The sequence below is a fragment of the Pholcus phalangioides genome, unplaced genomic scaffold (assembly GCF_987345545.1).
Source record: "Pholcus phalangioides strain wild (caught in Gottingen) unplaced genomic scaffold, Ppha-v1.0 ptg000009l_1, whole genome shotgun sequence".
Classification (NCBI taxonomy): Eukaryota; Metazoa; Arthropoda; class Arachnida; order Araneae; family Pholcidae; genus Pholcus; species Pholcus phalangioides.
The window spans coordinates 17,514,545-17,658,723 of record NW_028301602.1 but is presented as its reverse complement, the minus strand read 5'-3'; the positions used below and the strand labels follow the sequence as shown (position 1 = coordinate 17,658,723).

Sequence of the window (144,179 nt, the reverse complement as noted above, 5' to 3'; positions counted from 1 at the left end):
ACGGGTGAATAATTTTATCAAGTCTGCCTGCGGACCACCTATGCAATTGTCACGGACCACCTTTGGCCCGCGGTTGAGAAACACTGCTCTAGACAAATGTGGGACAACCTTCCAGCATTTTATTGTACCTTTTCCAAACTGTATTGCTGCACCCACGGACTGCATAAAATAGCTTTTCTGGATATAATCTGTGTACATGGCCCCCTAGGTTGGGATCTTTGGTGGGTTCCCTGGCCCGACTTTTCACGGCGCCGTGAAAAACAAAAAATATTGAGAATCATCTCGGGCCCCAGAGATGTAGCCTAGTAAGCCCCCCACTCTTGAGGGTGCTGTGACTGTGATTAGCATTGAATAAGGTCTTACAGGGATAGAGAGAGAGTGAAGTGATTCTGATCAATCAATAACTTGTAACATCAAATAGTTTGTAACATGAATAATTATTCTCAATAATTTCGCGGAACTACACAAGCATATCACTATGTATGTTACAGTAACTGTGATAAAAATGCGGTTATTATTCGCAATAGCCGGTAATAATGCATACTTACCAAACATTTTGGTAAGTTTGATCACTTTTACCGTACTTATGCATAGTACCCAAGTGTCGTTGGTAAATTTGATAAATTTCCCTAAATTTATCACTTTTACAGGAGATTATGCATAATACCCGAGCGTCACGTCGTTGTTAACATAAATCGTACTATATGATATACTGTACACTATAATCCATACATGTATCATTATATCGGATAAAATTTGTTTACCGTCGTAACATTTTCGTAAAACTTGTTAACATTATATCGGGGTCCGACTATATTCATAAAACGTATCACTGAGACTCATTTGGAATTTTTTACATATTTATCAAATTCACCAATTACACATAATATTATGCATAACCGCAGATGAAGGCGGTAAATTACAAGTATTTATCAAACGACGCTTGGCTATTATGCATATTCGCCGGTAAAGAGTGATACCAAGACGATTGGTATATATACATAATAGGCCTAATAACCGATTTATCACACATTTACTCTAACATATGCAAAATGAATATTAATACTGGATTCGTTTCCATTCATTCGAGCTATTGCATCCGGATTCACGATGAACTGAACTTAATTCAGTGTGGAAGTAAACGCATGCCATTTGCAGTCCGGGCAAAGGCACGTGCGCCCGTCAAATATACTACTCGGGGGTCGGGTCGGAGACACGGGGATTTCGACCGAAACCATCCACACAATTTTATTATAGGCTGAGCCTTAAGACCGTGGAATAAAAGCTTCTTCTTGGTGTCAGCGGCCTTTTCATGGCTTATCACCTCGACGGACACGTGGCTGTTTTAATCCTTCGCACCAGGGTTTGCAGGGTTAAAAGCCCTTTTCACACACACATAAGAAAGGAAGGATTTCGTGTGTTGTGTGTCTAATTCTCTCAATACGAGTTCCATTCAGAGAATTTTTCAAAGGAAATATCTTTATATCCCATCCTACGGGTACAAAAACGTCTCCATTTCGGCTAAAATGTCCTCCTCTTATAGTTTTCTAATGAAGAAAAATGAATTCTATTTCACTGAAAACATTTCTTCAAAGCATTGGACGCATCAACTCTTGTCTGTGGATTAATTTTCGCCTATTCTACAGCAGGGCCGCCCTCAACAGACGTGGGGGCCCGGTTCGAAAATAATAGCAGGCCCCCCCCCCCTTCCTTTTTGCCCCAGATTTTTTTTTCTTCTATGAGAGATAGAGGAGTCGAAAATTCAGTGATAATGCTTGAATCTGTGATAATGCTTGAATCTTCTGGATACCCGAATCCTCTCCCCCACAAAATATATAAAATCGGGACTAAGGGACCACGAAATTATTTCACACCGGCAACTCAGGGTTGGACTTTCGCAGGTGCGGCCGCACCGGGCCGCTAAATTTTTGGGGCTGCAAAAGAGGAAAAGATACTTTGATTACATTTTGACTTCAACTTCCTAGTAAAAAGCAATAGCTTAAAATGGAGTCCAAGATAACCTCTAAGGTTGAGGGCCTGGGTAGATAATCGGTCTTCAAACCCTGGACAGTACTAAAAATTTAAGCACCTGAACTGAGGGCGCACTCACAATTTTTTCACTGGACAGCGGACACTTTTCCCATATTTATTACCGGATGACTTTTTTTTTTATCACCATAAAGCAGTAGTGATTTTAACAGTCGTTCTCGGGTGCCTATGTGAAGCCTATAGTCGTTCTATGGGCACCAGAGTACCCATAGACACCCTCGGGTATTGGGAAACCCCTGTTCAGAGGGGCCGCAAATCTTTTTTTGCACCGGGCCGCAAAATACTTAAGCCCGTCACTGAGGCAGCCCTGTCGAAACCTTTTATGAAGTTACATCATGATGAGAAATTGATGCCCGAAATATTATGCGTATTGCACAGATGTCTAGTTCTAATGTGGAGGGCTCTTTCTCTTCCGTGGTTTGATTGAAATTTAAAACCCCTCCTTTGTGTTCATTCTCGAACATTGATACGCTATTACGTTCCATTACCATAATTTAGAATGAAACTGTCTTCCTTAGACCACGTGCGAGCTCCGTAATCTCAACGATAGCTGCTGATTCAGACAAATTTATTGCGCTTTTGGGGTATCAAATAAACCAATATGGCTCTGCGATGGAAATTCCTAGAAATCTTTCGAGAGGCCGAAGGGTTAGAAGTGATGAGTTTTATCATTACCCAAATAACTTTTTTGTTGCTCATCCCACATCGACAGGGTAAATATTTATTCCCCTAAGGAAACGGTTTATGTACGATGTATAAATGAAATATAGACCAAGAAATCTCAAACCTTTCAAGTTCACGGTACCCTTGAGAATAAAAGTTAATAGACACTGTGTGTATGTGTGTGTCAGAATCTTAGTTTTGTCATTAAACTAATTGGAATAATTGTGAACTTTTATTCCAAATAAACAGATGCTCTTGCCTCATCGATTATTTACTTTATGGCTTTATGTAACAAAAATAGGCCCCTGCTGTTTGACTACTTAATATAGCATTTTATATCAACATATCAGGCCCACTGTTTATATTCTGGCTTCTTTGGACAGTTTTTTTTTCTGGCCCAGGGCTTGAAGTTAGTGCCGTCTTAAGACATGGGCACGGCCCGGGGGCCTAAAAAAAAAAGGACAACTGGCGTAAATTTTCACGAATTGCCTGGTAGGGCCTCAGAAAAACACTTAGCTCGGGGACCCATCACGCTCTAACGGCCCCCGCATATCCTTAAAGCCAGGAGTCATATGTGATATGCATTCGAATCAGTGGGCTAGGTAACGTTTCATCCTTTCCCGATTCATCCTCAAGCCAAAATAGTGTCGTTTCATCTTCGGTTTGAGATAAAAAGTATCTCGTTCTGATCCTCTATTTTCTTCAGTCCCTTTTCTTTCCAAAGAATAAGACCCCCACCCCCCCCCCCCTTCAAGATAAAGAATAGAGGACTTCATAATCTTAAATTTAGAAATCTTAGAAATTCCTGCTGCAGAGTATGGTCCGAAATTTCATGCCGATGACAATACACGAGTACCGTGGTACTCTTTAAAGTACCAAGAGTGCTCTAAATGCGCCCGATTCTATACTCGCGAGATCAATAATAATACTTAGGTATTGAATACATAGCTATTTGCATACATAGGTCATATATGTTCAACCCATGGCCCGTTGGCCTAATGTGGCCCCCGAAGTCATCGGATGTAGCCCGCGTCCTCAAACCTAATTTTGCAAAAATTAACTGGACGGCACATTCACAGATCACTCGAGTGACTCGCATTTCCAGATCATTTGAGGGACCTGCGGTACAGTTCCAGAGCTTTTAAGCGGTCCAAGGCACATCAGTTTTTTCATTAATTCTGGTATTCCAAAAATTTTCATGAATTCCGAATCGATGAAATTTCTCTCTTTTATTCCGAGTTTTCATGGGAGCAAGAGCATTATGAATATATATATATTTTCATCATTTTTATTTGCTGAATAATTTCAATTCCCCTCTCTCGCAGAAGAAAAAAATCGGGGCGATGGGGCCCCGCCCGTATAACTCCTCCATTCGAAGATTACATACAGTTCACCTCGGTTATAACGCTATCGAAGCTTCTGTTTTCTCCACGAATCATTTCACGCAGAACATTCGTAGTTTGAATATTTTGCAGACAAAATATTTTTTTCTAAATTTTTCTTCTAATTCTAATTGCAGAAATTGATAAAAATTCAGAAAATTCCAGAATTATTTCTTTCTAGATGAAAATACAGAATTCCAGAATTTATTAAAGGAAATATTATTACTGTAAGTGCGGGGCTTCCCAAAATGCGGGGCCCGATGCGACCGCACCCGTCGCACACTCTTAAGGGAGGCTCTGCACACAAACACATTAGAATGATTAGATGATACAAACCTTGAACAGTTCCGTAATTTCCTGCATGTAATTCGGGCAGCGTGTTATTCGCCTATGCACATTTCGTTATTTTAACCCTTAAATGCATAGCTTTGCATATGTGCAAAGGGTCCTTTGAACGTTCTTTAATGTAACCAATTTGAAGATCAAAACTCAGAATCGCCTTTGCACATAAGGTGTGAAGTCATTATCCTTTCCATTTTTTATATTTTGAATATACTTGGTACATGGTGTATATCTCAATGAACGACAACAACTACGCTGCTCAAAACAATTAGGGGAGCACATGGTTTTAACAAAATTACACAAAGATGTATACCGATAAGTAACATAAAATGAATCATCCCTAATTTAAAGCCTAGCAGGAAACGGAAGAAGAAAACTTCATATGCAAATCAAAGTTCATGACGTCAAAAACCAGAAAAAGGAGATAAGGGCAGAAATCGGGATGTTGCAGAAACGTCTGTTTTACTGCCGTAACTGTGAAATTCGATTGCGCAGTATTTTTTTTTTGGGACAAGGTGACTTGAGGATGTCTCAACAACGTGATTTACCGGAATCCATGGCATGGCGTGTTATAGGCAGACTGGAATCCGGGCAAACACAACGTAGTGTCGCGGACGCTGTTGGAGTCGCCAGAAGTGTTGTTGCAAGGCTATGGAATCAATTCCAAGAAACAGGAAATGTTAGACGTCGACCAAGGCAAAGTCGGCCACGCGCCACTACAGCAACTGATGACCGGTATATACGGTTAACAGCCCGTCGAAACAGAACAGAGAATGCTACGCAGCTGCAAAGACGGTTGCTCTTGGCAACAGGACGAAGGGTGTCCAGCCAAACAGTACGTAATCGGCTTCATGAGGGAGGGCTCTATGCACGTAGGCCAATGGTCTGCATTCCGTTGACCCCACGCCACCGTGCGGCCCGAAGAAGATGGGCTGCTGAACATCGAGATTGGGAGCAACATGATTGGAGCCAAGTGCTGTTTACAGACGAGTCCCGATTCAGTCTGGAGTGTGACACCCGACGTGTTCTGGTATGGAGGGACAGGGGCACTCGAAATAACCCCGCATTCGTTCGTGAAAGGTCACAATACAGACGAGCTGGTTGTATGGTATGGGGTGGAATCAGCATAGGCGGACGTACGGAGCTGCATATCATTCGGAATGGTGCTTTGACGGCCCGAAGGTATGCAGACGAGATACTGCGACCTCATGTCATCCCTTACGCTGGAGCCATTGGAGATTCCTTTGTTTTCCAGGATGATAATGCCCGACCGCATAGAGCTCGTCTGGTGGAGAACATGCTTGAAGCTGAAACAATACAGCGTATGGAATGGCCAGCGTGCTCTCCTGACCTGAATCCAATCGAGCATATGCTCGGACGACGCATTGCTGCGCGACCAAGGCCGCCTGTTACTGCCCGAGACTTGCAGATTGCACTTCTTGAGGAGTGGAACAGTATTCCCGAAAGTCTGATCGATAACCTCATCGCATCCATGGCAAACAGGTGTGCAGCAGTCTTAGCTGTTCGAGGAGACCAAGGTCGCCTGTTACTGTCCGAGACTTGCAGATTGCACTTCTTGAGGAGTGGAACAGTATTCCCCAAAGTCTGATCGATAACCTCATCGCATCCATGGCAAACAGGTGTGCAGCAGTCTTAGCTGTTCGAGGAGACCACACGCCCTATTAAAACTCATGCATCATGTCTAAACAGTACTTTTTTTTATCGTTTACATGTAACCAAATTGTTGCCCTAAATCATCTTTTCATGTTTTTTCCATATTTTCAAAGAATTTAAGCTTAATTCCAAAATTTTTTTACGTCTTTTTTCTGTATTGCGCATTGATACGCGTGTACTATCCATTGTATGCCAATACGTGGCTGTCTCGCACGGTTTTCTTCACTTTTTTGCTTGCTCCCCTAATTGTTTTGAGCAGTGTATTTGCTTGCTGCAGAGCAAGAGCGGCTGTATGTTAAAATGTTTTGTTTGCATTTTTTTACCTTGAAGTTTACAACCCGAATGCTTTACTATAGTGAGAATCAGTTTACGGAAACTTTGCCCCCCGACGTTTCGTTCCCGCCCCGGTACATTTCATCGCGGACATTTTGCTTGCCCTAACTATATGAATAACACTCACTTACTCATACATCACTCACACTCACTTACTCATACACTCACTCACTCTCACTTACTCATACACTCACTCACTTACTCATACACTCACTCACACTCACTTACTCATACACTCACTCACTCTCACTTACTCATACACTCACTCACACTCACTTACTCATACACTCACTCACTCACACTCACTTACTCATACACTCACTCACACTCACTTACTCATACACTCACTCACACTCACTTACTCATACACTCACTCACTCACACTCACTCACTCACACTCACTTTACTCACATGCACGCTCACACACTCACTCACACATTCACACGATCACTCCCTTGACACTCATTCACGTATACACACTCACTTTCTCACTCATATAGTCAGTCACTCATTCATACGGCCAACCACCCTCTAATATGGTGACTCACTGATTTATATGTTAACTTACCCATTTATATGGCCACTCTTACGGTCGGGGCAGGAGAAATGTCAGGATGAAATGTCCGGGGTGAAATTTCCGTTGGAACCACAAAGAAAAGTAGTTATATATTTGGAAAGTAATATTACTAAAATATTTCTGACGCCCCCTGCCCCGTATAAGCAGTACAATTCGAAATAGATTTTTTTTCCCAGCTTTCAATGCGTCAATAACTATAAAAAAAAAAAAATTATCAGCTCGAGGAAAAAACAAAAACATGCATTTAAGGGTTAAGGAAAAATGGCATCGCGTATATTCTGCAGTGGCGTATAATTCACATGTGAAAATTTCATTCATCAATGATGAAATGTTAAGGAATGCTGTGGGAAGGGGGGGGGGGGGAGAGAGAATGCTAATTTTTCTTTTCACATATATACGCCATCTATAAATCTTTAAAAAATAATTTTTTACAAATCAATATTTTTAAAATATTTATTTCTATTCTAACCTCTCAGAAAAAAAAAGCAAACAAACAAAACAGCAGCTAATCCACACTAAGAAATCCCGATGTTTTTTTAACGTCGTGAAAATAATATATACAGGGTGGGCAAAAAGTCCGTAGAAACTTCAAAAATTCATAAAAACCGGAACGGGAAGGGGGCCCAACGGTCACGGGAATTGTTTAAGGCAGGAAAAAAAAAAAAAAAACCTCAAAAAACAGCCGATAGCTGACACCGATGTACAGTTTGGTGCGTATAGTACGCACAGTTTTACTCAAGTCAAAGAAAAGATGCTTAAATAACGAACAAAATGCCTCTAAATCGTTTATTACAGCAGTATGTGTTCACCACCACAGGGGATAATACATTTCAGGCGAGTCACAAATCCAGCAACGGCAGAGTGAAGAAGGTCCACATACACGATTTACAACGGTGAACTTCTTATAACCGGCTCATTTTCGTATTTCCACTGAAGTTGCCCGTACCAGCGTTACCTATCGGTTGTTTCTTGAGGTTTTTTTTTTCCTGTCTTAAAAAAAATTCCCGTCACCTAGCGATGCTAACCCTACAAACCGTTTTTTGATTTCGGTTATTTTTCCGGTTTTTATTCATTTTAAAGTTTATAAGGACTTTTTGCCCACCCTGTATTATACGCAGGAGAAAACACGATAACTTATCACACTCTTTACATACCTCTATCATCATCATAATTACCGGTTATTATAATTATTTTTAATTTCCATTTCAGAAGCAAATATCTCTTCGAAACCCACACGAGCGAGTTCCGTTGCGCGAATACGTGCTTCTCATCCGTCGCCGGAATCATTAACGACGGCGAAAGAGTAACAGTTGTTCATTCGGAGCACACATAGCATTAATTCAATTGACTACTACGGACATAACGCGATTGAAAGAGGAGGGAGGAAAAATATATATAGGCGAATATATAGGGAGAATAATAAAATAACAAAAAAGACGCGTGAAGTCTCATCCACATCAGAAAAGCGTGGGGGGAACACCTCGTTCCGTCATCCATTTTATCTAAAATACGAACGAGGTACGTATATAAAAAAACAAGCCATAGCTCCGAGGTATGTGTACTCTTCTCATTTGTCATGATTGAGACAAATACACTTTTTTTCCCTCACGTTTTTCCTCTTTCCGTCCCTTAATTTTTTTACCCTACATTTTTCCCCTATTTTTTTAGGAACTTACGTATATTACGCGAACGGTATAAGGTATTGATGAAAAGAGGGGGGGGGGGGAACACTAAATTTCAACGATTTCTCGAAGTTTTTCCCCTTCCTTATATTTCCCCGAAGAATAGAAAAAGCCAAAAAAAAAAATTTGATTTACTTTTTCTTTAAAATTTCTCCTTTTTTTTTTTGGATTATATGAATCAAACTTGCTATAGGAGAGACAGTCAACTCTTTCTCACAAACGCCTTCTCTCAAAATTGGTAACAAACGTGTTTTCATTTCTTTACTTACTCCAAATAGAATTTTTTTTTAATTTTATCAGATATTTTAAAGATGGATTATTACAATATAGAAAATTTACTCAAACAACTTTTGACTGACTTTGTTTAAAAAAAAAAATTTGTTGGTTTTTTTTTCGTACAAATTTTTTGTATGAAATGAACAGTTTTTGGAAATTATAAAGTCCAAGGGAAAGAGTACCATTGCTTTTAATTTGTTTACAAAGAAATTCGATTTTTTTTTTTTTTTTTATGAATTTTCAAAAAGGAAATTTTTTCAGAACTTTTATCCTGGTTTTAGATCTGGAATTTTTTTTTTTTCCATGACAATGAACGAAAATATTTTTCTCCTTTTTTTTTTTTGTCACATGGTGCATGAGGGTTCCCGATATATATTATAATTAATACTACTTATTTCAATTACAGTATTTAACGTGTATGAGAAACTACTTTTACCCAAAAATTGCGTCCCAAAAGTAGAAGGGTTTCTCATATATGTTACTGTCGAAACCCGAAATTATCCAGTTTCGTTAAATATTGACCCGGCCGTCCAGTTCGTGAAGTGGCCGTTGATCCCTAGACCATAGGTGGAGATTGACTTGGAAGTCTGACGGGGCAAGGTCATTATTGCTGGGGGGGGGGGCACACGATGATGTCAATTCATCTATACATATATACATTAGATCAGTCGACTCCACGTTTGACTCTGGGTCCCCCCCCCCGTATCTCCACCCATGCCCTAGACAAAGTCCAATAACAAAAGACATGTTTAGAGGATCTTTGTCACGTTAGTCATGGTAACCCATCAAACCACAGTCACGATGCGGTAATAATTTTTTTCTCCAAAATTTGCAGGAAAATCTATACGTTTTTATATAATTATTTTTATCGTTTTTTTCTTTTCTCAAATTTCATTTTTTTTCTCTCTCTCGTCACATGGAGCTAATCCAATACAGCTGCTACGTATAGACATGTATCACACGTTGGCAATTAGAAGAAAAAGTGGATTTTTGGCCCCTACCGGGCCGTCTTACATCAGTACATCGAGCTTTGAACCAGGAATCTTTGGCTACTTGGCGAAATGGCCGGCCAAAGCCCGAATTATTTCTGCAATTCGGACTTTGGCAATTCGTGAAATGGTCTGCTCCGTCGCGAATTGGCCACACTTCGGGCTCTAGCAGTAACATATACGTGGATAATAGTAAGCAACAACATGGATGGTACTGAGGCTGATGCACTTTACGATGAGAGTGACTTTGATGATGATAATGAACTATTTGATATATCTCAGGGGTGGCTAGCAGATAAGTGATTTTGTGACCCGCGAATAGGTAAAATTATTGTATATGAAATTGATTTTCTGATCATTATTTGAGCAATTGGTTTCAACAGCAAACCAATTTATATTGGACTATATATAATGACTATTAACGTTCATTATTTCTAGTGAGACAATAATTTTATATGTTCTCATTATACAGGGTTTTGTTGCCTTGAAGACTGAGAGGGGTGATATTAGGCAACAAGAGGAACAAAAATTGCCATAGAACTACGTTTAGTCGGTGAAAATCGCAAAAATATTTATTAAGGGTGTGACTTCGAGTGGGTCAAAAAGGCTTATAATAAGTAGAAATAAACACAGATTTGACAGCATGATTACAACACAGCCTGTGGTGTACAAAATGAAGTACAATAAGTACAAAAAAAGGCAAGTAAATAAGTGCAAAAACCATTTACAGTCGATCCCGCTTATAACGTTCCCACTTAGAACGTTTTCCCGCTTATTATGACATATTTTATTTATTTATTTATTTATTTATTATATACAAACCTGTGCAAGGCCAGTAGGCTCTAACTCCACAGGTGCACTATTCAAACAATCAATAAAATTGGAAAGAGACGGCAGGGAACATCAGTACACATTCATACACACGAATATATGCAAAGAGAAAAATGCATAAAAGATGACGCCAATAAAAAAAAATAAAATAAATAAAAAAAAATAAAAAATCCCCGAACACAAAACAACAATAAAATAAACATGTTTACACAATAAAATTCAATATATAAATCAGAATAAAATACATGTATATATATATTAAAAAAAAAACAAAGAAAAGTAAATAAAAAATCATTACATGTAATTCCAAAGTGAAATAATCAATAGAACTGATGGAAAGAAAAGTTGTATAAATAAAACTAGCATATATGCACCAATAAAACCCGACATGAACTAAAATGCATAGCACATTAAAAATGTTGAAAGATCAGAAGCGTTGAGAGAGTGACAGAATCTGTGATATGTAGATGAACATACGAGATCTGGTGGTAATTTGTTCCATACTCTTCCAACTCGGCATCGGAAGTTATAAAATTTAGCATTGTTCCTGGCAGTTGGAATTTTTATTTGTAATGAATGTCTTCTCAGTGATGGTCTGGGATTGATTTCAAAAAATGGAGTTGACTGACCCGTATATACTAAGTTGTGTACAAGTTTGAAGCACAGCTTTAAGTCGGCTTCAAGGCGACGCCATTCTAAAGAGTGGACGCCGAGACATCTCAGCCTTTCCTCGTATGGGCGATGACGCAGACTGCAAAACTGTTTGGTAAATGACTTCTGGACCTTTTCGATGAATTTTATATCTTTCATTTTGTACGGAGACCATATTTGCGAACAATACTCCAGGATTGGGCGTATAAAAACGGTAAATGCGTGCATGAGTGTAGCGGTATCACATTTTCCATACGCCTTCCGTAGGACATAAGAAGCGCGTCTCGCTTTACACACTATATTCGAATAATGTAAGTCGAAATTTCTGGTATTGCAAATGGTGATCCCCAAGTCAGTGTAGGAAGTGAACCTCTGGAGCTCTTCGCCACCCATCGAGTAGCTTGGACTCATTCTGTATCCCCCTATGTGCATGACACCACTTTTGTTAACGGAAATTGGAAGACGATTGACCACAGTCCAGTTGTGGAGACGTTGGCAGGCAGAATTAAGCTCTGTGTGTTCAGACGTGGGAAAAAACAGTTTAACATCATCAGCAAATTGTACTAGTGGAATTGGATGAGTGTAAAAAGCAATGTCATACGTGAATAGTACAAACAACAGTGGACCCAACACAGAGCCCTGAACTACACCGCTAGATACGCATTTTTTCCCAGAGAGGCAATCTTCAACACGAACCTGAAAAGTTCTAGAGCCCAGATATGACTGCAGTATTCGGCACATCTTTTCTGGCACACCCAAGTTCAATAGCTTTGTGATTAGAAGAAAGCGGTCTATTTTATCGAATGCTTTGTGAAAATCAATAAACAATATATCAATTTCGGTTTTTTCTTCAACGGCATTTGTCCAATAGTCGTGGCAAATTAGTTGTTGGATTAATAGTGATCGACCAGGAACAAAACCAAATTGATTAGATGGTATAAACCCTGAATTGATAGCAAATGTAAGAAGTTTTTGGACCAGACATCTTTCGAATATTTTAGAAGAAATATCAGTCAATGATACCGGGCGATAGTTTTGAGGATCAGAACATTTGCCTTTATTTTTGAAAATAGGACGAACTATGGCATTCCTCCAGGAATTGGGTATCATACCAAAGTCATAAAAATACTGGAACACTGCACTCAAGAAATAAGATGCCTCGTCTCGTAAGGCCCTGTAGAAGCTACCGGGGATACCATCAGGCCCAGTAGAAGAGCGAGAAGGCAGTGCATCTATTAAAGAAGCGATACCTCTAGCATCAAACATATCGATGAATTGGGAATGGTCTTGCATAAGGCCGCCATCAAAATGAACTTCTGTCGCGAACGGTAACAAGTAAGCGTCTGAAAATATGTCCGCAAATATATCAGCCTTAGATTGACTGTCAGTAATTATAGCTCCATCTACAACAAGGGATGATATAGATGCAGCCGAACGTAGTTTCCGTCGAGCGTCTTTGTAGAAGGCAGTACGATTATTATTGCCACAAATCGAACGGAGGTGTGCACTCTCGCTTGATGCAACGTACGCATTGTATTCCTGAGCCATGGCACAATATATTCGTTTGTTTAGAACACTCGGATACCTCCTCAAATTACGCCAAGCAATCAGTTTCCTCTTACCGATTAGTCGCAGTCTTTTATTTGCCACGTTGCTAAGTTTTAATGACATACGAGGAATATACCTCCAACAATTCAAAAAGAAAGTTTGAAATGCATCGAGGGGAGACATGCGCTTTTCCCGGATAGAACCAAAGAGATCATGTAGTAATAGAGAAAGAGCGTCATAATCCGCACTCCTAAAGTCATGTTTAGCCAAGCCTGAATAATTATTGGCTATTAAATTAGGCAGTCGAAAGAGAAATGGTATATGCGGTGGGTTGTCACTATTGCAGAAGGGTGGCAATGATCGTATGTCGATTATAAATTCGGGAACAGTGCACAAAAGAAGATCCAAGAAAGATCGTAGTCCGGTTGTCCGAACAACTGTCATTAAAATTTCCTATTTAAAGCGTTTTCCCGCTTACGACGTTTTTTTATGGCGGTATCGTTATAAACAGGATCGACTATATTTGACACAGCATGATTACAATACAGCCTGTGCAGCACAGTTCAATGTCAGAAAGTAGACGAAGACAAATAATTACAGGAGTTGTTGGCACCACAGGCTGTGTTGTACAATCACACATCATGCTGTCAAATAAATGTTTTTTCTACTTATTACTGGCCTTTTTGTCCCACTTGACGTCACATCCCCTTCATAAGTATTTTTGCGATTGTCACCGACTAAACGTGGTTTGCGATACCATGTTATATGACAATTTTTGTTCCTCTTGATGCCTAATATCATCTTTCTGAGTTTGTTGCCACTTCAAGGCAACACCGTATACTGCATTTTCGAACACACAGTTTCGTATAATGTTGGCCATTTTTCTTTTTTTGTCTCCTCGTTGGGCAAGTCAAGTGTGATGATGGCCTTTATCATAACGCATATCTGGTGTAATGCTCAGTGTGACGAAACTTTCCTAAATGGCATCTCGAAACTTTAATTGACTGTGTGTGTGTGTGGTGTCGGATGGTCGGGTTCTTATTATACCATTGAAGGGATTTCCACATCCGGACGCGATTATTAATCAGTTGCATGGTTAGTCGCATTGTTATTAAAATAAAATAAAAAAAATTAATTTTTTAGACAGTTCCCGTGTACTCCAAAACTCAATTAGAAACTTGTTGCCCTGCCTCTCCCCATGCAAACGAAAAAAAAAATTCCACGCATCTAAGTGTAATATTCACCGAGATATTCGAAGTCGAAAAACAGGAAATTCGGTGGGAAAAGTGTTAAATGCGGGTAAAACGGGTTTTCCGCATTTTTAACGCTGTTTTTTCCTAACATTCCTCCATTTTTCGATTTCGAATATCCCAGTGAATATTACACTTAGACACGTGGAATTTTTTTTTTTGAGACAGGGCAATAACTTTCTTATTGGGTTTTGGGGCGGCACACGGGGACTATTTAAAAAGTTATTTTTTTAGTTTAATAACTATACAACCCCTCGAAACATGAATAACATACATATCTGAATACTACAAGTTATTTAGAAACTTTTCCTAACTGGAAGTATACCCCTAGGATCAACGGTTCGCCAGTAAAATGTCATACCCCTTGTTTATACACCCTGTATAAAAAATCGTGCAATATGGTCTCGCATCGGGAGAACAGTCAAAAAAAAGGATTAAATAACCCTTTTTTTTGCGTAATTTACAAAATAAAAACTGGTAAATGATTACAATGATAATATTTCTGAAAGACCCACTATGTAAATCATTTTTATTAATTCAGTAAAGAAATTATTAATTGAAATTTAATTTAAGAAGTTTTTTTTGACATTTTATTCGATTACCTTTGATTTTTTTTTTCTTTTCCCTCCGAGAAGGAACTTTCTTCTCTCCCTCTTTGAGATTAATTATTAAGTTAATGAGTGAAGAAGAAATAAAATTCAAAACAAAAAAACAAAAAAAATGTCACCCTTTAGGGTTTATTGCATTTTTGTGTTGCTCTAATTCGATGTGTTTGCTTCCTTTGCTTTTAATTCGTTGATAATTTCTTTACTGGGAGGTGCACCAAAGGCAAACTCTTTTTGGATCAATTAGATTTGCTCTTGACACACAAACTTTCTTCTTATTTATTTATTATTTTTTAAAATCTTCTTTAGAGCTTCATTAGATTAACGGGAAAAAACACGTGTTTGCTCACTTAATGCAAAATTTACAAAACGGGCGTGTGATCAAGGCTTGACCGTTTATTTTTGATTTGCAAAAGAACAATGTCTTTAAATGGCTATTGGTGCTTTGATTGTACACATTTTCTTTTTTTTTTTTTATGAATGATGTTTATTGAGAAGTTTTTTTTTAAGAAGGGATTGCGTATTTTAATATTCAGAAATTATCGTGTTAAGGTTTTAAGTGGGATCGACGTTTGGAAACAATTATCTATGTTCAGTCGTTATTTGTATGCCGTCGAACTCAGTTATAACGATCTCGGTTGTAATGTTGCCTCGGATATAATGTCAATAATTTGCAGTTCGGAATGAATTCCCATAGAGAATGATTTTAATGAACTTTGTGAACCTTTTGCTTATATGTAACATCGGTGAAAAACAACCGTCTAAGATATAACGACAATTTTTTCGTTACTTTTGTTTCCGTTTCAATGACGTTTTCCCAAGAAATTCCTCAGATTGGAGCTTATCACATTTAGGGAACGTTTTTTGTTACGTTTATACTCAAAATATATTGATTACATGTCCATAGTTGCGACTTGCTCATTGACAGGACATGGCCATTGGTGTACGCAAAGGAAGGTTCTAACCCCCTTTGAACCAAGATTATAGTGTTATTTTGCAGGAAGAAACGTAAAGAACCCCCCCACCCCAGAAGGGAAAAAATCTAAACCCCCCCCCCGAGAAAATTCTGCGTACGCCTATGGACATGACCATTACACAATGCCAGTATGCAATGACCATTATACGTGATAGTCATACAAAAAAAATTTCACCGTATTTTGCTCCCTCTTCCCGATGTTTTCTTATTAAAAATATCCCGTTGTGTATTTTTTTTTTTAACGAAGCTTGTAATTCCTTATCTTCAGTAGAATCAGGAATTACGGTAATTTGAATAAGTTATAAATTGTGTTATAATGAATGTGACTGAACACATTCGTACCTCACGTATTTGTCCAGTTCACTTTTTTTTCAATGAAATGAATTTTAGCGCAGACTTGCTTTAGCACTTCATCAAGGATTATTTACAAGAAATAATTTGGATTTGGCTGGCAATTGCAACATTTCAGCGAGAAAATTGGCGATGTCCCGTATTTATTATCTCAATTTCTCGCAGTTTTCCTGATCAAACATAGCCACCCTAATAATAATAAAAATAATAATGTATCAATGAAATGAATGGAAATAAATAATGAAATATTCAACTGCTATTCGATTACATTTTTCGTCGAAAAAGGCCTTGGAAACGTCAGCCTCCGTATCCTAATGCGTAGTGTAACCAGGGCGGGACTAAGTCATTTAGCGGCTCAGTGCGAGAACAGTTTTGCGGCCCTCTTTAATCTTTATATGTATGCTGCTTCCTTCCGCCCACGAGAGATATGATAGGGATTTGGGCTTAGAGATTAACTCATTTTCGCTCTACACGTTCATCGAAAATCAATTTATTCCCTCCCTTTAAAAAACTCTGAATCCGGGTCCGTCAAAGAACCTTTCCGAGGAAGGTTCCAGAGTGTATCGCCGTCTTAATGAATGGGCATAGGTCCACTGGGTGGTTAGGGAGCCTCATGTTAACGAGACATATGTAAAACGAAATAATGTCTAATGTATGAAAAAATATTTTGCATTGGAGTGGCTGGCACCTCATGTCCGGGAGACGAGCCGAGAGAATTTATTTTCCCTGGAGGCTCACGGTATTGTTAAAACCAAGAACCCCCCATAGGAAAGGGTAACAGGGTTCTGTGGCAGTGCCGTCTAAAGAGAATTATGGGCCCCCTGCCAAAGTGTTTTTTTTTTCGAGGCCCCCCCTACTTGGTTAAAAATGCCTACCTACCAATTTACATTTTTAATCTCGAAAATTTTAACCAGACTGAATTTTCGCGAGGTCCCTCTGCACTTGAGGCAGCATCCGCGTAGTGCCCGGGTGAGCCCATGCGTCAAGACGTCACTCCTCTGGGGCCCCTCAGGAATTAGTCTTATATTTTTTTTCCAATATTTAAAATTATAATTTTCTTGAAAATCAATAATTATAAGCAGTGCCGTCTTTACGCATAGGCTCACTTCTCGGGCATGACCCAGGGGCCCTCAAGAGAAGAAGGGCCTCAGAAAAATGAGAAGTGAAGACTAATCCTGTTTTAACGAATATCGTTATAGCGAAAATCTCGTTTTAACGAACACTTTCCTATTCCCTCAGATAAGTTTATATAGGAACAATGCAAAAACTTGGAATTTTTTTATAACGAAATGATTTACCCGGTCTCTTGGAGTTCGTTATAACGGGATTCGACTGTAGTTGAATTTTTTTCGAGAATTTTCCAGGTAGGGCCTCATAAAAATCAATTTGCTTAGGGCCCATGATGCTCTTAAGACGGCCCTGATTACAAAGAATCAGCTAGAAATCAGTCTGAGGTCCTGTCAAAAATCAAAGCTCCATTCACAGGATGATGTGTGTGTGTGTGTCACGATTCACTGTGATAGCCAATGTGTGTCCGTTAGTACATCTTATATTTTATCAACAGATCGACAGAACTTCAAGTTTTGGCTTTTTAAAGCAGTTATAGTTTTAAAAAGTTCAGTTTTTAACGGTCCGGTGCAATCGCACCCTTCGCATCTGCCTAAATCCGGCCCCGAGCATGACGAAAGTAGCTGCTGCAAATTAATAGCTTCATCCCAACATTAACGAAAATGGACATAGTGCTTGTTCTCTATCTCCGTCGTACAGATTTATTTGTGGCAACCTACCACAAGGAGGACGATGACAGGTCTCCAGCTTAAAAACCTCGGAACCAACGATCTTTCACCTTTTTGTTTCATAATTTAATTAGAAAATCAATTTGAGGCCTTCGATGAGAGTCCTGGCTGCGGAGCCTCGTTGGAAACTTTGGCCTATGGTTAATCCTGTTTGCAAGGGACATCACATGGGTGGGGCTGACAGAGCTTCTGCCCGGGGACCCGAAACGATTATCTTCTTTTTTTGCAACATAATTTAACTAATTAACTATGGTGCCAGTGAAAAGTCTTGCCTAGAGGTACACCAAATACTCCAGCCCAGAGGTCCTGCTGCAACTAAACCGGACGCGCATCCCGTGCAGGGGTCGTGCTGCAGCATGTAGGGTATGTATGTCGGGGCCGTTATAAAAGCATCATGGGTCCCAGGGCCAAGTAATTTTTCTGAGGCCCCCACCTGGCTAAAAATGCTTACCTACAAATTTGCATGCTTACTCTCAAAAATTTCAATCAGATCTCATTTTTGTGAGCCTCCCTTCACTCTTGGGGGCCCCGCTCCGTGCCCGGGGTTACGTTGAGACGGCACTGCTATCTGTGTGTATAAAACGTAAGACTGAGTCATGTTTCAAATGTGATATGTATCTATAAACCTTTTAACGTATCTATGGAAAAATGCAATATAATTAATCTAATTGGTCAAAATTGTCATTGCAAAATTTCGTCAGCAGCTTAGCATATTTCATATCTTCAAAAAGGGGTGGTTGATGACGTAAGCAACCTTCAAACCTCACCCCCCTCCCGCTTGTCATCAAAAGTCAGCAAATCCGAACCCCCCCCCCCCCCCCACCCCGATGCTGACGTAATACTTGAATGACCCCTAAACACAATATGGCTCTTCATTATAAAGAGCTTGCGATCCTAATCCATGGTCGGAGTTTTTCTCATCTTATCCAAATAAATCAATAGAATTTTAACTTTTTTTTTAGCTATTCAAGTCACATTTAAATCCCTAAAATGTATTTGAATCATATTTTGTGGGCCCGGTGGGGTTATATCCTTCGTGTCTGCTGGCCCCTAGTGGTAAGTGATGATGTACATTGACCCGCACATAGGAGTGCATTTCCTAGTGATACTCCTTGATTTAACGATTGAGAATTAAATCAGCCTCGTTTACAACTTCACCAAACTTCTGATTGACGAGAAGTGTCTCTTTTGTATCATGAGCAGGTCCTTCACATTGCGAATGAGGGGCTCCCCACAGGCCAGAATTATGTTCATAAGCCTCCGGACCAAGAGAATAATCCCTCTATATTTAATTTTGGAGGCCCCGTGCGCTTACAAACTAAAGCCCCGTCAGCTTTCTCCTTTTCCGGGCCAGTATTGAGAGATTCCAAATATTATTCACAGCTGATTAAATAAACAAAACCGAAAAAAAACATGTCAAAACCAATGAACAACGTGGAATTTAAATCTCTCCAGAGTCTTCTACATTTTCATTTTATTACCAAGCTATAAATCGCTACCGCCATTGCAGTAAATATAGTACTATACGTGTCATCGATGTAATTTCTGGTTTCGGTTCCGTTCTTTCGTCACCGAGTAACACGTGGGAAATCCAGCGAGTTTGAATATTTATGATTTGCCGAACTCTTGAGCAAACTCGAGGAGAGAGAGAGCAAAAAAAAATAGCCGTATATATACGCTTGTAAAAAAAGTGTTTTCTTTACAAGAAAGAAGAATGTGGGCGGGAGATATCTTACGGCTCCTTTGGGTATAGTTGAGTGTGCGCTCGTAAACACACGCACGTGTTTCACACGGTGGAACGTTTACCACCATCACAACAAGGAATCACAGCTGGACACATCGGACGCGACCTCCTTCCAGCGATACTAAAAAGTGAGTGAAAAGAGAAATAAGAGAAGAAAAATTTTGCGTTTATAACGCGGCCGACTTTGCAATCGGCACGTTTTCATTTTCCTTTTGCCCAGATGTAAACACGGTAATGGTTTTTTCTTCTTCGCATTCTCCCGTGCAAACCGCAGAATGTTATTAAAAATATTATTTTCGGACTTAGTTTTTTCTTCTTCTAATTCCCTGGCCGATACTGCCGAAAACAGCGCTTGCTCACCGGAAACACCCTAGACTTTTCGGCACAGGATATACGACAACGTGTATAATTTCAATTTAGCAATCCAGTGGAATTAAATAAATTCCTTTTTTCGTGGGGGGGGGGGGGGGATTCTCCTGGGAATAAAATTCTCATGAGTAAAAGTCACTGCGTAGTCTGTATGATATATGTAAGGAGCCGTTATGTAAGTATTACGTAAGAAAATTTTTAGCCATTTTTGACCCCTCCCCCACCCTTGTCAGCAAAATTTCATCATCAGCTCTGGCCCTCTGAATCCTAACGCATATTGGTGAGATCAGAGACGTACACGGGGGGGGGGGGGCATAGGGGGGTTCCTCTCACGATCGAAAATTTCTTTTTTCAATGCCAAAAATTTTTTTTTTCTAAAATTGAAATTTTGGAAGAAAATACCTTTAAATGTTATTACAATCAAATTCTGTTAATTTCAATGTTATTTGAAGGCTGTGAACTCAAAATTTATCTTTAATAAATTCATTGTGACCCACCCTCTAAGCCATATAATGATAAATCGCATAAAGGCTCTTGGTCCGCGCGAATCAAGTATGGCCCTGGCGGGTTATCTGATGCGGCCTGCCCTCTTCAGACCTAATTTTGTAAAAATTAACTAAGCGGCACATTTACAGATCGATTAAGTGTCCCCTGCTACAATTCCAGAACATTTACGCGACCCGTGGCATATTTTCGGATCACTTAAATGACTCGGGACACAGTTCCAGAACACTTAACGATCCGTGCTACATTTGGAGATCCCTTGAGTGACATGTGACGTAGTTTTAGAGAACTTAAGTGGCGCCAGTGCGGTTCTACATCGCTCAAGTTACCCGCAGCACACTCTCAGATTATTTAAGTGATGCGTGACACAGTTCCAGAGCACTTAAGCGGCCCGGACACATTTCCAGAGCACTTAAGCGGCCCGGACACATTTCCAGATCACTTGGAACAGCGAAACATTTAGAGTTCACTAAAGTGGCTCTCCCTATAGGGCACTTACTTATCAATAGGGGGGGATGTTACTTCAAGTGCCTACAAACTATCGAAAGGTTTTTCTATTTTTTGGCGCCCCGAGTATATAAGACGCCATTAAAAATATTTAATATTTTCACATAAAGGGTGGTTGATGACGTAACCATTATCCAAACCCCCCCCCCGTCATCAAAAGTCAGCAAATCGGAAACCCCCCCCCCCCATTATCTCGATGATGACATAATACTTGAACCGCCCCTTAATTGTGTGAATCACTGGCAACATTTCCTTAGAGCTCAGTGTCTTCAGTGAAAGGACTAGGCCAGTGATGCGCAACCTTTTTTTTTAGGAGCGGGCCAAAAAACAGAAGAAAAAATTTCGGCGTACGCAAAGAGGGAGGGGGGGGGGGTTCTAACCCACTTCCTCAAGCCGAGATTATAGTGTTATTTTGCAGGAAAAAACGTAACTCCCCCCCGAGAAGAAAAAAAAATTTAACCCTCCCCCCCTGAGAAAATTCTGCGTACGCCTATACGGGCCGGACATATTCTGATATAAACTCATAGTTCGGAAGTTTCATGCTTAGAAGTGAAGTGGCGGAATGTGTTGTTTTCTTTGAAGACTGCCGCGGGGTTTTTCATTGAAAAATGAGACTCAATGGTTTATTATTTACAACTTTGAAAACAAATAAGTATATAGTCCCCCTCCCCCAGTATTCACGGGGGTGGCAGATGGCAGCACGACACATAACAAGCATTACACAAAAAAAACAAGAAAAAAAAACTTCACGTCAGGTTTCACTACACGTACACTCACATTCCCGCTTGTACCAATTCGTTAGAGGTTCCGCGGGAATATGGACGAGGTGCATGCGTGGTTTAGTAGTAGTAGTAGTATTCACGGGAAGGGGGGGGGTAGTTACATTCCGGAGGTGGCAGGGAATACGGAAAATCGGCGAATAGCACAAACCATTAACTTTGGGTTTTTCAGGCATGTCGTTTACATCAGTGTTTCTCACGGGCTCTAATACTAGTCACACTGGACCGTGAGTGATTCGCAGTTTCATTTTTCCCATTTATTTCTCGTGAGTTGTGTGTATGACCGGGCCTTTCACTTACGTAAAAGAAATTTACCGGGCCGCGGGCTTCCAAAGGTTTGGAAAATCACTGGCTTATATCTGCTTTGTGCTGAAGAAGTAAAAGGGAACGTCCAGTGATTTTTACTACTGAATGAACATTATAAGGCCTGTAAGCCGTTTCTCCTTTAATTCAACTTATTTGTTAGGGGGGTCATTCAAGTATTACGTCAGGCTGATTTTTGATGACAAGGGGGGAGGGGTTGAATGATGCTTACGTCATCAACCACTCTTTTATAAAAATATGAAATACTCTCTATGGCATCTTACTCGATGTGCCAAACCTTTCGCTGGTTTGTTGACTGCTGAACTGTCATTCTCCGCTTTTGATAAGTCCTCTATAGCGCCACTTTAGTAATCTGGAAATGTTCCGCGGATCCTTCAAGTGAACTGGAACTGTGTCGCGGGTCATAAATTATCTGTGAATGTGGCACGGGCCTACTTGAGTGATCTGAAAACGGACGACGGGCCGCTTTAATGCTCTGGAATTGTGCCACTGGTCACATAAGCGATCTGTATATTCACCGCTTGGTTCATTTTTACAAAATTAGGTTTAAGGCATATAATCCCGAGAACCACATTTGATCCGCGGCTCATGGGTTTAGCATATATGGCTTAGAGAGTGGGTCACAATGAACTTCTTAAAAAGAAATTTTGTGAGTTCTTAACCTTCAAATAGCATTGGAATCATCAGAAATTGATTATAATAACACTAGTAAAGGTATTTTCTTAAGAAATTTTAATTTTTTAAAAATATTTTTCGCATAAAGAAAGAAAAATTGATCGTCTGGGTTCGGGGATTGTCTCTGATCTAAGGGCGTAGCGAGGGGGGACTTTGAGGTCTGGACCCCCCCCCCCCATCCCCAGAAATGTGAGAACATGCCGGAAAAAACGGAAAAAGATGGCCAAATCTATTGTTCTATCACTTTGGTTCTTCCCCCCCCCCCCGAAATGAAAGTTGTCCCCCGAACGAAATTTCTGGCAACGCCCCTGGTCACGACCACCTAGATAACCTTTATCTAGGTGGTATCTAAGTTATCTAGGTGGTCGTGCGCTGGTACGATCCGTCTCGAAGCCCCTGCGAATCAAACGAAATTTTGCTGACGAGAGGGAAGGGGATCAGAGCTTTGCTGACATTTGCTGACTGGGGGGAGGGGGGGGGGCATTCAAAAATGGCTAAACTGCCCCTTAGAGTAATGATAACAAGGCTTCCTCTACCAATATTTTTACACGTGAAAAATACTGGTAGCTTCAATTGGTTTTTGATGCAAAAAATATTTTAAAAAAGAATTCGGCAGGAAATACCTTTTTATAGGTTATTATAATCGATTTCTGTTAATTTCAATGCTATTTGAAGGGTAAGAACTCAAAATTTCTCTTTTTAAAAAATTCCTTGCGATCCACCCTCTAAGCCATATATGCTAAACCCATGGCCCGCTGGCCAAATGCGGTCTTCAGGGTTATCTGATGTGGCCCGCCACCGCAAACCTAATTTCGTAAAAATGTAATGAGTGGCACATTTACAGAGCATTTAAGAGGCCCGTGGCACATTTTCAGATCACTCAAGTAGGCCCGTGTCACATTCACAGACCACTCAAGTTTCCTGCGACGCATTTACAGATCATTTGAGTGATACGCGATATTCCCAGATTACTTAATTGATCGCAGATCATTTGAAGCATCAGCGAAGCATTTGGAGATCACTTAATAAGTGGCTCTGTAGAGCACTGTATCTCAACCGGCTTCCGGCACACTTCCAAACACTTCCGGCACAACTCACTAGGTAGTAAATTGCCCATGGCGATACACCTGAGTTGTGCTCGGCCGGAAAGAAAAAGTGTATTTCATCGCCGGGCCTTGGCCCGGTACCGGATATCATTCATACCGGCGGGCCACGAGTGATTACCCGTTTTATTTTTCCTCATTCATTTTCCGTATGTCGTGTGTTTGACCAGGCCTTCGATTCACAAAAATGAATGGAACCTGGCCGTGGGCTTGAAAAGGTCTGAGAACCACTACTGTAGAGGACTTATAAGTAGGAAGAATATTAGTTCAAGTGCCCACAAACTAGCCGAAAGGTCTTTCACTAGCAAAAGCCTCCACAAACCAGAAGATTTAGTAAAAGACGTATTTTGGGCTTTTCCATTCGCATAGGCGTAGATAGACCTGGTAGTCTGGGGGGAGGGGGAGCACGATGATGATGTCAATTCATATATACATATATACATTAGACCAGTCGACTCCACCTTTGACGCTGCCCCCCCCCCCGCCCATGACCATTCGTTGAACGCGATTTTAATCTGCCGGTAATTTGATATAGCGCATCTTTTTTTAGAATCCTTTACTAATTAATTAAACATCACTACAAGATTCATTGAAAGCCTGGTTAGGGGGGGGGGGCATTCAAGTATTACGTCAGCATCAAGGGGGGGGGGAGGGGGTTTCGGATTTCCTGACTTTTGATGACAAGGGGGGGGGGGGAGTTTGAAGGTTGCTTACGTCATCAACTACCCTTTTTGAAGATATGAAATATTATAAGCTGTTGACGAAATTTTGCTGACGGGGGGGGGGGGGGGGAGAACGGGTCAAAAATGGCTAAAAATCTGCTTACGTAATACTTGAATGCCCCCTTATTTGTGCAGATGAAGATTACAAGGAAGTAAATTCATCCCTGCCCTCGCGGGGACTCGAACCCTGGTCTCTCGCTTGCCCTACCATCTAAGCAATAGAAGCAAACAGAATATTCCAACCTTATTCATAAGCGTATATATATGTTGAAAGGCTCCGTACATGGACGGCAGCAGCAGTCAACTAATAGCATTTCCAGACACACCCATCCTCCGGGAACGCTTCGATATCTCAATGAGATTGGAAGCGGGGTGTGTTTGGTTTTCAAAGGTCAAATTCAACTAATAGCTCGTGAATGACGTAGGCCACATCCGTGGCTTAGGTGATAGAGCATTCATCCGGCAAGCGCGAAACCGGGGTTCGAGTTCCCGTGGGGGCAGTGATGAATTTTCTTCCTTGTAGTCTTCATCTCCACAAATAACCAGTCTTTCGATAAGGGGTCATTCAATTATTACGTCAGCATCGAGAGTTTCGGATTTGTTGACTTTTGATGACGGGGGGGGAAGGGGTTTGAAGGTTGCTTACGTCATCAACCACCCTTTTTGAAGATATGAAATATTCTAAGCTACTGACGAAATTTTGGTGACAATGGGGGGGGGGGGTCAGTGCTTTGCTGACTTTGACTTTTGCTGACAGGGGGGGGGGAGTCAAAAATGGCTAAAAATCTGCTTACGTAATACTTGAATGGCCCCTAAATCTTGCATTAACAAGTGGAGAGGACATTTCTATTTATAATCATCACTAACTTATCGCCCTCAGGGGCGTCGGAAATGTTTTAGACCTGTGGGTGCTTGACTTCATTTTCATATAGGTAATTTTGACTTCTGAATTGGTGATGAGGTGCTAAGGCCCACATGCTAGAAAAATTCCGTAGGTGACGAGCACCAGGGCCGTAACTAAGATTTTCGCCGCCCTGGGCAAACATGATTCAGCCGCCCGGGGCAAACATTATTTTACTGCCCCACACACAACTTTAAAATTCGATAATTTTGTACTACAGTCGAATCCCGTTATAACGAACTGCAAGAGACCGGAGAAATCACTTCGTTATAACAAAATTTCGCTATATTGGAATTCCAGGTTTTTGCATTTTTCCTATGTAGTAAACTTATCTAAGTGATCAGAAAAGTGTTCGTTAAAAGGAGATTTTCGCTATAACGGTATTCGTTAAAACGGGATTCGACTGTAGTGTTCTTTGCTCCCTAATTTTAGATTTGGTTCCTCTTAAAACTGTCCACATGTAGTTTCTTGTGTTGAAGGCTACTATTTGTGTTTTTGGATTTTTGTTTCATTTATTCCATATGAGTTGCCACCCTGTTAATGTAGAAAACCATTACTTTTTGTCTTTCAAATATTTATGACGGTTTCTATGAATTCTTTTCTGAAATGTATTTTCCTGAATATGACATAAATATTAGAAATATAAGTTTCTTAAGAAACCAATGGGGACCGAAGAGAAAGCAGTAGAAGATGCGAACGTTTCACTTTCTCTCATAGTGAATTTTGTTTGTTTCATTAAATGAATACTTTTTCTGTAAGGGGCCGTTCAAGTATTACATCAACAAATTTTTAGCCATTTTTAGCAAAGTTCCGTCAACACATGCCCCTACCGCCTAACGCATACTTGTGGGATCAGAAACGTACGCGCGGGAGGAATTCAGTGCGACCCGCCCTTTAAGCCATATATTGTAAACCCTTGACCCACGGACCAAATGTGACCCTGAAGGTTATCTGATGTGGCTTGCCCCCCTTAAACTAAATTTTGTAAAATGAACTAAGCGGCTCATTTACAGATCTCTTAAATGACCCGTGGCACAATTCCAGAGCTTTCAAGTGGCCCGTGGCACATTTTCAGATCACTGAAGTAGGCCCGTGGCACATTCAATGATCACTTAAGTAACCCGCGACACAGTTCCAGAACACTTAAACGATCCGGGGCACATTTAGAGATGCCTTGAGTGACATGTGGCACAGATTTAGAGCACTTAAGCGGCGGTTCTACATCACTCAAGTTACCCGTGGAACATTCCTAGATTAGTTAAGTGATCCGTGGCATAATTACGGATCACTTGAGTGATGCGTTGCACAGTTCCGGAGCACTTTCAGAGGTCCGGACACATTTCCTGAGCACTTGAAGGATTCGTGAAACATTTAGAGATCGCTGAAGTAGCTCTGTAAGGCATTTATCATCTGGGAGAATGTTAGAGTCCAGGTGCCCGCAAACTAGCCAAAGGTTTTTCTCGTTTTTTGCGCACCGAGATGCCATTAAGAATATTTCATATTTTCATAAAGGGTGGTTGATGACGCAAGCATCATCCAAACCCTCCCTCCTTACCTCCCCTTGCCATCAAAAGTCAGCAAATCGGGAACCCCCTCCCCTCATCGATGCTGACGTAATACTTGAATGACCCCTAACATAATGTATGACTGAAAGCTTTGGTTATGCTTTAATTTATTATTATCATTCTCTTGATTTGGATGCCTTTTTTAAGGCGATTAAACTAATCATGTCATTTAGTACGAAATTTATAAACGTCTCCAGGGCGGAGATACGGGGGAGGGGCGTGAGAGGGGGCATTGCCCCCCCCCCCCAGCGTCAGTGGGGGAGTAAACCGATCTAATGTATATATATATGTAATTGACATCATCATCATGATCGTGCCTCCCCCATCAATAATGACCGTGTACCCCCCCCCCAGACTTCCAAGTCTTTCTCCGCCTATGACCAGACCCCGGCAGGCCCCACAACACTACAAAAACATATTAATGCATTAATTAAACATATTCCAGCAACGTGTAACGCATGTATGGAAGCATTGTCAAGCTGAAACAAAAAAAAAAAGTCTGCACACCCCCCCCCCCCCCCACTCCTCTCTAAAACTTGACCAAAAAAGATCTAAATGATTTACTAGTGCAGCCGAATCCCGTTTTAGCGAAAATCTTTTTTTTTTAACGCGCACTTTTCTAATTCCCCAGATAAGTTTACATAAGAATAAAATGCTGGAATTCCTTTACAACGAAATTTCCTTATAACGAAGTGATTTGCCCGGTCTCTTGGAGTTCGTTATAACGGGATTCGACTGTAATGCAGTTTGTAAAAAAATTATACCTGTTTAATGCAGTATTTTACAAATTCTTCTGTATTCACAATAGGGATGGGACGAATAGTGATTTGGCCGAATATACAGTCGAATACCGTTATAGCGAAAATCTCGTTTCAACAAACACTTTTCTATTCCGTCAGATAAGTTTTCATAGAAACAATGCAACAACCTGGAATTTCTTTAGAACGAAATTTCGTTATAACGAAGTGATTTCTCCAGTGACCTGGAGTTCCTTATAACGGGATTCGACTGTATATCGCGAAAAATCCCTTTTAATATGTTTGTAAAAATTCCTTAGTTTTTTGTTCTTCTGAGGGTATAACATCAGTGTTTTGCGCAACGTGCCCCCTGAAGGTGTTAAACGTCTTTACAGGGGCCACATAAATTTTATGAATTAAATAATTACAGTCGAAGCCCGTTATAACAAACTCCAAGAGACCGGATAAATCGCTTCGTTATAACGAAATTTCGTTAGAAATGAATTCCAACTTTTTGCATTTACCTATGTGAACTTACCCGTGGGAATAGGAAAATGTTCGTTAAAACGAGATTTTCGATATAACGGTATTCGTTAAAACGGGATTCGACAATACTTTTTTTCATTGCAAAAAAAATATAATTATAAATGAATTTTCTGGTGGTACTAACAATGTCGACTTGAAAGAGCTGCCATGATCAAAATAAATTTTGTTGCGCATAATGTGGTAATTTTTACCTCTCGATATAACAATAATCCCTCTACAACGGTATTTTTTATTGGTGCACAGAGCAGCATAGTTACATCCAGGTTACACTGTATGAAATCGAATATTGCGTTTATAAACGTGGAATTTCTTTTTCGTTGGACTCGAGAGAGACAATTTTCCAATTGGATTTTTGAGGACAGGGTGTCCGTATAAAAAGTTAACTTTTTTGTTATTTTAATAAATATACAACCCCTTCGCCATACAAATGACTTAGGGGTGATTCAAGTATTACGTCAGCATCGATGGGGGAGGGGGGGGGGTTTCGATTTGCTGACTTTTGATGACAAAAGGGGGAGGAGGGTTATAACGAACTCCAAGAGAAACCGGGTAAATCACTTCATTATAACGAAATTTCATTATAAAGATATTCCAGGTTTTTTGCATTGTTCCTATGTATAAAATTATCTGAGGGAATAGAAAAGTGTTCGTTAAAACCAGATTTTTTCGCTATAATGGTGTTCATTAGAGCGGGATTCGACTGTAATTGAAATTTTTTTTGTATTGCCGTGACACTGGCAATCAAATTTAACTATGATATATTGTATTTCAATATTACTCACAGAAACCACAATTTTTTTCCAACGCTTGTCGCAATTTTACATCTAATTAAGAAAATGTCAACCATCATTTATATATTATAATGCATCATAAAATTTACGACTTATTATCTTATTTTTTCCTCTCTAGATGTTCTTTGCCCACTTTCAGTATCTTAATACATATATTGTCTAGCTACAACCTTCAGTTAGCGAACTTGTGTAATACAGTCGAATCCCGTTATAGTGAACTCCAAGAGACCGGGGAAATAAATCACTTCTCTATAACGAAACTTCGTTATAAATGAATTCTATGTTTTTACATTGTTCCCTATATATAAACTTTTCTGAGAGATTGGAAAAGTTTTTGTTAAAACGAGATTTTCGCTATAACGGGATTGGACCGTACATTCACGCTCACTTTCACCTTATTGCAGTAGGATTCTATTTTTAGTTTCATGTTTTCCTCATCCTAGAAATTCACCCTGACATAGCCTCTTTGACAGAAAGGGATGTATGTGTACTCCACAAAATAAAATATAATCAGTAAATACGGGAAAATTTCTTATTAATTTATAATTTTATAGTCTGATGTGCACTTGGGTTCACACAGATATTCGGCCGAATAACTAAGCATTATTCGGCAAAAGGGCCGAATACGGAATATTCGTCCCATCCCTGATTTTCAATCGTTTCAATCGAACACTAGGTAAAAGAAAAAACGTTCACGTTCTTTTTTAAGTTCTAGGGATGGCCAACTTCTTTCTGTTCGCGGGCCAACATAATGGTTCAAGTGTAGCGTCGCGGGCCGCCGCACCAGTGATGCAGCTTCGGCGTATAAGCCGCACCAATATTAATTGAATTAATTAGTTAGTTATTAAGTTACTTTTCCTCACTAGAAATAAGAAGTTTGTAAGCAGTTTTGTTAATCAAGAAATCTGCTGTTAGAGAACCGATAGTTCAATTAATGACCAACAAATTTAGTTTTTCCACGGTACCTTTACCTTTTGTCGCGGGCCGCACAAAATCACTTCACGGGGCCCATGTTCTAGATCACCATGTTCGTGGCAAAATACAGTAGGCCCTTACCCAAAACACACTGAACGCAATTATAACTGCATTCTCAGTGTCCTCTAATAATTATTAGAAAGAATTCTGACTTTTTTTTTAATTGTTAAATTTAGAAAAAAATTTCCTCCCACACTGTTTATTGATACAGTCGAATCCCGTTATAACGAACTCCAAGAGACCAGAGAACTCGCTTCGCTATAACAAAATTTCATTATAAATGAATTCTAGTTTTTTGCATAGTTCCCTATGTAAACTTTTCTGGGGGATTAGAAAAGTGTTCGTTAAAACGAGATTTTTTTTCTCGCTATAACGGTATTCGTCAAAACGGGATTCGACTGCATTTTCACATTTGTATTAATCAAAATCAGGATTCACAGCATCGTAACTTGATAGTTAGAAGGAAAAACAATTATGTCGTTAACGTTAATTGTTTGAAGACAATTGTTTCAGGATGATTATCGGGGCAAAAAACATTGTTATACCTTTTAATTATTTAATAGTGCTATTAACTAGGGCCGTCTTTAGAGCATCATGGGGCCCCCCCGGGCCAAGTGATTTTTCTGAGGCCCTATTAGGCAAATTGTCGAAAATTTCAACCAGATCACATTTGTGTGAGGGTCCTCGGGTGGCCTCATGCGCTAAGACGGTACTGCTATTAACTTGTTTCTTGTGCGTCTTTAGGGAATTAATCCAGTGGTTCCCAAACATTGCACCATAGCCCTTTAGGGTGCCGTGAAATCATTCAGGTTTGCCACGAGATATTTAAAGAATAAAGTTATACAGTCGAATCCCGTTTTAACGAATAGCGTTACAGTGAAAATCTTTCTTTAATAAACGCTTTTTTATTCCCTCAGATAAGTTTACATATGAACAATGAAAAAACCTGGAATTCCTTTATAATGAAATTTCATTATAACGAAGTGATTTACCCGGTCTCTTTGGAGTTCGTTATAACGGGATTCGAATGTATTCAAGTTGTAGTAATATTGAGAAAATTATTCCTAAAAAATCTACCGCAGCAATCAAAAATTTTATACGAAAAACGTATCAATATAATGGGTCGTACTTTTTTTTCTGACATCGAATCAATGTACAGCCGAATCCCGTTTAAACGAATACCGCTATAGCGAAAAAAAAATCTCGTTTTAACGAACACTTTTTTTATTCCCTCAGATAGGTTTAAATATGAACAATACAAAAAAATTCCTTTATGACGAAATTTCGTTATAACGAAACCGGGTCTCTCGAAGTTTGTTATAACGGGATCCGAGTACACCACTTCGTTATAACGAAATTTCGTTATAAAGGAATTCCAAGTTTTTTTTGCATCGTTCCTATGAAAACCTATCTGAGGGAATAGAAAAGTATGCGTTAAAACAAGATTTTTTCGCTATAACGGGATTCGGCTATATCTATATATAGAGTTTACGGTTTTTGGGAAATTTCGAAATTAAGAGATTATACTTCAATGGCGTTAACTTCAATTTCACATAGAGTAAATTTGATAATTATAAATTAATTAACTATAAATATTGTTAATGTTAAATTAATTAAATGGTAAATGCTAGAGTAATTCAAAAAAATGACATACCCTCAAAAATGTAAACACTCACAGATTCTTTTATATTTATAATATGATATCTCTTGTGCAACATCCGTAATATAATTCAAAGCTGTAGATATATAGAGCGTATTTGTACAGTAGAAAGTATTCACATAGCGGTTGACGCAGCCGAGTGGTTATACGCAGCTGAATACAGGGCCGTAGGGTGCTGGTGATGTGGATGGTGGTGGTGATGATGATGGTGGTGGTAATACGGGGCAGCGGCGTCCGTGAAAGAAGACGCAGATGAGTTCATCATCTGCGGCGCAGTGGAGTAAGGTCCGTAGGAAGGGATGTCGTACATCTTCAAGTCCATTTTGGCCTCGCAAGGTGAAGACGAGATGATGTTGTTGATCGAGAATGGGTGACTTTCGGCGCTGGGGATCGGGTCGCACTTCAGGGAGTGATGAACGGAGAACATGTCCAGGGCCCTGAACAGCTGCTGCTGCTCGTTCTGGTGGGTGTCCAGGAATGCCGTGGGATTGTTGTTGCCCGAGACGTAATGATCCGAATTCCTCACCTGACCCGGGATTAGATCGCCCTGCTTGCAGCAGTCCTTCCTGCTCTTGAGGAAGTGCAGCTCCTGCAGGTTGTCCGAATGGCGGTCCGCCGCCGATTGGTGGTAGAAGTTGCCAGAGGTGACACCAGTCCCGGAACTGTCGTGGTGCTTATTAGAACTCATCTTGAGATCAGCTTTATTTTGGCATTTGGTACTGAGGGCGCACGACCCGAGCTGATCGTTACCCTCCGACGATCCGGGTCCGTCCAAACCGCGCGACTCGGATTTCTGACGGCCCTGTAGTCTTTTATGCGCCTGCCTGAGCGCTTCCTTTTTGCTGCACTTGAACCGTTTCTGCCGCCTGAGGAAACACCCGTTCTCGAACATGTTACCGGAATCGGGATGCAGAGTCCAGAAGCTGCCCTTCCCGGGCTTGTCGGGGGTCCTGGGCACCTTGACGAAGCAGTCGTTGAAGCTCAAGCTGTGCCTGATGGAGTTCTGCCAACGCTGCTGGTTCTGCCTGTAGTACGGGAACAAGTCGACGATGAACTGGTATATCTCGCTGAGGGTCAGCATTCTCGTGTGGCTGTTCTGTATGGCCATCGTTATGAGCGATATGTACGAATAAGGGGGTTTCGCGTGGCTGTACGACCTGCGTACCTTCTCGTTGCGTAAGCTGTCCGTCAGGACGATGGACGAACCGTCGTTCTGCTGGTGTCCGACGTAATCCCGGTTGTTGATCGACGAATTATTCACGTCGGCCGATGGATTAAGTCCGTTCGGGTTCATCGGAGTAATGCTAGCGATAGGTGACACCGACTGTCCGACTCCCGGGGCGCCGTTGGTGCTCGGTGCGAAGTATCCCATGTTGTGAGCCGCGATTAGTCCCGGACCGAACGTCTGGTTGGAGTAGCTGATAGGCACTGAACTCGAATTCACTGGATACGGACTCGCCGCCATTGCCGTTAATCCACCGTCTTGGTAGCTTTTCGGTGTAAGCATATCCCGACTGATTTTTCACTTGACAGAGAGAAGCACTTGCTAGAATTATTTTTTCTAACTTTTCACGGCTTTTTAGAACATTTGGCGAGCATTTTTGAACACGCGTAAATCCTTAAAGTCTAATTAGAAAAAAAAAAAAAATTATTGGAATGTTCCGGAATGTGTTCGACACAAAATAACCGCTACAAAAGAAATCAGTCGAAAGCGATTGGCCTGAAGGGGAAAGAAAACAAATCGGTTGACATCTAGGGAAATAGATAAATGTTGTCCGCGCGAGATATCGGTTGATGACTCACAGACGGAACCCCGGGTAGGGCTGGAAAGTATCTTATCTGTCCTTCAGGAAAACACACACATAAAGAATTCAAAGTCCAAGTTATCTCTCGAGGGGGGAGAAACACAATAATATGAAGCACACTTACACACAAACTAAAACAATATCCTTATAGTTAATGAAGATGTCGATGACCATTCAATCCATTGATTTCTATGTAAATGACGCTGGGGGGGCTGAAAAAAAACGAAAGTTGTCCACTTTTATGGAGAAGATTCATCCGAAACACAACCACTGTGTGTACTCATTGGTTACTCATATCCACACAATGGGTTTCTTTCTTTTTCTTGTTAGAACATCACCGGATTTATCTCGTTCGGGTTCTATATGTTGGTGTTGGACAAACACCAGAGTCCCACTGATGCTTCTGTTTCTCTGGTTGTGGACAGAGCAAGTAAAAATAGATAAAAAAAAAAAAAGAGAAGAGAGAGAACAGCGTGGAAATCGTCTATTCTTTTCTGTATGAACACGACGGAGCAAAAGGCTACAAATATTACGAGCGCGAACACACACACACACGCAAAAAATTGTCTCTAAGGTTAGTTGTGAGTTCTTGGTAAATATTTTGCGGCAAAGAGCAGCAGCAGCACCACCACTGGGTTTATACAAAGATAGATATATAAAAAGGATACATACACACACAAATACTCTCTCTCTCTCTGTGATGACGAGAAGTCGAAAAATCCGACACGCCCCTTTCTTTCGCAATGTCTATGTGTGTGTGTTGGTGAACGCCTACTTTCTGTGACGTCATGGTGAGAGAAATCTTTTCGGCCAACCGGATGTCTGAGTTAGGGGAGTGGACCAATAGAAGAGCTCTCAGCGATTATGTCTCTCCCTCCCCCCCCCCTTTGTCCAGCTCTAACCGATCACGATCATCGGTGAATCAAAGTTTTTATTTATAAAGTAATCACGTGGGAATTAATGCAACACCGAAACGGAAAAAAATACGCGCCGACATGAAAATTTTTTTATTTATTTATTTGGTACAAACACGTGAAAAAGGCCGAAGGGCTCTGAATTCACTAGGTGTACAAATTCATATAAACCATAGTTTCCCATCCTTTTTTGTCCCCCCCCCCCTCGCCCCCTTCAGAAATTTTTTTCTCCCATCACCCCCCAACGCAATCTAAGTCATAGGATCCCATGTTATACCCGTAGCTTCTACGGCCCCCCTGGAACATGCCATCGCCCCCCCCCCCAGAGGGGGCGTTAACGCCCACGTTGGGAATAACCGATATAAACAATGAATGAAATTAGAAGGAAAAAAGCAGGGGATATATCAGTAAAAACAATAAATTGATCAGGCGCATGAATATACTGCATGTAGAGGGAAAACTGCGTGTAAAAGATGACACTAATAAATACTGCATGTTTAAAAAAATCCCCGAAAATAACAAACAGTAAAATACTCGTTGTACAGGATATGCCGGTTTTAATCAGCACTTGATTTTTAAAAAAATCCCTGATTTAAATCACAAAATTTGAATTTCGTTTTCCCTTTTACATAGTTTTGATGATATCGAAGTAAAAGTAAAACCTGGTATGAGATACGCATGCTATTGATATGTGATAAAGTTCTTGATCAAAAAGAAATATAGAAGATCTCTTTGGGTAAATATAAACTGAGGCACTATAAAATTACAAATTACACTATAAAAGTTTATTAATAATATAAAAATAATATAAAGTATATAATATATATATATATAATATAAAGTAATAAAATATTAATAATATAAAGTTTATTAATAATATTTAATTAATTACGCTATAAAAGTTTGATAAAAGATCTTTTAAAAATCTTGAAAAAACTACCAATAAGGTTCATAGGTTACATTCGAGCAAATGCAACCGGTAAGCTTATTGGTGGAATTTTTCATGTTTTTATAAAAGGACTTTTATAAAACTTTTATAGTGTTGTAATCCCGGCCTTAAACTTAATCCCTAGGTACAGTGCGGAAAGAAAGCTGTTCTATTTCGAGCTGTAGATTTTGTGCACGGGAAAAAAATAACAATTGCAGAAAAAGGTATGCATAGAGCGGGTATGGTGTGACACCAGTGTTAGGGCCCCGGCATTGGTCCGCGGTCCTGTGGGTTGAGAAACGCTGATCTATATTTCAGAAGTGAAGTGAGTGACGTGTTATGATTGAATTACATATTTGTAGATCTGTTGCTCTCTGTGGCGAGATTGAACCACAGAAAACTTCAGCCAATCACCAGTGTGATGACGGTCGGGTTCGAACCCGGGACCTCTCGACACGAGTCCGTCACTATGACAACTCGACCACCGCAGCGGCTATGTGTGATACTGAGTTACCAGCAGGCATTCACTTTAATGGGGTGGAGGAAGCCCTCATGTGAATAGAAACACTTTTCTCTACAAGAAAAATGTTGATCGATGAAGTTGATTTGGGCTCAACTGCACACACCTTTCATGTTAGGGACCATTCAAGTATTACGTAAGAGATTTTTAGCCATTTTTGACCCCCTCCCTCCTTGTCAGCAAAACACTGACCCCTCCCCCCTTGTCAGCAAAATTTCGTCAGCAGTTTAGAATATTTCATATCTTCAAAAAGGGTGGTTGATGACGTAAGTTACCTTCAAACCCCCCTCCCCCTTGTCATCAAAAGTCAGCAAATCCGAACCCCCCCCCCCCCCGCTTCGATGCTGACGTAATACTTGAATGACCCCTTACATAAACACAGAATTTTGGTGTTCGTATTTCTTGAATGCGTGAATGAGCAGGGCCGTCTTAAGAGCATTATAGCTCTTTCCCCCCCCCCCCTTCGGGCAAAGTGATTTTTCTGAAGACCTACCTGGCAAATTCTCGAAAATTTCAACCGGGTCTCAGTTTGTGAGACCTCCCTTCTCCTGAGGCTCCAGGGCCGTGCCCGGGTGTGCCCCCATGTGTTAAGACGGCACTGTGCATGAGTGTATTAGTGTCACATTTTTGATAGGCCTTTCGTAGAAAGTTATTAGAAGCGCGTCTCGATTTGCACACTATATTTGAATAATGTAGGTCGAAACTCTCTTTCGGTGTTGAAAATGGTGATTCCCAAGTCAGAAAAAAAATTATTTAATTAATTTATATTTATTTTTATTTGTTTGTGACGGACGCATCTTGGATCCGGGTGACCCCCTTAACTGAAATTTTTGACGGGATCTTTTATATTGAATTTAAAGCAGAGGTCTTCAACCTTTCAGAGACTGCGGGCCAAATTAAACCTTTCTTTGAACCCCGCGGGCCAACAAGTCATACCAAGGTATTTGTTCAAGTGTTCAGTAATTTGTCCCCCAAATTACACTCTGTGAACACTTTATTTACTTTGAAATTATTTCTTTCATTAAATTTGAATTTTTTTCATTTATTTTCAAATAACTTCCTTTCACCGATTCGGATTTTTTTTTATAATATTAATTCTGAAATTATTTGTTTCATTAATTTCGAATTTTCATCAATTATGAAATTATTTGTTTCATTAATTTCAAATTTTCATCAATTATGAAATGATTTCATTTGCTTTTAACTTCTTCATGAATTTTAATTTACTTTTGACAATTCTCTGAAATTACGCTCAATATAATTCTGGAATTATTTCTTTCTACAATTCTGTAACTATTTTTTGCAACAATTATAAATTTTAATCAATTATGAAATTATTATTATTTTTCCAATCCTTCTAAAACTATTTTTTTCATTATTTTAAATTCTGTAGTCATGTATAACCATTCGAATGCCGAATTTTGCCTCTGGAAATACATTAAATCATAGATCTGAAAAAGTGTTTTGGCTCTTGGGTACCCCGAATTCATTACGATGGCCATTTTAATGTACCACCACCAAACCAGAACATGGCTCCCACTCTGTCCCAAAAGAGGGATATAAGCAGTTAACGAAGCCACGCTGGAGACCTTTAATGCACCAAATGCATAGCCTAAATTATTGAATCTGGGAAGTATTTCACAGTTCTAAATACAGCAGAACAGATTTCAGTGGTCAGAGGTTTTTTTTTTTGGAAATTTATTCGATTTTCTATGTGAAGTAGCTATTCTCTAAAAATGATTTCCAAGCCACAGAAAAGAGCTCGTAGGAGCCACATTTGGCCCGCGGGCCAGGGTGGAATGCAGGGTTTTACACTTTAAACCCTTGATTTAAAGTATACAAAAAAGCAAAAATGAGATTTTTCCTGGGCCCCCGTGATGGAGCCCTGTTAGCCTCCCCCTTATGGGGACCATGGGTGCAATCACTCTCTTCGGGCTGTGAAAAAAGGGTAGCCTATAATTAAAACGAATTATTGTATATATACTTTTAGAAAATGTATACATATTTCATCTCAACACCAACTGTTTCCCCTGGCTTAAATTATACAAATTTATGGATGCATTAGATGAAAAAAATATGAGCCATGGTTGTTTGTTAATAACAAACCTACATACATGCTGGGCCTTTTCCCAGGCAGTGACAGGGCCTGATTTCTCCATATAAACGGAGGGAGGGGGGGGGGGTTTGACCATGGTCTCTCTGAATCCGGGGGACTCTAAAATTTGAGAAGCATATACGGTGTTCACTGACCAACCAAAACGTATTTGACATAATCACGGGAACCCCCCCCCCCCTGCCCCCACGTCAAAGTCGGCCTCTGAGCAACGCCGTAACTAGGATATCTGTCAGGAAGGGCCCCATAACAAAGTTTTTTTTTACATTATGTTATGAAGTAAAAAATCATTTTCTCACTTTTTACCTCTAATTTGTCTCTTCCTCCTCAAGGTAGCCATACGGGGTAGTTGCGTCGCTTGCTCTCGCACAAGTTCCTGGCCTGCATGGTAAATTTTTTGCGATGGTAGCGTGCTCAAATGTCAGAATTTGCTGGCAAAAACTGCTGTTTCATCATCTGAAGCAGTTGCTACAAAACTTTCATTCTTCAAGCACCGCCTGGAAATACGGAAGGAATCCCCTAGAACCCCCTGAACCTGAACCCCCTGAACCCCCTGAAATGAAAAAGGGGCTTAAACATCGTGTGTGTGTGTATGAATGAATGAAACTTTATTATATTTCTAGATAGCTCGTATCTTGGAAATGTATGTGAGGCTTGTGGGGTTTTCTAAAAATGCGTAGGAGGCTTGTGTGCGCTTTCAGAAATGCATGTTAAGCTTAATTATCTCTACGCATGCTTGGTTGGCGCTCGTACCCTCTGGAAATCTGTGGAAGCTTTTAGCGCATTTCTAGAAATGCTTTATAGAGGCTTACATATCACAAAGTGAATGAATGGTAGGCGTGCGTACTTCAAGAAATGCGAAGAAAGCTTGTACATCCCATCCAACCTAATATTATACCACGGCTGATATTTCAGAATTTTTATATTTTATATTTGGGGGTATATGATCTACAGTAAAACCTCGTTAAGTCGTCACTCCGGTTAAGTCGTCGTTTTTCTTCAGGCCCGTCTGGCTTTCATAGACAACAATGTTATTAAACCCTCGTTTCTTCGTCGCTAATTTCGGTTAACTCGTCACTATGAAAAAGTTTGAAAGAGAGGAACTGATTAATCTTATGGCTCCCTTTAAAAAAAAAGAGCTTGTTAACAGCATTGCTATTGCTTAAAAAGTCACCATAAAAGCCTTATGTACCAAAACGGAACAGTTCAAGTAACGAAAGTTACGCTGGAGAAAGTCCATTCGCCGACTGAAGTTTTTGAAACGTTAGGGGACTGTTCGAGCTACAACTGATTTCTGCATGAGCCCCACTAATTTAGGGCTTAAAATTTAAACAAAATATCTTTGTTGACAAACCAGACATTTTTTCCAAAGTTGAGGTCTTCTAATGTGTGCTTTTCCTACCGGGGCGGGAGGGGGGGGGGTCTCATGTCAAAAGTAGACCCTGTGTGCTATGATTGATCTAAATTAAAAATTACTAATATAAATCAAAGTGCACCAGTATATTTTTAACACTATAAGCTAAGTAATAAGAGCTCTAAAAAGGTAAAAAAATTCCATTTTTTTTTCTTCTGCAATCTATAAATTTTATTAATATATTGCAATTTTAATTCATATTTCAATAAATGTTATATCACTTTAAATTTACCACGATTTTTGCAATATTGTGCATTGAAACTCACGGCACTTCGGTTAAGTCGTCACTCCGCTTTAGCCGTCATAATTTTTCGATAACATGAGGTAACGACTTATCGAGGTTTTACTGTACATTGGTTTGTCATACCAAATACACGCCACACAAGCACGTCTCTTGCCGTTCTCAAAAATATTCAAAGACCTCATCCATGTTGAAAATATTTATTTCATAGGCACCATAAAAAGATTAATAATGGCCGAGACAAATCTTCAAAAAAAAAAAAAATGCATTCGTTATATAATATCATCTCTATAGACGTGTGCTGTACGATCTGCACCGGCTCGCATTTCCTGTGCCACCGCCTACCCCCCAAAAAACACACCAAAAATGGCCATCTGAGATATAAAAAGGGCTGGCGTAATGCACCGACAAGAGCAGTCGGTTAAAATATCCGGTGTGTGAAGCGTTCAGGTCACTATATAACAGCAGTAGATGGTGGCCAATGTGCGTGTGTGTGTGTGGGCGCGAGAGAAGAGTAGGGTTCGATTCCCAGAGAGAGTAAATAAAACCCCGATGAGAGCAAACACAACTCCTCGATCCACCCTCTCACTCATCATTTTTTTTTTCTATGGACAACGCTGATGTTCTGGGCACACAAACGTCCAAACATTTCAGTGTTTGGGGGGGTAGAGGGTAATAATACACCGGTGCGTCAGTGTTTGCCGAATCTTTACTTCTGTCTCAGGGACCATCCTCGTCGTCGTCCAAATCTGACGTGTCACCATTCAAGAGAAATGCCATGTAAAAAAAAAGAACTAATATTCTAGTAGTACGTACTACATATAGTTTTGATGCAATGAAGGGAAATAGGAAAGCGTGTGTGAAAGGTTTTCTATTTCCTCTACTTTTTTTTGTCGAACAAAAAAGATTTGAGCATAAGGTTTTGATTCGATGGGATCTTGTCCATAAACAGACGTATAATGTCTTACTCAGACAGAGGTCGTCACAAAAGGTGCGATTGAAATAAAAAAGCAGTGCTATTGCAATAAGCCCCTGAAATGCCTCTTTTTTTCCCCCGTATTTGGTGACCAATGCACGATGAGTGAGATGAAGTTATTGTGGAAGTTAGTGTATGTCTAGAAATGTGTGTAGGATGCTTGCTTATGTCTAGAAATGTATAGGAGGATTGCTTATGTCTATAAAAAAATGCATGGGAAGCTTAGTTATTCCTAGACGCATGCTATGTCCAGAAATGTGTAGTAGGCTGATATATTTATAGAAATCCGGAAGTTAGTGTATTTCTGGAGATCTATAGGGGACTTGCTCATGCTCATGTCTAATCTAGAAATGCATGGGAGGCTTGTGCATTTCTAGAAATGTGTAGGAGGATTGTGTGGATTGTGGAAAGCGTGGGAAACTTAATTATCCTAGACACGCCTTGGATCAATACCACCTATAGAAGACACCTTCTATAGGTGGTGTTGCTTGGATGCACTTGTAACTCTGTAAATGAGACTTTTGCATGTCTGGAAATGTGCGCAGGAGGTACGCCTAGAAATGTCCCGGAGTCTGGTTTTTTTCTTCTAGAAACGTACATAAGGTTTATGTATTTCTGGGCATGAGGGCATTTTCAGGATTGCGTGGGAAGAATTTTTGCCCTGGATATGCGTTCACGGCGTTAGCAACCCTTGGAATACATAAGAAGCTAGAGCAGTGGTTCTCAACCCTTGGAAGCCCGCGGCCCGGTTTCATTCATTTTTCTAAGTGGAAGGTCCGGTCAAACGCACGATTAACGGAACGTGAATGGGGGAAAAGGAAACGGCAGATTAATCGTGGCCCGGTATGAATGATGTCACGGCCCAGTATAGGGCCGCGGCCCGGCGGTTGAGAAACACTGAGCTAGAGGCATTCTTATAAATGCGTTTGAGGTTTCCGTATTTCTGGAAATGCGTAGGAAACTTTTGCTTCTCTCTCTCTCTTTTTTTCTTTGTTCCCTCAAGAGATGCGCGGAAATACGTTTGAAGTTTGTGTGTTTCTGTGAATGCGTAGGAGGATTATATATTTTTCTGAAAAGCGCAGCAGGCTTAAAAACATCTAGAAATTTGTAGAGAAAACTTGTATCCCACTGCAAGCACTTCAAGTTTATCTCATTAAATTAAAAGATTAACACAGAAAATACATAAATTTAACTGATTTTAAGTTTCAAATGCGATTTTTAATTAAAATTATATCATAAAATTTCGATTGAAAAGCATGCTGTGCCTACCTTATGCACAATTACTATTCTTCCAGTACGTCTACGTTCCAGAACAGTGTTTCCCAAAGTAGGCAATATCGCCTCCTGGAGGGCGATGGAATGGTCCAGGGGGGAGGGGCGATAGAAGCTAGGGGGTATAACATAGGATCCTATGGATTCGCTGGAGTTGGGGGGGAGCGATTAGAAAGAAAAAAAAATTCTGAAGAAGGGGGCGATGGAAGTTTCGGAAACTATGTTCTATAACTACACTAATTTAGATGTACAGTATTTTCAAATATAGAAGAAAAAAAATCTGCTGTTATTTTTAGTAGTTTTCCAGATATATTTGAAGAGATATTTTGCAAAAGTCCTTTAGAAATTTGGAGGAACATTTGGACAAGTCTTGTAATAAAGCAAAAACGTCTATTTTCTGCAGTCTCGCTGAAAATAGCTGAATTGCTATGTTGCTGCACATTAAATCGCTTCTGTGCTGACATTTTAACATATTTTACAAAATAAAATAGTACCATCGGTGCTGAAAATATTCTCACCAAACTCCTGGATGAAATTCCTTAACGTTTACAATCTGAACACCCAACTTTAGGCAGGGCAGGAATGTTGAGGGGATGACACACAAATTTTAGGGATAAAAATCGGAAAAATGATATTTACTTCTTAATTGGTAGTATAGAAAACCTCATTCACACTCACTCACTCACTCTGAAATGTTTGCTCACTCACACTAACTCATTTGCTCACTCGCTGACTCACTTTTTCACTCAGTAACTCATTTGCTCACTCACTCGATAATTCATTCGCTCATTCATTCACTCGCTCATTCACTCGATTATTCATTCACCCACTCTTTCGCTTGCCCCCTTGATCATTCATTCACTCGTTCATTCATCCATGTCGAACTGTTTTCGGTGAATTTACCCAGCGATGAATTTTCCTAGCGGTAAATTTTCCGTACACGATCATTATATCGTTGAGGGGAGGGATTCTACGAGAATTATTTGGAAAGATAAAAGTATATTGATCATGATATAGAAGTGCATTGTGACTCCCAGTTATTTTTCTACAGCAGTTTCACTGAATTGCCTCAAAATCGAGCAAAGGTACCCCGGGATAAATTTAAAATTCACATCTCATTTCTAATGGTATCACGAGCGTAAAAAAAAAAAATTTGAAATTTGTAGGTTGGACTAATTTCTTTGTTACTAATGAGTGAACTCCTGCGTCAAAACAAAACCGCATGATGAGAGGCGTATACAAGATGGACGTAGGGGGCCACCTGAGTCCTCCTTCCGCCACGGTGATCAAAAATTAAAAATATGGTACTTTTGAAGGGATGGATTACATGGAAGCTCACTTTACTGTGAAGCTGTAATCCTCACTGTTTGGAGGGGGGTGGGCAGTGCCGTCTTAACGCATATGCCCAAGAGTAGAAGGGGCTCAACAAAAATGAGATCTGATTGAAATTTTCGAAATTAAAAAAGTAAGTATTTTTAGCCAGGTAGGGCCTCAGAAAATTCACTTGGCCCGGGAGCCCCCCCCCCCATCCCCATGATGCTCTTAAGACGGCCCTGGGGGGGGGGGTGACAGTTAATATAGGATGATTATTACAAATTTAATATTGACAATAAGTGGTCTTAAAAAAAAATCTTGTGAATAAGAAAAATATTCCTATTACTCAGATAAACGGTGGCAGTTTTGGAGAATTTTTTTTTTTTATGCTTATATAAGCGGAAATCTGATTCTTATAACAGATGACTTTTTTGAGGTAAAATAACGTTTTTGGGGATTTCGTTTTGCCGATTTGATTCTCATAAGCGGTTGATTCTTATTAACCAGTGATTCTTACAAGCGGCTACTGTATGTGCAAGCAGGGCCGCAACTAGGGGGAGCAAGTGGGTCTCGACCCGAGGGGACGCAAATTTCATTCCAACACCTCTCCTTCAACATTACAAGGTGGGCGTCGAAATGCGCGCTTGCCCCGGGTGACCAAGCATCTAGTTGCGACCCGTGTGTGCAAGGAAAACGAAGACAGCGAGTTTTCTGGTCAACCTAGAAAAAGGTTTTACAGCATTTTCATAATCATCCGTTCAGGTGTTGAGAAACATTTGTGAGGTTTTGCGTAAAAAAAATAGAGAGGATGGCGGGGGAAGAGAGCAGCGCTTCCCGCAGTTCTCGAGTAATCCTTTGTGGACACATCGCACCTGACACCTTACCACTTTCTTCCGAGGTCATCTCTTTCTTCCTTTATGTCCCTTCCTCTCTTCAAGAATGACGCCCTTGTCCCGTATTCATGCATTTTTGAAGGCAGCACCTGTACGCACCACGTGAAATACGCTGTCAAAAAAAAATGGCTTGTTGGAGAGTGGGGAGCAGCACGTGCAGGAAAAGATGCAATAAAAGATATACGTTTCTGTGGATATACTTTCCACACGTATTTCGAATTCCCTCTTTCTTTCCTCAAACATTCTAACGTTTTTCTCCTCGGGGGATTTTATTTTAACGGTCTATGAGAGAACGCGGTGCATATTCACGGACGGACTTTCATGGAAGTTGGTATTTTAATGCATTTATTTTCGACGATTAAAAACATTTTTTTTTCCGATTATGATCGCGGCGTTTAAACAGGTGGGCGTTAAAGCGGAGGGGGGGGGGGGTCCAAAATTACAAAAAAAAAAAAATCAGGTTCGCGACCCATGGGACTGTTTGTTTTTCGAAATCAGTAACACCAGTGACGCATGAGTGCGTATATGTATACGGGACTTTTAAGTGGATTGGTACGACTTATCTCGGAAGCCCTGCGAAACAATTGCGGGTCGGGACCCATAGCTCGAGAATCCTGGCTGTAAGTGAATTTGTACGACTCATCTCGGAAGCCCATGAGAATCAATTGTGGGCGGGAACCATTGCTCGAGAATCCTGGCTGCAAGTAAATTTGTACGACTCATCTCGGAAGCCCCTGAGAATCAATTGTGGGTCGGGAACCATTGCTCGAGAATCCTGGCTGCAAGTAAATTTGTACGAATCATCTCAAAAGCCCCTGAGAATCAATTGCGAGTCGGGACCCATAGCTCGAAAGCCCAGAGAATCAATTGTGGGTCGGGACCCTCAGCTCAAGAATCCTGGCTGTAACTAAATTTGTGCTATCCATCTCGGAACCCCGTGCGAATCAATCGTGGGTCGGGATCCATAGCTCAAGATTACCTGGCTCTAAATGAATATGTATGACCCATCTCGGAAGCCCATATGATAGAAGTTTGGACGCATAGAAAGAAGCTCTGATTTATATAGAAAGTGATCCCTATCCGACAATATCGCACCATTCGACGCCACAAATACAAATCGCATTTCTATGTAGAACCTCTGAATAGCGGACACTATCGGGACCGAAAAAAAGTGTCCGCTACCGGCGAGTGACCATTAATAGATAGGAAAATACATTGAAGCCCCGTTGACGTAATCTTTATTTCTTCCATCGATTCCGAGACTTTTTCTTTTTTTAACGATTAATTCTAGAATTAATCGTTTTTCAATGTCTTAAACCATTTTCTGAAAATGATCTGCGGGGCACGACAAAAAACTCCGAGGGCTTTTCCAATGAGGCCCGGCGGGGTCATGCGGTGAAGACCCCTGGTCTTTCCGCATTCGACAACAAACCGTAAGATTTTGGTCGCAATTAGAAGACGGAATAATAAAAAATTGAATGAAATCATATCATTATATTTATGCATATAAAGAGGGTTAATTGGACCAGTTCATACAGGGTGTCCTGTAAGTCCTGATTCGGCCTTTATCTCACCAACCATTCGTCGTAGAGGTACGGTTCCAGTTTAAAAATTGCTCAAAATGTGTTGTTAAAAAATCACCCCCGTCCAGTTTTGAAAGTGAAAATACAGAGTGTCACAAAATAAAACATCTAAATTTTCATATGCCACCCTGTCCTAAAAAACTCAATAAGAAAGTTGTTGCCTCGTCTCTTCTGAAGCGAAAAAAAAAAACCTGGGCCGTGAGTGATTTGCCGTTTTCTTTTTTTTTCCATTTATATCCCCATTGGTCATGGGGCTTTCCACTCACAAGAGAAAATCAACGGGGCCGCGGCATTCCTTCCCCGGCCACAAAAATCTTCCTGTACATTTAGCAAGGACAACCGGGATGTTTTTGATCACCATTTTAGTGACACGATTGTAATGCTTCCCTAGTGTTAACTATGCTTCGATAACATATTGATGTGTAGTTATGTTTCTATATTTGTCTGTTCTCTAATTGGCATGTAACAATACCATGTCTCAGGACCTGTGAAGTGCCCTATTCGGCTCCCACAGCTGGATCCTGCCTGTATTGGTTTCTCTAGCACAGTGGTTCTCAACCTATTCTGACTCGCGGAGCCCTTTCCAACGAACAATTTCTGTGGCGGGAGCCCCGAGTTTTTAGCGCTCGAGGAGTCTTTTTTAATATACAACTTATATGGCGGAATCCTTCAGACCTTTTTATTTATTTATTAATCAAATTTACTGATTTATTTTCCTTTCCTCGAGGTGCTGCGGAGCCCCTGGGAACTGCCAAAGGAGCCCCAAGGGCTCCGCGGAGCACCAGTTGAGAACCGCTGCTCTAGCACAATATATGATCATCTGGTTGGTGGGCGCTCGGCAGTGCTCGTAGTCACACTGGGGGCAGGGGTCCAGTCCTTCGTCTGCCTGTGTGGCTGATCTTGGGACACCGTGGGGAAAGATGATATCATAATCCGGCGGTGACCTTTCAGTTAGAAATTCCTTGGAATATGGACTGGGTTACCGTTCGGTTAGGATGTTAAGATGTGCATTAAGCGGATGTAAAATTAATTTCGGCTACGGAATGTCGTATCTTAAATGTTTGCATTTATGCATAGTTTTGAAAATGGTTTGAGGTCAGCTCTGGGTCAAAACCCACCACCTCAAAACCCGGCACCAACTGGCACAATGACTAGAAGAAACTAGCCCGTGTTACCATTGCCACGACGATGTCAAGTGTAAGTGGCTGAGCAACTGACCTCCAATGATGCGAGAGATATTCGAGAACACAAAGGGTTCTCGACTCAACCAGCCAGGAGGTCAACCAACTCGGTACCTCGCTGATCCACAGAGCTGAGCCCATCTAACAGGGAAGAGACAATGAACCACAAAAGAGTCAAACGAAAACATTGGGAAATCCTCCCAAAGCTACCTAACCATGTCAATCCCCCCAAGCACAAGAAACTGTTATACTTACTTCAGTCTAGGTTAGACCTCAAAGTGAGGCTTTTCCTTGGAGGTCGGACGCGAACGCGTCTTACCGGAGTGAAATCTGCAATTCGAATGATTTTCAATAGACGTTTCAATACTACAGAAGCAAATTGTAAGATTTCACTCAAGATTGAGAATGAGGATATCCATTTGTTGTGAATAACATTGTTGCCGTCACCCGGTAGATGAGTGATCGGCACTCGAACCCGAGCTTTATTTATTCACTGGGATGAGCTAATTCAGGGGTTCTTAACCTTTTTCAGTCACATCACAAAATCAAAAATATCAGCTTCGTGACCCATTTGACTGTTCTCCAAAATTAATGAAACCAGCGACGCAGTGCATTTACAACAGACACTGTAAATGGATTTGCACGACTCATCTAGAAAACCCCTGCGAATGAAGTTTACGTCGTGACCCATAGCTCGAGAATCCCTGGCTGTAAGTGGATTTGTATGGATCCATCTCAGAAGCTTTCGTACACATACATGACCATGAAGTCAGAGCATCACAGCCCCCCAGGGCTAAGTGATTTTTCTGAGGTCCTATCAAGCGAATTTACATGCTTACTCTCGAAAATTTCCACCAGATCTCATTTCTGTAAGGCCTACCTCTTCCCTTGAGCCCCCCCCCCCCAGGCCGTGTCCAGGTGGAACACTGCCAGTAGAATATAATTTGGGCCATGACCCTTAGCTCATAAATCCCTGGCTGTAAGTGGATTTGTACAACCCATCTCAGAAGCCTTTGCGACCCAAGTTTGGGTCGCGACCTATAGATCAAGAACCCCTGGACTAAAGGATACTGGAGCACATCAAATTATTGGAGATATATTGGGCTTAAGGAGTCCCGAACTTGTTAAGACAGTTTTAATTATGAGCGATATAATTGGTTAATGAATTCTTTCAGCAAAACAAATTAGTCGTTATTTGAATCCGATGTCAATAAAATATAATAGTTTTGTTTTATTCTTTTTTTTTTATTATAACATATACAAACATATATACAAGCATATACAAAAACACATTCAACATACACTTTTGACCTCAAGGGACATGTATGTCCTTCCAGTAGGTCTATAATAAGTTATTCTATTGATTTTTTATTTCAAAGTCTTATGACCCCCCCACCCCACATCCTGGGGAAAAAGTGTTTAATATCCATTAATCCCTTGAACTGAAATGACGAGTCCGGCTCGTAATGAATTTTCTTGAGGAAACTGACAGTGACGAGCTGCACTCGCCAGGACTTAGTGACTGTTGAAACTTTTTATGAGAGAAGTATATGTAAGCAGGGCCGCAACTGGGGGGGGGGGAGCAGGCGGGTCTGGTGCCCCGGGCGCTGGACTAGAAGGGGCGCCGAATTCACCTTTTAACTGCATCTTCTACATGGCAAGGGACGCCAAAATGCCGGTTTGCCCCGTTTGACAAAGTATCCAGTTGCGGCCTTGTATGTTAGTCGTAACGAGTCTATTGCTTTAGTACATTTGTTTGTATGCTTCTAGTAGCAGTTTGAATGTAATTTGCATTAAAGATGCAAACGATGCCAAGTGGCACTGCATCTCCCGGGAACGTTTTGAGAAGTATCATACAACTCTTGAAGTTTATTAGTGTTTTAAAATAAACCCGGATATAGGTGAGGATAAATACATACATTGGCGTACGCAAAGTGTGGGGGGGGGGAATCCCCCCCCCCGAGCCAAGATCATAGTGTTATTTTGCGGGGAAAAAAGTACCCCCCCCCCCCACCCAGAAAGAAAAAAAAAAAATCTGAAAACACCCCCCTCGAGAAAATTCTGCGTACCCTTATGAATATATACATTTACACATTCTTTGAATTTGTTGCAAATACATTATCATTATGTTGAAACACATACTTTTTTCTTTAAAAGCCTAGAACTGTAATATACAGGGTGATTATAAAAAAACTATCCCGACATATGGGCCCCTAACTATCATACCATTCACAGAAACTGAATGAAATTTTGGCATAAGGTATTTTGAGGTATGCGCTCAAGAATGATATGGAAAACAACAGTGTCACTCTAACAGTTACATTTACAGTGAGAAAATTTCGAAAATATCAAATGGCAACACCAAGTTTTTTGTATTGGAATGTGATCTCCATTGTGAAAAACCCTAAATAGAGTTCGAACGGCAACTGTAGCATGAAAATCACCGGCGGTAGATAGGCTAAAAGTGAGGACAACCAATAAGGACAGAGGAAGCAGCATAAAATAAAGCATTTTATTGTGTTTTCCACATGATCTTGTGGAGGACTAATCAGGCTGGGATCTCAAACGGTGTGACGAATGAAACGAACATTAATGCTCTGGTGCACGGCAAAGTCCTTTTTACTTTTTCCTGGCCTAGCTCCGGGGATTTTCGTGCTACAGGTGCCATTCCAACGCTATTTAGTGTTTTTCAGTATGGAGATCGCATTCCAATACAAAAAACTTGGTGTTGCCATTTGATATTTTCGAAATTTTCTCACTGTAACCGTAACTGTTAGAGTGACGCTGTTGTTTTCCATATCATTCTTGAGCGCATACATTGAAATACCTTATGCCAAAATTTCATTCAGTTTCTGTGAATGGTATGATAGTTAGGGGCCCATATGTCGGGATAGTTTTTTTATAATCACCCCGTACTTTTGTTAAACATTATTGAAGAATATTTCGACACTAATTATGTTCTTTTGCGTACATATAACAAACATTCATGTAAATGTATGAAACAAATATTTTTTTTTTTACTAATTACAAATTATTTTAGCAAGAAAACCGTGAGTTACTATATCAAGGCCTCCTTTTGAAACGAAGGAAATTAATTGCAGTTCAAGGGGTTAATACTCACCGTGTTCCCGGTATTTAATCGCTTGAATCGGAATGAATAGGTTTATATCGCCCGGTATCACAGACTTTATTTCATTAACATCTTCGGCACAATATGCTTTTCCAATAAGAATTATTTTGAGTGGTTTTTTTGAATTGCGAAATCGTAGGATTATCTACTGAGAAACAACTTATCCGATCAAGAACAAACAATAAGCTTATTTTTTTGGGAGATATTCATGTTTTTCTTGTCACTAGTAGAAATACCAAACAACTTCCGGGTATTTTTTCCCCATATTTTTATTAGATAAGTAGTTAAAAACTATCGCAGAGGCAAAATCACGAGAAAATTATCGGGAAAAAATTTTGCTAGAATATGTCATCGACATAATCGCATTTGGACGCGAATTCGGACGTGGCAGGAAGCAGTCCGGTATAAAATATCTGAAGACGAGACGTGTGTTCGTGTGGATAAGATTTGTGTAGAAATGAGACCAATCCGTAAGTACCACAGACAGTACAAGGGAACGACCGACGTATGTGTAATTGCGTAAGCCTTTCCAAATCCATACTTTCTCCTCCAAAAGTAAACGGGGGAGGGAACAGCAGTAAAAGCGTTAACACAGCCCTGTGATCACGGACAACAAATAGAAGGTGCCTCGTTCCGAACGTGCGCTATTTCTGTTGCGCTATGGTCCCTATTTTCAGAGGTTTGCATCCCGATAACCTATTTTCAAGACGTATTCGCCAGAGCCGGCCTTGGGGGGTGTGTGACCGGTGCGATCGCACCGGGCACCGCACTCGCGGTGAATTATTGAAGGCTGACACCAGTTATTAAATTATTACTCGCATTAATTTTAAATTTTCATCTATTCCATAATCTTTTTTATACCGCTAATTCTTAATTATGGAATTATTTCTTTCATTAATTCTGAACTTTCATCAATATTTCGGTGAATCTCATTAAATTCATTAATTCTAAATTTTCATTGATTTTGGCATTATTTCTTTCATTGGTTCTGATTTTCCATAATGGAAATGGAATAATTTCTTCCGTTTTAGGATTTTTCTCATCGATTCTGGAATTTCCACAACACCCCCCCCCCACTCTCCCCATCAATTCTGAATTTTCATCAATTCTGCAATTCAAGATATACGGAAGACTGGATGTTGTGAAGATATTTAGTATTTGAGATGTTAATTTTTTAAGGAAGGAAAAAACTCATCTCTGCCTCTACCGGGAGTCGAACCCGGGTCCCTCGATTGCCGGACGAGTGCTCTGACCACTAACTTAGCTTTTCGGGAATTGTTTCTGTCATGAGAGTTTGCCGTCAGTGCTGAATTTCCCTTATTTTTTTTGTGATAATCCACATTTAATTGGTTTTTAAATTTTTTGCACGGATACTTTTTTGTCTTCTCAGCATTCCTGTATAGGCTGCAATACCCCTCGCCCATAAAATATATAGCATCGGGATGAAGGATCCTGAACGTTTTTTGGTGTCCCGAAAGTGTTGAGACGCACCTGACCCAACACCAGCTATAAAGCAGCTCTGCTCTATAGCTTTGACTCGTCCCCGCTTCTGGTAAGAGCGATCCCAGTGCAATGTAGTCCAGTGGTGAAGATATCTGACTCTCATCCCGATGACCCAGGTTCGATTCCGACATGTTCAACTTTGTTACTTCTCTTTAACAATTACGGAAATCGTACTAGTTTCCAATATTCCAAATATCCTTCGGGTTTGCAAGTCTCTTCTCCTGGGAGGCTTAACACATGCTGAGGGGAGCTGCTTTCGCCAACCCTATAAAGACTGGACCCTAGTTGCTCCGGCACCAATGGCGGATCATATGGAGCAACTGTAAGACCAGACATGGCCCCAGGCTCTGTCCCATGAAGGATGTAAGCCCTTTACCCCGAGAGGTTGGGCCACGCTGGAGAGAGCTGAGTGCGCCGGGCCGGAAGGCCTGGATGCCAAGTCCGGTGGTCTCAGTTCCTATGATTGAGGCACGAGGCTCGGGCAACCTACCTCCATCGTCCGGAGCAACTTGCAGCCCCCTCACTCCGGAGCCCACAAATCCATACAGATGTCGAAGCAATCCCCATCAACCCTTGTCCACCATTCCTCAGGATGTTTTATTTATCAAGATCGAAGAAAAAAAATTTACATATTTTACATTTTGTACGCACTTTCGATCGTGCTTGTTACCGCTGACGGGGCGACAGTTGCCTCTGTTGGGCGCCGGTTTTGACAATTTTTTTTCCTACTGCTACGCGGCACATGCCCTTTCGGGCGCAGTTTATCAGTGCTAGTGTCTCTGGTGTGGCCGGCCCGGGTGCTGGGCCACTGTGCTGCGGCCGGCTGTTTGGCTCTTGTGAGCCCTCGATATGGGTGCTGGGCCACTGCTGCTGCGGCTGTTTAGCTCTTGCGAACCGTAGATGTGGCTGTGATACGGAGCAACTGGTAAAAAAAAAAAACGTTTAAAGACTGGACCTTAGTTCCTCTGTCAGACCAGACACGACCCAGGCTCTGTCCCTTCCGGGATGTCGTTACCTTAGTTCTTCTAGCACCAATGGCGGATCATAAAGGTGAACTGGTCTCCAGCAGTAGAAAATAAACAGAAACCAAACCCGATGGACGGGAATCGCATTTCCCATCGTCTAGCTCTAGCATAATAAATAAAAACACGTAGGAAAACGCGCATAAAAACCGTGGGAAAAATGATAGAAAGTAAAAAAATATAGACATCAAACCAGACATAACATAAACATTCTATACCGATATTTCTTATTCGGAAAATTGAGACACGTTACGTGCACACACGAAAAAATAGGATTAAATCTCGACTTCCGGAAATAAACGACAAAATATTATCGTATGTTTGCGTATTCAGACAATCACTGTATACAAAGCCTTCACGAAAGGAAAAGTGATTTTTTTTTTTGTCCTCCTGAGGAGTGAGTCCAAACTCAAGAAAGTGAAACTGGTACAACAATAAATGTTCTATGCACGGTAGAATGGATATATATATAGGGTCCGGATTTATACGAATGGGCGAAATAATCCGCAGGGACCTTTCCCTTTTTACTTTCATGATCCGAAATCGAATTCGAACTAATGTGAGAGGGAACCTATGGGGAGAGCGAGACGTGAAAAGCCTAAACAGCTCAATTTGTGACCGTGGGCCTCTCTTTTAGTGTGAGGGGGCGAGATGATTCTTACATTGTGGGCTCCTATTCCTTCAATAAAAAATCCTTATGCGGTATTCTTGAGGCCCCCCTCCCCACACTCATACCGCTGAGAAATGTTGTACTGTAATACAAAATCGATGGGCGTTAAGATTAAGTTGTGTTTGGATTGTCAATGAATAATAATAATAATAATAATAATAAGAGTAAAGCTTTTAGCACCCCCTCTGATATGTTTACATTATTGTCATGATGAATGAGAAAATTGATTTTATAATGACTTCCGGATTTCGAGGAAATATCCGGAATGGTCTCTGCTTTTTATTATTATTATTGAATCAGTTATTATGGGAAACGTGTAAGGAGAAGCAGGTGCCTTTTTTTTTATTCAAACGAGTTGGGTGTTACGTAAAGCAGCACCTTGACTTACGAACAGGTTCCGTTCGGAACATGGTTGGTGAATGGAAATTTGGCATTAACTGTGGCTCTTCTCGTATTTTTTAAATTGATATCTTCCTATTTATTGCCTTCAAAATCGTTTGCTGATTTAAATTTTGAGCACTTTCCTCTAAAAATACTTTTCATGCATTGGGTGGGGGGGGGGCACCAATCATCTAGGTCTGGGCCGTGGTTCCAGTGCCGTCTTAACGCATGGGCCAGCGGGCCTCAAAAAAAGAGATTTACCCGTAGGGTCTCCAAAAACCACTTGGCCCGGAGGCCCCCCCATGATGCTCTTAAGACAGCCCTGCACGGTTCTTAACCTTTTGTAAGTTTAACCAACTGAATGCGGGAAATTGCGATGCTAAATACGGGATACAACTAAATTTTGCACAAAAATTGCAATTTATTGCTTTAAATGCAAATTTTTTAAATTACTGATAAAATTGCTGAAAGGTGTGGAAAGAAATAGCAGTAAACCACAATGTATTTCACGAAGAAAAAGTGTTCAAATGATTTGGATGACCACAATTTAGTGAGAAAAATAAAATTACGGAAAACTGTGATCTTAAATAATAATAATCCGTAAAATACGGGACATCGCAAATTGTCATCAAAAACCATCGTCAGAAATAGGCGCAATCACCAGTCGTAATTGAAATCGCAAGAAAATTGAGGCGAAAACGTTAAACCTGACAAATATGTGTGAGATGAATATTCACAATTTTTTTGCCATAATTATCATAATATCATTTATATTATGAAAACGCCGTGTGTGTGTGTGTGTGTGTACTAGCCGCTGTGGTGGTCGAGTGGTCATAGTGTGAGTGTACTACGAGACTAGTAAATATTCCAAATTTAAATAAGTATCGTTGAAAAAACGGGACAAATGTGTATGAAAAAAATCTGAACAACGGGAATATACCGTATTACGGGACACAAGTGGTCCGTCAAATTGTTCCAGGCATTTTACTGGTACTTGATTTCAGAAAAGTTGAGAATTAACTGCCGTAGATTAAGGGTGCTCAACATTTTGGAGAGTGCGGCCAACCTCATTGGTTTGAAAATGTGTCACGAGTAACTTCAGTAATCTGTAAATGTGCGGCGGGTCACTGAAGTGATCTGTAAATGTGTAGCGGGCTTTTTATGGGATGCGGAACTGTGCCGCGGGACTTCAGTGATCTGCAAACGTGTCGAGGTCTGCTTAAGCGATCGGGAAAGGTTCCAAGGACTACTTAACTGAAGTGAGAATGCACCGCGGACCACTTGAGTGATGTGGAGCATCGCCCGAGGTCACTTGAGTGATCTGTAAATGTGCTGTGGGTCACTCAAGTTACCTGAGAATGTGCCGCACTCCACTTAATTGATGTGGAACTGCACCGTGGGTTTATTGAAGGTGTCATGATTCATTTCTGAAGGAAACCAGAAGTGTTGTTTCTCAGTGTATATATTACTGCCAAAGCCCGAAATTGGCAAATTTCGTTTAATATCGACCCGGCCGATGTCTGAAATTTGGACATTGGCCGACCAGTTCGTGAAGTGGTCGGTGATCCTTGGCCAAAGTCCGAAACAAAAGACCTGATTCGCCAAGTTGGGGAATTTTATGATTACCGTAAATGAGAATTTCCAGAACCCCGGAAGTATTGTCTAAAAATAGGTAATATGTATATATAGGTATATATATATGACCATGTATCTCACGGTTGGCGATGAAAAAATGGATTTGGTGCCTACCGGACCAGTTTACATCAGTCCATCGAGCTTTGGCCAAGGGTCTCCGGCCAAAGTCCGAATAATTTCAGCAATTCTGACTTCGGCCAAAACGCTGAAGGGGCCAGCCCGTAGCGAATTGGCCGCACTTCTGGCTTTGGCAGTAACATACATACATACACAATGCGTATGAATGTGGTCTCTGAATACGTTAAAGGTGGTGGGGAGGGATGCAATCACGACAAGGAAATCTTTTAACGTGCCCCTGAATTCGTTATTACAAAATTATGTTTTAGGTCACGGGCTACAGCAGATAACTTGTAGGGTCATATTTGGCTCATGTGGGCATGCACCCTAGATCTGCACTTGCTTTGGGTAGGCACATTTGAAAAAAATATCGGTCTCGGTGATTTACGGTAGAGGAAAGACGCAGATCCGATTTGGTCTCAATATGCAAGGAATGACCGCGACAAAGACAATTCAAAAAAACGTATTGACTCAAATGCTCTGCTATATTTATCGTATAACGAATCAAAAGTCGAAGTTAGTCTTACGTGAGAAACGTGTAAAGCTTTAGCAATTTTTTTAGTTCCTCTCCGTACAAATTGCGTTTTTTTTTTTTTTGCTGTTCTTCATTCGAGGGAAGATTTTCTTCTCAAGTGTACACTCAAACACACAACTTCCCAAAAAGTCTCTTTTAATCAGAATCGTTTCAGTCTTCATCAAACTCTGTGCAGATAGAAAAGTTTTTCTCTCCTTCCCCGCCTCAGACCAAACTAAAACAAAGGAGAGGCTGGCGGTAAAACAGAGAAAAAAAAAACTAAATCGATTTTAAAGTCAGTAAAACACGAGTTTTTCTCTCGTGTCTTTAATTTTGTCTCCCGACGAGACACTTAACGAATGATTACGATAGAAGCCAAGTTTGTTTTTCGACGAACTTCGTCAAGGAAATTCCACCATTCAGTTCAACACAGAAGCGCGATTCCAACCCCCACCCACCCCCCTCTTCTCCTTCTTTCGAGTTCATTATGGAAATTTCTAGAACTTTTTCATTAGTTTGAACAGGAGAGAAAGCGTGACACTCATACGTTAAGACTCGAGTAATATACAAGGAACAGTAATGTGCTTATTCGAGTCCTTGTATAAATTCGAAAACTTCTCGTCCATTCACAATCAAATTTTTCGGAAGTTCCCTGTGTAATTTTTCAAGACTTTAAACCAGTGATTTCCCAACGTGGGCGTTAACGTCCCCTTGGGGGGCGATGGAAAGTTCCAGGGGGTGGTAGAAGCTACGGGTATGATAGAGGATCCTATGGGTTGGATTGCGTTGGGGGCGATGGGAGAAAACATTTCTGAAGGGGGCGAAAGATGGGACAAAAAAGGTTGGGAAACTATGCTTCAAACAAAGCACTTGATGCATTGGTCCTGAGGGATAACCAAATCCTTTTTTTTTTTTTTTTTAAACTAGTGCTTTTGAATTTCAAATATCTCGTGGCACCAAGCGCGTATTTATAAAGGGGCGATCGCCTCCTCCTAAGAGCCGAATAGTATAAGAGAGATTTGCCTGTCCCGTAAAATACGGGATGATCCAATGCATGTATGCAATAGGTCACTTTTCCGACACATCGCTCTGTGGATCTTCCTGCCTCCATTCTATTCACAGCTGAAAAGATGTCTGCTTCCGAATAATATGGAGAAATATGTCTGTCCCGTAAAATACGGGACCATCAAACGCCATTGTACTATTCGCCCCTCCCGACACATCGTCCTGCATCCGCGTCTGAGTGGCACCCTTGCATGATTTCGAGGAAATTCGAAAGCGGCACCATAAATTGCCGTGACGCACACGTTAAAAAGTCACAGCTTTATTACAGTAGAGACTCGCTTATTAAAATCACAGATAATGTTGTCATTTGGGTATTGTTATCACTTTTGCTAAGCAAGGAGTGGACCAATATCATTTCAAGTTGTTCATATACCATAACCAGGGGAAAACTTTGTTAAAAGTTATCAGGACATCGGTTTATATTATCTATTTTTTTCGTGAAAAGTTTTTCTTTTTAAATGTTTTGAAGCTAAGAAGTCATTCAAGTATTACGGCAGCATCAATGGGGGGGGGGGGTTCGGGTTTACTGATTTTTGATAACAAGGGGAGAACGGTTTGAATGAGGCTTATGCCATCAGCCACCCTTTATAAAAATATGAAATACTCTTGAAGGTAAGCAGAAAAACCTTTCCCTAGTTTGTGGGCACCTGAACTAGCATTCCCCCTATTGATAAAAAAGTCCTCTATAAAAGCCACTTTAGTGACCTCTGAATGTTCCGCGGATCCTTCAAATGATCTGGAAATGTGTCCGGGCGGCTTAAATGCTTTAGAAATGTGTCGCGTTCCGCTTAAGTGCTCTGGAACTGTTCAGCACGTCACTCAAATGGAAATGTGCGACGGGTACCTTGAGTGATGTGGAATTGCACTGCGGGCTGCTTAAGTGCTCTAAAACTATCCCACATGCCATTTAAGGGATCTCTGAATGTGCCACGGACAGTTTAAGTGTTCTGGAACTGTGCCGCAGGTCACTTGAGTAATCTAAAAATGTGCCACGAGCCCATTTGAGTAATATGCAAACATGCCGTGTGTGAGCCGCTTGAATGCTCTGGAATTGTGCCAAGGGTTACTTAAGCGATCTGTATATATAAATGTGCCTTACTTCATTTTTACAAATATAGGTTTGAGGTGGTGGGGCTACATTTGGTTCACGGGCCATGGGTTTAGCATATATGGCTTGGGGGCGGGGGGTCGCATTGGATTTCTTATGAAGAAAATTTGAGTTCTTAGCCTTCAAATAGCATTGAAATTAACAGGAACTGATTATGACAAAAGATAAAGGTATTTTAAGGACGATAACTTTAAATAGATTTTTCTCAATTTTGATTTAATGGCACTTGATTCCTTTTATATAAAACCGTAAAATTATAAACACCGCAGTATGATTTGGTGTGATACCCTTCAGCATGACCCCCCCCCCCCCCCACATCCTGAAGCGGGAAACCCCTCCCTCACTCCCAGGCTGGAATTTTTAGCGGGCCTCCAAACCAGACTATAAAGTCTTGGCGAAAGTCGAGCTTGAGCCCTGTCAGGCTTCATGGGAACTTCGGATTTTACCAGCACCTCCTAGGTATAGAAGGCCTCCGCATGCTGATTGTGACGTCAGTAAGTAGTCCATTTTCCCTCCTCAGAACATTCCGTGCCATTATCGTCGTTGTGAGAAAAAGAAATGATCGGGCTCAGAATTGGCGATTTCTATGCTCCACATCCAATCACTATGCGGTATTTGTGAGCCAATCGGGAAGATTCTACGCCAAAATAAGAAGAAACGAAATAGGATGCTGTGTTTTAAAATGTGGCAGACTTTTGCTAGATAGTCTGAATGACGTTTATGCAGGGCCGCAACTAGATGCTTGGTCACCCGGGGCAAACTCGAATTTTGACACCCCCCTTGTAATGTTGAAGGCGAGATTTCAGAATGAAATTTGTGCTTTTCCCCCTCGGGTCTATCGCCCGGGGCACGAGACCCACCGGCTCCCCTTTAGTTGCGGCCCTGCGTTTATGGCAACCCGTGCGGAGGCCTTCTATCTCTAGGAGGTGCTGATTTCACCCGCGCAATGTCTGAAAGGCTGAAGACTCTTACCATAGAGCAGCGGTTCTCGACCATTTTGGCCTCTCGGAGTCTCTTTTCAGTACATAATTTTTATATCGGAGCCCTGTTTGACTCAAGGAGCCCTTTTTGTATATAATTTTTATGGCGGAACCCTGCAGGCCTCTTTTTTTTCATTTATCTCTATCAAATTTACTTATTTATTTTATTTTCTCCTTGAGTCGCAGCGGAGCCTCTGGGAAGTGCACGGGCTCCGTGTGCACTTGCCAGAGGCTCCGCGTTGAGGTGCTCCTCTTATTGTAATCAAAAAACAATGCATGATGTACAGAGGATTATACCACTAAAAACATTTCATCCTCATCATCTGCAACTCAACCATCACCATATGATTTTTAGTATTGGGGGGGGGGGAGGGATTTTTACCGCAATGACAATAGTAATGACAGTCGTACACTGTGTAATAAAAACGTACGGTATTGCTGTAACCGTTGAACGTGGGAATATAATGGGGGGTTCAACACTGTGGCGCAAAAGAGGGGGGAATCTAAAAAAAGGGGGAGGGCGGGAGCCAAATAAAATAGCATCGACATTGTTGCCGGGGGTGAAAGCTTCTACGTTTCCTTCCCACCCACCATGAAATGTGTGAAAATGTCGACACGTGCTATACGAAAGGTGTGTGCGGAAAAAAAGAACATGGAAATTGGGGGCGGGGAGGGACGGGGCATTTTTTTTTTCAGCTGATCCTTTGACGGGTGTTCAGGACGTCGACGTGTGCGTCCAGACACGTATTATGTGCAGCGGGGTTCGTTTTGATCGCTTATTGACCCTCTAATTACGCCGAACATGAAAAGAAATGCGTAGGGGGAGGTCAACCATATATGAGACTTTAACACGAGCAGGTGAGGTCAGAGAGCGTGTCATTTATGAAGGGGGGTTAACACGCGGAACTTCAACTAGGGGTCATAGAACGAATGGGTTAACAACCGGCCAAAAAAAAAAAAAAAAATGTCGCCAAATAAAATCCAATGTCCTCGTCGGCAGCGTGACCCGCTCTACGAAGGAGGTAAGGGGGTTTTTTGGTCTACGAAAATTTCGCCCCCCGACGTTCTGTCCATGACATTTGGGCTCCGGGCTATTTCGCCCGCCCTGTCCGTGTGAGCGACGAAGTGGGTGAGTTGACCGCGTCAGTGATTACCGCACGAAAGACCAAGTGAGCGTGGTCGCTCTTATAGTCACTCCCTTGGTCACTCAATCACTCATACAGTCACTCACACTTACCCACATGGTCACTCACTTGGTCACTCTCGCTCATATGCTCGCTCACCCACTTATATGGTCGCTGATACGATAAATCATCCAATCACTCAGTAACTCATACGGTCAGGGCAGGCACAATGTCAGAAGCGAAATTGTACCAGGGGCGAAATTTCCGGATTTTTTTCAGGGAAGGGGGAGGGGGTAAAATGTGATTTTCCCGCCCCCCCCCCCCTACTGCAAAAGGTGATGGAATTCATAACGAATTTTTTATTTCTAATAAAATTTGCCGCCTCAAAATTGCTGACCGGGACGATTGCTCTCATCACCCCCCCCCCCAACCCTTTATTTCTCTCAAACCATCCGCAACCCCAGTCTATCACCATTGAGAAAATTTACTACCACCGTTTGAACCGCAAAAGGTGAGTCATGTCGGAATTATTTTGGTGTACCTACAGCATACATGCTCAACCCATGAGCCGCGGGCCATATCTGAGTCATCTGATGTAGCCCGCGACCCCAATTCTAATTTTGTAAAAAATGAACTAAATGACACATTTACACAGGGCCGTAACTAGGCAGGTGCAACAGGTGCACCCGCACAGGACCCACTTGGAAGGGGGTTGGGGCAGAATGGGCCAAAATTCAAATTCTTGCATAGGACACGGCCCTGCATTTACAGATAATTTAAGTGACGCGTGGTGCATTTCCTACTTCACTTATAAGTGGCCCGTGCAACATTCCCAAATCGCTTCTGTGACCCGCAGCACATTTACAGATCACTCAAGCGACCTGGGACTCTGCTCCAGATCACAGAAGTGGTTCCGGGACATACTTATTTCAGTTAAGTGTTTCATGGGACATTTCAAGATCACTCAAGTCGCCCACAGCGTATTTACAGACCACTGGAGTGACGTGTGGCGCATTTTCACTTCAATTAAGTGGGTCCGCGGCGCATTCCCAGATCACGTGAGTGTCCCGCATGACATTTCTAGATCACTTACACACGCGGTTTCAGAATACCGCCAAATTGACGCTCAATAGCCAAGAGAATATGGCACGATATTAAGTGTGTTGTAATGGTGTTCATGTAAAAACGTGAATGCGAACAATTCACGACAAGCGTGGGTGGAGGTTGAAAACAAAGAGAAGGGGAGAGAGAGTGGAGTGTGTGGTCACATTTTTTTACCGTCCCGGGGATGACGGAAAGGTGCAAAAAAACAAATCAAGGTCCGGGGGCTGCCCACCTGCCCCGATCGATGCGTGTATTCATCATTTTGTAATCGCGTATAATAACCGCAACACGCCAAAATCATTTCCCAACAGGAACTTTGAGCTCATTGCCTTGACTGGCTGCTCGTCACCAACAAAATATAGGCTTTCATACTGTACAGGGTTCATAGGGAAAGTCCCTCTATCCTGGAATAACTCGCGAACCGTTGATCGTAGAGGCATACAGTAGACCAGCGGTTCTCAACGTGGGCGTTGGAATGTTCCGGGGGTAGAAGCTACGGGTATAACATAGGATCCTATGGGATAGATTGCGTTGAGGGGGGGGGGCGATGGGAGAAAAAAATTTCTGAAGAAGAAGGCGATGGGACAAAAAAGGTTGGAAAACTATCCAGTAGACGCTCGATAATCTGGCCAGTCCAGTAACCTAGCCCTTATTTTAGGTGGGTTTTCTTTCGTGCATAGAAGAGTAAAATATGTCCCATCAAAAGTATGTGTGCAGTTTACATTATTTTAATCATACATGCTGTACCCATGGCCCGCGGGTCAAATCTGAGTAATCTGATGTGGCCCGCGATCTCAAACCTAATTTTGTAAAAGTGAACCAAATGACACATTCACACAGGGCCGTTCGTTACTAGGCCAACTTGGAGGGGAGGCCCAGAATGGACCTAAATTCAAATTCTTGCACAGGAATGGCTAGCTACGGTCCTGCATTTTTCAGATAATTTAAGTGAGTGCATTTCCTACTTCACTTAAGTGGCCCGCGTAACATTTCCAGATCACTTAAAGGACCCTCGACACATTCACGTATCACTTGAGTGACCCTCGGCACATTCACGTATCACTTGAGTGACCCTCGGCACATTCACGTATCACTTGAGTGACCCTCGGCACATTCACGTATCACTTGAGTGACCCGTGGCACAGTTCCAGATCACTTAAGGGACCCTCGGCACATTCACATATCACTTAAGTGGCCCGCGACTCGTTTGCAAACCAATGAAGCCGCACTCATAAAGGTTGAGCACCTTTGAATTATAAGTGTACTTTATTTCATTAACCTCGAGTAATCTGGCACACTTTGATATGCGCCGGATTAGCGAGAGAGAGAGTATTGTATATTTTCGTTGGCCTCAAAAGAGACAGGGCAACAACTTTCTCGCTCTGAGTTTTTCAGAGAACAGGGTGTGTGACCAAATAAAAAAAAAATTATTTCATTTTGATAACAAAACAACAACTTGCATTATGAATGGCGTATCGGAGGTCTATACGTTATTTATATACGTTTTCTAATTGGAAGGGATCAACTGTTCACCAGTAATTCGTACAGACAACGGACAAAGACACCATTCTGTATATTCGCGACAGATGTGCGTTGGTTTTGGGTTCGTGCCCGGCGTTTTCGATGTCACTGTTTGGAATTTTGTGCTTTATGCATTCGTGCACGATTTTTTAAATTCCGATTGTACTTTGTCGTCGCCCCTATATAGCGGCAGTTTAAGGAGAAATCGGGAAATTTTCAAACTTTTTCAAATTTATAGCCTCGTTATCTTCCGAGTTTCTAAGATACAAACTTGAAACCCTAAATGAGTTGTAACACATACACGCCTCTTTAAGACAACACTTGATTCACTTGGATCGGACAGTGTCCGAGATATGTAGGCCCGGACTTAGGCAGGTGCGAAAGGTGCGGTCGCACCGGGCCGCAATTTTCCCTGATGAAAGGAACCCTTTTCTTCCGGAATGGGAAATATTTATGAAAAATTTAATTTTTTTTCCCCTGAAACACTTACATTTGGTGGGAAAAGAAGCAGCTTCCAGTTTCAACCCCAATAACATAAAGGCGCTGATAGCCATTACAATTAGTGGAGGAATTCCGAAGAGCACATGCGTAAACTTGTATTGGGATCAACCCCCCCCCCCCCTAATATCAATGGAAACATAGGGCGTTTTATATAGCCCCTTCCCTCACCAATATTTTTGAACCCTCCCAATATTTCCAATGAGGGCCGTAACTAGATGTTTGGCCAGCTGGGGGAAAGCACGCATTTTGGCTCTCCTCTCTAATATTGAAGAGGTTAAAAGGTGAAATTTGCCGTCTTTCTGATCTGGTATCCGGGACACCAGATCCACCTACTTCCACCCCCCAGTTGCGGCCCTGTTTCCAGTACACAATGGAAATGTGAATATAATTAAAAAAAAAAGACTTCTTTGTCAACATTGTTTTCCCTTCAACATCCTTATTTTGATCTCCATCACACTGCCTGTACAATTTTCGTTGCATACTGTAAAACCAAGACTGCCAAAATATATATTTCGGTTCACAACTCAGGAACTTCGTAAATCGGGGAGTAATTATATATTTTTTTTAAAGGGGCCGCAATTTTTTTCTTTTTTTTTGCACAGGGCAGGGAAATTCCTCCTAAGCGCGGCCCTGGAGATATGAACACGTGTGGAATCCAATTAAAAAGTCGAAAATCGTGGGTTCACTTCGCGACGTCCGGTTGCCGCGAATGTCAGAGTGGTACTCTTTCTTTGGCACATATGAAATTAGTTCGAAAGAGAGAAACTGTCGCTCATTCGGGCGCGATTGCTTCCCCACACCCAGCATTGATTTTAAAGACGTTTCCAATATTCGCTGAGATATTTGAATTCAAAAATCACTGAAAACGAAGGGAAAGAGGTATAGCGAATGAGATTGTCCGTTAGTTTATTTGCGGTTCTTTCTCTAATTTTCAGTTCAAATGTCTCGGCGAACGTAGCACTTGGAAACATGGAATTTTGTTTTTTGTTGTCCTCAGGAGAGACAGGGCAACAACTTTCTCTAATTGGGTTTTTCAGTATAGCCGACCAAATGAAAAGTTAACTTTTTATTTCAATAATTTTCCAACACCTTGCAATACCAATGACGTATCTGAAAGCTCCACGTGACGTGGATAATTCTATTAATTGGAAGTATGCCTCCAGGATCAACGGTTCACCAGTAAAATGTGGCAGACACTTCCTTACTACTTTGTGTATGCAAAAGGCTGAATATGAACATTTTGCGGTGCGGTGCAAACCCCCCCCCCCCAGTCTTTACAGTAGCTACATGCATGCACGCACCCCGCCTTCTCAAGGGATCACAGCAGTCCAGCCTAGAAGCTTAAGATTTATTAGCCTATATATATATATATTTTTTTTTTTTTGCCTCATACATCAACTGTAAGCTAATTGAGAAAGGGGCAGGGAGCTAAAAGTTTTGGTTTTTGAGTCAGTCAAAACACTTGATTCTGAATCGAATCGGAGTGACTGGCACGTATGGTAGGGAAAAGGGCGGAGAGAGAGAGACCTAGCGCTCATGGTGCTTTTGAGATTATACCACTCCTACGTGTATAGGAGAGGCTGACAGGACTACAGCTTGAGGGCCTAGTGATCGAATATATATATATTTTTAATTTCTAATCTATAATTTTTCTTAAAAGTCAATGTAAGCAGCCAGCTAATATATATATCTGGAGTCCTATCAAAAGCCAAGGCTTCAGTAAAGGACCAGGAGGGTCTTGGGTTTGTGTCCATATGTATATTTGTTAACAAGATGTAAAATATCTTTCATATGACCTGTATATATGACCTGTATATTTCATATGACCTGTATATATGACCTGTATATATGACCTGTATATTTCATATGACCTGTATGTCCTACAGATCTGTATAATTTTAAGCTCTGGCTTTGCTACATAATCAATGTATTGAAATCTAGTTTTATGGCAATTAATATTTAACCATTTGTACCAGCCTAAGACTAGCTCTTTGTATCTATTAAATACAATAAAATTCACACAAATTATCATAGGCATAAAGTTATTGGGAATATCGAAAGTGCTCAAATTCAATACAGTAGATTCTTGATAATCCAGCTGTGCGCTAATCTGACCCGTACAGCAATCCTGCATGTTTAGGTGGAGAGGGAAATTTGCGCACAGACATGCAGTGACATAAGTTTATATTATTCAAATGAGATTTTTCAATTAACTTCCACTAATCCTTCGATTTCGGTAATCCGGCACACATTGGTCTGATATGTGCTGGATCAGCGGAAGTCTACTGTAGTTCTATAGTTATTATGAAGATGGTAGCAAATATTAGAGGGGTGGGGCTTGGGCCCATGGGCCGGATACAAGTTTACACCTATGCAAATAATGCATTGAAAATACAGTATTTTGTGAACCAAGGCAAATAATTTTTTCTCACAGTTTGTAATAATAATTTTTCAGACAAATACAAATCTTACAAGAAAGCCTCAAAATGTAAATCCAGAATATTTATTCGTTCAATAATGTACATTGTGAAAACTAAAAACTCAAACATAAAAGGAAAACTAAAATAAATACTTTTATATATCCAAAAAAGGTTTTCAGACGACTAAATATCTGAAACTACATATTTTTTGAAATGCTATCATCTCAAGGATTTCCATTTCGGGATGGAAGTTAATAAATAAATACAGTCAATACAAGGCTACTAGTTACACAGGTTGCATCTGTACTTCAAAAGGTTCACACTCTTCCTCTGGGGCATCTTCGATGGCATACAAAGTGGCATGAAGCATTATGGAGAAAAAGGAAGCACCTGGAAATGAAATTAATAATTGATTGTTTCCTCACAGTGAAAAAACAATAATTTCCCTTATGTCTGATAGATATCAATTAGAGTATATTGGGATTGTTTATTTTAAAAGTGATGTTGGTTTTGCCGAATTGACTCTAATTTTTGAGATAATGCATGCTCTCAACATTTCAAGATAGTTTTCAATCACTAATTTAACCTTCACTTTATCTAAAAAACTTATCTCCTAGCGACTGCCGTCAAATTTTAAACATGCTCACTTATGTCTGGTTCCCACGTTAGGACAAAATTCCATATGTATCTCATGACCACTTTTTGACCAATTAACATTCAGGCCTGTAATTTAGGAAGGGGGTCAGAGGGCGCCCCAGCTTTAAAAAATACAATAGAAATGAACAAACAAGGTGATACATATAATGAGTATGTTCTTTGCCCTTCCCGCCACCCTGGAAAAAGTTGAAATGACAGGTCTGTTAAAATATGAAATGTAAAACAGTGTTCAAAATCTAGGTGTATCACACACTTAGTTATTGACAGGAATGTTTGAGGTAAGGAGGTTTGGTTCTTTCCTTCTGACCAACCTAAATTCTTTTTGAAAAGTTCAAGAGTAACAAAATAATGTAATATACGAGTTTTACCTGCCATGAGATGCTCCGAAGGGCAGATTGTTGGTGAAGCAGAGTTGTTAGATGGTTACCCAGGATGGTGCTGTGTTTTTGTGTTTAGAGTGACTTTTGACTAGGCCATCTTGTGGGGTTTTGTTTTCAATTTGTGGGACAGGATGTTTTGTTTAAATTGAATTTCTTTATCAAGGCCAAAGGGTGTTTTATAATGGTTTAAAATGATTTGATTGATGAGTTTAACTAATAGTACTTTTAATCCTCCAATTGGCAAGCATTCAAATATCAAGAGGAGAAAAATTTTGTGGGTTTATTTTAAGCAAATGAGGTACCCTGAATGTTGTTACATGATAAAAAAAAAAAAATTGTCAGTATTTAAAAAAAAATATGTAATGTTGCAATTCAGGGAACACATTTGATCTATATGATTTGTGTCACGAATCAGTGTATGAGTGTATGTGCGTGGGAAGATGTTTTTCTCATATATTTTGTGGTGTCATATTTGACCAGACGATTGTGACGTCATTAACGAAACCCCTCTGTCTCCCTCTGTGTTTTGTTTTTGCTTTTTTTTCTCCCTCTGTCTGTACAAGATATAGTTGAAACAATGCTTTCCACTCAGATGGAAGCAGTCTTTTTTGAATGTGCTAGAGAATTTGTATAGTATGTATGTACTGCTGGTAATTATAGAAACTTCACGAACAGCTCATAAGTTAAAATCAAATGTTTAGGAGTTGTTTTGAATCATCAGTGCCAAAACGAGCTCAAAATAAGAATGCCTTCACTTGAAAAATATAAGAAACTCATGTTGTGTGTGTGTTGCTTCAAAGCAACACTGCCAAATATAGGGTTTAATATGTTTGATGCAAATAATTGAATTAAAGCTGTTCACAACATGCATGTCAGAAGTTTTTTCAATGGGTAATGTTTATTTTATTTATACAGTCAAATCCCATCATAACAAACTCCAAGAGACCAAGAAATTACTTTATTATAAAGGAATTCCAGGTATTTGTAACGGTATTTGTTAAATTGGGATCCGACTGTAACACATGTTTTTGATACAGCCTCACAACACTAATGAAGTACAAAAGATGTATTGATGCTTAAGTGGTAGATTCTGCCGATGACACAGTCAATCACAGTTTTTTAAAAGTGAAACTTCTAAATCTTATGTGCTTTCTAGTGGGAGTTGCATAAACTCAGTTTTTAGTAATATGATATCCCAATCACATCAGATTTTCGAGAGTCGACTGTTTTTTTTATATTGTCTCAGTATCACGCTCAGTTTGATGTAATTTTGGTACATGTAACTCCATCCGAAGTTTCAATGCAATAAAAAAAGAAAGAGGTAAACATTTTTATATATATTCATCTTTTCTTCAAAAAAGAATCTATACGCAATATGATAAGAAGGAAATCCCATGAAATAATGATAAAGACTCAGAAAGAATATGTTACCTAAAATCCAGAAAACAACTTGACCAGCTCCAGCGATGTAAAATAAGGGAAATGATATCATGGAAACCAGTGCATACTGGTGGGCTACGCTTAGCTTTGTACCTACAATACATAAAAAAGTTCTATGAAAATCAGATTTTTTTTTAAATCTGTTAATTACAATACCTGATTTCAATCGTATATCAGTTTGTTATTATTTTCTAAATCCTGTGGATAATACGCTGCTGGATTATGCATGGTTTTTCTTTTTTCAAATTTTCGATGAGGATTATACACAGAAAAATATGGTAATGTACTGTATACACCGTAATGTTAAAGTAAAAATATATATGTATTTTTAATAAATGATGTATCATATCAAGTGATAAATAATTAGTAATTATGAAAAAAATAATAAACATATTTATATATATTTTTTTTAATTATTTACTTTATTTTCAATTAATTTATTTTTATTTTATTTCAATTACATAGTAGATCGTTTGCACATCACCCCAAAAGCAGAATGTTTTTCACTGTTCTGCAATGAGCCCTCAGCTCACTGGGAATGTTCTGCAGGAGAAATTCCCATAATAGTATTTTCTACACTTGTCTTAAAATTCTTTCAGATAGTTTCGGCAACATATTCTGCATTGGGGCATATTGCACCAATTGAAACGTTATTAAACGGAAACCTGCATTAAACGGAAAAAATCTTGGTCCCTTACAATTTCATTAAAGACAGGTTTCACTGTATCTGTGTTCATTACAAATGAGGCTGACTGTATAAATGAATGTTTTGTATCTTCAAAATTAGCTCTCTCTTTGTGACAATCATCATCTACTACTACTTAACCGTACATGCACCTCATACACATTCCTTTGCAGAAATTCAAACAAATCGGTTACACGAACGAACTTGTGTGTGTGTACATGCATGGCCCTAACATATTTATGTTATCAGCGTTAGGCTAGTTTCATGTTATGATGGTGCTGCCACCTGTCTTCCATGTTTTGAAATGAAAATGGTAAATGCTTGAATCTTCATGTTATGCGAGTAACCATGTTGAAAATCTGCCCGCTCTCTGGAAAGAATTTCTTTAATGGGAGATCGGCCCACATTTGTGCATCACATGAACCGGAATATTTCTATTCTTTGTGTGTCTATATAATGTAGGAAAACAGAAATTGAGAACAAATACAAATACAACGCCACAACAGGCAAATTGCCCAACGAGGTGGCTGACTTAAGAACATCATGGACCCCGAGCCCTTACCTACTACTGCTACACCACACATGCACCCCGCCCACACCCCCCACACCCCCGCGGAACCCCAACGAATCGGCACATGCGGGAATGTGCGTGTACGTATAGTGAAACCTGACGTGAAGTTTTTTTGTTTCTCTGTAATGCTTGTTATGTGTAGTGCTGCCATCTGCCACCAGTTTTTCTAACTATGAGTGAAGTGTTATGATTGAATGATTTGTCGTTGTAGGACTGTTGCTCTCTGTGGCGAGACTTTTTCACGGGGAGATCAGCTCGCATTTGCGCCTTGAAGTTGGGAACCACAGAAAACCAACTTCAGCTGACCACCACTGTGGGGTTCGAACCCGGATCTTCCATCGCGAGTCCGTCACTATAACCACTCGACCACCACAGCGGCGATAAAAATAGCGAACCTGTACATAAAAATCCTGAGCAATTCCCTTTTTATAACAATTTCAAACGCCCACCAGCAATGATTAATATTACCATCAATATACTCATAATTACCAAATATAATCATATCTTTTGATGCATTTTTCACTTTGATGATATACAGAGCTCCAATATAGACCCCAATAGCGACCAGCAATAATGGTGATGTCAAACTGAAATATCAAATTATCAATGAGTAATTGGAAATTAATATACTGTATATATATATATATATATATATATATATATATTGGGAGAATCGTCAATAAAACACAACAGAATTTGAATCTAGGTGAGTGACGAGTAATTTTTTCATCAAATTTATGTAATTTCGTGTAATTTTTTTCATTTCATTTCCCCCCCCCCCTATTTCTTTTACAGATAAGCATAGCTGCCATATAAAAAGGTTTAGGAAAAAAAAGGGATTTTCCATACATAAAAATGAAACTGTAAAAGATTTTCTTCCTAAGCAGTATGTCACACACTGTCTGAGGTTCGATCCAAGCATTGGCGTGGGTGTTGACTGAAGTTAGTTTCCTCACAGTTTTCCTTTTTAAGGTGCAAAAGTGTTTTCCACTCGCGAGCCAGAAACATATGCATATAAAGGTGATCATAAGACCTGTATTTCACAGGACATCACCATAATTTTGGATTTTTATAAAATGTCCCGTTTTTTTCAAATGAGGGGCTTACTTCAATTTGAATTCTTTACTGAAATCAAGAATTGAGATTATTTTAATGTCTTATAGATATTAAGATAATTATGGCTACCACATAATCATAGTTGTATAAATTCATGTACATATTCATTGTGTTATTCGTGTCACGTATTAGTGAAACAAATACTTTTTGAGTGAATTGCATTTCAAAACATTGCGGCAGCCCTCAATTACTCAGCATTAGACATTTTCACAGCAATTTTAGCAATAGTTGGCAACTTTGAAAACTCTGAACAGTTAGATTGGCTATAATTAGCAACTTTACTTGCCTCTGATAGTTTTTTTGGGTTGTAATTAACAACTTGGCATATCTTTGACAGTGTTTTTGGCAATAATTTCTAATGCCTTGTATGTGGATCCCCTATTTCCATATTTTTAGAGAGGTATATCCTACCAAGGGTGCTCAATCTTTAGGAGAGTGCGAAATGCTCCATTGGTTTGAAAAGTGTCGCAGGGCACTTCAGTGATCTGCAAATGTGCCGCAGGCAGCACAAGTGATTTGGAATAGCACCAAGGGCTGCTTAAATGCTCTGAAACAGATGACTTAGGTGCTCTGTAAATGTATCGCAGGCTGCTTGAGTGATATGGAACTGTGCCGCGGGCCCTTAAGTGATGTGGGACTGCACTGTAGCTCACTACATTGATTGATCTGTAAATGAAAACAGCAATAGTATATAATCTATTTTTTTAGCAACTTTTTTCGATGATTTCCTTTCTAGCCTGTTGGCACTTTTTTTTCTGGTTGGCGTTTTTTTCTACTTCTGGTAGCTAGTACTATTATTTTCACGGGATTTCCAGAGCGTCAAAGGTAGAGTCGATCATCTTCGTGCCCCCCAGATTTCTAAGTCTGTCTCCACCTATGAGTATTTCCTTCTGATTTTAGGTCACCTTTTCCTTTTTCCACTATTGGATATAGTCTCTCAAGATGATTATGACGCCAACCCCCCCCCCCCCCCCCACAGGTTGCTAATAGCCTTTTGTATAGAACACAGCATTTGAATCAATTGAGCATGTTAGGAATGTGGAGCTTATTTTTTGTTTGTTCATTTATGCATATTTATTATAGGCTACTACAGCTGTTCATTTCATTTTGTGGCTCCCGTTCCATTCACATTTGATCCACTTAGAGGCGGATTTAACTGTAAGTGCATGCCCTGGGCCCAGACTTCTGAAAACCTCTGCAAAACCCCCACTTCACCCTTTTTCTCTAATTTAAAGGACCCACCATATTCTTCTGCGCCCAGGGCCCCCACAGACCACCTTAGTCCATTCTGAATCCACCCTTATATTTTTATAGCATATGTAAAACAACGGGATGCTGTTGTCACTTACATGCAATACAGGAAGAGGATGACAAACACAATGATGTAGTTGCTCTGGAAATGCTCAATGTTGCGCACAACACGTGCGGTGCAGCGAGGAAAAGACTGAGGGATGCGGAAACGCTTCACATCAAAGAAGATATGCCACGGTCTTATATTGTCTTTCCTTTGCCTGACCCATTCTGAGGCAACTTGTGGCGAGACGACTGGAAGGGCCACAGTGGTCATTTGGCACAGTTGTCTGGGATAAACACACACAGATAATTAATGCATCTTATGACCATATATATTTAAAATAAATTATATTTTGCACATATCGATGGAAACAAATACGGGATAAATAAGATACAGGGATATGGGTTGTGTGGATACAAGCACGGATCCAGAGGTGGACGATCGTCCCTATCAAGAGTCTAATAATTGTGGGGAAATTTTGTCAGTTACAAAATACGGGATAATCTAATGCATCTACACAAAAAGGATGGATACACACAGGACCGATATCTATTTGCAGCTGAAGATATCTGCCTAGGCTCATTTGCAGGTGAAGATGCTTGCCTAAACTCCATTTGCAGCTGAACATATATGTCTCAGTTCCAGGGTTTAAGCTAAAAAAAAAGCCAAAAAAAGCGAAAATGGGAGGAAAAGCTTTAGCCAAATGCTACAATGCTAAGGGGCCATTCAAGTATTACGTCAGCAGATTTTTAGCCATTTTTGACCCCCCCCCCCTTGTCAGCAAAACACTGACCCCCTCCACCCCTTGTCAACAAAATTTCGTCCGAAGTTTAGAATATTTCATATCTTCAAAAAGGGTGGTTGATGACGTAAGCAACCTTGAAACCCCTCCCCCTCGATGCTGACGTAATACAGTCGAATAAAGTTTTAACAAATACCGTTATAACAAAAATCTCATTTTAACGAACACTTTTCTAATCCCCCAAATAATTTTACATAGGGGCAATGCTAGGTAACCTAAAATTCCTTTATAACAAAATTTCGTTTTAACGAAGCGATTCCTCCGGTCTCTTGGCGGTCGTTATAACAGGATTCGACTGTACTTGAATGACCCCTAATGTAATGATTGATGGTTGGATGTCTGCTCTTTGTGTACCTCCTGTACACATTTTTGCGAAAGTGGCTACTACTTTTTTCGCATTCTAAGATTTTCTTTCGCATTTTACGAAAAATGTGACCGTAGCTTAAACCCTGCTCAGTTCATTTGCAGCTGAACATATATGCCTCAGCTCATTTACAGTTGAAGATATACCTAGGCTCATTTGCAGATGAAGATATACCTAGGCTCATTCGCAGCTGAAGATATCTGCCTATCCACAGCTGCCTGCCTCCACTCCATTCACAGTGAACATATCTGCCTCAGCTCATTCGCAGTTGAAGAGGAACAGCTGTTCCACGACCGCCACTCCCAAGAGCCAAACAGAATGGGAAAATTTGCCTGTCCCGTAAAATAAAGGACGATCAAACAAACTTGCACCAGGGCCGTCTTAAGAGCATCATGGGGCCCCTGGGCCAAGTGGTTTTTCCGAGGCCCTACCTTGTAAATTCTAGAAAATTTCAACCCCCGTTTCCCCTGAGGCCGTGACTGGGTGGGCCCATGCGTTAAGATGGCACTGACCATGGGCGGATATACGGGGGGGGGGGGCGCATTGCCCCTCAGCACCAAAGGTGGAGTGGACTGATCTAATGTATATATGTATATGTGAATTGACATCATCATCGTGCCCCCCCCAGCAATAATGACCTTGCCCCCCAGACTTCCAAGTCTATCTCCACCTATGGCACTGACTTGCACCCTATCGTCCCTCCCGTCACATAGTCCTGGATCCGCGCCTGTGTGGATATAAGTAAAGCCGGGTTTTCCTAGGAATAGGTTTTTCGCGCCGCGTGAACCGAATTAGACCATTTCGCGCCGGCAGAAACGTGTTACATAATCACGCTACGCATTTGTATTTTCCTAGCATGGCGCATCAGATGTAAATGCGGCTATATTTTAGTACATGGATTTGGCATCAGCTACTCTGTCGTCTGACACAAGAGTGAAGAGAATATCGGCGCACGACGCATTTGACTCCTCCAGGAGCAGTCGGTCAATCACGCCCGACGTAGAGCGCTGTCGTGAGCCGCGTTACGCTCTGTAGGAAAACAGTCATACTGATTTTCTTACTGGTGAGTGGACGGCGTGTCGCGCTGGGCGAATCACGTTGCACGCGGCACAGGAAACCTGCTCCTAGGAAAACCCGGCTTAAAAGTAACTAACTATGGACATAAATAATACATTGGAGGAATTATTCTCGTACCTGCAAGAATCGTAGCGAGTGAGGTTTAACGAACTTTCAGCCGCGCCGCTCTTGACAAGAAAAACGAGTCCAATCACCGGAACGAAATTGACGACGACGAACAAATTTCACATCACCTGTCTTGGTCTTGGTCTTGGTCTTATTATTCAGGGCTCTATGCTGCCAAGGCTAATCCCTGAAGTGAAAGGGGGGAGAGAGGGAGAAAAGAAAAGAAAAAAAAAAAAAAAAAACCACAGGTAAGGCATATGAAAAATACAAAGTAATACAACCATCAAGGAAACACAAAAATTTGACAAAAAAAAAAAAAAAAAAAAAAAAAAAAAAAAAAAAAAAAAAAAAAAAAAAATTCCCGAAAATGGTGATGAGCGGGAAGGAGAGTATGATTTCTTCAAACCAAGGGGACGATCTTGGTTACAAACAAAATGCTAATGATATGTAGTCCCTTGATGAGTGTGTGTAGAGAAAAAATGGAACCCAAAAAACCGAAAAAACAAAATTACCAGCGATTACATAGAGTAAGGAATTCTTCTAACCTCTGAATCGCAACTTTAGGAGAAGTAGAAAGAAATTTATTCCAATTGTTTATTTGAGGATGGCAAATATTAAGTGTCTGATTCCGAATATGAGAGAACTTAGAACAGTGAAAAAGAAAATGCTCAGAAGTTTCCAACTCACCACAGTGTGAACAGTTTGGACTATCCAGTTCGTGTATAAAATGTAAATAAGTGTTAAGAGGAGCCCTATTAACAATGAGTTTGAAAAACAAAATTTCCAACTTCCGAGAAGAAAAGAGATGGGAATACTTTTCACAGGACTTATAGAAGCCAGAAAATTCTGGAAGTAAACTTCTCTGAGAGACTGAATTTGAGTTTTTAAATTTCTGGTGAAAAATTGCACGAAGGTCCTCAGGGTATATGTGCGTAGGAGAAGGAGCCTGTACAGAAGAAGCCATAAGACGAACACTTCTATCTATTATTTCATTTAAAATGATGCCTGAATGACTAGGAACCCAGATAAGTGAAATATGTTCTGAGAAAGAACTGGCCCAGTTTAAATGTGAATGAAGAAGATGAATGACAGTGTGAGAACGGAAAGAGAATGATTTCAATGCCAACAAAACTGATTTGCTATCCGAAAAGATCATCATACATTGTTTGTTATTAGGAAGAAATGTTTTTAAACACATTGAAATGGCCAAGGCTTCCCCTGAGAAAATTGAAGAGTCAGGATGAGCAAACCAAGTTCTAATAGTATTTTGTGCAGGATAGTAAGCACCACAAGAAACATATTGTTTCTTTGAAGCATCTGTTGCTAGTATTATTGTATTTGGATCAATAGAATCCAGAAAACTTTGAAAGAGATGTTGAACACCTGGAATTTTGGGGAATTGTTGAAATAAAATTGAATCTGTGATAATAGAGATATTGTCAGGCCGCCAAGGCTCATTTGGAAATACTGGTTGAATAACAGGCAGTGGAAAGAACTGACAGTGTGCCAAAAATTGGTCCATTTTGTTTGACAAAGGAGGAGCAAGTTTGTTAAAACCAGTATTCAAAAGGTTGGATGGACCCTGAGTAGGAGAAGCAGTTGAGTTAATGCAAAAATTGGTGATCCTTAAGAGTAAGAGATCCTGAAATTTAGGAAAATCAAGAATCATTTTCATTTTGTTGATTCTAGTGGACCTTGGCAGGCAGAGAATTGAGCGCATGACTGAATTATAAATTGTGTTAAGTTTAAGAAGAGAAGACTCAGCTGCATTGAGCCAAATGACTGATCCATACCCAAGAATACCTGTAATAATGTTTCTGAACACCGGTTTGATAAAACTACATGGAATATTCCTCGAGGCATGATTAATGGATTTGCAAATGTTTAGACTATAGGTACCCTTAGAATGAAGATGATGAATGTGTTTTTTCCAACGTAAAGTGCGCTCGAAGTAAATACCTAAAATTTTAATAAAAGGGTCATAAGGAATGGGAATATTGTCAATGACAAAAGAAGGAAAGTGAACATTTCGTTTTCTCGAGAAGATGGAGAATTTGGATTTCGTTACTGAGATATCTAAAGAGCTATTTCTGGCCCAACAAAGAGTTTGCGAAATGGATTCTTTCATATTTAATTCTGCTGTAGTACCATCATCTGAACTCGTATAAAGGAAAATATCATCAGCAAAAATAAAAATACTTGTATGATTTGGAATATATGTGACTATGTCAAGTGTAAAAAGAGCAAAAAGGATGGGAGATAATGAGGAGCCCTGTAATAGACCACAGGACGGAGAAAATATTTGGGATTTATCTCCTCTCCAATCAATGTAATGAGATCTATGAGTCAAGTATTCATAGAGCCAATCAAGTATGAGACCTTGGAAACCCATCCTGGCCAGTTTGTGAATTAACAAATTGTGCTTTACAGAATCGTATGCAGAACGAATATCCAATGCCAACAAATAACTGGTTTCCTTCCTTTGAAAAGACTTATGAATGTTAAATACAATGTCTCTGAGACAAGCTTCTGACCCTGTTTTAATTCTGAACCCATAAAAACATGGAGGAAAAATATTGAATTTCAATGAGATCCAATTTAGTCTGAAAAGAATTATTCTTTCAAAGATTTTGTTAATTGTATTAATAAGTGTCAAAGGACGAAAGGATTTCGGCTCAGATGGTGATTTACCAGATTTGTGTATAAAAATGATTCTGCCCTCTTTGAATGAGTGAGGACAAGTTGAAGTTTGCCATAAATTATTAAAGGGTAATAAAAGTTCCAGTCCCTTTTTGGGGAGATGATTGAAAGTTTTAAGAGGAATGCCATCTGGACCTGGTGTATTTGATCTGCCAGACTTGATAGCTTTCATGAGTTCACCTTCAGTGAAGGAACTATTAGTGGTGTCACAAAATGATCGAGGTGGGCCAATAAACAAGGAACAAGGAACATCATTGAATGTTGGAAAATGATGAGATTTTAGAAGAGCTATTTGGTCTGAAGGAGTTACCACATTATTCTGAGCAGTAGAAAAAATATGGTTGGAATTATCCCATGACTTAGAAGCCACATATTTATGTTTACGAAGAACTGAATAAATTTGTGAAGGGGAAGAAAGTGGCATTATCTCTGAAACAAAATTTTTGAACCGAAGGATTCTAAGATGACGCCTGAAAATGGCAGCATGCTGTTTGTAATTGATTAAGTTTTGAATGGAAGGAATTCTACGATAAGTACGGAACAGACATTTCTTTCTCTTAAGTAATTGACGTCCATCCTGATCAAGTCTTAATTTGTAAGAGAATGTTTTTTGTTTTTTCCTATAGGATGAATGAACTGCTTGTTTGATCAGGTCATAAAGATTATTATAAATTGATTCCATGTTGATCTCTTTTAGATGAGCGACAACAGTAGGCCAGTGAATGGAATGTTTTATATTGATGGCAGCAAGACGGTATGAGGGTAAAGAAATCCGAATTGGAATATGATCACTATTGTAAAGAGAAGCAGTTGTAGACCAGATCAAATGACGATTTAAGTTGGGAGAGCTGAAACACAAGTCAATATAAGATGCTGTAGAACCTCTATAAAAGGTTGGGCATTTGGGAGGAGAAAGGCAAATGTTATTTTGGAGGATCCAGTTGTATAATTGATTGCCCGCACTAGAGTCGTGATTACTACCCCATGCTTTATTATGACAGTTCATATCAGCAAGTAATAAAAAATCACCAGAAACATGTGAAATAGCCTGGTCTAAAGGACCTGATGAAAAGGGAGAAGGAGGTCTATATATGTTGATTAGGAAAAAGGATTTATTGTTGATAAAAACTTGCGTGATAAGAATTTCCATTGAGGGATCACAGAAGGACCACACCAATTTAGAGGATATTGAAGAGCGAATGGCTGTAATGATACCACCACCTAAGGAGTAATTCCTGTCAAGACGATAAATATGGAAACCAGGAAGAAAGAATTTTTTGGACGGAGAGAGCCATGTTTCCTGGAAAACCAGAATATCAAATTTATCTATAAACTGCTTAAGAATTGTAATTTTTGAAGAGATGCTATTGACATTCCATTGAAGGATATTGAAATTTCTAAAATTAGGCATAAAAAACTAAGTGTTAAAAAAAAAATTACTGCACCATGCTTACTACTGGGAAATTAACTTCATTTCCACAAAACATAAAAACATTAAGATAACCTTATATGACGTCGACTTGACATGAAAATCAAAAAAAAAGGAGCTGATTAAGCTCTTCAAAAGAAAAGTAGTTGGCAAAAAAAGGGGGGGAAAAAAAACAAACAAAACCATGATTTCATTCACTTTCCACTGCTCTGCGATGGAGATCCCAGTTCACGAGGTAATTTAGATTTACCTCCTCGAACAGGGTTAAACTGAATTGCATCAGATATTAAGTTCTCCGGTGAGCTAGGCCTCTTTCGAACATTTCTCGGATCCATCAAATTAGGTTGAACACCCTCCATCAGGGACTTCAACATGTCGGGAATAACCTCTTTTATTGCTTGTGTGATTGCTTCCACAATAGACTGCTTTGTTTCTTCAACAAGTGCCTCCCTGAATTTTTTTAGTTCGGAAGAAACTGCATTCATTATGTCCAATTTAAAAGACTGAAAACTATCCGAAGAAATTGATGAAGCTGTTACTCCTGCATATGAACTGCTGGATGTTCTGCATGCCTGTCTAGCAACATGGATCGGGACATTTTTAGTTAACTTGTAATTCAATACTCTCACTTCGTTTTGATACTTAGGACAAAGCTTATCAGTGGGTAGATGATTTTCAGAGTTACAATTTTTACATCTTTTCACACCTTTACAGTCCTTGGCAAGGTGATTTTCACCACAATAAAGACAAAGGGGGGATGATAACCGGCAGAACTTTGTTCTGTGAGAAAACTGAAAACAACGTAGACAAAGTTGGGGACGTTCAATGAATAGATCAGGTCTGAATAATTGGTACCAAAGTTTAAGTTCAGCAGGCATTGAAGAGCCCAATGACGTCACTATAATTGAAGTTGTAGGTTGTTTATTACGAAGAATTCTACGGATATTAAGTGGAGTAAGATCATTATGTTCCAGCTCCTGGGCCACCTCAGAAAGCTCTACTGATGTAGGAATACCTCTGACGATGTATCGTGAGGACAGCGAGTCTGTTAGCACACAAGTCACAACTGGGATATCACCAAAAGATGTAATTTTCAGAGCCTCTAACGCAATATCGGTTGACGATGTTGAAATCAGAAGGTCTCCAGCACGAGAAAATCTTACTTCTTTAATTCGATTGGTATCCGAAATTTTATTAGCTATAAAGTCTCGAACCTTTTTCGGGTTTGAATCAGGTATAGGGGTCGAGCCATGAAGTTTGATTGTGATATCTTTGTCAAAATCGGAAGCCAGCTCAAGTATGGTCTCTCCAGAAAGATTAGAGCTCCAAAATGGGGCGTTGTTGAAAACCGAATCCGTGTATTGTTGTCCATTTTCATTAGTTTCCATACTGTTCGTCATGACTAAGTACTCTTGATAATTATCCTTCAGTGTAACATACTAAGGTCACCGTGAGGAAAAGGTGAAAATTAGTATTGGACGTCAACTGGACCAAAAGCCAACAATGTGGCTTACCAAGCCTCAAAAAATGTACTTATTGAAGTAGGCCTAAAAATACTCTTGACGCTACTATTATCAATAAATTACTTAAATATATATTTTTCAAAACCACAAAATACAATATAGAGATAACCCTAAACACTAAAATAACCAAGCAAAGTTAATTTTCAAACCAGCTCCAGCTATCCGTAAATCCACTATCTCTTCCACCACATCACCTGTGCAAAAATGTAAACACCGACGACGTGTAATCGAAAATTTTCTGATGAGGCATTTCTTTTAAGGGATAGAATAACGTGACGTCATAAAAATGGATGGATAAAAATTCTTGACTGGAATGCGACCATACGTCCCGCAGATTTGAGCCGGCTTTTCCTAGGAGTAGAATTTCTGCGTTGTGTGCAGCGTGAAAACGCTGATTAGTTAAAAACCTGAAATTCAGGTTTTTTTTACCAATCACAGTTTTCACGCTGGACGCGCAGCAGAAAGCCTGCTCCTGCCAGACCAGAATCAAATTTTTGCCCCCATGCCTAATGTGACCATACGTCCCGTATTTCCCGGGACAGTCCTGGTATTTTCTGTTTTTGGCAAATTTTCGGTATTTTGTTTTTCCCGACTTTTTGGCAAAAGAGTCCCGGTTGTTCCCGTATTTTAAACGAAGCCTACTTGAATTTTTATTCTTTATTGAAGTCAAAGATTGACATTAATTTTAACTCATAAATTATTTTATGATAATTACATCTATATATGAGAATGCTAATCTCCCACATTTGCCTTGGTGAACGGTTTTTTTTTCGTGGAATACATTTTAATCCACTGCAATTTTGCAGTAATGTATCATTTCCCGCCATTGGGATTTATCCGTAATTTCAACAATATTTGGCAACTTTGTTTGGTTTTGGCGTCGTTTTTGGCAATAATTGGCGATGTCCCGTATTTGGAATCCCAATGTCCCTTATTTTTCTTTAGGAAATATGGTCAGCCTACTTGGGTGACCATACGTCCCGTATTTCCCGGGACAGGACAGGCCTTTTCTGTTTTTTGGCCGTCCCGACTGTTTTGCAAAAATGTCCCGGTTCTTCACGTATTTTCAACGAAGCCAACTTCACTATTTATTCTTCAAATCAACGATTAAAATTATCTTTCTAACTCAGAAATTGCATTACGATAATTACGACTATGAAGAAAAATATTCATCTCAAACATTTGTTTTTCTTTTCTTTTTAATTCACTGAAATTTGAAGTGGCGTTTGTTTAACGCGATTGGCGACTTATCTTATTTAAGCATGAGTTGGCGACTTTGATTACCTTTTGTCTTCATTTGTGGTGATAATTGGCGATGTCCCGTATTCCGAAGCTGAATTTCCCGTATTTTTCTCAAGGAAATATGGTCAGTCTACCTTGTACCAGTTTTGAGAGTGGAAATATAGTCTGCCATAAAATAAAAAAAATCTGAATTTTTATATGGACACCCTGTCCTACAAAACCCAATTACACACAAAGTTAATGCCCTGTCTATTCTATGTATATCTCAGAAGTGAAGTGTTATGACTGAATATTTGTACTGTTTGTAAGACTGTTGGCTGAGGACTCTGTGGCGAGACTTTTTAACGGCGGAGATCGGCTCGCATTTGCGCCTTGAAGTTGGGAACCACAGAAAACCAACTTCAGCCGACCACCACTGTGGTGATCCTTGATTCGTTCCCGTTGCTGTCAATGGACAATGTGTCGCCTGTCTTGTATATATCATATATATGAGTGTTTATATGTTTGTATATATATATGTTGACATATCTCTCTTATATATATATGTGTCTATAGTTATTTGTGGGCCCCCTCCGACTTGCGTATGCACCTACCTATGTAACCTCAACTTTTGTCTTCTTACCCGCTGATGGTATTTTGGTGCTTAGTGCTCCGGACATTGCATCGCTCTTCCACCATGGCCCAAACCCTCTGGGTGACCAGCTTATATCCCCTATGGGGACAGAGCGGGGGCCATTGTCGGTTTCGGGTCCCCGCGATGCGAGTCCGTCACTATGACCACCACAGCGACCTCATGGAGAGGTTGGTGCGCTAACCCCTCGATGGGGGACTCCCTGCGCGGTAGCAATTTTTTCTGCAGTCATGTGTCAGCAGGGCCGCAATTAGATGCTTCGTCATCCGGCGCAACTGCGCATTTTGGTGCCTCCTCCTCCTGTAATGTTGAAGGAGAGGTTTGAGAATAAAATTTGCGCCCCCCCCCCTACAGCGCCCTGGGCACGAGATCCGCCTGCTCCCCTCTAGTTGCGGTCCTGTGTGTCAGGAAAGTGGGTATCAAACTCGCGACACCTCTAAACATCCTTTGGTATTTTAGGTGAGTATATCGACCTGGGCTTTATATACAGTCGGGCCCCCGTATTCGCGGGGGTTACGTTCCGGAGGTGACCGCGAATAACCGAAACCATAGATTTTTTTTTTTTGTATATCTCGTTTATTGAACATCAGGAGAAGAGCAGGGTGACGCAGGGGTAGAAGGATATGTAACATAGGGTGGCGATGTTTTCTGAAAGAACATTGTGATTTCTGTTTGCCGTTTCTTCTTCATATCATCAAGTATTTTGGAGTATGTTGATAATGTTTCCTCTAATTTTTCTACATGTGAAGAACGTACCATAGAAGGATCGATGTCGTGAAAATAATCTATTGCTGATTTGAACGTGCGAGGTCGTGAGGACACAATGGTCTAAATTTGTTGCTCAAACGCGGTGATGGTAACTCGTGGGAAATTTCCCATATTCGTGGGAAAAATTGGCCAAAATTTGTCCGAGTAGGATATTCCTTAGCATTTGTGGGAAATTTTGAGAGTTCATCAAACAAAAGAATTTTTTTGAAAAAAAATAAAGAAATTAATGCAGTGCAATACTTTTCCACTGTAAAATACTTGGTTACGTATTTTCCCCGTTAGATAGCAACACATTTTTCGGAACGTGTGGGAAAATTTTATACAAATACAAATACAAATACAATTGTATTTGTATTTGTATTTGTATGATGTTCGCGGGCAGTAGGTGTTGGGGACAATTATTCTATAGTTTTCTTGGTAAGACCTAATTAAGATATGCAAGGCTGTATGGGAGGGGGGTTGAACGACCAATCATAAGCCACATCGAATAAGATGAATCATCGTTTTCCAGCTATTATTTTTTCTTAGTTTGTTTTTTTGGCTTCAATCCTTATAAACATGCAAGCTTGATTTCGACCGAAAAATGGCAGAATCTATGAAAAGAGAGCAAGGCGTATAGGAGGGGGCATAGCTATGCGCGGACGCATCCGCTCCATGTGAAAGGGCTCTGAATGATTTGTATCAATATTGATGTTTATTTTATGAATATAGTTTGTATATCTAAACTTTTGCTTATTTTATGAAAAATCTGCATCTACGAGATGTTTTTTTCTCATATTACGAATAATCTGCGATATATTTTTGCTTATTTTACGAATAATATGTATCTGCATTTTAATATTCGGGATTTGAGAAGTTTACGGAATTTTTACAAAGTATTTGAGTAACAAAGCATTGAACAAAGTTTATAAAAGCTCGTTTAACAGAGGCATGCATCCATTTCAAGTTTGAGCTGTCACACGTATATTTTTCGCTGGCGCAGTGTGACCTGTTACGGGTAAGAGACTGTCATTGTACGCACATTACATATACATACTGATTGATCGCTGCTCCATTTATATAAGGGTTTTGGTTTTCATTTTTTTCTTCTTCAAATGTTCCAGGATCGTCTCTATTAAGGCCTGTGATACATATGCTACTAAGTAGCACGAAAATATGCTACTTACTAGCATGTGTGTCATGGACCTGAATGAGGTAACTTAGAATTAATTTCCTATGGTTCACAGAGGTACTCTATTTGTATCATTTCGCCTAACTGGTATTAAACGTCACAAAGAGTGAAAAATTTAATACTTTTAAAGGGATCAAAAACAAAAATAAGTATCAGCCTACTTTGACATGAAAACCTGTAAAAAAAAAAAAAATATCGAATATATATGTACGTATTTTCATTTGAGTATATTTGTTTTGTTCGGTTAATTATGGGCCATAATTTTTATCAAGCAATAGAGAAGGATTCTGTAAGTAGGATTCTAAAGGAAAACTTAATAATAGTAATTCATATGCAGGTGATTCAGAAAAGATGGGAAAAACTTTAAGAGGTGATAGTACACACCAATACAAACAATCGTCATCAAAGAATGCATGGTCTAACATGAAACGCAAACGTGCTTGAGCGTTTCGAAACTGCCGCTCCGCAAACGTTAAAACGGCATTGCTGTTGAAATTTATCGGGAGAAAAAGAACACCGTGCATGCAAATGTAACCTGCGGAAGAAGAAGCCGTATGAAAATCTGCGTCACAGTGAATAAAAGGCGCGGATTAAAGTTTCCCATCTTTTCTGAATCACCCTGTATATGCTTTCGATATTCTGCTTTCAAAAGCTTGCAGTTACATGTACGTTTGCGCATGATACTGTAAATAAAAAAAATTGGTTTGCAATATGTATCAGAATGACTTACAACGTTTCTTAATATAACACATATTATTCAGTTGCCCCCAAAATTTTGTTGCGTACGGTTTCGGTTTTTTTTGCGAGGGTGGCAGACATAAATAGCCACACACGCACAAAAATTTATTAACAGCTACTTCATCAATTGTAACATACAGTAGTCGTTGCATACAATTTGTTAAATCAGGATGTTACTTATAAAAAAAATTATTAAGAGAATTAATTAAATTTTAATTTTTCATTAGGTTTAATTTTTTAGAAACATAAAATTTTCAAATTTAAAGTATTTTTAGGATCCGCTGACACCGGGTTGCGGATCAAATCAATCACTCCACAAAATCGCCGCCCCCCCCCCCCCCAACACATCACCCAGGATCCGCGCCTGGCGTGTACGAAATGCATTTTTACGTCACGCGATAAATATCAACAACTTCGAAGTAAAATAATCACAATCAATTCAATCAATACTCATGCGACCAATGATATCAGCAAATTTATTTCAAAACCAACACCAGACAATTTCACCATAAGAAGTCACATAGAAATGAAATTATTCGTTACGTCTCATATATGAGGCACCATTCTCTACGCATTATTTTCAATAGATTATAGTTTGTGGGCCAGAGCTACTGGAAACCGAATATGGTATTTTCAAGTCGCCTTATTTGTGAAAAATTTATGAGGTTTTTAATTCACTGATCAATCCCTTCACGATGTCACAAAGTAAACTTGATCGCGTGTCGAAAACCGAACGGTGAGATTCGAAAAACTCTACCGACATGTTCTGGCAAAAGTATTCGAGGGCATGTTCGCGCAGGGTCCCGGCGTTATAAATGTCAGAGCCCACGAGGATTTCACAAACGTTATCATCATTCAGGAGGGACATGAGGTAATTGGTGCAGTACAATTTCAAGTCACTCACCTCATACTTGTCACTGGCTCGTAACAATTCCAGAGCGAGATCGAAATCCACCTTGTCCACAGTCCCCGCGTAGATAAATTCCATAAACGAGTCGATCGTGTCCGTTTCGAAATCGGCGATTTCCACAAAGCGAGTTTCCTTCTCGAGTGTGTCGTGCTTGAACATGGCCGAGAACACTTCGGATCGCGCACTAAGGACAGCTGCATGAGCGGGAATGTCTTTTCCTGCGACGGAGATGAGGCAATCTGGATTCTCCTTGTTGACCCAAAGCTTCTTCAAGTCTTCGGCCAACTTCACCATCGGCGTGATTTCTGCATCGCGGCGGTAAATGCCAGTACCACGTTTGACGTAAGTAACGCAATAAGTCGCTTCCACAGTAACTACCAAGGAATCGTTGACTAATTTAGGAACTAAATCGCTGGGTTTGATAGCTTTAGGGTAACCGTATCCTGTAGTTAGTGTGACCCACGTATCACAAAGGCTATCGAACAAAACCTCACCATCGGTATTGTTTAGTGAAAAACGATGTTTAAATTTTACATTTTCTTTTATGGCACACACATAGATATAGCAAGAAACGTATCCTCTGTTTCCTTCATTTGCTCCTCCAGGATGTATTCTTAAATACCATTCGATACCTTTCTCTTCCAGCTGAAACACTTCGCTCTGATAAAACTTTCCAACCTGCGAACCAAGGGAGCTGTAGCGTTCGATGGTCCATTTACATTTAAAACTTCCCTGGGAACATCCAGATACTTGCAGCTTACCAAACTGTGAAGACATCGGTAATAACTGAAGAGTGGACGAGCGGAAGGAGACGATTTCGTCACGCCCGACGTGTAGCGAGGGGATGATTGAATTGTCAGGGCAATTAAGTTCAGAAACTGAGAATGCAAAAAATCATTATTGGGATTTGGTTAATGAAATAGCATGTCTAACTAATGCTAAATATCCAAATGGGATACAAAGTAATGCTAAATGTAGTAGTGCTGATATGTACGCTGAGTTAGAAGAATAACAGATTGTGGTGAAATAACAAATGAGAAAGAGTATTTGAAGAGACAAAATCAGATATAATTTTGGACTGTAAACATTTTTTTGGAGAAGGGTGTAATCATAATTCTGATAATGGGAAGCAAAGGAGAAGTAGGAAACAAAAGACACCTATTAGTAAAAGAACAATAAAGCCCTCGCAATGCCCCTCCAATAAATACGCATCTGCCTTTAAGGCTCTCTTTCGGTCATTCACATCCCGTCCTTGGATATGGAGTTGAGTTTCTTTTATAAATCAGTTTTTAAATTATTTTTAACTCTAAACAAATTTTCAGAATTAACGATTTTGCTTGGGGGGGGGGACGGTATATGGGCACTTACCCTTAACAGACAAAGTTTCAGCGCAATAAAAATTAATTGTAGTCACAAGGAAATCGAAAACCTTTGCTGAAACATGTAGAAAAATCGGTATGAAATATGACTAGATGAAAATAATCAACAGAAAAAAAACCGAAACCTCTACCTATTTTGAATGTCAATTCATTAAATAATTAGTTCGATTAAAAATTTCCGATTGAATCGTTGTTATAATTTTACTAATTTTACTATTTCCACTAATCGCACCTTCGTCAAGCTACCATCTTTCTATCCTTCATTGAAGCTTTTTAAGCGTATATAAATTTATATATATACGCTTAAAAGCACGTATATAAGTACACTTAAAAGTACGTAAATCGAAACTGTTATATATATATATATATATATATATATAACAGTTCCGATTTAATTTCAAAACTGCTCCAAAAATACTGCCCTGTTCTATTGATCAACACGTGGTCTAATTGAAACGACAGCGTAGAAAAAACGATCTCGCAGCGAACACGATGCACCTTCCCTCAAATAATTTGGTTTGGCAGTAAAGGATTAATTCTGCGGTTCCCAACTTCGAGGTGCGAATGCGAGCCGATCTCCCCATTAAAAAGTCTCACCGCAGACAGTAACAGGCCTACACACAACAGTATAATTATTCATTCATTACACTTCAATCACTATGAGTTGAGAAAAAAAAATCATAGTTTAAAAATATTGATTGCAGATGGCAGCACTACACATAACCAAACTTCACGGAAAGTTCACTATACGTACACACACACACACACACACACATTTCCAACATGTACCAATTCGTTAGAAGTTCCGCAGAGGAATATGGACGAGGTGCATGTCTGGTTTAGTAGTAGTAGTGAAGGATTAAGCATCGTGATTCCAGTATTTCCTTCTTACTGTCAATTATATTTCTCTTCCCTCTTCTATTAGATGCAAGATTTGATTTGAATGATCGATGATTGATCTCCCATATCACTCATCGATTTCACATGCCTAAGTCCTCGTTTGACGCTTTCCATTTTTTCCCCTTCATGGAACTATAAAAATGAGGTTTTTGTTGTCATTTATACAAGAACCAGAAATGGTGAAACTTCCCACGCCACGTGCTCGTGAGGAAAGAAAGAGTCTTAAATCGCTTCTGTCATCGTAAAGTGACGAGATAAGAATAGAGGTTCTGACCGATAAAAGGGAATGTGAAGAGTTTATTTACAGCTTAGTCAAGTCTAATGCTGATGTTTTCTTACCCGGAATTGAAATGAACTTTGACCTCATCTGAAAAATCTATCGTCGAAAACATGACCTCAAGTTGGGAACAAGAAAAAAGCGGTAAACCATCCATCACCGAATTTAAATTGAATTTTTTAACTTTCTTCTAAAAGGTAGGGCGTAGTTGTGATAAAAGCTTTAATCTGATACTTCGTTACAGAACTGCTCATCCCCTTCCCCCCCCCCCCTCGAATTATTGATTGAGATGAACAACCAACACTTTTAACATAAGAAATTACCAAATGCAAAATTTGAACCATCTGAAGTGGTGCGATTGAGGTGATTTTTGACTTTTTCTTAGACCCAATGTCTGAAGGAAAGACTTTTTTTTGAATATATCATGTGCAGAGGTGAACTCGGAAAGAAAATGAAGTGCAGATGAGACTGGATACCACACAAGTGAAGATAATTGAAAAGAAAAGTCACATTTCTCTTTGTGGGGAATCGAGTCACCAACCTCGCACTTTCCCGGCGTGTGCTTTACCATTAAGCTAAAGAGGATAGACGTTTTCTTTCCTAAGAAAGAACACTATGCTGCTCCTTTGGGACATGAAAAGTTTAACTTTTCTTTCCAATTATCTTCGCTTGGTATCCAGTCTCATCTGTACTTCGTATAATTAGTGGATAGGTTCATCGTTTCGTTCGGAAAGAAAAACCTACTGGTTTCAGCCGGAAATCGAAACCAGTCCTCTTGCAATCCAGCCAAGCGCACTATTCATAAACACTCCAGGATACATGACCATTCCTTCCTTATTTACACTCTATAGAGTGACGCGTTGAAGTAGAGCCATAGTAGCAACCCGCCCCCCCCCCTCCAATTTCATCAAAAGCAGTGCTTCCTAAAGTTGGCGATATCGCCTTATAGGGTAACGGGAGCGGGCCGGAAGGTCGGAGGAAGCTGCAAATACAACATGGGACTCTATAAGATGGGTTGGCAAAATTATTAAAATCTATAATGAAACTATGAGGCCAATAGGAAATTTTATAAGGATTTCTTATTTATTGCTCAATGCAAACGTACTCCCACCAAACAATCACCATGGAATGACCTTGGTTAATTTCATGACACATGAATTGACTATGGAAACAGCCACGTAATCAGGAGACATTTAAGATCCTAAAAGAATTATTCGACGTCCACAACCTGATTTTACACGTGGAATGAAGTTGTTGCACGATAAATGCAAGGAAGGTACCATATGCAAGCGGGCAACCAAACAGACTAACTATTACTACTTAAGAGGAAATGCATCTCGTAAACACTCCCCTGGGGAATTTCTAACGAATTGGTACTTGCGGGAACGTGTTGTGTGTGTGTGTGCTATGCGTGCCTACCTCTAACGTTTTTATGCTATTAGAGTTCGGCTTGTTTCATATTGTGCTTGGTGCTGCCATCTGTTTTCCGCATTTTGAAGTGAAAATGGAAAACGTCCGAATTTTCGCGTTATTTAAGTATTTCGTGTTATAGGTAGGCCTCTTCTCTGCGGAGAGACTTTTCATTCGCTCCTCAAAATTGGGAATGGCAGAAAATCAACTTCCTCCGACCACTACTGTGCGACGAACGGAGTTCGAACCTGGATCCTCGCGATGAGAGTCATAACGATGTTTACACGGCCACACAGAGCAGCCAACCGATTTACTGCACTTCTTCGAATTTAGAACGTGTTACGTCTATCCATTCATCCTTTTTGATCGTCCCTGTGTTTAGGAAACATACCATGGTATGCCCATGTGTTTAGGGACAGCTATGTGGCACATAATTTTCTAACGATGACGAAGTGATAAAATGACTCAAACTGATAGGAACATAGTTTGCGTGAGATCCGGAAATAAATTGAAATCTGTCATCAACTAAAATATTCTTTATGTACGTAATAACAGAAATAAAACAACAACACTAATGAATCACAACATGTATATTATTCTCTTAATGTTTTAAGAACAAAGAATTTCTTCAAAGACAGCTATTTCGAACTTCACTAAGAACAATGAAAATTGACGAATCCGGTGCAATTTTATTTGAAAAAAAAAAAAAATTCGGAGATTTTTTTTTTTTTTTTATTTGTTGAGCTCTAAAAACCGTATGAAAGGATTTAATACAATAAATTTTGATAATTAACCCCTATTTGACCAAGCATTGAAGAAATCAAAATTTTTCATGAAATTTCCGATCCATTCGTATTAAGAAAACACGATCTTAGAAAAAAACATAAAATTTATAGGACAGTTACACAGAAATGGCTGAAATACGCCATCTAAGAAAATCTTTTTCACACATTTTTTTTATCTCATCAAATGCAGTAAATGTCAAAAACACAGAAACATGTTTCCTCTAGTAAAAATATTTCAAGTATATCATGTTAAATGAATGAAAAAAGAGTAGAAAATTTCGTCAAAATAAAAAATATATAAAAAGAATTCAATTTGATTTAAATTACTTCAATTGATATTGATACAACAGTATATTTGCAATTTTAATTGTGAAATATCAAAGTAAGCTAAATAAGTGTTTATTGTTGAGCTGTGACCATTTGAAGCTGCTGTTTTATGCACAGGACGATGGTCACATATGGGAAATAACAATTGTACTGTTAACATAAAATACAAATTTAAATTGTATTGCTAAAAAGTGTTAGCTACCATTAATATAACGTACATACTATATTTATTTGACTACAGTCGAATCCCGTTTTAACGAATACCGTTGTAGCAAAAATCTCGTTTTAAGGAACACTTTTCTAATCCCGTTTACATAGGAACAATGCTATGTAACCTGGAATTTCTTTATAACGAAATTTCGTTACAATGAAGTGATTCCTCCGGTCTCTTGGAGTTCGTTATAACGGGATTCGACTGTATTACACATCTCGATTGTAAAACTTCAAAATTATCAACGTTAACTTAACGATTCAAATAGAAACAATGGAATTCTTCAATTGAATCGAGATAATCATCAATCTGTATTTTTAAAGTAAAGCTATCATTTCTCTTAGAAGATATCTTGTGAAAACGTATAAGGGTTCAGAAGAGAATTCATTACGTGAAACATTGAAAATTCTGTTGTTAAACATCTTGATAACATAAATATGGTTGTTATTCTCATGACAACAAGATTACCAATCAAACTGTTCCAGAAAAAAAAAATTGAATCTATAACATACGCAAGAAAATATGACGAATACAAAATTTTTTGATAAATAATAATTCTTTAAAAATTGTTAATTGATTCCTGAAATACGCAAATAAATGTATAAATAAAGCATATTAAATACGGTAAAACTTATACAGTATATAGGATTATATTAAGATAATATTTAAATTTACATGCAAAATATGGTTATTGAATTAAATACAAGTCATAGATAAAACATCAAATGAGCAGTCTAGTTTCAAAACTAGATAGATCCATTTTTTTTCCCCGATTTTCAGGCTATGTCATTTATTTTTAGTTTTCCTACAGAACTATCAGTAGGTGAAGTCATAACATTTGAGAGGAGCTAGATGCTATTTATTTTGCGGTGTGCAAGTAGCGGTTGGTTGTAAAACCAGATAAATAAAGAAATCAACTTTCAAAAGCAGATAGATCAGAATGCGCGTAGGCATAGATAGATCCATAGCTAGCTTGGTTGCAAAACCAGAATAGTTCCAAAAGAAAGAAAATTTTCTCTCTCAAAGTAACATTTATACAGAGCTAAAATTTTTTTGTTGAGACCCGTGTCTATCTAATACCGAAATTTGTAAAGAAAGAAAGAAGATGCAATTCTTCCATAAATAATACAATTAATTTTTTTTGTTTCTCGAAAAATTTTACGAAAGTGATCAATCTGGGTTTGAAACTAGACGGCTTAAGTAACGTTTGTTCATTTTACTAAGTTCACATAACTACACATACAATATATATCGAGTTTACGTATATTTTCAGTATATTTTTAGATTCATATGGTATACTAATATGTTTATAAATAAAGAAGAAACAAACTGTTCATCAGTATCAAAGTGAGCATTCGTTTCGAGATCATAAAGGAAATGAGGTAGTGAGCTCAGTGTCCGGTATAGAGTAAAATTAGAGTCACTGATCTGATGTATTTTAACATATTTCTGTATGTCCTTAAAGTCACTGAAAGGTTTAAAAGCAGCAGCTTATTGAGAGCATTTGAAAAATTCTACAGCTATAGAAACAAATAGCTTTTTTTCCGACATCTTTCGAGTTCTTTCTGCCAACCGGTTGCAGTTTTAATAATATTTTAAGTTAATGAAAACCCATGAAATTATCTAAAAAATATTCAAAGTTCTTGATATTGATTCTTTTGTAATGTAGAGTGTGCGAAATCGAAACATCAAAGTCAACATCATTGGAAAAGTCTACAGTGCACCAATGTGGCCAAGATCGTGAAGATGGAAGCTACGTAATGGACACGTATAAGAATGGATGACTCTCCATCTCTAGAGGAATAGAGGCTACACAGTGCAATATTTTCCCAACATGTTTTTGTTTGTCTGTCTAAGCGGTGGTTAACGAAGTATCAAAGCAAGAAACTAATTGGCTGACGGCTGTCGTGATCAATCTATGGTGTATTCCAAGAACTCTTTGCACCAGGGCCGAACATTCTCTTTGGATTCGCAGCAGAGAGGGAACACGACTTCATTCTTGGTGAACTTGGCGCACCTCTCGCAAAGGTCACGGATTGGTCCACCGTGCCTGCATTTGTTCTCGGCTGAGTTCGCGTGCCTGCCGTGGGCCTCCAGGTACTCGGACCACCTACTATATTTTGTCGGGTTCGCCCTGACCTGGACTGCTTCCACCATGAGGACAAGGAACAAGCAGACGAACATCATTTTCACCAGAGACATCTATAAAAGAAAAGGACGAAAATGTACAGTCAAACACGATTGTAACGACAACTTTAGTTATAACGAACGTCAATAATTGGAGGTCTGGGCTCACCTCATAGAGAATAATGTTAATGAATCTTTCTTATAACGGCAAATGCCGCGAACTCGAAGAAAATGACAAATTTTTCGTCGTTTTTTGCCATTTTTAATACCTGGCAATTTGGAAAAGGGAATTTTTAAGAAATTTGGCACTCCGACGTGCCTAATTAACATAACCCGTATACGGGACGTTGCTGTATTTTTCCATAATTTCGATTTTTCCTCTTTTACAAAAAATTTCAAGTTCCCTTTTTTAACAATTTTTCTTTGAGGTGAAATTTTCTTCAATTATTAATCTTTTCGGAAATCAGAGATGAAGGCATTTTGCGTAATTTCCAAATTGCGTAGAAATGAATATGAATGACTAAATATTCATCTCACTTATTTGTCTTGTTAATATTTTTTCTCAGTGAAATTCATCTTAAATCACTGTATATTTTCTAGTACCTTATTTCTCGCCGAGGGTTATTCGTTTGCCATATTTGGCGATTTCTCTGACAGCTGGTGACATTGTGATATTTTTAGCGAGAATTGGTGACATATCACCAGTTAACCTAATTTCTGGTTTTTCTCACGATCAAATGTGGGGGTCACTCCTAATCATTCTGAAATGGCAGCTTCTTATGTGTACAGCATTTAATTGCATCTGATTATATTTTTCGAAAATATATTTTCAGATATATAGTATCTGATTACCTTTTTTTCAAAAAAAGGTCTCGAAAATGGCAACCTTGGTTATAACGACAAAAACTCATGGAATCTTCGATGATCGAATTTACTCGATTGTTGTTAGAGAAAATTGACAAAAAAAAAAAAAAAAATTAACATGAATGCAGTCAAACTCGGTTATGATGATCTTGATTGTAACGACACCTCGGCTATAACGCCAACAATTTGTGGTGTGGACTGATCCCCCATAGAGAATAATAGTAATGAACCCCTTGCTTATAACGTCGATTAAAACACTAATAAAACCAGATACATCCCGCCTTGCATCTTTTGATAATTTCAAGGTGTTCCTAAGGGATGGATGCATCTTTCAACCATGAAAACAACACGAACTCGGATATAACGATACATTTTTCGACGTTATTGCTTCGGTTTTCCCAAAACATTCACGTAATTAGAGTTCATCACATTGAGGAAATATTTGTCTACTGTTCTATTATACTTAACGTTGAAAAAAAAATATTCATTAAATTTGTGACGTTTCGACTTGCTTATTCACATTACCTATATTTTCCGATGCTTTCCCGTAATATTTTGTCTCTTTCTGACCTTTCCTATCAGAAAACATGTGCAGTTTTACCAATGAAGATTATTTGATACATTATCTTTTTATTAGAATCGAGGATGAAGAAGGTAATAATTTATAAATTGTGTTGTAATGAATGTGGCTAAAAGCATAAATATTAATTTCACATAAATTGATATTTTTTATAGCTTGCCTTAGACGATCGCATTGATCCCTCAGGCACAACAGAAGTGGACCATTTATGTTGTACATGTGTCGTTGTGTTAGTTACTTTCTTGTATTTATTACTTACTTTTATGCATTTTGTGTGTGTGTGTGTGTGTGTGTGTGTGTGTGTTAATATAAATAATTTCAGTTTGTTTTCCCATTATCGATTTGTAAATTTTGCGTGTGTGTGTGTGTGAAATACATTTTAAATCACTGAAAACTTAGTGTAACACTATATTGCTAAAGGTTATTTATAAGCAATATTTTGTCATTTTTGGGACCATCGACATTATTTTTGGCGATAATTGGCGGTGTCTTGTACATTATGCCAATTTACTGTAGTTTTAACAATATGATCACATCCTAGTCATAATGAAATAACAACTTCATGCACAGTATTTGATTGCATCTGATTATATTTTTAGTCAAAGAAGGTCCTGAAAACGTCCACCTCGGTTATAATGACACAAGTTCGCGGGATCTTCGATGTCGTTATGACCGAGATATTTGTACCGTAATCATATTCGTAAACATTTTATAATATTCATTGCAATAAGCGCTCAAAATACACGGAAGAATACATGCTCAAATATACATACATACTCAAAATACATGAAGTGTTTCTTTTTTCGAAATTTAACAGAAACGAATTGGCAGCCTTGTATAGAATCTTATCTCGATGAGGAAGCCTGAGATCTGGCGTATAATGATTCGTTTCTGTAATTCGTCTATCTTTCGATATCTATTTCCGCGATCAACGGGTTTATTTACGGAAATATCCATTTATTTACTTTTTACCCCCACTACATAAAGCTTTTCATGGAAAGAGAAACGATATTGGAAATGGAAGCAGGGGAAAAAATGGTTGTTTATTTAGAAATGAGTTTAGAGCACGCACATATCACATTTCTCACTGGGCGACGACTATAAATACAAATACCAAAATAACTCTTCCCCCCCCCCCATAGTCAATACACATGGAATTTGCTTATTTTTTGAAACAGATTTTCATCGATCGAATCCCATGATGGTTTCGGAACCCACTTATATACTCACAAATGATGAACTTGGGAAATACTTTTCCGCACTGGTGAAGTAAAAGAAACTGAATATGCTTCTAATCATAGAAACTTGAAGGAAAAAAAAAAAACCTTCATTTTCAAACTCTAATTTTGCACTTAATTACAATAATCAGTGCCTCATCTCTTTTCGGTAGTGGAATCACGACATTTTATCCGATTACTTGAAACATGAGATACTCTCTTTCTTTTCTTAACGCTGATTATTTCTTCAGTGGTTGCGAAAATAAAAACTATCAGCTACGTTGATTATAGTAGCACCTATAAATATTGGAAAAGTGTTTTCGACTTCGAATAGAATCGATCACTGTATTTTATTTTCAATTTTCATGGTTCTTATAGTTTGTTCTTGTGATCGGGATTTATACTTCAATTCTATACTTAATTCTAGTTTAAATTTGTCGTAATATTGCTTGTCGATAAAGTAGGATCTGGAAATGGGATAAGATTTCGGTGAACGTAATAATGTGTCGTGATCTCGCCATTAATACATAGACGGACATATTTCTTTTTTTTTCGTTTTCACTACTTAGCAATCATCTCTTGCTTACGACTTTTTCATAAATTTTACATATACATGTAATCTAATTACTTTTTCATTCAATTAAAACTGGTGCGTTTGGACTTTATTTATACTGAATGGCACCCAGACATTAAAACATAGGTGTAAGTATCATTCCACATTCCAACGGTTCAATTAACCAATCAAATTAGGGCTTTTTTTTTTTGTAACGTAGAAAGTATCTCTAAGTTACTCCCGTTTTGGCCTGACACCAGTGCCGTCTTAAGACATGGGCCCACCCGGGCACGGCCCGGGGACCTCACGTGAAGAGGGCCTCACAAAAATGAGTTCTGATTGAAATTTTCAAGAATTAGTTTGGTAGGGCCTCAGAAAAATCAATTGGCCCGGGAGCCCATGGTACTCTTAAGACGGCCCTGCCTGACACTGGCCGCAAGAAGGATGGTGGTGATCAACCTTTGGTGAGTCCTACCTATTTTTGTGTATGTGTGGCATTCTGATAAGTGGCGTATTCTAATAGTTCACACATTACGATACATAATCAATTCTTTTATATTTGGGTCACATTTTTTATTAATTGATTGAATATAAATACGGCTCACGCGATTGAATATCTGTTTAAAATGTTTGTTTAATTATGTTTGATGAATGATATTTAATACATTGCGAAATGCTTAAAATTAGATTTAAAGTTTCGAATGCGGAGCAACGTCAATGTTTTCGAAGTATTTAATTATGTGTATGCATTTTTATTTTGATTTCAAATATGTTCGTGTCTCTCTCACGATCGCTCACTCGGCGTTCAAGCAAAAGTCACAAAGTCCACAAAAACATCTAAACTGACTTACTTTTCTTTCTTTCTTTGAAACCGAGCACAACTCCGGTCTATCGCCATGGGCAATTTACTACCGACTGAGTTGTTCCGGAAGTGTGCATGTGTACCTAACAGTCTGAGTACGTATTTAGTGTTGTGCGTGAATTTCAGTACTTCAGTGCTGCCATCTGTATTTTAGAAGTGAAAAAACGTACTATCGCAGTTGATTGAAAATTCCAGCTAATTATTTCATGATATGAGCAGTTATGAATCACGTACCAGTTATCTAAACATCAATAGATCTAATGTAGGGGTTATTTTTAATGTTTTTATAACGTAACTCAAACGAAACTGGACTTGTTAACTGCTTAAACAATGGGCGAAGATACGGGGGGGGGGGGAGGCATTGCTTCAAAGGTGGAGTCGATTGATCTAATGTATATGTGCATATATGAATTGACATCAACATCATTATGCCCCCTAGCAATAATGACCATGCCCCTCCAGACTTCGAAGTCTATCTCCGCCTATGGCTTGAACGCTGACGATATATGCTGTTTAACATATGGGTGGGGGTCAGAAGCAAAGGGATGCAAGTGACAAAATTTGCTAAATTGAGTTCAGTGTTTAAAGGTTCCTTTACACAACTTCTGACTACTGGCAAACGGACAGACCCATTCTATATACTAGGGTTGCTTTTTAGCGGCCACTAGTTTGACTACTACTACACATAATTTCCAATGCTATAATAGCTTTGAAGTTGATTTTCTCGAAACTCAATTTTGATCACTTGCATCCCTTTGCTTCTGACCTCCACGTGTATGGTTAAGTTTATTGTACTATCAAAAAGTTTGTCTATCTCCCTATGAAAGGAGTTTCTTGCTATAATTATGTCTCTGCTCTGTATGATTAAGTAAAGACCTAATCTTATGACCTAAGAAAAGTAATTACGTATACAATCAAGTGAGATCGGATGGATACCATCGACCGCTCAATACGCATGTTTTTTTTTTAATTTCACCAATAATTAAGCAAAATTATACGCTTTAAAAATTGATTACGTCACTCCCAAATCCATTGAACGTACACCAAACGAACAACTCGGTGTTTTCGAAGCTGATATAACAATGCTACTAACCCTCACAGAAATCGAGGAAGCTAAAGATGTTGCAAACCAGTTGTTTTTTTGTTTGCACTTTAAAATTTTTTCGTGGTAATTGTACCTAAAAATGAAAATGTTTTTGCTTTGATCAAGTTGCGTAATATCTGTGTTAATTTGATTTTTCCCGTTTAAATTAATGAAGTATCCCTAACAGTTATGAGATGGGTTTTTTCCAGTTCCGGTTTAGAAGTTTTCGAAGATTTACATGTTGCAAAATACGGCTTTTGATTATAATTCTACAACACAATTAACTTGATGAATGATGTCGATAACAGTTACAGATTTCAGGAGGAAGTCTAACAAATGGAAATCTAACAAAAGGGAAAGTAAATTTATTAAGACAGCGCGTGTTCATAAAACAGTGCGATAAAAATCAATTGCCGTCACAAGGAAATGAAAAATCTTCATTGCAAAATGTAGCATTTGATATGGAATGTGACCAGATGAATAATCAACTGAAGAAAACTGTATATAGCTCAACACTCTTGCTCGCTCCATTCGGATATGCAAAGAATCTAATTTACGGAGTACTAGACGAAGTACTCGGAATTGCTCGGGCTTTATGAGTGACGTGAATCTAAGATGGGTGACGTGATTTCAAAATTGAAACTGCGTAGAAATATTAATTTTTTGTAAAAAAAAAAAAAAAGAATTATAAATACCTTGCTTAGCACGCATAACTTCCACTGATAGCGAGAACGCAACAACGGCGACGTGAACCTAAGATGGGTCTCGTGTGAGCGCAACGTTCTAATATAAACACCCTGAGCAGGGTAGCAACTAGATGCTTGGTAACCCGGGGCAAGCGCGCGTTTTGACGCCCCCTTGTAATGTTGAAGGAGAGGTTTCAGAATGAAATTTGCGCCCCCTCGGACCCAGCACCCGGGGCACTAGATCCACCTGCTCCCCCCCCCCCCAAGTTGCGGCCCTGACACTGAGTGTGGACCCCGTGGGAGTAGGGTTACCAGACGTCCTCCTTAATATAGATGGCAGCATTGACGCAACACTTACTATAGTTCGTTTCAGGTTAACTTTGCAGTGGAAGGGAAGCTACGAGGGAACCGCATCACACGTTGCTATGACAACGAAAGCCTTTTAACCAATGTATCGATGCGCGGTCGCGGTAAGGTATAGTTTATTCTCACTGAGAAAAATCTTTTCACGTATAATGGTGACCATTTTTTTTTTCTAATTTAAAATTCTTAAACGAATAAAGATAGATTCAGAACAATATTTTTTCAGTATTTTCTTCAATCATTCAAAAAATTGAAATATTCTGCATAAATGATCATCGTAAGCATCCGATATATGGGAACTATATTTTGTGGCGAAGGAATACACTCTCTACCTTTCTCTGCACTGCAAAGTTAACCTGAAACGGACTATAGATACGCACTCAGACTGTTAGTCACACTTCCGGCACAACTCACTCGGTAGCCATGATGATATGCCGGAATTGTGCTTGGTTTGAAAGAAAGAAAGATGTGCTCCTTCTTAATGTCATTGCAAGCGTCCTCCTACGTTTCCAAAAGTGTGCCCTAACGTATTTTATAAATAGAAAAGTACTACATGAAGTATGTGAAATTATATATATATATATATATATAATGTTAGTTTCGTTATAGTTATCATTAAAAAAAATGTGAGTGTATATGTTACGGTAAACGTGATAAATCAGTAAATTTGATAAATTTCACTTTATTGTTTTTACTTGTGATTATGCATAATTGCCAAATGAAGTTCATAAGTTTCAGTTTATTTGTTTTGCCCTTACTTGATACGTACATCAAACGTACTTTGCCATAAAAATTGAATTAAATGAAAACAAGTGTGAAAAAGATGAAGCATAAGAATCATTATCAGTCTGGTAATGATGGCTTTCTTAACATGCATCAATATGCGCAAACAAAAACCAACATTATTTACCGAATTCATCATCCCAGGCTGAAGACACGCACATTTCCAGAAAATTCGAGTAATTTCATAAATGATTTATCACATTTACCAGTACGGCCAGGGAATTAATTATACATAATCACCGGCAAATGTTATAAATTCAAAATATATGACCAAAATCCTCTACTTGGTTTGAAATCATTCAATGCCCAACAAACACACCTTTCCGTCGAGGTTTTCAATATAATATTATACAACTTAAAAAAAAAACCATTTATACCCAAAAAGCAATTCATATATATTTGGCTCCATTATATTTTAATAAACTGTCAAAAAATTAAATAAAATATGAAAATGAATTGAGAGCTTTCAAAAAACTAATTATTAATTACATTAATGTTTTGCAACAATAAGAAGGTACTTCTCAGCCCCAGTGTACAGTGTTGCCACACCAAGGCCTCTGTAATATTTGTGTGTATTTGTATATTTTGTTTAGTGAGCCTGTTATTATATGAAAGTGTTTGCCACCACAGAAAAAATTATGTTTGTATACTCTGGACGGATCAAGCGATCCCTTGAGCAGAATATTGTATCAGAGGCAGGAACCGCAAACCCCCTCCCCCAGTCTGAAGCGGGATTGGAATAGTTAGGGAAAAATTTACTTTTTATAAAAAATTATGAAATATGCAAAATATGCCTTAAAATTGTGAAACTATGCTCTATCACATAGAAATATCGAAATATACAAAAAAAAAAAAAAAAAAATATGCAAAGAGAAATCCGAGTCCTAGTCATGTGTATTACCAGATCTTCCACTCACAAAAACGAAACCAACCGGGTCGTGGGCCTCCAAAGGATGAGAACCGCTGTGATATAGGACGTGTATATGGAAGCAATATTCGTGGAAATTAATGATAATCATACAGAAAATACAACTGTACCAATCAAAATCGAATATATGATCATAATCAGTGTGGTTTTTTTTATTCATAATTAGCTCTCGGAGAAACAATTAGGCTCTTTCACAACCCACAAGAGTAACCCTGAGTGATATATGGCCCGCAAGTATGAAGAAAATTCACGCACCCATGATGTAAGACTGGGGTGCAACACAACCTCCGGTCCGTAGACCAAATGCAGCCCGTGAAAGGTCTTCAGGTAGAAATGTATTAACACATGCAACACGATAAATATGTACATAGACTGACTGTTTGCCCTTATAAAAATACAAGCTTCGTATTTGGAATTCATATTCATCCGGAATATTGCCAATTACAGCAAAAAATATTGTCAAACCCATGTGAAGTTGCAATCACAGCCAAAAGAAGTTATTAAATTCAAGTAAAGGTGCCATTACAGACAAAAAATTGTCAAATACAAATAGAGTTATCCAAAAAATTGTCAAAGGCAAGTATTGCACCAAAAAAAGTATATAATTGACAAATATGTGAAATGAATATATTTATATATGATTATAGTTATTATATGATAGAGCCTTAAAAATTATCATAACATAATTTATAAGTCATGAAAATAAACTTATTTCGTTTCAATTAAGTCTCGTTGAAAATAAGGGAATATAAACTGGACATTTTATATAAAAAAGTTAGGACGGCTAAAATTATGGGAAAGTCCCGTAAAATACGGGTTTTATGTGGTCACCCTACATGCACAAGTCTCTCTTCCGCGAGCGGTAGAAATACCACATATTTAGCCCGCGGATTGAAAAGGGTTGTGCACCCCTTAGAGATTAGTAGAACTCCCTTAACGGACACTCCCCGTTAGCGGACACTTTTCGGATCCCCAGCCCCGTGGAATAGGGCTTTAATGTGGTTTCACTCCCCGTTAGCAGACACTCTCGATAGCGGACAGTAAAATAAGACTGATTTTTTTTCCAAACTAATTTGTGAATTTTTGTTCACAAATCGATAATTTATCATACTCAACGGTGATTATGCATAATCCCAAGCTGGTATTGGTAAATACAGTACGATAGTTTTTCGGTCAATTAATTACTTGATTAACTAAACATAACTATGGTCCAAGATGCCGATTCCGAATGGTAATGTCGGTTTTAGTTGTTGATACGTGTGAAGAAAGCCAACATAACTGATAATGTTGTTATGAGCATTTATTTCTTCTTCACACTTATTTTAATTTAATTTAATTTCTATTGCAAAATGCGTGTAGTGCAGGTACCATCATGGGCGGGTAAAAATAATTAACGGGTTTAACGAAGAGGAAAAAAAGGTTATAAATTTTTCCATATTTATCATACTTTGTTTCGGAATTATGCATAATCACTGGTAAGAGTGATAAAATGTAGTGAAATTTAATCAAAATTTCCTTATATATCAAGATGATTGATGATTATGCATAACCACCGGCGTATCTCATTTTTACAAACACAATAACATATACATTGGAACCAATTGCGTCGGAAGTATAACATCGTATAAATGTGAAAATCGTATAAATGAGATTATACTGTATATCGTACTCCCTTATAGCGGACACCCCCCCCCCAATTAGCGGACAAAAATGTTGGTCCCATGGGTGTCCGTTATCGAGAGATTCTACTGTAATAAATTTACGGTCTAATAGGGTCTAGCAGATGAAAGACGGCTTTACGGAGCCAATGACGAGACATACTTCGAATGAAATCACCTATGTACGGTCAATATATTTTTAGTCTCTCTCTCTTATTGCCAATAGTAAACTACTTGAGTGTGAAGTATAGTTACACATCGCTAGAGCAGTATTATTTCTCTCACAAAAAAGTTTTTGAAGTTTGCTGCTCCATTTCATGTTTAAATAGAAAAAAATCTTACTTTACAAGATCGTTTCATCGTCAGACAATCGCTTGAGAAAAAGTTCATAGCACTCAATCTTTTCGATAGCGGCCCTTCCTATTCAAAGACTACAACACGAACACTCTAGAGGAGAACGTTGCTGTCTTGCGACTGGAAACTTGCAGTGTAAATTGAACTATGTTTGGCTTCAACTTTCTTAGAGAATCACCAATAAATTAAGTAGGTTGATATCGATAAACTAGTTTTTACGAAGTGACAAAACTCAAATTTATATATAAACAACATGCAATAGAACAACAAAAGGCCACCCCTTTCTCACAAGATCATAAGAGATCTGACCCCCTTTATACAAGGATTTAGTCTGGTTTATTTTATGAACTCCCTTCACCCTAAGCATGAACTTTCTGGAAACGTTTGTACTCTTCTAAGAAGCCATTGGATGGACATCGAAACCACGTGATCAAAATTCTGTTGTTGTTTTTTCCTCCCACCATGTTGAAGGCATAAAAAAGGGGCGGTTTTCTCCATCCCTTTCGCAACGCGTCTGCGACAGTTGCAGAGCCCAGTCTAGGAACAAACACAAATGAGATCATCTTTTCCATCTTCATTTAAACGACGCGTGCATTATTTGTTCAGATTGAAACTATACAGCACTGATAGTGACAGCGATGGCAACGTCCGATTCAAACATGGTGATTTAGGTTATCCTATCGGATATTTGGTCAATTTCTAACCTCATCTGTCAATAGTTCAGTTGAAATATTAATTTAATCTCAATGGGTTTTTTTTCCCCCTCAAAGTCAGCAAGTTTTAGTAGATGAGCTAGAATCCTAGAGACCCAATTACTGAATTATTCATTCAATGCTTGAAGGATTTCGGAAGGACAACGCATATTATATCGACCTTTACTATACATGCGATAACCCATTGAACATTTAGGTTACTTTAAAAACACGTGAACATATTCATGGCAAACCCACTCGCCACAAGTAATATCCACTGTCCTCAAAACTTTCAACGGTTTTGGAATCTTTGCAAATGTCCTTTAAATACTACTCTCGGTCTCACTTTAGTTTCTCAAAACACCTTTAATATACTCGGTTAATTCCTACGATGCAGATCTCTAACTCAAGTTTAAACTGAACAATTAAAAGTCAACGCTGTAGAACTTCACCGAGTTACGTTCTCGTGACTGAAAGCACGTGGAATCTAAGCGATATCAGCGAATGTGTTTTCATGTGTTTTCCCAAAACACTTAGGGAATCTCGCGGGATAGTGTTACTAATGATATCGATCGAAGTAAAGAAAATTTTTCTTATAAAAAGGAAGGAGTTTCACTAAAAATAGATAATATATATATAAGCATATTATTTTCCCGTCTAAAAATAGGTTTTGGCTTACTTTTATGTTGGCTGCGATCTTTAACAGGGATAATCCTTCGGTATAAATATCCGAAAGTTCGCCCAAGAGCGAAGCTGCCGCACTGTACCATGCGGCATGACAACGGGTTGTTTTAAAGAAAGGCAGTTCAGATGTCTGCACTTACTTCATATACTGTAGTAGCCGAGCCCATGAGTCTAGCTTGTAAGAAAGAAATAAAAAAAAAATTTTGATCCGACGTCATTTTTTTTTTTGGAGATTATCTATACGTGGGATAAAGGAAAGTACGAAGAATTGATCCTTGATCGCTGAGTTAGGTGCCGTATCTTAAAAACGTGAAATATCATCTCTATCTCTTTCTTTTTTTTTTGCTTTAGTGTTAGATCTCACAGGTTAAAAATAATCTAAAGGAGGGAGGATGAGATAATAAAAAAATTATTAGAGACTCATCTTCCAAATCTCATCTCTTTTTTTAATCCTGATTTTCTCACGAAGACGTGTAGCTTACATTGCCCTTGTCGGTCGATACAAAAATATGTGTAATTTTGAAGATCATATCGATCTTTCAGAGCCTTTTTATCATGCTTTATTAACTGCATTGAAATGTATCATAAGATTTAAGAAGAAGAAAATGATCGATTAGGTTAAAACCTCGTTAGAACTAAAGTCATGATTCTGCAGAAAAATGTGAAACACGTGTTAGATATAAGATCGTACTCCAGGGGTTCTCAAACTGTGTGCTGCAGCACCCTGGTGCACTTCCATATTTTGTCAGGGGCCCCGCAGAGCGGTGACCAAGATTTTCCAAAAATATTCTTTATTAAACAGCTCTGGGGAGCCGGCAGAGCTCACGGATGAACATTGAATAGTGGAAAGAGGCGCCGCGGGTGGAGAAAGTTTGAGACCCCCCCCCCCCTGCTGTACTCAGTATTCGGATAGTATTATTGTTCAGAGGCTACGCAGGAGCCATAGGGTTCCCGCGCATCCCTCCTCCCTAAAGACGAAAGAAAATTGTAAAAATAATAATAAAAGTTGAAATATTGAAAAGAAAACACCATCCATTATATGCTCTTTTAATCAATTTCTGTCAATTGAAAATAATTTTTAAAGCTCGGTAACTTAAGATTTCTATGGAAAAAATTCGCTGCTCCCATCCGAAATCTAAAATCAACCAGTGAACACGCCCTACGCGTAGCGAGGAGATACGCATATTGGAACGCGTTCCCAGTACACGAGCGTTTTCGAAAGGAAACGATTTCGGGGGACTGGAACCTTGTCATTTGGGAGGCTCCTGGAGCCTGTATTATTGGTCAAAGTTGACATTAATGAAGACATAACATTAATTAAAAATAAAATACCACCTCCCTCTCCGAAGATAGGTCATGCGTACGCCCTTGTTGTTATTCCGGATCAAATCATGCCAATTAGATTATCGCTATGCGTAACTAAATCATGGCACTAAGACCTGTTGATCTGTATAAAGGAAATATATTTTGAGCAGGGCGTAGACAATGAAAATCCAATGTTTTATCACTCAAAATACGAAAAAAAAAATTGAAACACCAAACACAATTATTTCAAGGCTAATATAGTCTCGCCTTTAGTGGAAAATGAATTATTTTTTTTTGTAGTTTGAGCATTGGATTCTTCATTTTCTATACCTATCAGTATCATTGTCCTACTACTTGCAAGCCTTGACAAGCGAAGCAGATGCATACATCAACATGATGCATCTGGAAAAATCCACAGCCTTTGAAAACTTTCGGTTAAATCGAAAATCAAATGTCACTGAAGCTAAAAATCGATCTCAACCAACTCCAGACATTATTCTTCTGAATCAGGGTCTCTCCGATTATCTAGTACAGGAATTCCAGAACACGGTCTTCGACCTTTCAGACACGACGGGCCAAATTGAAATTTTTCACGAAGCCCGCAAGCCGCCAATTTATATTTAGAATTCTAGGATTGAATTCACATTCAAAAGGATTTGATGTAATGTACAATGGCGTCTTTACAGAAGTGTCAACAAGACTCCGATTGGAACAGGGGCCCCAAATGATTGAAGACTTATGTTTATTCTAAAATCATTTCTTTCACCAATTCAGGAGAACAGTTTTTAAAAAATTAATTCCTTAATTTATTCGGGAATTATTTTAAATGATTCTCTAATTCTTTTTTTCGGTAGTTCTGGAATTATTTTTCCCATTTATTCTGAAATTGTTTCTTTCTTTGATTCTTAAAATTATTTTTGTATCAAATGATAAATAACTTTTTTTTATTTTATGCAAAAATTGCCAAAGAGCCGTGAAACGCGTCGACCATTCGACCAATTGTCTTGAAAACGTGGCACTTTATGTATAAATTAAAACCAGGCAAAGTTTCTAATTTTTTGTGATGATAAATAACTTATTCCTCAATTATGGAATAATTTTTTCATGAATTATGAAACCGATTCTTCATCAATTTCAAAACAATTTTTTCATTAATTTGAATTTCCATCAATTCATAATAGCTGTGTAATTATTTTTTCTTACACTCTGAAATCGTTTCTTTTCTCATTACGACGTTTTTCGTTATTTCTGCTACTACTACTACTACTACTAAACCATACATGCACCTCGTCCACATTCCTCTGCGGAATTTCTAGCGAATTGGTGCATGTTAGAATGTGCGTGTACATGTTGTGAACCTAATGAGTTTATTTCTGGGTAATGCTTGTTCAGTGCTGCCATCTGCCATCAATTTTTCTAATGATGAGTGAAGTGTAATGATTGAATAATTGTATCGTTGTGTAGGCCTGTTCGTTATAATTTCTGTAGACCCTGTAATTATGTATACGTTTTAAATGCCGACTTTTCTTTATAAATATATGAAATCGGGGGCCTTCAAAAAGTGTTTGCCCCACCCCCACTACTTTTTTGTGATATTAATTTACCAAATCCACAACGTTACAGATGAATCTGGGAAACTTCGCACATCGGGTATTTATCTACCAAGGATTGGTGAAACATTGATGCAAATTTGGTAAAAAATTAATTATTGAAAAATTCCATCAACTCATTGAATTAATGTTACGACGAAAACATGTTTAATTTTTGTTCAAGGCGATCCAACAAAGTTCGTTACTCTTTTTGTTTCTTTTTTTTTTTAGCCAGGCAGTATACTAATAGTGGCATATTAACCTTTTAAGCGGTGCAGCAGAAATCACAACCACTAAACCCCCCTTCAAAATGCCATATTTTTTTTTAAATGAAGAAGTAGGCTTTCTTCCGATTTCCAGCAGGTGCAAACTAAGGGGTACAGAGAAAAGTGTTACATTGAGAAACGACTTTACAAAATATCTGGGTTTGTCTGCTAAAATAAGAGGCTTTTATCTTTTTCAGATCCAAGCATTCAATTTTTGGAATGTTTAAAAGTTATTTGCACTTCTGATAATCAAAAAATTCATTAAAAACATAAACGCCAGCAAATCTCTATTTTTCCTTTTTTTTTAATTTTCAATTTTTTTTGTAAAGAAATAATTTACTTTCTTCAAACTTTTTCAACAAAGATGATGCAGGGTATATTCATCTTAACATACAATTTTTTCCAGAATTTTATTGATAAATTTTATGTAATAAATCACACTTTTCCCAGAGGCACTTTTTCCTGGAAGCCATCTTAAAAACCCCTGAAAGTTCAACTTCACGTGCTGCCCTCTGACGAAAGCTCCCAAAGTTGATATTCATCATATTTCTAACTCAAAACGTACACAATCTTCTAAGTCGGGGCTTAATTGCCTGAGGTCAAAAGAAAAAAATTCTACAGCGAGAAAAAGCAACCCACACATTTGTGGTACCAGTGTCTGAAAATGTTAAGGAGGCGAGATATGTCGTTAATGATAAGGGTTAAAGAGGGATTTAGATTCATGAGAGTCATCGTTACACCTTGGAAGGCTCACGAGTTCATTAAACCCTTGAACGCGCAACCGGTACCTTCTGGACGGTTCGAACTCCGAGATGACGCCGTTCACTGAAGTCTTGACGCACCTCTTAAGTGCAAAAGAGCTTACTATTCTCGTATCCCAAATTGAACAAATCGATGGATACATATATATCCATTCGGCACATTTCCTCAAATACGCACATCACGTCAACACCGCTTTATCATAAAGATGGAATAGATTAGAAACTCCTAATCATACTCGTAAAAAAACGTAAAATATGACTCACATTGGGAAACGAACCTTAGACCTTCTCAGGTTCTCTCAAATTAGGCTCTCTCTCTCTCTCTCTCCATGTTGCTATTACATGAAAATAGGGGGGAGGGGGTGGAACGGATTATTGTAAAAATACGATTTTTTGGACCTTTCCGTTTTACTGCGAACTTTGTACACGTCGTATCTATTTTCTTTCTCTGACGTGACCCTTCGTTCGCAATTGGTTTCGAGTCGTAGGTCACTGGTAATCATCGAATAGCCGATGCTTTGACCAGCGATTATCTTTTTTGCCTGAAAAAAATAACTTTTTTTTCTCCCAAAAGGCTTTTACAATCAGTCTACAGCTTGTTCTGGGAATAAACTTAAAAGATACAGGAGAAGAGAAAATATATTTACGAAAAAAAAAACATGCTCTCCGTGCGAAAGAAAAGGATGATCGAAGGAAAGGTGTAATGACCGCTTCAAACCTTGCCTTGTTACCAGGCAGTAACATATTTCTAGGTGATGGTTGCAGAAAGAAAAAGTTTTAGTCTCATTAAATTTTTTTCCTCATAAATAATGCAACACATTTTACTGTAGTATAGTCATCCTTCTCATCGAAAAACACTCAAAACTATGACTTATTCTTATAATTTTCTACACTATCACGTGCTCCTGCGCATCCTTCGCAAACCCTATATATTTCGTTATAACATTTTTGATGGAAAAGACATTATGTGATGGAGAACTTGGCTTGGTTTCCATTCTTTTTCTTACTATCCATATTTGTTGGAAGCTTTTACCTTCTACAGCTCCTTGGCATCCGTTTATTTTCTTCCTGTATTGTCTACCGAATCTAAAAATAAAGGATAGAAGGAATGGCTGAGAGTCGATGAAGAAGATATACAAGACGAGTAAAAAGGTGATGCACTTTTATCCTCTTTTCTACCTAATCTGACAACCTTTTCTATTTCTTTTTCCTGTATATGTTTTCTACCGAAACCTTTTGTTCCTTTTTTTCCCTTCCTGTACCTCTTTTTCTACCGAACATATAAGCTAACTTTTTGTTCTTTTTTTTTCTTCCTTTGCCACTTTTCTACCAAATATAAACTAACCCCTTTTGTTCTTAATTTTTTTTTCTTCCTTTATTCATTCTCCACCGAATAAAAGCTAAACTTTTGTTTCTTTTTTTTCTTCCGGTATCTTTTTTCCTACCAAATATAAACTAACCTTTTATTCTTTTTTTTTCCTTCCTGCCTGTACCTCTTTCAAACAGAATATAAGCTAAACTTTTGTTTCTTTTTTTCCCCTTCTCCGATCTCTTTCTACGAAATATGGGCTTTTGTTCTTTTTTTCTGCTTTTGTATCTGTTTTCTACCAAAAATAAGCTAACCTTTCGTTCTTTTTTTTCCCTTCTCGTATCTCTTTCCACCGAATAAAGGCTTTTGTTCATTTTTTCTTTCTGTATTTTTTTTTTACAGGATACAAACTAACCTTTTGTTCCTTTTTTCCTCCCGTTTCTCTTTTCTCTACCGAATATAAACCAACCTTTTGCTCCTTTTTTTTTTAATTTTTCCATCTTTTTTCTACCAAATATAAGTTAACGTTTTCGTCCTTTTTTTTCCTCCTTGTGTCTCTTTTCTACTGAATATAAGATAACCTTTTGCTTTCCTTTCCCCGTACACTTTCTTTAATTGCATTTACGGTATTAGTCTTTCATTATGCTTCCCCTCCCCCTCTTGTATATCCCTTTCGTATCAAAAATTTATAACCTATCACTACTCTTTTTCCTCATGTCTTTTTTTCGAATATGCTGGGTCCTTTTTGAGTCCCCCCTTCCCCCTCACTGAATGTGAATATTTCAAATCGCTTTCTTCCTTGATATTATTTTTTTACGCAACAAATTTCATTACTCACTCCTTTTGATGACTACACATCAATTAGTATCAGGGTATGGGAATATATTAGAATTATATATGACTCATTTTACGGTAACCCGTCACTGAAACTCTTCACGAAAGTCATTTGATACTTGCATAGATTATATCCCTCAGGAATCAGGAAGTACCCCAGCTACTAGAAAGATCTAACTTCTCGCATATTAGAAGCTGAAGGCACGGGCAAGCCACCACACACAACACCCGAATCACTTAGACTTATATACTCTGGGTTTTTTTTTTTTTTGGTTTTTTTCATTAAGCTTGTTCTATTTCGAAAATTTCACAAATTTTGTCTTATATTTATTTTTAATATTTACTAACCATTTAATATTTTATACTTATTTCAGATATTATTGTAATTTCAATTTAACTGCTCATTTTTGCTGTAGTATCAATTTTATTTATTATTTGAAATTTTAATGTATATTTTAAACTAGTAAATTATTTTCATTAGTATAGGAACTTTTTAATTTACTCTCCGTTTCAACACTTTTATGCTTGCGTATTTTTGTTTCAAGTTTGTCTATTTTCTCACTGAATTGCTTGTTTTCCAGTCCAAGTAATGTGGCCTTTTGTGAGGTCATGTAAATAAATAAAATCTAAAATGAAATCATTTTGGATGGATATTTTTTATACTTATATATCTTCTCAATGTATTAGTCATCACCTGTGTTATTTTCTCCCCCTTATCCCTTTCTTACCCGATCAAACCCATCCCTCTCATATTTCAATCAGCATTCATTAATTTTCATCTCTTCAATCAACGCTTTCCATTTAATGAGAATTTTTTTATATTTGCTGTGCACTTTTTTTTTCCGTTTCACATCTCACATCCTTTCATCTATATTCACTGCTATATTTGTACTGTTTTCATTACCTCACTGAAACCCTGAATAAAAATATTTTCAACAATTTACGATTAAAAAAAAGGTCAAAGTTCCATTTTTCAATTTCTTGTTATTATAACTTCAGTATTATACTTATACTGTTTATCGCACAGTAGGACCCTGCAGCGGCATTTACAATATTTCATGTAACTTCATATTTGATATATTTCATTTGATCTTTTTATTGTATTGAAAAAAAATTTGAAAAATGTAATTTTTGCGATTTATGGCTTTATTTATTTCATTTAACCTTAAGAAATCTTAAAGATTCGTATTATCCGACCAATTTAAAACAAGCCCGGCTTCAGACATTGGCATATACTGTACATTGACGGTTTTTGGAAATGTCATATCATGTTTTAAATTGTAATAAATTCATTTTAATATATATAAAGAATAAAAAATGAAAACTTAAAGAAACTAACAATATGTTAATAGTCAATCCATCGTTTTTTTTATGTTTGAGGAATAGAAACGAAAAAACAGAGCTTTGATGGGGGAAAAACGAAAAAAAAATAACGTTTTGAATTACAAATTAGCATAATTGAAAACAATAGTAATTCAATTAAAACAATTCACTCACCTCCAAGGATATTCCGTCCACTCGTTCCTTATTAAGAGAAGAAGCAGGTCACGAGAACAAATCGTGTCGTATAGTGTTTAGTGTCATCATTCGGAACCGTATTTATATAGCTACATGTAAATAGCAATAAGGGACTGTCTGGAAATACTGTCCTTCAACAATGATTCACCATGAATTCAGAAGAAAAAAAAAAGGAAAAAAGAGCGATTGTAATTCGAAAAATGATCGCAATGGATCACGTGTAATGAGAATGGACATGCAAAACACGAAAAAAAAAAAGAGGTATTTAACTCACTATTTCGCAAATGCGCGTTCCGATATTCGATCTGTGCCGAAGAATTAAAAACAAAACTGAAGTTAAAATTCATTTCTGTCATAATTAATTCGGAGAATCAACATTCGGAAGTACTTACAGAAATTTTCATGTTCATACCGATGGACATTCCTGCTGTATTCGTATGCTTTTCCTTAATAACCCTTTCATTCCCACCGTTCTAACATTCCCATGATCTAAAATTACTAGTAAATGGGTGCCCCCCCCCCCCCCAATTTTTGACCGCTTTTCCAATTCGTGACCGAATTGCGCATTTTTTCTTTTTTTTTATGATAACTGTTATTTATTTCAACAACTTATTTGAGAAGTTTCGAAAAATTGCATATAATTCACCATGTTTTGTGAAATTCCAATTGATTAACTTTGAATTAATGTATAAATTAATTAACTTAATTTTAGTTATATCATTTTTTTTTTAATTTCGGGAAACCTTATGTATCATATGACAAACAAAATCAAGAGTAAAGCTATTTTTTATTAAGTTTTCAGATCAAAAATCACGCAGGACTAAATTTCCAAAAATTTCATTTTTGAAAGTCATACAAGAATTTCTTTACAAACCAATTTTAAAAAAATACCATGGCAGTCATTAGACCTTTTAATTTCCAAAAATGTTCATTTCATACAAAAATTTGTATGAAAATTTAATTGGAAACAAAATTTTTAAATAAAACGTTGTTGCGCAAACGCAACGTCAGTCAAAAATGGAAGGAGAGATGTTGCTCATTTTTTCTTTTACATAATGTACAGGTAAATTTGAGAAAGAAGCGTAATGCTGTCGAATTATTATGGTGAATACAATATTCATCACTGAACACTAAATTTAACCCCTTTACGATCACGGACGTAATATTGCGTCCAAACGCCAGTGGAATAAATTCAAACAAGGTCTGTGTTTTCTTCCCTCTCTTCCCCATCGCGAAGATTCATAGTAACACTATCAAGTGAAGTTGCTTTTTCTTTCCCTCCTTTATTTCTCACTCTTTTATACCCCTGTAACTAATTTTTTTCCACACATATAATGTATCTTTCTACTATATACATGTAAGAACGAAAGAGAACTCGTAGGGTGAAGGTGAAAAGAGACTCAATCTTTCCTTTATGCTGCGTACATGTTCGGTTAAGAATGCTTCCATGCCTACCGAAGCTTTTTCGATCAGTGGAAATTAATTTGCATTTATGTGTAGATTTATCTATCGTATCAAATTCTGCTTAGAACACAGTTTACTAAAAAATTTTGTTTTGCTGTCCACTTCTTTTCAGGGAAATTTTTTTCGTCATCGCCCCTAACTCAAGTCAACCTAAATCAGCTTTTTTTTAACCTATGGGCCATGAAAATGATACATGTGGTTCGCAGTCATACTTTAAAACTTAATTCTGATTGAATGGAAATTATTCCATGGTATGCAGTTAATAATATTCACATAGGTTTCAATAATTAACAAGGCCAAATATTGTAAATTAGTGTTCCGCCTAATTTACAATATTTGGGTTTGAGAAATTTTTTAGTGGTCCTTGTGTTCAGAAAGATTGAGAAACGCTGATCTATAAGATCCTACATTATACCCAAAGCTTCTACCATCCCTCGGGCCATTCCATCACCCCCTCAGAAAGTGATATCGTCCACTTTGGGAAGCACTGGCAGAAGAGAGCAAATTTTCCAAACTCATATATTTGTCCCATTTCTCTTTCCTTCACAGAAAAGAAAAAAACTTCAGATCTCCTTTTAAAAAAACCCATAAGATTCTATGTTACATTCATAGCTTCCACCACCTTCGGTTTCAACACACCGTAGAGCCAGCGGTATGGCTCTTATGTTTGGGAACTTCAGCATAGTGTATCGATAGTTTCACGCAGGTAAAAAAAGATGGAAAACGGACTGTTGTTCTCTCTTATGGGTAGCACCCACAAATATAAAATGGTTCCGACGTCTCTGCAGTAGCACATTTCTCACTTAATGATAAAATTATTTATCTTATGGTCACATGGTTTGAAACAGAAAATGCTCGCAAGTCGAGAGGCGGCTATATACAATACATTGTTGAGTATGTATAGTTTTTGTTTGATTTCTTATTATATAAGGTGTCCCGAGGTACCAGGATTACAAACCTCTAGCAGAGGTAGGGAGCATATAGACGATTCTGAAGCACAAGCAACGAGTGGTCGGAAATGCTTTCCTGACGCGGTAGACAGAAAGCACCAGAGGTGAAAGGACAACACGTGAATTAATATGCATTTTAATAATAAATATACTGTTCATCAACAAAAGTAACAGAGGCCAAAGAAGTTATTCAAAGTGTCGTTCACGGCCTCACATCTACAACTCATGGAATTCTGAACATTCCATAAGATTCCGGGCATGTGCTGGACTTCCCTGCAATGCATGCTATCGGTTAATCAGTGATGTCAATAGAGGTGTGTTACACTAGTGTTTTGATATGCTCCCAGAAGTAATCGGGGCATGATATAGATCCGACGATTTAGCAAGCCGACGCATGAAACGTCTGGGACTCCCTCGTTCGTACAATGCCATCTACAGCGTCAGGAAACCATTTTTGACCTGCATTCATTTGTTGAGTGCAAGACGTCTAGGTGTATGTTATCCCTTCTAGAAGTAAAGAAGTTTGTAACCCTGGAACACTGAAACACCCTGTATAGAAGGAAAATAAAGTCGGGATGTTTTCAAGTCGATGAAAAACATGATGATGATATTGTATGGATAAAAATGACCTTTGAAATTATCGGACATTCGTTTGATTGAACGCGAACGTGAGAAAATGAGAACCGCTGACACGCGCGAGAAAGAAAACATTTTTTTTCTCCAATTTTTTCCTCCGTTAAATACTCGTAAATAAAAGATCAACAAAAACCGCTTTGCCCATTTCAAACACGTGTTTTAACACACGGAAGCAGGCCAGAAGAATGTCTCTTGTTGGACCTTATGACCGAAACAACTTTTGTTGATGATATTTTACATGCATATTATACAGTATACACGTTAATATCACGTTGAATACATAAACCAGCAGTTCTCAACTGTTGCTCCGCGGACCCCTTGAGGCTCTATGTGCACTTCCCAGGGGCTCCACGGTCACTCGAGGAAAATGGAATAAATCAGTAAATTTGATGAATAAACAAAACACGAGGCCTAAGGGGCTCCGTCTTAGAAATAATGTACCAAAAAGGGTTACACGAATCAAAAAAGCGTTGAGAACCGCTGACGTACACGAATAGAGAAAAATACGGAAATAGAGGAATATATATAATGCTAAGGGAACATACAGATAAGTATGTATCAGGCTATATATTATAACAAGAAATTAAAACTGGTGGGCCACTTTGAAGAAAGGTCATCCAACAGTGTGGCGTAAGTCATAACGATTGACAAAAAAACAATAGGTCATTTGCCCACGAGTGAACATTTTTTTTCTCTTTACTGATGGGCCAAAAACCCAAATCTGCAACTTGGGGGACGGGGGGGTAGGTGGGTCTGGTGCCTCGGACGCTGTACCAGAGGAGGTCCGAATTTCACCCTTTAACCTATCCTTCAATATTACATGCGCACTTACCCAGGCCGACAAAACATCTAACTGTAGTTGCAGCCCTGCAAAAACCCTCACCAGTTAACGTGTTAAAGAAAGGCTTGATTCCCACTCATACTCATAAAATATGGACACCCACGGCTGATCGAATTAGATGATACTGATTATCTGGTTGATTTCACTGGGACAAAAGCGGGACATTAAACTAATTTCCACGAAAGACGGCATTCAGGTCCGTCAGAGAACCTTCCCGAGAAACTTCCGGAAAGCAGGGCTGTCTTAACGCATGGCTATTCTGGTGGATAGAGACAATCATGTTAACAAAATTGCGGAGACGGACGGAGGGCTATTTTGGGAATTTGTGGCCCTACCCCAGATCTGTCTGGGTAGGGCATTATGGGACCCCAAGCAAAGTGTTTTTTGAGCCCCCCCCCCACTTGGCTAAAATGCCTGCTTACCAATTTACATTATAAATCTCGAAAATTTTTAACCAGACTGAAGTTTTGTGGGACCCCTCTGCTCTCTTAAAGCCCCGGCTGTGGCCAGTTGAGCCCTTGGAGGAGAAATAAGGGCTTATATTTCTTGTCAATGGTTGAGCCCATGTATTAAGCCAGCACTGCACTGAGGTATCAGGTATTGGTTTTATATTTTTCCAATATTTAAAACTCTAACTTTTCTTGAAAATCAATAATTATAAGGGGGTCAGCTGAAAGTCAAGAGATTGTCAAAAATCAAGGCCCGATTCCCGGATGATGTAGGGGCCAAAAAAATACATACACACACATACGCGGATTCATTGTGATAGGGTCCGTTTGTGTGCCTGCTAGTAAATCGACATCTTTTTCCTCAATAGATCGGCAGAACTTCAAGTTCTTGCATTTTAAAGCAGTTTTAGTTTTAAAATGTTAAGTTTTACTGCCCTTGATATTCTGCGGCCTGGTGCAATCGCACCCTTCGCACTTGCCTAAGTCCGGCCCTGCACCAGAGTCTGAATGGTATAAATAAGAACTATATGCAATGTTGGATGATAAAATAATTTTTTCTAGAAGTTACTGACTGTTAGTTATACGTCAGATATTATTGCGAAACATCTTTGAAAATGTTCTTCTCTTTGGAGCAGTGTTTCCCAAAGTGGGCGATGGAATGGTCCTGGGACGGGACGGGATAGGGGTTCTCAATATGGATGGGGGGGGGGATAGAGGGTTGGATGTGCCGGAGCTGGGAGCCATCGAATGTATCTCGAGGGCGCCCCGGTCGGGCACATTCATCACTCTCCAGCACGGACCAACTCAGCTGTGTAAATGGCTTATATCCCCAGCGGGACAGAGCCCGGTCCCTGCCTGGTAAAAAAGAAAAAAAGGAAAGGTCCGGGAGGAGGGGTGATAAAAGCTACAGGTTTAACATAGGATTCTATGGGTTCGCTTGAGTAGGGGGCGATGGAACAAAAAGTTTTGAAAACTGTGCTTTAGAGCTTCATGAATTTTTTTCCCCTGCTGATCCATGGGATGGATTAAAGGACCCGTATATTTGGTGGCGGGAATTTTACTCTGATGAAATAGCTATAATTCCTCAAATAAATTCTGTCGATTTTTTTTTTTTTTTTGTAGTCTAAGACTTTCGAAATATGCTTCCTCTGGCTGTCCTCTCTAACCACTTTACGTACAAGGTTTTGGCAAGAAATTCAGATTATCTCTATTTAATGAATCGGTGATAAATCTGGTAACCTTGTCTTAACCTAACCCCACGTTAGAAAAAAGGAAGAAGGGTGGGAGGACCCTTCTTCCTTTATTTTCACGCAATTATTATGTAAAAGGTGTTTTCTTTCTTATCACGTAAATTGTGTTGTTCTCAGCCACCTCGTTGGGCACTTTGCCTGTTGTGGCGTTGTATTTGTATTAATACACCCCCATGTATATAGTACAACATTCGGTCAATAGATGGCACTTCATGTAACCTCGGCAGAAGGCAAAGTTGTTTGAAAGTTAAGCGTATCCCAATGTGAATTGGTAGCAGCGACATCTAAAGTTTGATGTGTGAAACTTGCCGATTAATGTGGCTTCTGCCAGAAGGAAAGATTCCGTAAATACAGTGATCCGAAATTCGTTAATGTTGTCCAAACTCCAAGCTTCTCAAGATGGCGGCTGACACTTTAAATCTGAGACCGGAGTATTTGGAGCGTTTGAAGAGGTAAAAATAATGAAACAAAATGGGATGATGCTTCGCAATTAAAAAAAATGTCCATAGATTATATTCATCCATTGCCCACAAAAATGTCGAGTTGTTGCCCTTATTCATCATCCGTTTACAGTCATTAGCAATGGATGAGTGATTCTCAACAAAGCAATGGGATTGCTCTTTAAACACTTCAATGATTTATAAATAAATAACTCAGTTTATTTAAGTTCAAAGATGCGGTTTTTTTAATGTCAGATCTTGACTTTAAACACGTAAAATAACTTCACTCAAAACACGCCAATTTAAATCTTCGCCTAGTGAATCATCGCGCCAATTTCATTCAATAGATCGCAGCAGCTACATCTAGCTTTGATTAGCTCGAGTCATTTATCATCAACATGGACCGCACCCCTCTCCCCCAGGTTGGGATCTTTGTTGGGCCCCCAAGCCATACTTCTCACGGGGCCCTTGTATAGTGAATTTATAGCATGGAAAAAAAAATGATGGCAATTGCCCCAGCGCCCGTCAGCCCCCACCCTTGTGGGTTGGCCATAAAGGGCCGTTCAAGTATTACGTCATCATCGATGGGGGGGGGGGGAGGTGTGGATAATTCTTATGTCATCAACCACCCTTTATGAAAATATGAAATATTCTTAATGGCATCTTACTCTGTGCGCCAAAAACAAGAAAAACCTTTCGATAGTTTGTGGGCACACACTTGAAGTAACTCCCCCCCCCCCCGCCGCTATTGATAAGTGCCCTGCAGAGCCACTTTAGTGATCTCTAAATGTTTCATGGATCCAAGTGATCTAGAAATGTGTCTGAGCCGCTTAAGTGCGCTGGAACTGTGCCACGCATCATTCAAGTGATCCATAAGTATATGCGGCAGATCACACACACACAACTTAAATAATCTGAGAATGTGCCGCGGGTAACTTGAGTGATGTAGAACTGTGCTGGGGGGGGGGGGCACTTAAGTGCTCTAAAACTATGTCACTCAAGAGATCTCTGAATGTGTCACGAATCGCTTAGGTGTTCTGGAACTGTCCCTGGTCAAGTGATCCAAAAATGTGCCGCTTAGTTTATATTTTTTACAAAATTATGTTTGAGGAGGGCAGGCCGCATCAGATAACCTCCGGGGCCATATTTGGTCCACGGGCCTTTACGAGAGTTATCATTGTATGGCTGGGGGGGGGGGTTGCAATGAATTTATTAAAGATAAATTTTGAGTTCACAGCCTTCAAATAACATTGAAATTAACAAATTTATTATAACATATAAAGGTATTTTCTTCCAAAATTTCAATTAAGAAAATTAATTTTTGATCGTAAGAGGAGGGGCAACCGCTCGAGAGAGCCCCCTATCAGGCCCGTCATTTAGGGGGGGGGCAGGGGGGCCTCCCTAATACCATTAGCCCCCTATATACCATTTTTAGTGTATTTTGAAAATACACTAAAAATGGTATATATATATATATATACACGAATATATACATTGAGTACATGTGCTTTGCCCCCCCCCCCAGAAAAAGTTGAAATGACGGCCCTGGCCCCCCTATGCGCCCCCCCCCCCTGTATGTCTCTGATCACACCAATATGCATTATTCAGAAGGGCAGAGCTGATGACAAAATTTTGCTGACAAGGGGGGGAGAGTAAAAATTTGCTTGCATAATACTTGAACAGCCCCTAATCAGGAATAGAAATTACTAAGTTGGCTAAAATTTAACATTTTACTGCATTACCTTGGCGTTATTGGTTCATTAAAGCCCGTTTACATGCCTTAAGTGATTTAATAGTTTACTAAATTTTAAGTGCTCATAAAAGTGTCCACACGTTTTAACATTAGAAAGACAGGTCGGGGAAAGTCTGTAGCAGACATTTTCTTGAGGGAGGGCCCCTTAAAAAATGAAAAATGCTTTCATTTTTTGTTAATGAACATTAAAATTCAGTTTCGTCAAAACCTCCACCCCACTCGTTTTGTTAACTTTCTTGCTCATAGTAACCAATCACTGGCGGGCTAATGCCTTTTGCATTACTAAGAATGTAGGTATTTTGTAATTATGTCCCTGGTTGGGGGACTAGAAAGACAAGCAGGGGTCTGTGTGACCCCCCATAGCTGTTTCTGTAATTTTTTAATATTTTAGAACAGTTTCCCAACTTTTTTTTTTCCCATCACCCCTTTCAGAATTTTTCTTTCTCTCATCTCCCCCCAATGCAATTTAACCTATAGGATTCTATGTTATACCCGTAGCTTCAACCGCCCCCTGGAACTTTCCATCGCCCACGTTGGGAATCACTGTTTTAGAGCATGGTAAGCTATAGTATTTGAAAGGCAGAATAGAGTTATAACACAAAGAATTAGTGGGCCAAACTATTAATCTATTTTTATTACGATTTAGTTTTTTAAAAATTCTGTGCTAACGCCATCTGTTGATGTATATCAGTGTAGAGGGAAATCGAGACTGGGTAATTTTTATTTTCTGTATTCCAGATAGGATTTCAATGTTACATTGCTTCTAGGTTTTGAATAGGTTCAACGAGTGCGATCTTGCTTTATTTTTCCCCAGTTGGAAGTGTTTCCACGATTAACTGGAAGTGTGTAAACAAAGCTTGTCAATATATTATTTCTTATTTATATCTTCAGGGGATCTGCCCGTGCCGCTGTGGTGGTCGAGTGGTCATAGTGACGGACTCGCATCGTGGGGATCCGGGTTCGAACCCCACCGGCGCCACAGTTGTGGTCGGCTGAAGTTGGTTTTCTGTGGTTCCCAACTTCAAGGCACGAATGCGAGCCGATCTCCCCATTAAAAAGTCTCGCCACAAAGAGCAATAGGCCTACAACGATACAAATATTCAATCATTACACTTCACTCATAATTTGAAGTATAGATGGCAGCACTGAAATATCAGACACAACACTAGCTACACACTCAGACTGTTAGGTGCACTCACTTTGTTCCAGACTCTGCCACGAAGCTGGGCTGGAAGAGATCTCGGCAATGGGATAAGTCCGGTGGCAGAGACCCTGGCGTTCATTCATTCAGGGGATCTGCCCATCCAAAATTTTAGTCCGTTTTCTCAGACACTTTACGTAATACAGTTGAGCAAAACCATAAATTTGAAATTTCATTTCTACAAAATAAACTAGATTGTTTCAAGCGATAGATGTTTTTTTCTCAGTCCAGTATATATATATATATATATCAAAGAAACACATATTTCCTAGATTTTCTGCTGGGGTAAACTCGGAAAGAAATCTGGTCTCCACACAGACTCAAACCCAGGCCCTCTTGCATTCCAGGCAAGTATGCTACCATCTACACCACTGGAGACATGACCCTGTCTTCCTTATTTCACGCACTGTGGCATGAGGCGCTGAAGTTGGAGACTTAAAAACTTTTCCTCCCAAGTTCACCTCAATGAATGCCAGAACTTTGCCAGTAGACTTATTCCGTTACCGAGATCTTTTCCAACCCAGCTTCATGGAAGCTTCGCCAAGTTCACCTCAATATCCACAGGCAACATCTCTTAATTTGATATAAAATTTTTCTTTTCTTCTAATTTATGTAAAGGTGTCTGTGAAGCAACATGAAAAGGAGTTAAATTCCTCGGGGGGGGGGGGAAATTTAACTCCGGGGGGAAAAAGGAATTAAAAGGGGGGGAAAGATTACTTTGGATCACATTCTTGAAATTAAAATATGCTTCATATGGTAATTGGTACATCTGTTAGGCCTACATGTTCTGATTTCGTCTAATTTGTTTTTAATTAAACAGTGTTCTGAGCGATTCGTTCTACAAAGACGCCATGGAAAATGCTGCCAGTTATAACACCAGACTTTGCCTGGAACGTAAGATGAGACTACCTTTCCTGGATGCTCAGACAGGAGTCGCTCAGAGTGACTGCGCCCTCTGGATGCACAAATGGCAAAGGATGCCCGGACAGTCCGAAGGTCAGTTGTACAGTTATCCGGCTCGCAGGTGGAAGAAGAAGAGGCGGCAGTATCTCATGAACAATTATTACCTGACTCGTAGACTAAAAGAAGTTGAGGCGAGCGAATCAGGTTTGTGAAGAAACCAGCTGTGATTTCAGTTTTCCTTTGAATTCCGATGAAATTTGTTTTTTTAAAGAAAATGCATTTATTCCATTGTCTTCAGTCACTTATATATACATATATGTCATATTATATTCACACACACACACACACACACACACATATATATATATATACAGGTGATAGTTTTACAGTATTCAAAGCTAATTTGTTGACTTCTTCCGTGCGTGTATGTGATTTGTTATCTAGTCGTCGGTCATCATTCTTGATTTATGATCTGAATGAATGTGTTTCATTTAAGAAAAATAAAAGTGTTTTTTCGAAATGTTCATGGGTGTTTTTTTTTTCCCTGACTTCTACACTCTTTTTCAACATGATTTGGACTTGGTTATTGTTTTAAATCGTTTAGTTAAAAAGAATTCTTCGAATATGGCCCGTTAAATGACCATTTTATCAAATTGTTAGGTTATTTTTGCATGCACATGAACATTTAAAACCAATCATAATCTCGCTATTATTTTTCTCAAAAGTAATAATGGCTAATCAAGTATACTAAGATGCTGACCATGCAGTGGCATCAGATTTAGCTTCTTTTTTTTCTGTGTGGATGTTACTGTCGTAATTGCGTAAGAGGATCTTGTAGGTAGAAAATGTAAGTCCAAAAACGAAATGTCTTTTTGAAAAAGAGTGTAATTTCAGAGGAAAAAAAATTGAACCCAGCTATATTTATGAAATGAAAAATTGTAAAAATTATTTGCTCTTACATTTTCTCCTGCAAATCTCTCTTATTCAGCTTCTGCTTAGAAGAAATCGTGCTTATTCAAATTACTTCTAATCAAGGAAATTTTCTGTTCAAAAAAATTTTGACTTTTTTCCTTACTCTTTTTTCCTTTTTCCTTACTCTTGATTAAATTTCTTGACGTCTTCAATATCGCGTTGGGAAGATATAAGATTTTAAGTTCCTTCCGCCTTGAAAGATGTAAAAGGAAATGGATAAAAGGTTTCAAGTTCTGTCAGAAGATTCACTCATCAAAAAACCAGTTTAAAAAAAACTGATATGTATAACTACACAAAATTAATGGTAATCATAACTAACTTATAATTGCCGACACAGGCATCGGATGAAGTGTTATAGACTGGCCACATGACACTATAAATACAGCTGTCCCTGTTTTCTTTATTTGATTAAATTAATCATCTATGACAAAATTGCATGAAGCGAGTTGAATTTTACATGGGTTAGGTTACAGGGTTGGCACGGTAGTTACCGTGGGTGGTTTTTACCATATTGATAAAAACATTTTTCCCCGCGGTCCCAGGGAAAACCCATGGTTTTTACCACCTTCGGAGAAATTTTTTTTTTTTTTTTGTAATTGCAGAAACAGTGATTTTCCTACGTTTCCCGAAAACATTCATAATTTTGATACAATGTTGTATGAACACCGAACACTAAAATGATTAGATTCTTACTAGCGTGCATATTAAATTATAATATGCTGATTTGATCTTATTGTTATAAATTTTCTTTCCATAAAGAATGGCTTGACTCTAGATGACAGGTTGCCATGGCAACTAGAAAATTGACATTGGCACCTAAAATTTTCTTTATGTAATTGCTCACTTGAAGTCTATGAATGACATTTTCTGAATTCATGACAGTGCCCTTTTAGCAGGAAAAGGGGGATATTTATTAGGACAAGTAACTGTTAAATAAACTGCCTATGACAGCGTCCTTTTAGCAAAAAAAAGGGGATATTTATTAGGGCAAAAAATAGGTAAACCTATTTTTACATATAACATATAGGCATAAACTATTTTTGTAAAAATAGATTATGCCTGTATGTATATTTTGTTATAAACCTATTTTAGTAAAAATAGGTTTATAAAAAAATGAAGTGACACCTGTGTTAACCGATAATAGTTTTTTACTTTAGAAATAGTAGATAATAGCCTCTATCTTTATATCAGGGATGGGCAGATCCCAGGCACCAGGGTGCCATGATGACTAAAAAATTGGTGTCAGTGCCTAAAATTTCCTTTGAATAGTTAATAAATTACAGGTTGATGGCACCACAAATTGTTTGAACTTATAGCAGCATATTTGCTACCATGAAAGGGCTACTATGCCCAGAAAAAGTCAAAAGACGCATTACTATTTTTTAGCTTTTTCTCTGGGTAAAAATTATTTTGTCGCCTAAAATTTTCTAGCGATTTGTTCCCAGCCCTGCTTTATACTAAAAGTAATATATAATAATCTTATACGATTTTATCTATATCAATATTACTCTCTGCTCCTAATTTATAACGTTAATATGCTCCATTTATACTCCTTTACAACAATATATTTCTCTGGTCCTTTTGAGTATCATTATATAGGCTTTTCACTGTAGTAAGTATATATAAATTTTACAAAATATAAGTTATTAGAATTTACACATATAAAGAGAGGGCAAAGAAATAAAAGTAGGTTTTTACATCAACTTAATTCAAAGTGTACTGCTGATGAAAACCCAAACATTGGTCGTGTTACAATAGTTTCTGTTTCTACAATTTTTATTTTTTAATTAAGACCTAAGTTTATTTGAATTTTTTTACGATAATTGTTATTTAAATAATTATTAATCATTAATTAATAGAAAAACTGATACTCTACATGTTAATTATCAATACATAGAGGCTGATTTATATATGGTAAAAACCTAGTGTATATATATATACAAGGTTTTTACCACAGTATTAACCAGTGAATACCTAGTTTTTACCATGTTCTGGTAAAAACCCAATCCTGGTATGTTAGGGGATAGATGTTTTTCCAGAGTAGAAAAATTTTTAATTCCTAGCAACCAAATCAAATTTTGAGAATGATATATTTAAAGTAATAAATAAATCTTGTGAATTTATGAAAAATGAATGAAAATATAATTTTCAGGTTAAGAACCCCGGACTTTGCTTAATCTTCTGAGTGGCAATTACAAAAATCTACCGTAACTTGTGATGCCTTGTACTTCGGCAATTATGAGATATCTTGCCTTCTTTAAACCCCTTTGTTTACAAGCGATTGGCAAGAAATTTGGATGCTCTTTATTTGAGGAACCAGCGATAAATAAGGCGACTTTGTCCTAACCTAACCACACGTTAGGAAAAGAAGAAAAATAATAAATGAAAGAGTAAAACAGTTTATTAGATAAGGTGGATAAGAATGTAGGTACAAAGTAGATTTCTCTTTTCACCCTCACCTTACCTGTTCTCTTTCTTTCATTATTTTAAGAAAGGTGTATCATATGTAGAAAAAAAATCACTATCGGGGTATACAAAAAATCCAAGAGGAAAAAAGAAATTATGGGATTGCAACACACACAAAGCTTCGTGATGATGATGAGAGGAAAGAAAATAGGAAGAACTTGTTTGAATTTATTCCATTGCCTCCTTGGTTGTAAAGCAGTTAAAACCCTCTTATTTTGACAGTGTTGAGAGCCCAGAGATCTTTGTAAAGCAGGCTTCTTCTGTGAACATGTGTCCATCCCTCTACCTGTTAGATCAACTGTCAGTGGAGTCAGCTTTTATTCAAAGTTTGATAATGAAGGAGAAACTTTTCCCTTCCCTTCGGGATAGTACAGGGGATGTGCACAAAGTACAAATAATAGAAGTATCCAGATTAGGTCTCTCATATATAGCGTCCGAGTGACATGATGGTAAGATATTCATGTACCACTGTGAAGGGTGCCGTCACATCCCAGGTTCAAATCCTGGGAAGAATAAGGAAAGATATTTTCCCAAATGAGCTTGAGGTGACCACCAATAGATGACGCCTTCATTTTCAACCCAACTCCTTAATGGCAGTAAATTGCAATATAGCTATAGTGCCTTGCCAGAGTTGGTGAAGTAGATTATTTCCTCTTTTCATTGTTTCCAGTGTGCAGGGGGGGGGGGGTCATCACCTCACAAAATATTAAAAAAATATAGGAAAATGTGTGGCATTTTACAGAGGGTTTAATTATTTCCACTGTGCCAGTTATTATGCGGATCATCAGTAGAATTTCAAGAATCACTTAAATGGTTAATTAATGAGGTGGTTCTGGTGAGTTTAGATTTCTGCTCTCCTGAACAGCATGCAATGATTGGCAGAAAATATTTAAAAAGTAACAGGTGAGATCAAACTGACAGGCAGCATTCTTCATTCTTTACCTCTTTACAAAAAAATTGAAACAAAGCCAGAGAGAATTTTCAATATCTTTCACAAATATGAAAATCCTAGTCTCATGGAGATGGATTTCCTTCAGTTAAGCAGTCAATATGTTGCCAAAATATGTTTATCAGTGAGCTCTAGCTATTTGGATTTCATTATTTCATCCACATTTGTCTCATCTACATGCTAATTCACAATTCTGGCAAAATAAATACATTAGAGATGCACTTTAATACATTAATATCCTAGATTTACAATATAGGTGGGACTGACGTTAACAGTAAGTTGTGGTATGATGTGGTATAGAAAGACATGTAAACACTACTACTTTACTGCATACCAACTCCGGTCGGATTGCCTTACAGCAATTTACTACCAATTGAGTCGGGTCTGGAATGATGGTGTCATCTATCTGTGGTCACTTCAGGTTTGATAAGTAAAGAATTAGTTTTCCATATTCTTCCCCAGAATCAAACCCGCGGACCTGACTGTAGATGTCATGGTAGTGGATGAGCATCTTACCACTGCAACACTCGGACACCAGTTGATTGGGATCAAAATTAAGGAAAAATACCTATCTCTTAGTAAATATTACTCAAAAATGCAGCATTGTAAAATACTAAATGAAAAGTAAAAACTTATTTTTGTTATGATGGCTTCAAAAAATCGAAAATGCTTAGTTTGCCGCAATTAGGTCTTTAGAAAAGTCCATATTTCCAGAAATTTGAATAAATGAACGTCATATGTAGTATGCATGTTTTTCATAAAACTTTGACTTGTGAACTGAAATTAAGTGAATGTTGCACACCCGGTGAGTTATCATTGATGATCTTTAATGAATTTTTAAGGCTAGCAAGGAGGTTGGACTTCAGATATGCAATTGTTAACACTTTGCAAAAATGACAGATTCTACACCAAGCCTTGGAAGAACATTTCTAAAAATAATCACAGCAAAGTTTTATCTTTAACCACTTACACCCAGCATATACTGTAGAGCAGTGATTCCTAACATCGGCGTTAATGCCCCTGGGGGGGGGGGGGAGTATAAGTCACGGGTATAACATAGGATTCTATGGGTTAGATTGCTTTGGGGCAATCGTAGAAAAAAATTTCTAAAGAAGGGACAAAAAAGGTCTGAAAACTATTCTGTAGACCATAGTTTCCCAACCTTCTTTGTCCCATCGCCCCCTTCAGAAAATTTTTCTCCCATAGAATCCTATGTTATTCTCGTAGCTTCTACCCCCCCCCCCCCACCCGGGACATTCCATTGCCCGCGTTGGGAATCACTGCTGTAGACTCTCAAAAATCGGCATAGTGTTCATCAGTACCTGTATACTGTTCTCAATTGTCAGGTCAGAAAGGTTTTACATACAGCTTTCATTATAGCTCATATTCGGTATGGTAGTTTATACGTTTGTGATCGGCAGACATTTTATAACAAGCAAAATTTATTGGGCTAATGCAGTGTGGTAACTAGGAATTTTGTGAAGGGAAGGGACAAATTTGATTTTGTCACTCTCTCCACTGTGAAGCATTATTTGTTGCCCTTAAAATGTTTTGCCTCCCCCCTCCCCTCTAAAGTTTGCTGCCCATCCCTTTAGTTCTGGTCCTGGGCTAACGCCTAATCTCTAATAACATGTTCCTATAAGGAAGAGAGATTTTCTTCATTCTGGTCAATCAAATAAAACCCTTTGAGGGGATTTATTCAGATTGATGAAATGATATAAAGTGCAAGCTCCCTCAATGGGGTCACATGATTCAGGTTTTTTTAATAACAATAGCCCGATTGATGACTATTTCTGAAAGAAATCCAAAAGCCAATATGATGACCATAGGATTCGTTTGGTTGAACAGGATGTTTGAAAATAAGACAACTGTTTTTTCCCCATGTAACTAATTGCAAATATTTGTGCCTTTTTTCTTATTGTCATTCATAGCTGCCAAGTCTCTCTACTTTATCTCTTGGACTCCCGAAAAATTCTTTTATCTCTCGAATTTTGCCTGTGATTGTAAAAAATCCCTATATTTAAGGAAGAAATTATTCCCCAAGAATTTTTACCCGAAAAAAAACTGATGCTTCATAAACATTGCATAAATTGTCGCTATTTCATCAAATCACAAAAAGAATATTTCATTTTTGGGGAGAAAACACAAAATTCACCAATCAGCAAGTGTCAATCTGGCCTTTCGAAATCCAAAATTGCATGATTACATGCTATCGCATGTATCTGCTTTATTCATCTGTCCCATTTTGGCATGACTGAGATTTTTTGGTTTGCAAGATTTGATTTTTGAGAGGTAATTTAACCAAGGACTTTAACCTATTGGTTGGCCAGGATTAGCGATCTCTTGCATGGTGTCATGGTTTTTGCAACAGGAAAATACCTCTAAAATTTTCCTTTTATTAATGAAAAATCCCTTTACATTTATTTTTGTATGCATTTAGATTTGTTCGAAAACCTCTCATCCTTCAAAGTTGGCAGCTATGTATTGTTCTAAAATAGGATTTTTTTTCTTTGAGCTAAAAATCCTGCATTTTTTTTGTCATGGTGTAAAACAAATGATTAACAAAATAAAACAAAATTGATATCCAGATAACTATAAACAAATTTCCCCCCCCCCCCCAATGTTACGATATTAGTCCACTTTGTACTTTGCAAAAGTAATAGCAATACCCAAATGATGACATTATCCATGATTCCAATAAGCGACGTCTACTGTATCTGATTGTGTAGCAGTATCAAAGTATACTACAAGAAAGCCAAAGAGAATATGTTTTATTTATTATGCAAGGCTCCCACTTGTCCTACTTTTCCTACAATGTCTTACTTTCTAGTTTTTGTCCTACTTTTTTACCAAATCCTATTAACAAAATTTGTGGAATTGATTGGGAGGAAATCAAATATATTGCCATATAATAAAAATGTAGTAGATTGCAATTAATGATTCTACCAATGAAGAAATTGTATCTTAAGGTTATTTGGGGGGGGGGGGTGTACATGGACCATATATATCTGGTTTATTAATTTTTCCTCTTGCTTAGTTTGAGGGTTCAACAAGTACAGTAGTCATTAAAAACTTGTCTGGATGGAAAAATATAATTTTGAATTTACTACTTCACATGGTCTTGTACAGCAACTAACATTCATCATTCAAAATTATGGTGCGCATTTTGTGTATAGGTGAAACAACAATTTGCATAGCAAAGCATGGGTACATAGGCTTTCATGACTCTTATGATACCCAATAGAGCATTCAATTGTCTCCTGTATTTTTAGGGCATGAAGAGGCATAGACAATATTTACAGTGCTCAACAAAGAGCTAGAAATGAAAGTGCATTTGCCAAAAATGATTACATCAGCATTGAACAGTAAAATGTAAACAAATCCCTTTAAAAAAAGGATGGACAACACGTCAAAAGGTTCATCTTGACTTATTTACATTGGACCTTGTAATTTACATATTTTACACTGTGCTTTTTTTTGGAAGTGGTCTTGAAATAGCGTCATTCTTAAAAATCTTTCATGTCTTCATAATTTGCTGTACATTGTCAAGAGTGTTGACAGACTGGACTGTGGAAGACTCTAAAAAAGAATGTAATATATATTGTGAGGGGAGACAGAAAAGAGTTATCTGTGGTTGCTAGTATACTGTTTTTCTGTCGTTTTCTTTTCAAGCAATTTCTGTCATTTTGCTTTGACTCGAGTCTATATCGTATCACTGAAATAGTGCTACAATTTTTTTTTTAAATTTCTTAAAAATAAGTTTTGAGGGATTTTATTATTATACTATAATTATGTTGTCTAGGGGGGGATTCCCCCTCCCGTCCTACTTTTTCCTACTTTTTTGATTGGTAGCCCTGATTATAACAATTCACCAGAGGCATTTAATTTCTTGAGAAGGTGGAAATTTTTCTGGGAAGAAGAAATACTTAGGTTATTATGTGTGGCTGTTAGGTAATACTTGTATTAGAGTGGTCATTGTCTTCACAACTTGCAATATTGCCCGTAGGCTGAAATCTTTGGCAGGTCCTCTTTATAGTGAGTTTATAGTGTGAAAAGCAAAAATTGACAAGAATCTTCCTGTGCTGGAGCCCTGTCAGTGGCTGCCTCACCCTTGGAGTGGAGGCATGATAGTGGCACAATGCTCACCCGCATGAAAGTATGCTAGGCCCTGATTACAGTAATACCTTGACTTATGTCTACCCATATTTACATTGTCTCATCCTAAAAATGTTTTTTCTCCAATTAGATGTGTTTTGAGCAAATCTTGAAGGCTTTTGACATTGCTCTTGAATGGAAATGTTTCTTGTGACAGTCACATCTGAGAGACAAAAAGATAAAAAAGAATTTTAAAAAATCTACACATTTACCTCCCTTCGCTTTCCCTTCCTCCTGAGCATAGGCGGTTGCGGGGGGAAAGGGCATTGGGAGTGTGTGATTCGCCCGATTCAATTAAAATTATTGGCATAGACGAAGGTAGACAAAGATTTTGTTCACTATCTCTGAAGATTTGCTACATCCAATCTAACAAGAGAACATCCTGTGTGGGACCAGAACAAAATTTTTTTCATTACATTTGAAAGTTAGTTATAAGCCAGATTTGGCATAGCAGGGTTCAACTGTAATGTGAACTTATGCAGTTAAAATCAGTGCTGCCATATGATTGATAATATAAATTTAATAATACAATTGCTCATTTTTACATTTATAAGTAAAACTGTTTATATTAATGACTATTTAACTATTTACATTTAAAAAAATGTTCAGAAAATGTTCTATACGTATAGGAAATACCAAATATATAGCCATAAACAAAAACCCAGCTCCCAAATGTACAGTTAAATGTAAAAATTTAATTCACATTTTCCTTCAGATAATCATCAGTCCACCAACGAGAATTCAGCCAGTGGTTTCGGTGATGGCGAGACTCTGGATAGAATTGCAGAGGATTCTAAAGATTCCTGGTACAAAGATTATGAGGAGAATCCTGAGCATTTTGATCTTGGGGATGTTGAAGATCCAGAGACAGATATGGAGGATTACGAAGAAACTTACATGAGGAAAAAGAAAAAGAAAATCAGAGTAAATATTTTCTAACTTCTGCCAATAATAACGTATATGAATGTATAAAGCTCTGTGTCATGCCCCCTACATTTATAAATTGTTCTTTATAATTTTACTGGATCTTTTTAGTCACATCATGTTCTTTCATATTTCTTATCACTGCTGAAAAAATGTGTTTTCCAACTGCTTTAGGGTATTCTTGGGCTACTGATTTCAAAACTTGTGGTGCTTTTGCTGGATTGGCTCTAGTTTTTGAGATAATGCATATTCTTCAATATTTCAATGTAGTGTAAAGCCACTAATTTATGCGACTTTTCATTTTTCATTCACTTTATCTCAAAAGCTAGAGCCAATCTGATAAAACCAATGCTAGGTTTGGATTCAGTGCCCCAAAATGACCCTAAAATGTCTTTGCCAATGATTTGCTGTATTTGTTTATAATGCATAGTTTTGATGTGATTTGTATGTCGCTTATGGTATTAATATTGAAATTTAGTTTTCACTTTGTCTAAAAAACTACAGCCAATCTGACAAAACCAATGCCAGATTCGGAATCAGCACCCCAAAGTCACTGAAAATCGCTGAAATATCTTTGCAAACGAAATCAGTGTTAAGCAGTGTAATCAGTTATTTTTGTTAAAGTGATAATAAGTCAGATTTGAGAACAAAAACTTTTGTTGCAATTTTTGTTTCTCAATCACCCATCATAATTTTTTCCTACTGTGTATAAAAATTAAAAAATTAATGACTCGAATTTTTTCACTGTCATATCGAGCAAAGAAACTTTATGCTTAACTACAAAAAGTTGATGTGAATGCCATATGATAATTTTTTTTAAAATAAGGAACCATCTTCAGTTGAAGAGTCTTTTTCCTTCCCAGAAGAGTTTTTATGTTGCTGTTGTTCATTTCACACTTGTTGTATGAATCATTGACAACAAACCTTCCCAAATTTTGTTTAACAGCTTTGTCAGGTCTCTGTAGGAACTTTTCTCATGAAAAAATACTACTGCTTCACCAAACACCAACTTTGGCCATATCGTTATATTGTAATTTAATGTTGTTAATAAGTTGGGGTGGAAATGAAGTCTCCATCTATTGGTAGTCCCTCAAGCTTGTTAGTGAAAATGTCTTGTTATCTATACTCTTCCCCCAATTCAAACCTGGGACCTGACAGCAACCTTCATGGTGAAAGACAAGCATCTTACCACCACGCCGCTCATGAAGAGCTGAGATGCTTTCTTTGTTTTTATTTTCTATATTTTATTTTTACCCTTTTCTGTCCAACGCCCTCATTTGAGTTCAGCAAGGATTTGGCTTCATAATATAATCTTTTAGCCTTGCAGTCAGATGTTGTGTATTTTAGCAAGTGTAGATGACATACCTACTTAGAGATTGGCATCGAAAAAATTCTTGAAAAGTCATTTTTCTGGTTTAGAAATGAACTCTTGAAGTGTGTGTATTTTATTGTTTCGTGGGTACTTTGGTTTTCCACCTTATATTATTGACATTATATTGTTATTTTAATGCAAGTGATTCTTTTGTAATTGATTACCGTATGTACTCGTGTACAAGCAGTTTTTTTTGTGGAAAAATTTGTTCCGGGGGGGGGGGGGTCGGCTTATACTCAGGTCAGTTTTTGATGAGAAAATATCGACCCCCGCAATCAGTAGTCATTTTTGTAGCAGTGTTCAAGAAACCAGCACTATTGGTATGGGATATGTTCAAACCCCACAGAACCGATAATGCCAAAGCCAAGGCAAAGAAATCGAAAATATCATTAGCTTTGATACCGGGTGGACTAACGTCAATTGTACAGCCTTTAGATGTGAGCATCAACAAGCCTCTCAAAGACTATTTGAAGATAAGATTTGTAGATCGAATGGATGAGTTCCGATGATAAAGAAACTACAAAAATCTGTGCCTTGAAGAAATCTGACATTGGGCTAGTGTGTCAATGGGTACATGAGGCATGGAATTCTGTTTCCAATGATCCTTCAAAAAGTGTGACATCAGCAATGTAATGGACGGAACCGGAGATGATATCCTCTTTGAAAGTGGCAATGGCGATGACAGCCCAGATGAGGGTAAAAACGAAGATGCAGCGCCTCCTATGATGATCTGATGAATTACGATGAGCTTGGAGACTCCGAAGAAACGGATTAAAAAGTTTGGATCATTTTCTATTGTAAATTTCCGCAAGCTATTCATTTTGCATGAAAATATAAGAATTTCTTTCTCTAAAATTTTGGGGTCGGCTTATACATGAGACTATATGCGGTATTTAGATTAGTTTAATGTGAATGATTAACACCATTATATTTTCTTCCACTTCAACTTTTTTTTGAATGCATTGTCGTAATTTACTTTCCTCAGTTAAGGACACTTGTCTCATCCAGTGTCATACTTCTTATTGATATATTTGAAAAAATATCTTGAAATATTCTTAATTTGAGCAATTTCAACAAAATATCCCAATATCGAAATGGAATTCAAAGTGCATCAAGGTGCGGGCGTTAACGAATTAATAACTCATATTTTCTACTTTTTTCATTTTTAGAGTACCAGGGGTCGTAAAAGAGCAGATAGGTATGACTACACTGATATGGAGAAGCCTTATGTTTGTGAAAGTAAGTATAAAGGAGGTTTTGGCTTAAATTATTATTTTTAAATATTCCTTTGAAGTGCATCTACACTGGTGATTCCCAACATGGGGCCCATGCCCCAGCAATTTGAGTTTTTCTATGAATTCTTGTAACCTCTTTCGAACTACCTATTTTTTTCTTTCAGTTCAAATTTTTAAACAATTTCTTGATCATTTCTTTCTTTTATTTTTCTCTTTCAGTGAAAGGGGTTTTCCTAAGGGTCCTTAATGTTTTGTGTTCCATGAAAAGTTTGCGCCAGTAAAATAGAGTCCATGGAACTTAGTGTCAATAAAATTAATAAAAATGAAGGCTACGAACTCTTTAAAAAATTATATTCTGTTTATAGCAGTGTAAAACCAATGAGTTATTTATTTTCTCATCCAAGCTCACTGCCCCTCTGCGAAGAGGGCCGCGATTAAGAACCACTGGTTTTAAACAAGTAGAAGTAGACAGAAATGGGGGGGGGGGAAGACCCCTAGTTTTAAAGTTTAAGGAGGCAAAGCAAAAAATAATGGTTTTTACATTTAAAAAAAACCCTGTTGTTATGGAGAATTTTGAAGATTCTCTCTTAACAGGGGAAGTACCATCTGACGAAAGTATGGAGGGACATCAAGATGTCAGAGATGCTTTAGTGGGACTTGGCCTGAAAAAGGTTGGGAACTACTGATTCTACACAATTTCCAGAATATGTTCATACAACATGTAGAAGGTTTTCATATTATAATGGGAATTCAAGGGAAACACTTGTTCTTTCATACAAACAACAGCCCCTAATAGCAGTAGTTTGCAATAATTTATAATTATGCTGCTTTTTTTTTTACATTTAACATTTGATGTACACCAAATTTGGTCATGAAACCATAATGTGTTTAACCAGAGAGTTCAAACTATTATTGATTCAAATTTTTCAGATTGGTTTTTGTCCAATCTTGTACTTCAAGGGTCTGAAAAGTTTTCTGTCCCTTGACTTCCTAATTTTTTTAATTTGACATGTTGCTATTCATTATCATCTATAGGGACATTGATAGCAACAATAGTAAAATTTTTTGGGTTATTAATTACTGCTGCCTTGAGGGCTCATCCAGAGGGGGAGTTTCTATATTTTTTGGGTTGAATAGCAAGTTAGTAAATTTCAAATTTAAATGAAATTAAGTTTTTTAATTATAGTTGTGTTATTCATAGTGAATATGTCTTCTATATCTCACTATTTTAACTATGTGTTTTCATGTTCATTTTCATATCCTATTTTTATTGAAGTTTGGATCGGGTTTCTTTCTCTTCTTTTACAGTTTGTGGTGCACGTTATAAAACTAGGCCTGGCTTGTCATACCATTACAGTCATGGTCACAATAATGACTCCACTGACAACACGGAAGAGGAAACCAGCTTCACGCCTCCCAAACCAATTCCTCCACCTCCTACAGTGATGTCCAGTGGTGGTGGGGGTGGAGGCATCCCACCACCGCAACCACCTCCTCCAATGCCTGCTGGAGTTCCACCTCCTCCTGCTCCACCAATAATACCACAGAATTGTGCTTCCACACAACCATTGCCTCCAGCAATGCCATCATGGCCTGGGCCTTCTAGTGAAGATGGACCTCTAAGTATGTTCCTTGAATAACTCGTTATTTTTTATGTGTCTCTTTTTAGAAAGTTTGACCAGTGTATGAGTGGGCATCGTGATGGGGCCCGCATTGGTCTGAAAATGGAGGCATTTTTAAGGCACGAGTCGAACCAACTTTCAGTTCCTTGATGCCAAACCGAAGAATTCAGAACTAGCAGAAATGCTTGGGATTGACATGGTCAATTAGGCAAATTATCCAAGACTTCCTAAAGCAATTTGTTCAACAAGCATTATGGCTTTGATGTTCTGTAACAATGTATATTGGAATAAGAAAAAACAGTGGTTATTCTACATGAATGAACTCGTTTTCTCGTGAATGTTTGCATCAATATTACCATGCCATTTACTACCCTTACAAGATTTTTTCTTTTTGGACTAAGGTAAATTGCGCAGATAAAGTACTTCAGCTATCATTTGAAAAATATAGGTGAAAAAGTTTCAATCATTTTTCTTTGACAATTCAAAGTTTTATATTTCTTGTTATTATAAAAATTATTTGGTATTACAGCTTCTAAAAAACCTTTGAATGAAATATCATATTTTATTTCTAAATATTTCTTATGCACTGTGAGAGTATTTAGTAAAATATCTACCTCCACTCCAGAAAATTATATCGCCATTACTTTCATGGTTGAAAAAGCAGTATTATATCCGAAAAAATAGTTTTGAAGAGTAATTTCACTCTTTCCCAAAATTTTTTAAGGGGTTGTTTTGAAGAAAAAAAAAGGTTCCCCTCCCCTATGAAAAACAGAAAAAATAACTATTTAAGGTATCCGACTACCTTTCTTGTCACTTTTCTGTAAAATGGTTCTGGAATGAACTTTAAATAAATTTTTTGATAGAAAGTGTCTCGTAATGGTCAAAACAGTGACAAATTTTGGTCTATCTATTATATTTTCTATGAAAAAGTCATTTTTATGTCAAATTTTAGGCAAAATTCATGTGATATTCGAAATACGATTGCAAAAAATTTTATTAATGAAATGCTTTGTGATTTTCGCAGTGCATTTAGCTAGTAATGGCAGGTTATGAACCAAAATTTAAAGGATTGCATGATATGTTCATAAGTTACACCAAAATATGTTTAAGTACGTGTGAATTTTTTTGAAATTTCATCCTACATTTTGTCTATAAAACACTGTAATTCAAAAAATATATGTGATAGACCTTAGATTTTGGTTCATAACCTCAACAATATATAGCAAAATATCACATTAAAATTTCATAAGGATGCAATGAATCAATTTTTACAAAGTCAAGTAAATGTCACAAAGTCAAGTAAATGCCACAAAGTCAAGTAAAATGTCAAAAATAACATTCTTCGTAAAACACGTTTAAAGTCTTTATTCGCGTATTACTTGTATGTAAAAACGCAACACTAAAGTGAATGTAACTTTGATTCTAAGCATCATATAAACAAAACAAGGCCTGTTTTGGAACCTCAACAAATAGGACTTTTATAAAAAATGAAAATTCATATTTTCTTCCAAAATGACGTTTTCAACGTAGTTGGATACCTTAATGTGTGTATCACACATGTAGATGTGTATTGTCGAAAATTGGTTAAGAGTGATTTTTATTTTCACAGCACCAAGACCTACCTCAGACAAGGAAAACTCTCACCCAAGTCCGTACTGTGACTTCTGTTTGGGAGACAGCATTGAGAACAAAAAGACTCGTATGCCTGAAGAACTGATATCATGCTCTGATTGTGGACGTTCTGGTAAAACATATTTTCATATATTTAGAGATCTCAATTTAATCCCAGTTTCACAGGATATAAATAAAATGGTGATATGATGATCCTAGTTTTTTTTTTTAATTTCATGTATTACTTTTTAAAATAAATGTAAGACAGTCCTGCAAACTCTCAAGATTTAGGCGGCAGACTCCATAGTAGGCGTGCGGGGGGGGGGGTTACGCTTTTTCCTGCAAAATAACACTATAATCCTGGCTCGGGGGGGGGGTGGTGGTTAGAACCCACAAAACCCCCCTTTGCATATGCCAATGAAAGGCTGAATTTTCTACCATTCTGTTGCTGTCCTGAATTTTTAGAAATTTCTCTTGATTTTAGTCAAAAATTATATTTTCTCTCGATTTTAGCAGAAAAATTACAAGCATTAAACCACACGTTATTTTTCGTGTGCGTTTTGCTGGGTGAAGAGTAAACTAAAGTTGACAATGATCATGGATGGAAAAAATATTGCATCTCTTGACAGACATGCAGTTTTTCCCTAATACAAAATGGGTTTGTCCATGAAAAACATTGCTTGACTTACAAAAATCAGTTGTGTGTCTGTCATCTTCGATGTATGGTGGTAATCACGTTTGTGTGTCTGGCATCAGCCTAAACACTTTTTGTTTTTTCCTTTTTTTATATACGATGTTTTGGAAAACCAGTTCACCAGCTCATGAGAACACTAGGTTCAATGTATATGTAGATTTTCCCTGCCCCCCCCCCTCCTCCATTTCATTTGCTCTGTCATGCCATCAGAATCATCCGCGCTGTCCTTAGCTGCTCTTCCAAATCAGATTTTTGTTAGGTTTGGTGTGGCACCACTCGGCCGATTTGGATTCTGCTTTACGTAAGCGACTGTGATTGCCATAGGCTACAGCAGCTGCTGCAATTTATGGGAGCTTTGTGCAGTCGCTATTGTGTGCTGCACATGTGGAAAAAGCTTGAGCAATACGGTTGTATTGAAAAAAAACAAAAAAACTGGGAACATTCCAGTTAGCATAAAAATTGAGAGGCAAAAATGTTTGCATTATTATATTCTGCTCGGGGCAGTGCGTAGGACCAACCTGGGGGGGGGGGGGCTTTTCATTAATTAATTGATTTTTTTTTAATTTCATAAAAGCAATGGAAAATGTTTTGACCAAGGCTGTGGCAGCCGGTGGGGGATGTTCTCCCTCCTGGGAGAATCTCTGGATTTTTGGACTCGAAAAGTTGGCACATCTGGGAAGATATTTTATTTTTTTAGTTTTCAATATTGAGATGAAAACATTATTGGAAATGAAAATTTTGCTGAATATTTCTTATCATATATTTTTTAGCTCATCCAACTTGTTTGCAGTTCACACCTAATATGACTGCCTCTGTGAAGAAGTATAGGTGGCAGTGCATCGAGTGCAAATCATGTGGTATATGTGGTACATCTGATAATGATGTAAGTATCATATCCATGTTGACTGATATCACTTCAGCAGTAGATTTATTAACCTTTGTTTGCTCTGGAATGCTTTATCAATGCAAACAAGGGTTGGTGCTTGCAGTGCCATCTTAACGCATGGGCCCACCGGGTGCCTTGAGAAAAGAGGCCTCCCAAAAATGAGAAGTATGAAATTTTCGAAAGTTTCCAGGTAGGGCCTCAGAAAAATCAATTTGCCCGGGGGCCCATGATGCTCTTAAGATGGCCCTGGGTGCTTGTAAGCGATGGATAAATATCCCATTGAAACTAGAGGCTTAAAAGAGTTACCATAATTTTCTGTGCATATAATCCATGGATCATACATTAAAAAAAATTCTATAAATTTATTAGCGCAGGTTATAAACTGCCACTTATTTTATAGTGATGAGAGATTTTTCTAACTATGCATGAAGTGTAAAGATTGAATAGTTGCTCTTTTTAACTGGAAGACACACACCAAAGTGTGTGCGTTCAACACCAAAATTTTGGCTTTGCGAAATAGTCTGTAAGTCCTTTGAATTATTTTTAAGTTTGGCATTATATAGCATCATGCTCGGAGTAGCATTTCAGAGAAGCTCCATTAAATATATTCACATATTTATTATTAACTATTGTATCTCAGTGTTATAATTGTTATTAACACCTATCAGTGTTATTCCATAAATAAAATAACCTATTTTATACGTATTAAATTTTAAGTTCAGAAAATAAGTAAAATTGTAAACACTACAATTACTCAATTATTTTTTGATATAAAACTTGATAAAAACATACACTTGCCTTTGAAATTATCGCAATTCTGCATAAATTTAGCTATGCATTTTATAAGTACAAAACAAACAAACGGAAGTAATGGCAACATTGCTTTTAGTCCTCCATATTGGTTTGATAAGGGACCGTTCAAGTATTACGTCATCAGCGATGGGGAGGGGGTTTCCGATTTGCTGACTTTTGATGATGGGGGTGGGGGGGTTTGGATAATGCTTACGTCATCAATCACCCTTTATCAAAATATGAGTTGGATTCAGAGGGGCAGAGCTGATGACAAAATTTTGCTGACAAGGGGGGGGGGGTCAAAAATGGCCAAAAATTTGCTTACATAATACTTGAACTGCTCCTAATCACAAATTTCCCATTTTTCAGATATTGAAAGAATAACTTTTTTCTGCATGAATCGTGGGCGGTGATTTTTTAATGACTACCCTATATACCACTTGAAATGCAATGAACAGAGAATGAAAAAATTATCTTGTCATTGTTGAACAAACTTCAGTATGCTCATAGTCCACTTTCTCTTATGAATAAATCTGTTTCTTTGAATAGGTTGGTTGTTCAGTTTTAAAGTCCCTATATATGTGTTCAGGTATTCACACACATGAGAAATGTGCTTTCTAGACTCCCTGACCCCAACACCCCTAAAGCACACATTCTTTATAAGTCATTTGCTCTAAACTGTTGTTATGATGACTGATACTAACAGTAGAGTGAAAAGGAAATCCTCAGCTCATTTCGGGGAAAAAAATGTGATGGGAGAAGAAAAATGTGGAGATTTTCTTTCCAACAATTGTTCCAATGGTTGGGGCAAAAATGGGTTTTTTCAATTATAATCCCCGTATGAAAAATTTGTTTTCTGCAAATTTGTCGCTCTAAGCAGTGTTAAGCAGTGTTTCTTTTATATTTGCATTTGAATCTCATTAAGACAAAGTTGGTTGATACAAATTAAATATTATTCACAGTGGGCATAACTAAATCACTTCTCTTGTCTGTTAATATAAAATTCTGTTTGCATTAAATATTTCCACTAGACTTTGTCTTAATGAGGTTTAACTTTACATGTTTTAGAGTGGTGGTGTTAATTTTTTTTTGTTTTTACTTTATTCATCGAAAGGATCAGCTTTTGTTCTGTGATGATTGTGATAGAGGTTATCACATGTACTGTTTGACACCACCATTATCGGAGCCACCAGAAGGTACTTATTTCATTACACTTGGATCATTCATTTATTTTTCTCCAATTTGTTGTGTTCTGTGTTCATACCAAATTAATATATTTGCTACTTTTCACTAATGTTTGAGGTGGGAACTGCAATTTGTGTAAGGGCTAGCTCATCTACCTTCAACTTAACGAGTCTTGAATTTGGAGGAGAGACGTAAGCACTTTCATGAACACATAACAAGCATTCCTCAAAAAGCACACACCATTCTAACACACACCAATTCATTAGAAGTTCCTCAGAAGTAATATTTACAAGGTGTATGTGTGGTTTAGTAGTAATAGCTTAATGAATCTGTTATCAAATTCCAGAGTTTGGGTATAAATTTTTAGGTGTTTGAAAACAAATTCCAGGCTGTAGTTTGTTTTAAATAAAATTGTTTACTAAATGAATAAAATACAGTGAAATCTCTCTAAGTGAGTCACCCCTTGTTTCACAGCAAACCAGTCTGTTGGAGAGGTAGTCCTTCTAATAGAGGTATATTAATTTGTATAAGAAAACATTAGCCCTATTGAGAAGTGGCGACCCTTAATAAAGGTTTCTATTTAGAGAGGTTTTTTTTTTATTGAGGTACTAATTGTATCAGAGAACAGTAAAGTCAATTTAAAATTAAAGAGCGTAAGCTTTCATTGTTGATGCCATTTTAAGTAGGATCACAAGTGGAGATAGACTTGGTCTGGGCAGATGGGGTATAAGATGATTGAGAGATATCAAGACATACAGTAAAACCTCATCTAACAGCCATCGCTGAGCAACAGCCGTATTTTCTTAGAACAGAACGCGCCCCCCATAGACGTGCGACAAAAATGATCAAAGAGCAAGTATGAAACTCAAACCATCTGAATGCAGTTCATGAAACTTAAAGGAACTTAAAATGTAGAGAACAAACAAGATTGAAGTCAGCCAGTTCAATGTATTCTCAAGTCTAATCTACACCGTCTTGAGGTAATTTTTTGACTAATATTGCCTTCGAAAACCGGTTTTTGCTCGGCTCGAAGTGGCATAGCTCTGTAGGTGTGAAACCAGCCTTAGAGTGCAGATATTTAGAGATTGCCTGGAATCAAGTCTTGAAATTTTCCAGCATGCTGGTCAACTTTAATGTTTCTCCACATACAAGGACAGCTCGAGCTTACCTACTGCTCAGTTGCAAAGGCTCACATGCTGCCCCTACAAATGACTCTGGTGGGAGGCTAACAGGGCTTTTTCCTAGGGATCCTGGAGTTAACCTAAACTTTTTAGATTAAATCCACATACCATTGTTTACTGAGAAAAATATTTGTGACCATATGTCCCACTTTTGAAGGGACTGCTTCATTTGTAAAGAGGTTGTTCTGCTTTTATTTGGTCTAGAATTATTTTACTGCTCTTGCTTATTGCTAGATAACTCAATCCACAAAACAGCACTGATTGGTGAGTCATCATTGCTTATATACACTTATCCTGTGAAAATTATATATACAGAGATGATTTTTTTAAAAATAATAGATTCATTTCAAAAGCATTTCTGGTGCTCCAGAATTCTTTTGCCTTTATTTTACAGGTCCGAAAATTTTAATATTTTAGGGCACGCCAAAATGCTCAGTTGCCCCTTACCTTGTGATGGAGTACATTGTTTTGGGTGTTGCGGTCCCAGACCTTGATTTTTCTCATCAGTTTCATTGTCAGACGATGGCTCAAAAGTGTGAAGTCATGATTTTTTACTATTGGAATTTTTTTAAAAATTTGTTGACATCGACTTTCGCTTAAGCTGCCACCCCTAGCCACATATGCTGGCTTGTGTGTGGGGGGGGGGGGGAGATAATTTTTTTAAGGAAGCTGCTCCCATAGTATGTCTGACATGTCTAGATTATGTTTTTCCACCATTTACTTTCTGGCTTTCTTCTATATTGTTCTGTTATTAGAAAAGGGATTTTTATTTGTATGTGTGTGTGTTTAAAAACTGGATTTAATGGATGAAACGTGATGTTTAAGTGTTTCAACCACAACTGCTATGGACATCTTTTCATGTCAGTTTTTCTTTTGCAGGCTCTTGGAGTTGTCACCTGTGCATCGAAGAATACGGTCGCAAATAGAATCAGGAAGAAAAACTGCATCATTTTTCTTTTTTTCTTCTGGGATGTTGGTTTTAAAATTTCATTGTGTTGACTTTCATTGCTTTTTTTGTTGCTTAGTTTTTGTTTCTTTCTGTTTACAAAATCATTTTTATTTTCCTCTTCACTTATATGTAGAGTGTGTTGAAGTTGATATCGATCGAAATCTTCATATCTCTTTAGACAATGACTTTTGTTTCAGTGTGCATAAAAATATGTTCAGTTTTTTATTGTTGATAAGCAAAATGACTTTTTTCTTCTTGATTATGTAAAATGTTTTTGAAAAATGTTTATTTTTCAAAACAATTTTTTTTGTTTTTGTTTTTATAGATGGAATCGGGTTTCAATTCTACAGTGCTTATCCTGGTTTTGAAACTGTCAAATCATTCAAGTTATTCAAAAGCTAATTGATACCATATTTTAATATGAGAGTTTTTAACTCTTTCACTGCCAGCATGTTTTCATCGAAAGTGGTGAACATGGAGATTCGCTCACTTCTCAGTGCCTTTGTGGCACCAAGTTGTTACCTCTAGTATAAGCCTATGAAAAGGAAAGAAATTTGTTTGTATATTAAGTGCGAAAAATATCAGTGTCACTTCGAATCCACATCATGCCGGTGAAGACTAGAGTAACCACTTTTTCTATAGTGATCTAATCTCCATTCCAGCCGCAACAAGACTCTCGAGTTTACTCAAGTGGCAGTGAATAGGTTAAAAGAATCACAAAATAATAAATTAATAGAATTATATGCAAAAATACTTTTCATTTTCTGGTGAAAAAAAGACATTAATCTTTGATTATTAAGTATATTCTAAGTATTTACACTAACTTCACGACTTTAAAAAAAAATTCTGCATAAAAACAGATTGGAATATGAACAGCGTAAAAAAAAAAGTATCAATTTAAAGCTTCTGTGCCCATTTAATAACCGATAAAAACTATTAAAAAAATGAATGAATTCTTAAATCTATTCAAATACCATTGCTTTGGTTCTAGGTGACTGATGCAAGTTAGCGGGCACAAATAGCATTAGGGATGAGGGGATTTCAGCCAAACTTTGCTAAAGAAAATTAGCAATATATATATTCAAATGTTAATTCAAAAATGACATCCCATAACTGGGTTGGGAGGGGGGGAGATAACTCGATTGGTTATGACTTATGGCAATCCTATCATATAAAGCAAGACAGTTCTAAATATCAAAATGCCAAAATGGGCATTTCAGGTTTGTAACATTTGCTTTATCAGAGGCAGTAATAGTGAACGAGTTTCATTTGGGCCTAATCGTTTGTATATCAGTTCAAAAATGCAAATTTAAAGGATTGCCAGTTTTTTTTTGTGTATATTATCAAGGGTCTGTCGAACCAAAAAATTTGGTCTTGTTTTCCGGACTCTTCACAAAATTCTGGATTTGAAAAACAGATCCTTTACAAAATAAAACAAATTGTAGTGAAAACATGAATTTAACATTTCATTTTCTCTGTGCAAAATTAAATTGTTTTACTTTCCTTAAAATTAATGACAATTTTCATGAAAGTAAAGGACCATTCTCACAAAAACAGGACCCAA

The 144,179-nt window shown here is 38.4% G+C and overlaps 5 protein-coding genes across 7 annotated transcripts; 1 reads left to right on the top strand and 4 right to left on the bottom strand.

The window, feature by feature from the left end:
* Positions 1-31,880: 31,880 nt before the first annotated feature.
* Positions 31,881-34,301, bottom strand: LOC149082154 (forkhead box protein A1-like). Its single transcript, XM_089236866.1, has one exon. It carries the CDS (start codon positions 33,382-33,384, stop codon positions 31,993-31,995), a length of 1,392 nt encoding a protein of 463 aa, XP_089092992.1. The 5' UTR covers positions 33,385-34,301; the 3' UTR covers positions 31,881-31,992.
* A 31,594-nt stretch (positions 34,302-65,895) lies between these two features.
* On the bottom strand, positions 65,896-80,236 carry LOC149082153 (prenylated Rab acceptor protein 1). Of its 2 annotated transcripts, none has more exons than XM_089235669.1 (6): positions 80,164-80,236; positions 74,330-74,445; positions 72,025-72,255; positions 70,049-70,146; positions 68,295-68,396; positions 65,896-66,216 (listed from the first exon to the last, which is right to left on the bottom strand). In XM_089235669.1, the coding sequence occupies exons 3-6, from the start codon at positions 72,240-72,242 to the stop codon at positions 66,113-66,115; spliced, it is 522 nt and encodes a 173-aa protein (XP_089091795.1). In that variant the 5' UTR covers positions 72,243-72,255; positions 74,330-74,445; positions 80,164-80,236; the 3' UTR covers positions 65,896-66,112. The 2 variants fall into 2 exon arrangements, with proteins under 2 accessions (XP_089091795.1, XP_089091794.1); XM_089235668.1 differs by having other exon boundaries at positions 74,330-74,504; positions 80,119-80,207.
* A 4,941-nt stretch (positions 80,237-85,177) lies between these two features.
* On the bottom strand, positions 85,178-86,667 carry LOC149082152 (speckle-type POZ protein-like). The gene has a single exon (XM_089236564.1). It carries the CDS (start codon positions 86,204-86,206, stop codon positions 85,178-85,180), a length of 1,029 nt encoding a protein of 342 aa, XP_089092690.1. The 5' UTR covers positions 86,207-86,667.
* Positions 86,668-89,916: 3,249 nt separating this feature from the next.
* On the bottom strand, positions 89,917-108,395 carry LOC149082151 (uncharacterized). Of its 2 annotated transcripts, none has more exons than XM_089235665.1 (2): positions 108,339-108,395; positions 89,917-92,920 (listed from the first exon to the last, which is right to left on the bottom strand). In XM_089235665.1, exon 2 carries the CDS (start codon positions 92,918-92,920, stop codon positions 92,630-92,632), a length of 291 nt encoding a protein of 96 aa, XP_089091791.1. In that variant the 5' UTR covers positions 108,339-108,395; the 3' UTR covers positions 89,917-92,629. The 2 variants fall into 2 exon arrangements, with proteins under 2 accessions (XP_089091791.1, XP_089091790.1); XM_089235664.1 differs by lacking the exon at positions 108,339-108,395 and adding an exon at positions 102,766-103,094.
* Positions 108,396-117,650: 9,255 nt separating this feature from the next.
* On the top strand, positions 117,651-143,494 carry d4 (double PHD fingers d4). Its single transcript, XM_089235663.1, has 9 exons — positions 117,651-117,777; positions 121,540-121,826; positions 130,880-131,088; positions 133,630-133,699; positions 135,004-135,318; positions 136,927-137,061; positions 138,393-138,505; positions 140,415-140,496; positions 142,546-143,494. Exons 1-9 carry the CDS (start codon positions 117,725-117,727, stop codon positions 142,590-142,592), a joined length of 1,311 nt encoding a protein of 436 aa, XP_089091789.1. The 5' UTR covers positions 117,651-117,724; the 3' UTR covers positions 142,593-143,494.
* Positions 143,495-144,179: the final 685 nt, after the last annotated feature.

Bases quoted from the DNA above. Each gene is read 5' to 3' on its own strand.
- LOC149082154 (XM_089236866.1), bottom strand. From the start codon at position 33,384: ATGCTTACACCGAAAAGCTACCAAGACGGTGGATTAACGGCAATGGCG.
- LOC149082153 (XM_089235669.1), bottom strand. From the start codon at position 72,242: ATGACCACTGTGGCCCTTCCAGTCGTCTCGCCACAAGTTGCCTCAGAA. The intron at 68,397-70,048 runs GTAATTATGAGT...TATGTATTGTAG, and splicing joins AAAAGATATGATTATATTTG to GTACAAAGCTAAGCGTAGCC. The intron at 66,217-68,294 runs GTAACATATTCT...TTTCATTTCCAG, and splicing joins AGTTGTTTTCTGGATTTTAG to GTGCTTCCTTTTTCTCCATA.
- LOC149082152 (XM_089236564.1), bottom strand. From the start codon at position 86,206: ATGTCTTCACAGTTTGGTAAGCTGCAAGTATCTGGATGTTCCCAGGGA.
- LOC149082151 (XM_089235664.1), bottom strand. From the start codon at position 102,813: ATGAACTTTTTCTCAAGCGATTGTCTGACGATGAAACGATCTTGTAAA. The intron at 92,921-102,765 runs GTAAGATTTTTT...TTTCTTTTATAG, and splicing joins CGATGAAACGATCTTGTAAA to ATGTCTCTGGTGAAAATGAT.
- d4 (XM_089235663.1), top strand. From the start codon at position 117,725: ATGGCGGCTGACACTTTAAATCTGAGACCGGAGTATTTGGAGCGTTTG. The intron at 117,778-121,539 runs GTAAAAATAATG...TTAATTAAACAG, and splicing joins TATTTGGAGCGTTTGAAGAG to TGTTCTGAGCGATTCGTTCT. The intron at 131,089-133,629 runs GTAAATATTTTC...TTTCATTTTTAG, and splicing joins AAAAGAAAAAGAAAATCAGA to AGTACCAGGGGTCGTAAAAG.